The 144179-nt window shown below is 44.7% G+C and overlaps 1 protein-coding gene across 1 annotated transcript; it reads left to right on the top strand.

Moving 5' to 3' along the window:
• Positions 1-60960: 60960 nt before the first annotated feature.
• Positions 60961-139325, top strand: LOC146867693 (calcium homeostasis modulator protein 3-like). Its single transcript, XM_085615036.1, has 4 exons — positions 60961-61223; positions 64485-64768; positions 101917-102172; positions 138659-139325. Exons 2-4 carry the CDS (start codon positions 64491-64493, stop codon positions 139088-139090), a joined length of 966 nt encoding a protein of 321 aa, XP_085471162.1. The 5' UTR covers positions 60961-61223; positions 64485-64490; the 3' UTR covers positions 139091-139325.
• Positions 139326-144179: the final 4854 nt, after the last annotated feature.

Raw genomic sequence — 144179 nt, 5'->3', positions numbered from 1 at the left:
ATGTAGTTTAATTAATATCCCAGATTTTCAGAAAAATCATTCACATAGGAGTTGGTTGTGCACGTGTTATATGCCATATCTGCATTTAGATTTTTATAATATAATAAAGGTATGTGACACAGATTGTAATTTTTTCCTCACATTTATTTAATGTATATATTTACATGCTTAACATATATAACTGTACTTATATAACATATTTTACTAATTATATATAAACAATATGTTATTACAATTTTAGTATTAAATAAACATTATATATTATATTTGAACAGTCTTGTCAGGGCAAGGTGCTGCTGTTCGTCAGAACAGGTATGACCGTTCTAAAGTTTGTTTTCTAGATCTTGAAGGTGGGCGATTACGGCGGGGGGTTGTAGACTTTAGTTATGTTGGTGTTTTTTGTTTTTTTCGTTGACTTAGTTGTATTGTAGTAGTGTGTTGGCCTAGGTTTAGATAGATTTTATTAGTAATGTATTAGTATATTATATTATATTATTTTATTAGCTTTTACATGATTAACTGTGATGTATATACTATTTTTGAAGTTACTGCTTTTTCAGGTAGGTATTGTGTTTTACTTTGAAGCTCTTCAATTGCCAATGTCTTTTATGGACATTTGGGGGACGATTACGATGTTGGACTGACCGGAGTCCATCCGGCATCGGTTGGGAACTGGACCTGAACGACCTCCTGTGGTCGGCTCCAGCCCAGCAAGTAGGATGCGACCGAACCTTGTTCGGTCACAATCCCATACTTGACAATGGGAGCATGCATTCCGAACGGAATGCATACTCTCATTGTAAAGGGTAGAGGTGCAGTTCATCCCTGCACCGTGTGGCAGGCACTTCAAGCACATGCTGCAATACAGAAAATACACTTTGCGACTGCCTTGAAGGTGGTCGCAGTGTAATTTCAATGGCAGGACCGCCTTCAGCAAGTCGGGCAGTCCCATTCCCAACAAAAGTCTGACTGCCATCATAATGAGGCCCTTAGACCCTGATTCCGAGTACGGCAGTCCCAAGACTGCCGCATCCACTGTGACGGTCGAAGCAACACCTCCAGGTCCGACCACTTGATTCCGACAATGACATTCGGACTGACAGAAGACCGCCACCACTGCCAGGATCCTGGATCCCTCTGCATTGGGGAAGCGGCGGGGAGTAGAGGCGGTGCCGATGCTGGCACTACTGTGCCTATTCCAACCTGCCTTCCCGCAGACCTTTCCATGGTGGGGACCCCTCCATGAAAAGGTCAGGTAATAGGAAAGGAAAAGGCCCCTGGGTGGCGTTTTAGCCCATTTAGCATTGTGGCTCGAGGCATATGTTTTGCACCCCCCCCCATGCCTGCACTATTGTGCGCTCACTGTGTGCCATGCACAACATGGTGCATGGTAACAGTGCTCGCACAACAGTGTAGGTGCTTCAGTGCAGCGGCTTTGCCTTCAGGCACATTCTGTGAGCCAAAGCATGCTGCCTCAAGACTGACACGGGCCTATCGGTAACCCGCTGGTACACTCAAAATGCCGGGTGTCGGGATACCACCAGGTTGGCGGCTTTCTCCCAACCGCCTATGCTGCGTCCTGGCGGTGCGACCACCAAGGTTGGAATCCAGCCCTAAGTACAGAAATGTTGCTGTATGCTCTGATTGAAATGGTAATAACAGCCTTGATTGGCTGTATGTGGGTAAAGGTTTAAACTGGTTTGAATCATGGCTTGTTCAAAATCAATTATTATTTTTAGTGGGCAGTAGTTGTTTGTTTTAATTTTAAGGTGGTTTACTAGTTTGTAGTAAGTCTTAAAGTGCTTCTTTGTTTATTAGGTAGTAGGACATATGTGAATATTAAATTTGTGTTTTGATACTCACCATGTATGGTGTATATATGAGTGAATGATTTGGGACATATTTTGAAGGTCCGCTCCATCGTCCATGTTTGACAATGGCTTAGTTTTAGTAAGTTATCTGTTGTAGAAAATATTAGGTGTGGATGTTAAGTGTTCAGGTATTTGGATATCTTTGCATCTTCTAGGGGCAGGAGAGGTATCGCTGGTAGCTTTGTTAGTTCATTCAATTAAGCGTTTCAAGGTGGGTATATCTGATAGTTGGCTTGTGATGTGTTCAGGGACTACTTTAGGGAGTATATTTTTTTGTATTTGTTGTTGTTGGCTCTGTGAAACTAGTGCCTGCTGTTCTTATATCTTACAATATGTGTCCTACTTCTATTTCTGTCACATTTGAGGGTGGCTGTGTTCCGTTACATTATTTACAACATCATCTTTTGCAGTGGCCCTCCCATAGCAAGCACTAGGGTTAAAATTAGTACATTTCCAACTGACTGTTTCCATCATTATACTTTCTTGGATGTAAGTGTAGCCCACGTGAGATAATAATTGCGTTCCTTTCTGTGGTGTGACGTATTTTGCTCTTTCTGTCATTAAGGGACTCATTAAGATGTCAGGCCTCTGCCCGACACCCACTCAGAATCGGAAATGACCGACTTGCGATCAGTGGTTCCGACCGCCGGATTACGATGCGACCGAACACTGTTTGGTCGGAGTCTCATTGTTTCCTATGGGAGCTTGTGTTCCGCCTGCCAACCGGCTGTAACACAGGCTCGTATGGGGAAATGGGGTTTTGCGGAAAACCCTGCACATTGTCATAGGCACCCCACGGTCCCTGACACACAGTGCAGGGTTTTACAGACGGGTCCCTTAGGTATCCCCTCTGCCATCAACCTTAGGCCGCAGGGCCTAAGGGGACCTGCCAGGTGCCCCCAAAGTCACTTTGCAACAATATTCCCTCTATCCTGGCCTTCAGGAAAGAGGTAAAAACTTGGATGTTTTCTACCATTTAGACCTAGCTAAGACACTCTCCGGTAGCTTCTGTCTTTGTCACAGCGCCATGACGCCTATGGGCATGCGTGCGCTCTATACATTTTTATCAAATCAAATCAAATCTTTCCGTGTCAGACAGGCCGACCCGGGAAGACTGTTTTGAATTGAAATCATAATCCCGAGGGCGGAGACGCTGTCTATAAGGGTGTACAATGTGGTTCCGACTGAAACGGATACTCCGCAAGTTGATCGGAACCGATTCGGAATGATCGTGCGGTTTACATTCTGACCACGACGCAGTCGGGGGGATTACGACTGTCGGGAGGAAGCTTTCCGCCTGACATCGTAATGAGCCCCTGTGTCTGAAAATAGTGTAATAGAATAAAGAATTGAAATTTTAAACTGTTTAATAAGTTTATTATTCACATATCAAATTATGAAGCACTTTTTGTGTTTTATACTTTTGTGTATGTTCTTACTAGATGCTGCACACATTCTTTGCGGGTTTACCATGGGATGGGGGTGTTGTAATCTGTAGCAGGTGGTTTCTTCTCTGTTGGTTTAAAAAACGTGCATTAGTTTAATTTTAAATGTTTGTTTTTTGGCAGGTAGTGGGGGCTCATTTTGTTAGCTTTTATTTTGTAAGTGTTTCAGAGTGAGTTTAGTAATAAATTACATTTTCTTACTTTTTGTGTGTCTTTTTCTAGGTATGTGACTGGTTTTGTTTTTCTGTAGATTAGCAGTGTCTTGATGCTGTAGTAATTTATTCATAGTAATTAAACAAAGAAATATAAGTAGCAGAGTGCTTTGTTAATTATTTGCTATTTGACATTTTTAACTTTTATTAATTTTATGTTTTAGCTTAAATATATGTTTTACTTACTTTGCAAGGTAGATGTATAATCTCCACTTCTATTTTCAGCTTCTTGTTAGAAAATGCGGCAGTCTCCTCTTCTTGCAGCTTTTGTAATTATTTTTAGTAGTAAGTTGATAAAACCTGTGCCCCTTAATTGTTTGTGTGATTTTATTGTTTAAGTTTGTGTATGATTAATTTGTATTTGTTAATTTTCTTTCGGTTAGAAAGTATTTTTTCAGTTATGTCCTTTTATCACAAAGGCTAATTAATTATGTTTTATAATGTTTAATATGTATGTAGTTAATGTTGCTTATAAATATACATATATATATGTATATATATATTAAAATATATATGTATACATATATTTATATGTTCCAACTGAAAACGCCCAACAATTGAGGTGCCTCGCAAAGCGTGTTTCAAGCCTTCTTTAATGACAAGTTGCAGGGAAGACAGCTTCGCCCCCACAGCAGATTACACCAAACATGTTTCGGGCTTCACCTCCCTTGATCACTGGATTCTCAAAGAAGGCACAGCTGCAATGTCTCGCGCCGCACTTGCGGCTTCTAAATATAGTTCCGCCCAGTGGGCGTGCGGCAACATTGTGGTCTAAGCCTCACAAAGCTGTCTTCCCTGCAACTTGTCATTAAAGAAGGCTTGAAACACGCTTTGTGAGGCACCTCAATTGTTGTGCGTTTTCAGTTGGAATTAATAGCGGCCCTGCTCGGGTCGCGAGGTGCCCCGCTGTGGAAGTACGGCTCCAACGAGGCAACGTTTGCAGCGTTAAGGAAGAGAGTGGCCATTAATGACGAAGGATATGAGCAGGGACCCAGTCTGAGTCTCAACATGCAACCTACTACAGGTACAATAATTTGGAAGACACAGTGGCATTCCACTATGGACTGTAAATAATCGAACTACTTAGACCACAATGCTGCTGGGAGGCACGCCCACTGGGCGGAACTAAATTTAGAAGCCGCAAGTGCGGCGCGAGACATTGCAACTGTGCCTTCTTTGAGAATCCAGTGATCAAGGGCGGTGAAGCCCGAAACATGTTTGGTGTAATCTGCTGTGGGGGCGAAGCTGTCTTCCCTGCAACTTGTCATTAAAGAAGGCTTGAAACACGCTTTGTGAGGCACCTCAATTGTTGGGCGTTTTCAGTTGGAATATATTTATATGTATATATATATTCACTGAAAAAACCATAGGTTTCAGGGGCGTTATAGTTAGCTGGACTTTTCACTCATACAAAACCATTGAAATTCCCCCGTTATAGTTAGTTCAGCTAAATATAACTTGTGCACCCGCAATGCACTGCTGATGACGTTGCATATTACATCACTCATGACATGGTCAGTGACATCACTCATGACATCACTGATGACATCTCAAATGACATCACTGATGACATCACTGATGACATCACTGATGACATCATCCAGTGAATGTGTGTTTTTCTGAAAATTACATATGTTTTATATATGTATATCTCAAGGTCGATGGAAGAATAAATGGGTATATAAGTGTCTAAATGGATGATTTGTTTTTGAAAAATTGATTGTACAACTGACTGATTAAGTGTATCTTAGTGAATACATGGCTTAGTGAGTAATGTTTAAATATGTAAATATCTGTATCAGCCTCTCACTGTGTATAAGTGGCTGCATGGGTTGGTGAGTAGCTACATGAGTGTCTATATAGGTTATTAGTTGTTTTTTTGAGTATCAGTATGAGTGTCTGAGTGTCTGTATGGTTCGGTGGGGGGTATTACGTAGTGCATAGGTGCATGAATGAGTGACTCACTGTTTTTATGTGTTGAAGACAGCATGTGTGCAGGACTGTATGGGTGGATGAGTGTGTGCATGGGTGTGTTAGTGAGTGAATGACTGTCTCAATAGTGTCTTTATGAGTAACTACATATGTTTTAAACTAGTATATGTGACTATTGGTGTATATAAGTGAGTATATGTGAGAGTGAGAGATTGGAAGAGTTCCTCTATGAATAAGTATGTGTTTCTATAAGTGATTGTTTAAAAGACTTAAGTATGTGTAAGTTTCTGTAGAAGTAAGTGTGGTGGTGTGTGTATAACTGTATATGCAAGTAAATGGATGTTTGATTCTCTATTAGCATGAGTGACTATGTGTGTGAGTAACTCTATGGATGAGTGACGTTGTGTAACAGGATGTATAGGTGTATGAATACATATGATGAGTAAGTACATGTATAAGTGACTGTATAGGACTGTTGGTGAATGAGTGGATGTGTATGAGGATCTTAGTATTACTGAATAGGTTGTTGTAACTGGTATTGGTATGTCCATTGTTTTGAAAATTTGAGTTTCTATTTTTGAATGTGTGTATCAAAGGTTATATTAGGGGGAGAGGAGGTCTGCCACTCTATCACAAGGATGATGTCATCAGTGATGTCATCAGTGATGTCATTTGAGATGTCATCAGTGATGTCATGAGTGATGTCACTGACCATGTCATGAGTGATGTAATATGTGACGTCATCAGCAGTGCATTGCAGGCGCACGAGTTATAGTTAGCTGAACTAACTATAACGGGGGAATTTCAATGGTTTTGTACGAGTGAAAAGTCCAGCTAACTATAACGCGCCTGAAACGTATGGTTTTTTCAGTGAATTTCTAAGGTTTTTTAAAGGCAAATTCCTAACTATAACGAGCCTGAAACCTACGTTTTTTTCAGTGAATTTCAAAGGTTTTTTAAATGCTAATTTCTAACTATGCCGACAGAGATAGGACATGTGAAGAAAGAAGAAAAAACGCACAGAAAGAAAAAAAAGAAATGCAGAAAGAAGCAACAGAAGTCCTCAAAGACGAAGAAAAGTGCAGGAAGAAGGATAACGTGCAGAAAGAACAAACAGAAAAGCAGAAAGAAGCTTTGTTGCAAAATCATCCTGTACCCTCAACTTTTTCAGACGGATACTGGTGGTAACTCAGTCTGACTAACCAGTCCTAGAGCCAGTGCTATGTTAAAAGACACTCAGAATACAGTGAAAACACCTACATACACTAGGGAACACTATGCGTTGGGGTCCACCTGTGATTAGCATGACCTCCTCTGTAAGCCCTTAGTATATAATAGGGCAGGGGATTAAAACACCTCTTAAAATGCGCCACAGGGCGTGTTTGCACACGTCACCTCAGGCCCCGTCCCCTCCCTTATCCACTGTGTAAACACGCCCTGGGGCTGTTTTAAGTTGGGAGATTAAGTCCCCTTGAATCCTGAGGGTCCGTAGGGTCCAACTAGATCACTAGGTACCTCCAGTAAGTGCCACAGAGCTGCGTTGCAGAGAGGTGTAAAAAGTGGCACGGCCTGCACCACCTCTCTGCAATGCAGAGCAGTGGCGCTTACTGGAAGCACCTGGTGGGCTAGTTGGTCCCCAGGGTCCCTCAGGATTGAAAGGGAATTATTTCCCCAACTTAAAATGCGCCACAGGGCGTGTTTGCACACGTCACCTCAGGCCCCGTCCCTTCCCTTCACCACTGTGTAAACGCGCCCTGTGGCCGTTCTAAGTTGAGAGATTAAGTTCTCTTGAATCCTAAGGGTCCCTAGGGTCAAACTAGCCCACTAGGTACCTCCAGTAAGCACCACAGAGCTGCGTTGCATAGAGGTGTAAAAAGGGGTGTGGCCTCAGAACACCTGTCTGCAACGCAGCTCCCTGGCGCATACTGGAGATACCTGTTGGGCTAGTTGGCCCTCAGGGACCCTCAGTATTGAAGGGGAATTATTTCCCCAACTTACAACTGGCCAGGGGGCGCGTTTGCAGAGTGCTGCAAGGAGGGGGCGTGGCCTCCGGCGCGATGCCAGTCTTTTATTTTTTTTATTTTTTTAAGGAGCTGTGGCCCCCCTTCTTTTTCTAATTTATTGCCCCTGGGAACCCCATCCCCCAGGGCCTGCACCCTCATTGTTTTTGTTAAAAAAAATTAATTTGGAAGGGGGCCGCGTGGCCCCCCTCCCAAGGCCTTAATCGGCCCCGGAGACCCCAACCCCGGGTCATGGCCTTTTTCTTTTTTTAATTCTTTAGGAGGGGGGCTGCGTTGCCCCCCTCCTCAGGCCACTTATGGCCCCGGGGACTCCATCCCCCGGGGCCGGCCTTTGTTTTTTATTATTTTAAAAATATATATATTTATAGAAACACCTAGGACATGCTGGACAAACCATATGTACCTATCACCATGACGATTTGCGTGATATTCATTAAAAGGCGACTATGCATACAATGAATCCACGTGGAATGTATTTATACCGCTAGTGAAGCTCTGACGTGTCTGACGCCCTACCGTGCCTAATCCCGGCGCCCCCGCCGGTGGGTACTCTCCAAGTAGACACCCTTGTCGTTTATTTATACAAACATGGGTAGCTATTGACTGGCACATTTAATACACACGCACACCAAGCCATTCAAAGGGGATTCAACAAAAATTGGACCAAACTATGCAAGAAACCCCCCCTCACGGTTAATAAAACACACATCCACCGCCGGATGTGTAATACTTTTTATTTTACTCTCTGGAAAGGAGACGAACCTCACTTGAGAGTCACAGCGTGCTCCTGGCTGAGCCCAATGCTGTGTTACACCCACCAGTGCCCGCCGAGTGCCACACACCTCTGTGTTGTATTCCACCAGCTAGTGCGTATGCTATGACACTCTCTAGCCCATGTGCACTGTAACACCACCCTGTGAATATGTCATGCCACACTTGCATTCGCATGGGTTATATTGCCCCATCTAACGTGCCTTCCTCGATGCCTATGTTAAAACGCACAGCGCTATGCCATACATATTACAATCTGGGATCCAAATCTTTGTCACAGTGCATATGCAACGTTACACTCCCCAGCACATATTTTATATTACAACTCTAGAGACTGGTTAGGTTACACAACACTGCCCTGTGCATATTACACTCCAAGGCGCATATCGCATAGCACGTGCTAGTGCCTGTGCTATCTCGCGCTCTCCAATGAATCTGTCATTGCGCACAATGTATTGCATATTATAATTCACGCCCCGGTTCATCTTATATCACACTTTTTGGTGCATAGTTTATACCATATACTATATCTAGTTTTCATTTTCAATCGTGCTCTCAGGACTATGTTCTATATAACACTGCGTCCACCTACCCTTTTCACGGACATTACATTTTGCGATGGGGTGGAGGGTCAGGGGGTGTTTTTGCCAAGTGAGCCCGGAGTCACAGTCACAAACGTCCTCTTCTTCCTGAATAAAAGTGAGATTATGCTGCATACTTGTTCATATTTTAAGTAGTTCGCACAGACACACATTTTAAAAACAATAAAGTTCCTAATACCCACCTTCTCTGAACAGTTAGCTTGCTGCCCCATCCACCTCCTCCCTATCCGCTGTTGTCTGAATCCATGGACTAGCCTCCTCCCTCCTGCCATGAATGGCCTGATGTGCTGCCACTGCCCTCCATTTAGCATGATGTACCAGTCCACTCCTCCTACCCTCCATTGCCCAATTCTATGGCCCATCATTTACCTCCTGCTTAGCCTCTGTGCTTAGCTTGCTGCCCCTATTCTCCTTCCCCTTGCCCTCCGATGTCTTTGTGCATGCCTCTGCTCCATCCTTTTTGCCCACCATGTTCCATGGACCTGCCACTCCTATCTACTCTGAGTGTTCTGTTGAGCTGCCACTCCCCTCCCACCTACCTAGCATTGTCAGATGACTGTAACCTGTCCCTGCCACCTCCACCCTGCCTGTCCACATGCCATGCCCCGATCCCCTTCCTCCTGTCCTCCATGGTCCATTTTACTGCCACACCCTTCTGCCCTCCCTGGTCTGTTGTGCTGCAACTGCTCCTCCTGCCTGCCACGCGCGGTCGATTGTGAGGCCCCTTCCCCTGAACTCTCTTGTCTGTGCCCAGGTCCTGACCCTCCCTTCTATCCTCTATGGTCCTTTGTGCATGCCCCTGCAACCTCCTTCTTGCCCATCATAGCCATTGTGCTGCCACTAACCCTCCCGCTTGCCATGCATGGTCTTCTGTGCTGCCATGGCCCCTTCCACCTTCCCTGTGTTGTCAGCTAGCTGCCCCTGACCCCCTCCCACCTTCCCTTCATGGTCTTTGTGTATGCCATCATAGTCTCACTGATGCTCTCCATGGTGTGTCTTGTTTCTAGTGCCCATCCTGCCTGACCTCCATGGTCATCTTGCTGCTCCTGCCCTGCCCCCTTGCCCCCAGCCCTCTGTTTCCATGTGCAGACCCCTATTCCCTCCCTCCTGGCTTGTCTGTTCCATTGTAATGCGCCTGATCCGTCCCTCCTGCCCTTTATGGTCTGTTATGCTGCAGCTTTCTCTCCTGTCTGTCCATTATGGTCAGCTAGCTACCATTGCCTCTTTCCCCTCTGTTCTCTGTTATGTTATGTTATGTTATGTTATGTTATGTTATGTTATGTTATGTTATTGTGATTTATATAGCGCGCGATTACCAAGTAGGTGTCCTGGCGCTGTCCATTTCTCCCTGATCCAAGAACCAGCATTATTTATCAAACAACCAAGTCTTCAGCGCTTTCCTAAATTGTAGTAAGTTTTCCATGCATCTCAAGTAAAGTGGCAATCCGTTCCACAACTTGGCTGCACCATATGAAAAACTACGGCCTCCCCAACTAGCTTTTTTTATGACAGGGACCGTGATCAGTCTGGCGTCTGAAGAACGGAGATGCCGGGCCGGGACATACCTTTTGAATCGATTTATGAGGAAGTCTGGGCCTTCTCCGTGTAGGGCCTTAAAGACCAAACAAAGGGACTTGACTGGACCCTACACTTGATTGGAAGCCAGTGTAGGTCTCGAATGGCCTTTGATATGGGAGAAAATTTGGTGATGCCAGTTAAGAGTCTGGCAGCCGCGTTCTGCAGAAGCTGCAATCTGTGCAATAGGTTTTCCTGAATGTTGAGGTATAGACTGTTGCAGTAGTCCAGTCTGGATGTAATCAGGGCCACTACAACGGTCTGCCGATGCTCCTGAGGAAGTAGGAACAAAATCTTTTTCAGCATTCTTAGGATGTAGCCGGTTTTAGAGGCTACCGCATTTACCTGTAATGCCATGGATAGTTTGGTGTCTACCACCATTCCGAGATTTTTTACTTTATTTACCGGAATGGGAAGGGCCCCCAGTTCCTGCGGCCACCATGCAGGGGTCCAGAAACTAGGGTTGTTACCAAACAACATAACCTCGGTTTTGTTGGAATTCAACCTGAGGCAGTTGCTTGCCATCCATTGGGCCACTTCAGACATACAGGACTGAAAATTCTGGTCCATCCCTAGTTCACGGCCAGGGAGTAAAGACACCACAATTTGCGTGTCATCCGCATAGGAGGTGACACTAAAACCATGGCTTCTGATAATGGGCGCAATGGAGGAGACATAAATATTGAACAAGGTGGGACTCAGCGAGGATCCCTGTGGGACTCCGCAAGGCAGACAAAAAGGTTGGGAAGAAAATTTTTCCAAAGATACTATTTGGCTCCGATCAGCGAGAAAGGAGTTTAGTAGATCCCGTGCCTTTTACTGAATTCCGCCTTTCCTTACTTGGTCCATCAACAAACCGTGATGGACCGTGTCGAAAGCAGCGGATAGATCCAAAAGGATCAAGGCTGCTCTGCCTCCCTGATCCACCGCGGACCTGATCTGTTCCGTAGCCGTGATCAAAGCGGATTCAGTGCTGTGTCCTTCCCGAAATCCGTGCTGAGAGGCATCCAATAGTAAAGTGTTCCTCACAAAAGCTGTGAGTTGTTGGTTTATTGCCCTCTCTACTAGTTTAGCCGGAAATGGGAGACGGGAGATAGGCCGGAAATTATTTGGATCAGAGGGATCCAAGGTAGGTTTTTTCAGAAGAGGGAGAATGGAAGCCTTTTTCCAAATTTCTGGAAATATCCCTCCATCAAACATGCCGTTGAAGATTAAGGTGAGGTGGGTGGCTATAGGCAAAGGAGCCAGTTTGATGATTTTCAGAGGGCAAGGGTCAAGTGGGGACCCGGAGTTAACTTTGGCTAATAGCTCCAAGGTGTCCTGAAGGGTGAGATGCCTAAACTCCTTAAGGATAACGGGTGGTGGGATCCCACTGGTCTCTGTCTCATCCTCCTGATCCCTCGCAATAGGGTCACTAAGACTAGTAAAGATAGTATTAACTTTGGTCAGAAAAAATGAAGCAATTTTTTCGCAAAGCTCTGTACTAGCCGGAACAGAGGCAGGTTTTACTGAGGAAAGCTTATTAATGGTGGAGAAAAGCTCTTTTGTTGAATTTTTTGCCGCTAAGATCTGAGTGGCATAGTGCTTTTGCTTGGCTTCCCGTAACATTCGTTTATATTTGGCCAAGTTTGCCAAGTATAACAGTTTTTCCCCCTCCGTATATGCCTTCCTCCAATTGCGTTCCAATCTCTTGCATTTTTTTTGTTGAAACATTTTTTATTGTTTTACAACTCAACAACTCAACGAGCATCCTACAACCCCCACCCTTCTTGGAAGTATTACCTGTGTACCATCAATTCCAATTATCCAGTAGTATGAACAGCCTTCCCACGCAGTCCCCTTCCCCCCCCACCCCCCACCCCATGTCAGTGTGCCCCCGTCCCCTACCCCTCTTCTGATGTGCCCCTCTTCCCTAATAAATAATGTACGGGAGCCCAACCTCCCTCTAAGCAGATAGAGCCATCCCCAATGCTGATCCAAGGCGTGGGTCTCCATGGCCCACCACCATTCTCCTATTACCCCTCGCTCCCCGCTACCTCCTGCCTATCAGCTGTGCTCTCCCTTTCTTCTGCATCCGACATCATCCCCTGAAGTTCCACCACCAACGCTTCCCACGCCCGGGCCGTCGCTAGTGCCTTCTCATCGTCCCTCCGAAGGGCCAATTGCACCCGGAGCGTACCCTCAGCCCCCGCCCATCTTGCCAACGCCGCCCTCCATCGCAGGAAGCTAGGCCCCCCCCCGGGACTTCCAGTGCAGGGTCAGTTCCCTCTTGGCCAGTATCAATCCCAGGTCATAAAACTTGCTAGTGAACTTCGTGCGGCGAGTGTGGGGAAACCAAAGCAATAAACATATCCCCATCTCCGGGGCAATGGAGCGGTCTGTCACCTGGTTCAGACAATCCACAACTTCCTCCCAGTAGTCACCCAACTGCGTACAGGCCCAAAACATGTGCCGAAAGTCCGCCCCCTCTCCACATCGAGGACATTGAGAGTGAACCCCCCCAAAATATCGCACGATCTTGGCCGGGGTCAGATACGCCCTATGTAACGTAAAGAACTGGACCAACTGAAACCGGGCATTCCTCGTTCCCTTCCAGGCTCTCTGCACCAACGTGGCCCACGTGGACTCGGGGATCACCTTCTCAAGGTCCGTTTCCCACTTCTCCCTCAGAGCGCCCAGAGGGTGCAAGCCCTCCCGCGACAGCCGGCGATAGAGACAAGTAATGGCCTTAGTCGTCCCCGCTGCCATCACTACATATTGGCAACCCGCAGAGGTCTGCGGCTCCGAAAGCCCCATTTTCCAATGTTTCTGGAGATTCACCACAAGGGCCGCATGGAGCAGGAAGTCCCCCCGCGGGAGCCCATAAGAGTCCTGCAAGTCCTGGAAAGGCAACAGCACTCCCTCCCTGAATAAGTCTCCTACCATCTGCACGCCCAACTCCTCCCAAACCGCTAGTCCAGACCAATCTCCACCATGCGGGAGCGCCGTGCACATCCCCAGGGGGATCTCCGGGGCATAGGGGTGGACTATGGCGGCCCTCTTCTGACACCTGTTCCAGCACAGCCGGAGGGTACGTTCCTCCAAAGTAAGCCGTGTCAGGTCTAACCGCTGGTGGAGGACTATAAAGGCCAGCACATGTCGCGGAATCAGCCTGCCCTGAGGGCCCTCTGGGCCTCTATACTCCCTGGCCACCGCCTGCGTGAGCCATTAGAGCTGGGCCGCCAAGTAGTACCACTCAAAATCCGGGGCTGCCAGGCCCCCCTCCGCTCTTGGCCTCCGCAGCGTGGTCAGCGCCACCCGCCGCCTTCCCGAGCCCCAGATGAAGCCCGTAGACAGAGCTCGCAGCCGTGCGAAAAACGACGCTGGAATCCATATAGGAAGGGTGCGAAAAAAGTAAAGGAGGCGTGGCAACGCCACCATCTTCAACAGCGCCACCCTCCCAGCACACGAGAGCGGGAGCGTGTTCCAAAACCCCATGCTGCCCCGCAAGCCGCGAAGGGCCCTGCCAACATTCCCCTCCAACAAGTCCGTCTGGGTATGATAAATGTTAACCCCCAAATATCGCAGGCAGGTGCCTTCCCACCGGATCTGTCCTAATGCCCGCGGGGTCCGGCCCTCCTGCTTCAACGGGAACAAGCACGTCTTGCCCCAATTGACCCTAAGCCCAGACAGATGACCAAACTCTTCCAATAGGGCAATTGCTCCGCCCAGCGCACCCTCTGTATCCACCAAAAACATCAGCAGATCGTCTGCATAAAGGGAGATATAGTGGTTATCCCCCCGCAGGGAAACTCCAGCATAGGCGCGCCCTCGGCGGGCATGAGCCGCCAGCGGTTCAATGGCCAGGGCGAACAGCAAGGGGGAGAGGGAGCAACCCTGCCTCGTCCCCCTCCGTACGTGGTATGCGGCCGATATGGTAGCCCCCGTCTTCACTCGGGCCGTGGCATCGCAATAGAGCAAGGCAGTCCAGCGCACGAAGTCCTCCCCCAATCCAAACTCCCGCAGCACTCGGTATAAATAGGGCCATTCTACACTATCAAAGGCCTTTTCTATGTCGACCGACAGTGTACAGGCCTCCGGGTATACGTCCTGGTCTAGCTCCATCACACGCAACAACCGTCGCACGGACGTGGCCGTGCTGCGCCGAGGGATAAAGCCCGCCTGATCCGGGTGAATTAAGGCAGTCATATGGGACAAAAGGCGCGACGCCAGTATCTTGCTCAAAATTTTATAGTCCACCGTCAGCATAGAGAGCAGACGGTACGCCGCTCGCGCACCGGCCTCTCCTCCGGGCTTCAGTAAGGGTACCACTATCGCTTCCCGGGCCGAGGCGGGCAGGCGCCCAAGCCTCCAGGCCTCGCTGTACAGGATCTGCAGCTGCGGTGCCAGCAAATCTGGGTAAGCCGCAAAGAACTCGACGGGCAACCCATCCGCCCCCGGGGTCTTCCGACGGGCCATGTGCCTAATCGCCGCGCGGATCTCGCCCAGCGATATAGCTCCCCCTAGGTCTCTCCCAGTCTCCGAGTCCAGTCGGGGCAGCTGGGCCTCCGATAAGAAGTCAGCAAGGCCTTCAGGCTCCCCCTCCATAGCACTATCATACAGCCCAGCGTAATAACTGGCAAACCTCGTATTTATCCCTATCTGGGAATAAACCGGATCCCCCCCGCCTCAACCAGGGATAGTATCGGGTCACCCCGGGTCGCCGGATTCGCCAACCACGCCAGAAGGGATCCCACCTTATCTCTTTCTGCGTGCGCTCGCGTAAGATAACTTTTGTGGTCAAAACAGCGGAGCTTCTCCACTCGCACTGCCACGCCCTCACGCGCCTCGACAACTGCCGCCAACTCACCGTCTCCCGCCTGATGCGCACGTTCAACCGTCCGCAGCTTGGCCTCTGCCCCCTCAACCTCCTTCAATAAAGCCTTCCGCACTCCGGCCGTGGATGATATACAAACCCCTCTGACAACCGCCTTAAACGCATCCCATTCCGTCGCCCGACTCGTCGCCGTACCCGAGTTCTGCCCAAAATATTGTGCTACGCAGCCCCCAACCTCAGCCCGAAAGACTGAGTCCTCCAGCATCAGGGGGTTAAGGCGCCAAGTAGGAATTGCCTGCCGCTGCCTGGACCATTGCAGCATCCCCACACAGGGGTTATGGTCCGAGATGGTTTTAGCTAGATATTCACTATGCCGCATCAAAGCCTGGACCTCCGGGGAACACAATATACCATCCAAGCGGACATACAATTCATGAGGGGCCGAGTAGAAGGAGTAATCCCTGTCTGTCGGATGATGAGTGCGCCAAGTGTCCACCAGACCCCAAGTATCCTGCCAGGCCCGTCTACTATTGGCCACCCGGCGGACCACCGATTGTATTAAGGGTGGATGGGACCTGTCCAGCTCTACGTCTGTCACTGAATTAAAATCCCCTCCCATCACCATAGTCCCCGTCAGATACGCCGCCAACTGTCCCGACAGCCTGGAGAAGAACGCGGCCTGGTCTACATTAGGGGCATACACACTACACAAGGTCATGTCCCTCCCGTCCAACCGCCCCTGCACTGCCACAAACCTGCCCTCTGGGTCCACTGACGTCATCAAAGGCTGAAAAGGGACTCCCGCTCTCACCCAGATCAGGGCTCCCCGGGCAAACTTCGAGAAGGTAGTATAGAACAGTTGACCCCGCCAGCGCCTCTGCAGCGCCTTCCCCTCCTCTCTATCTAAGTGGGTTTCTTGAAAGAAGGCTACCTGGATCCCTCTGCGCACTAGGTAGGCATGTACTTTGTATCTCTTCCCCATAGAGGTGAGCCCCCTCACATTCCACGTCATAAATCTCAATTCAGGTGGGGTCCCCATCCCGTCGTCGAGCCAACCACCCTTTCCTACCCCTCTGAGGCACACTGACAATCCCCTGTAACCCCACAACTCCCCAACTCCCCGATTTCCCTCCCTTCCCCAGAACAGGTGCTAAACCACAGTTACCCATCCAAATACCGCCCCAAACTTAAACCAAACACTCTGGTCGCCACCAGAGTCTCACTATGTCCGTGAGATTGAGGTGATGGCTCTACGCCAGACGAGTTTGTCGACAGTCCTCTTCAGAGCATCCACGCCCAGGCTCCACCAATCCTCCCCCAGCGCTCCACTCCCCGCGGGCCTCCCCGCCCTCTCTTGCAGGGCCCCTCAACAGTTCCCATCCGCAAGGCCCCATCAGGTATCGGTCCCCCCCCGAGCCCCGCAAAGCCCGGCCCAGCCTCCCGCTCCTTACATCCCCTGTCCACCTTGCCCATGTCCCTCGGCCGCGGCCAGCTGACTCCCCAAACCTTCAAGCGTCCAGCAACTCATCCGCCGTCCCAGGGGTAACATCAGGCAGCACCTCCGCCTCTTCGTCGACGCCATCAGAGTGGGAGTCCTCAGTGCCCTTCCGGGAGCCCGAATCCTCGCTGTGCTGGGAGGCCGTGGCCCCCGAGATCACAGAAACCGCCTGCAGTGCAGCTCGCCGTTCCGAGTCCGGGTCGATTCCAGCCAATTCCAGGCTGCCGCCGGGTCATTGAAGAAGGATGCCGTCCCATCCAGCACAACTCGGAGGCGGGCCGGGAACAACAAAGTATACTGCAGCCCCTCATCCCGTAGCGCCTTCTTCACCGCCTGGAATGAGGCGCGTCTGCGGTGGACTTCCATGGGGTAGTCCGGGTAAATAGAAACCGGAACGTTCTCCACCTGATAGGGATCCGATGCTCTGGCCCTCTGAAGGATGATGTCACGGTCCCTGTAGTGCAGCAGGCGGGCCACCACCGGCCGGGGCGGGCGGCCCGGATCCGGAGGACGGGCCGGGACCCTATGCGCCCTCTCCAAAGTGTAAAACCGCGTGAGCCCCTCAGGCACCACCACTTCGTGTAGCCAGGTCTCTAGAAAGGCTAGCATATCTCCCCCTTAAATCTTTTCGGGCAGCCCCACAACGCGAATGTTATTGCGGCCGTTGCGCCCTTCGGCATCCTCAGCCCTCCTCTCCAGAATCAACACCCGCCGTAGGAGATCCGCCGTCTGGCCCTCCGATACTTTCTGCTCTGGCTCCACCAAGTCCAACCTGTCCTCCGTTTGTTTGACTCTATCCACCAGCTTCCTGTGGTCCGCCCGAAGCAGCCCCAAATCTGAAGACACCTGTGCGATATCAGTCTGCAGCGCAGTTCTCGTGTCCGCTATGGCCTGCAGGATTTGATCCAGCTGCCTTTGCTGCAGGCCCGCCGCAGAGTCCGCGCTCGTTCCGCCAACCCGGCCATCAGTAGAGTCTTCCACCGGGTCCGCTGGGGTCCCCCCCTGCTTGGGTCGCGGTTTGCCCATCCCCCTAGCCGGGTATTGCTTCAGGGAGTCTCTTCGCGATCGGCCTCCAGCAGCAGGCAACACGTGGGCCTGAGTCACCCCACGCCGGCCGTGAGACCGACGTCCCGCGCCTTCGAACAGTGAGGGCGCCGGCGTGCTCCCGCCTCTCTCCGCCTGGTCCCCCTGTGCAGAGGGTACCCCCCGCTCACCAGGGGCTGTCCTCTCCGCTGTGGCAGGGATCTCTAGCCGACTTCCCCCGCTGTCCTCCGGGTCAATCAAGGGCTGCGGCACCAGGGCAGGCACCGTCCCACAGCCTGTTCTTCCAGCTCTTAGCCCCGGACCAGCCAAATCTCCACCGCTGGGGCGCTTGCAGCGCCAGCCGTCTATCTCTCGGCCTCCGCCTGCCAGCCAGCCATACCGGGCTCCCTGCTTCCAATCCGATTCCGGGGCAGCCGCTCACATCCCTGGCCCTGCGCCGTCCTCCGGGCCACCACTCCTCTGTCGTGTGGTCTCTGCCGCCAGCTCAGGCTGCGGGGGGGTCCCCCAAGATTGAGCCTCTCTCCAAGGGCGGACTCCGCCCCGTTCTGTCGTCCCCCTCGATGTTACCGCTACTTCCGGTATCGCCAGCCGGGCCTGCCTCACTTCCGGTCGGCTCCCCGTCTATAGTGGGTCGCGGCTGCTCAGCCCTGCATAGGCCGCCCAATATGGCCGGCGGCCGCCTGCCTCCGCCGCGATTTCAGCACCGCACCAGCCCTCGGCGCCGCGCTCCTCTCCGCCGTTCCGCTCCAAGGGCTCAGACCGGGCAGGGGAGTCCCTCCGGGAGCCGCAGAGCGCCGGGGCAAAACTCAGTTCAGGATCTTGGCTGGGCTGGATGCGGAGCTCGTCGCTCACGCGTCCATGCCCGTCGGCTGCCAAGCCACGCCCCCTGCGTTCCAATCTCTTGCATATACATTTTTGCGATTTTAGTTCGCTCGTATACCATGGGGCTGAAGGCACCGTTCTATTGAAAACCGCTAATTTGGGTGGAACAAGATTAGCACAAGCCTGGGTAAGCCAATTCGTATAAGACAAGGCCGCCTCCTCAATATTGCTGGAAATGGGTGTAAGAGAGGTTGCAAGTACCCTTGATAAAGTCTCTGCTTCCACTCTGTTCCAAGCTCTGACTTCTTTGCACACTGTTTGGTTTCGCCCATTAGCTAAGTGGGGTGTGGGTGTGATGTTAAACCGGACTCCCGCATGGTCTGACCAAGCCAGAGGTATCGAAGCTGAGAAGGCTAATTCTGAAATGTTGGAAAAGACCCCATCGAGGGTATGACCAGCCTGATGAGATGGGCCCGTTACGTGTTGTAACAACTCTGCAGTTTCCATTATATTGAGGAGTCGTGCTGTGTCTGGATCATCCGCCCGCTCAAGGTAGAAGTTAAAATCCCCAAGTATGGTATGCGAGTTCCCCAGCAAGGCATCCTCTAAAAGGGTACCCAGTGAGGGAAAAAAAGGTGATTTAGTGCCCGGGGGTCTGTAAATGAGGGTGCCTTTGAGGAAAAATGACTTGTAAGTCTCAGGTTTAATGCAAGTGCTTCGCACGCTGGCAACGATAGTGCTTTAAATGTTCCCTGCACTGAGCTATGATATAAAATGGCTAAGCCACCTCCCCTCTTGTTAGATCTATGAAGAACCTCCCAATAAAAACCCGGGGGGGTGGCTTGAACTAGATCTGGACCGGATGCCTCGTCCGTCCAGGTTTCTGTGATAAATGCGATTTTAATATCTAAATCCACCAGTAGTTGAGAGCATTCCGTGGCGTGTTTTACCAGTGATCTGGCGTTTATTAGGATACAGGGAAAAGTCTCTAACACCCCATTAGTCGAGAGTCCATTCTTAGTCCCGATTTTGATGTATTCGGAACATATCGATGGTAGAGGCGTAGAGCAATTGGGGCAGGGGCCAGAGGACCGAGCATATCCAAACTCTGCCGGTACGCGAGAACAATCGGCCTTACCCGCCCTCGAGTTTAACTCCATCAAGGAGGCTCTAGAATAAACAAGTCGTTTGCGGTCGCCTGAGTGAATTTGGACATGGTGTAATGCGCTGAGCGCGACCTGGGCGCGGACGGGCGCAGACTGGCTTGCCTTAGGCGTGCCTTCGGCGCGCCAGCGGCGCGGTCGCGCCAGTGCCCCTAAAATAGGCGTGTTAGACAACTAGACCGCCTAAACAACCCTTGCCTATCCAAGATGACCGCCGTTTCCAGAAACCCGATCCACAGGTGGAGCCTGCTCGGGTCCGGTATGCGTCAGGAAAGCAGGGAAACAAGGTAAGCGAAGCGGCAAGCGCTGCTAATATTAAGATAAAAATAGGATTTAAAACCAATGTGCAAAATATACGAGCAGAGAAAAGTGCAAATGCAGGAATTAAAACCAAATAATGAAGCAGTGTACTAATTCGCCTCAATGCGCGATAGCGGTTCTGTTTGCCTGAAAGAGTGCAACTCTCAGTCTCCTACTCCCGGCTCAAGCCTCAGGAGTGCATGGACAGTGCGCGGTCGCGCCATTGCCCCTAAAATAGGCGTGTTAGACAACTAGGCCGCCTAAACAACCCTTGCCTATCCAAGATGGCCACCGTTTCCAGAAACCCGATCGACAGGTGGAGCCTGCTCGGGTCCGGTATGCATCAGGAAAGCAGGGAAACAAGGTAAGCGAAGCGGCAAGCGCTGCTAATATTAAGATAAAAATAGGATTTAAAACCAATGTGCAAAATATACGAGCAGAGAAAAGTGCAAATGCAGGAATTAAAACCAAATAATGAAGCAGTGTACTAATTCGCCTCAATGCGCGATAGCGGTTCTGTTTGCCTGAAAGAGTGCAACTCTCAGTCTCCTACTCCCGGCTCAAGCCTCAGGAGTGCATGGACAGTGCGCGGTCGTGCCAGTGCCCCTAAAATAGGCGTGTTAGACAACTAGACCGCCTAAACAACCCTTGCCTATCCAAGATGGCCACCGTTTCCAGAAACCCGATTCACAGGTGGAGCCTGCTCGGGTCCGGTATGCGTCAGGAAAGCAGGGAAACAAGGTAAGCGAAGCGGCAAGCGCTGCTAATATTAAGATAAAAATAGGATTTAAAACCAATGTGCAAAATATACGAGCAGAGAAAAGTGCAAATGCAGGAATTAAAACCAAATAATGAAGCAGTGTACTAATTCGCCTCAATGTGCGATAGCGGTTCTGTTTGCCTGAAAGAGTGCAACTCTCAGTCTCCTAATCCCGGCTCAAGCCTCGGAGTGCATGGACCTGTTGTCCATGTGCATGGTCCTGTCCCCTCCCTATTGCTTTCTATGGATTGTTGTGCTGCACTCCCGTCCCGCATGCCCTGTGTGGTTCACTGTGCTGCTGCAAAGCCTGATGCCTGCCCTGTAGGGTCAGCTTGGTGCACCTTTCCATGTCCCTCCTGTCCTCTGTTATCCGAGTCCATATCCCTACCCCAATTCCTCCTGCCTACCATGATCCAATGTACCATACTTGCGAACATTTTGAACTTGGTAAGAGGCAGATTTTGAAAAAAAAACTGGGGTTTTGAGTTTTCCCTTTGAGTTACATTGAAAAAAAGGAGATTGTAGACAGGAGACAGATCAAATAAAGCCCATTTGAGCTTAAAAACATTGGACGTTTCCTGGCTGAAACAGGTCTGTTGGCATGTATGGTTGTACTACCACTGCCTCTTCCTTCTGCCCACAATGGTCTATTATATTACCACAGCCTCTCTTGCCAGTCCTGTATTGTTGGTTTGTTGCCCCTGCCCTCCTTTCCACTGCCCTCCATAGTCTGTTGTGCTGCCACTGCCTTTCCTGTCTGCCCAGTGTGGTCAAATTGTTTCCTCTGCACTCTCCAACCTGCCTTCAATTTTCAGAGGCCGTGCCCCTGGCCTCTGCCTCTCAACAGTATCCCATTGAACAACTAGATTGCTAACATTCTATATTTATTACAAAAGTGTGGAACGCCTGACGTCATCTTGATGTAATCAAAACTGTAATACCTAGAGCATTTCCTTTAGAAATTACATATATGAGAGGGTCTTATTTACATCAAAATTATGGTTAGCGCTCTAAAAAACTAAAATGAGGACATATTTTCTGAGTTTTCAAATAGCGACAAAGAACTTTTAAATTATTTGTAATCTTTATGTTTTTTTATCCAGTTGACCACTTGATTAAATGTTGCACTTAGGGGAGAGGATGTGGTGTTACTTCCAGAGCTGCAGACTTTGCAACTGGGTGATCAGGTTGGAGTTTCTGCTTCAGCTCAACATTCTGTGATTCTGGTCAAATCACTTAATCTCCCCATGTCTACAACCAAAATGAATTTGATCTTGTGTGATGTAACCAATGCTCATGTAAAGCACTCCAATACCTGACAAGTCTGCACTATATAAAACTGCAAATACACAAAAAATAAGTGTTTTGCACACTTCTGTCATTGGGTTACATGTGGGCTACATCTGGGTGATATTTGTGCTGCATTTGGGCTCTTTTGTCTCTGGTGGCCATCTTGGGAGATTTATTTATTATGAAGTTTCCTAATTTCCCCATTTACTGCAGTCTCCTCAGTAGGAAATGCTTTCAGTTTTTTACTTTGATTCCACCAAGAAGGCATTCAGATATGTCACACATTTGCCATGAATTCTGAATGTTAGCACTCTAGTTGCTCATTAGATCACTGTAGTAAAGCTACTACTCACCACGGAAGTCTGCTGCTGGTATTAAAAGTTCATGTTTCAGTCTACATATCAGAATTTTTTTATGAAATAGAAGAGGATTTGAGAAGTCACTCAAAATGTGCCCTCATGTTTCTTTCTTCAGCACTAATCATACTTTCTATGGCAAAATGAACCCCCTCATTGTGTTCCTTATTAAATTAAATGTTTTAAGTGTTACCAGTTTATTCCAATCAAGATGGCTTCAGGTGTGCCATACTTTTGCCATAAGTAAGATAGTAAGCGCTCTAGTTGTTCTTAAGAACACTCTGGAACATTCTGTCATTGGGCTACACTTGGGCTACATCTGGGTGATATTTGGGCTACATTTGGGCTCTTTTATCTCTGGTGGCCATCTTGGGAGATTTATTTGTTATGAGGGTTCCTAATTTCCTCATTTACTGCAGTCTCCTCAGTAGGAAATACTTTCAGTTTTTTACTTTGGTTCCATCAAGAAGGCATTCAGATGTGTCACACGTTTGCCATAAATTCTGAATGTTAGCACTCTAGATGCTCATTAGATCACTGTAGTAAAGCTTCTGCTCACCAGGGAAGTCTGCTGCTGGTATTCAAAGTGCATGTTTAAGTCTGCATGTCAGAATTTTTTTATGAAATAGAAGAGGATTTGAGAAGTCAAAATGTGCCCTAATTTTTATTTCTGCAGCACTAATCATAATTTCTATGGCAAAATGAACCCCCTCATTTTGTTCCTTTGTAAATTAAATGTTTTAAGTGTTAGAACTTTATTCCAATCAAGATGGCTTCAGGTGTGCCATACTTTTGTCATAAGTAAGACTGTTAGCGCTCTAGTTGTTCGTTAGAACACTCTGGGACATTCTGTCATTGGGCTATACTTGGGCTACATCTGGGTGATATTTGGGCTTCATTTGGGCTCTTTTGTCTCTGGTGGCCATCTTGGGAGATTTATTTGTTATGAAGTTTCCTAGTTTCCTCATTTATTGCAGTCTCCTCAGTAGGAAATACTTTCAGTGTTTTGCTTTGGTTCCATCAAGAAGGCATTCAGATGTGTCACACATTTGCCATAAATTCTGAATGTTAGCACTTTAGTTGCTCATTAGATCACTGTAGTAAAGCTACTGCTTACCAGGGAAGTCTGCTGCTGGTATTCAAAGTGCATGTTTCAGTCTGTATGTCAGAATTTTTTTAAGAAATAGAAGAGGATATGAGAAGTCAAAATGTGCCCTAATTTTTCTTTCTGCAGCACTAATCATAATTTCTATGGCAAAATGTACCCCCTCATTTTGTTCCTTTGTAAATTAAATGTTTTAAGTGTTACCACTTTATTCCAATCAAGATGGCTTCAGTTGTGCCATACTTTTATCATAAGTAAGACAGTTAGTGCTCTAGTCGTTTGTTAGAACACTCTGGGACATTCTGTCATTGGGCTATACTTGGGCTACATTTGGGTGATATTTGTGCTACATTTGGGCTCTTTTGTCTCTGGTGGCCATTTTGTGAGATTTATTTGTTATGAAGTTTCCTAATTTCCTCATGTACTGCAGTCTCCTTAGTAGGAAATGCTTTCAGTTTTTTACTTTGATTCCATCAAGAAGGTATTCAGATATGTCACACATTTGCAATAAATTCTGAATGTTAGCACTCTAGATGCTCATTAGATCACTGTAGTAAAGCTACTGCTCACCACGGAAGTCTGCTGCTGGTATTAAAAGTGCATGTTTCAGTCTGCATATCAGAATTGTTCAATGAAATAGAAGAGGATTTGAGAAGACACTCAAAATGTGCCCTAATTTTTCTTTCTTCAGCACTAATCATAATTTCTATTGCAAAATGAACCCCCTCATTGTGTTCATTTTTAAATTAAATGTTTTAAGTGTTACCAGTTTATTCCAATCAAGATGACTTCAGGTCTGCCATACTTTTGTCATAAGTAAGACAGTAAGCGCTCTAGTTGTTCTTAAGAACACTCTGGGACATTCTGTCATTGGGCTATACTTGGGCTACATCTGGGTGATATTTGGGCTACATTTGGGCTCTTTTGTCTCTGGTTGCCATTTTGGGAGACTTATTTGTTATGAAGTTTCCTAATTTCCTCATTTACTACAGTCTCCTCAGTAGGAAATACTTTCAGTTTTTTACTTTGATTCCATCAAGAAGACATTCAGATGTGTCACACATTTGCCATAAATTCAGAATGTTAGCACTCTAGTTGCTCATTAGATCACTGTAGTAAAGCTACTGCTCACCAGGGAAGTCTGCTGCTGGTATTGAAAGTGCATGTTTCAGTCTGCATGTCAGAATTATTTTATGAAATAGAAGAGGATTTGAGAAGTCAAAATGTGCCCTAATTTTTCTTTCTGCAGCACTAATCATAATTTCTATGGCAAAATGAACCCCCTCATTGTGTTCCTTTTTAAATTAAATGTTTTAAGTGTTACCAGTTTATTCCAATCAAGATGACTTCAGGTCTGCCATACTTTTGTCATAAGTAAGATAGTAAGCGCTCTAGTTGTTCTTAAGAACACTTTGGGACATTCTGTCATTGGGCTATACTTGGGCTACATCTGGGTGATATTTGGGCTACATTTGGGCTCTTTTGTCTCTGGTGGCCATTTTGGGAGACTTATTTGTTATGAAGTTTCCTAATTTCCTCATTTACTACAGTCTCCTCAGTAGGAAATACTTTAGTTTTTTACTTTGATTCCATCAAGAAGGCATTCAGATGTGTCACACATTTGCCATAAATTCAGAATGTTAGCACTCTAGTTGCTCATTAGATCACTGTAGTAAAGCTACTGCTCACCAGGGAAGTCTGCTGCTGGTATTGAAAGTGCATGTTTCAGTCTGCATGTCAGAATCTTTTAATGAAATAGAAGAGGATTTGAGAAGTCACTCACAATGTTCCCCAATTTTTCTTTCTGCAGCACTAATCATACTTTCTATGGCAAAATGAACCCCCTCATTTTGTTCCTTTTTAAATTAGATGTTTTAAGAGTTACCACTTTATTCCAATCAAGATGGCTTCAGGTGTGCAATACGTTTGTCATAAGTAGGACTGTTAGCGCTCTAGTTGTTCTTTAGAACACTCTGGGAAGCTGCAGTAGAACACAAAGGAATCAACTGACAGTCTCTGCCCTTGTTGGATGTACATGTTTTACTGAGAATGTCAGACTTCATTCTCACATGACTGAGAAAGATAACGTGAATTTACAGAAAATATGCTCTCAGTTTAGCTTATAGATCACCTTCCAAACCTCTGTGGGAAAAGCATGAGAAAATAGTTTTCTCTCAAACATGATTCATGATATCACAGCAGAAGGCTTTTTCACATGGTAAAATCATCTTAGAACACACCACAATTCCTAAAATGAGTATGGTACCATCAACAAATGATTTATAATGTAACTAAAGTCTTAAAACCTTCTATTAACTGCAATGCTTTTTAATGAGGTGCTATCATGTATATTGGTCCCAAGATGGCTGCCAACACTTCTTGGATGAAGTACTGACAGCCAATCAGATCTCACGATGAGATGTGTGGTTAGGCTCCGCCCAGATATATCTATCTTTTTAACTCTAATTTTCTCAGGAACTACTGAACGGATTTACACCATTTAAGCAAAAGGCAGGAGTCTGAACTGAGGACTACCTCTTTGCCAAATTTGGTGTAATTCCATTCAACAGTTCGGGCTGTAGATGCGTCAACAGGTCCTATGGGAAAATGCATAGGGAAAACGCGTTTTGGGACCCCCCTTTTTTCTCGCCCCCTGCTTGACAAATCACCGTGAAATTTTCAGGATAGGAGCGGACCGGAGCTGGCCAAAAGTTTGGAAATTTTCGCGAAGATTCGTCAATCGGCGCCAACGTTATTCCAAATAGAATGTTGCGGATTTCCTATGGAAAATAGTTCCTAACTATAACTACCTACTGGCGACTGCCAGTAGGTAATACACGCACACATATATACATATATATATATATATAAATATTTTAAATATTTTTAAATATTTGTAGTTATTAGAAATAATTGTTTTATTTGATTTTGTCATAAGTTTATTTTTATTTTTATGTTGGGTGCTTTATATTTATTTTAGCAATGTTATATGTGTATTTTGTTGGTAAAATATGTTTGTATCTTGTTTAATATTTATTTTCATATTTTGTATAATGTAAAAAGTTATTGTTATGTTTTTGTAAGTATAATTTAATTATTTTGGTGATATTAATGTAGTCAATATTTTGTGAGGTGATATTTTTGACTACTTATGTTTATTTCAAGGTTATGATATTTTTGTTTCCAATATTTTTTATCGATATTAGTAAAGACCTATATTTTTAACAACAATATTTTTGTTGTTAATATTTGTGATTTTCTTAGTTAAGTATAGGAAGCCTATATTTTTCTGAACAATATTTATTTTCCGATATTTATTGGGTGCATTGCTATAGGGCCTGATTAAGATGTCAGTAGGACCGCCCAACCAACTGACAGCCCTTCGGTCTGACTGCCAGATTACAATGCCGACGAATGGACCCTAAATGGTCAGAGGAAGACTGCAGCCTCTGACAGGATCAGTGATCCCGTCGAGGCCGCGGACAGAATCGCAATCCTAAATGGAGGCAGTGCCGAGGCAGGCACCACCGTAGGGATCATGATATCCCTTTCCACCAGCCTTTTCATGTCGGAAAGACCGCCATGAAAAGGCTGTTGGAAACGTTTTTGTGGGCCATAAAAAGAGCCCCTTCCATCGTGGGCCAATATAAAGTGGCCCAAGGGGCACATGTAGTGCCCACATGCACCTCCATGCACCACAAGGTGCATGGCACACGGTGCATGGAGGTGCAGAAAGTGCTCCTTTACACAGTGGATTGTACTGCAGCCCTTTTCCTGGTCTGCAGCACAAACCGCTGTGTAAAGGAGTACTTTGTGACTGCCAGTCCGACGGTCGGATCGTAATTGGGTGGTCGGACACCTGAATGCTTGTCGGGCAGTCTTCTGACTGCAGCAATAGCAGTTGGCTATCCAACCGCCCAATATCGTAATCAGGGCTATGGTTTAATCCCTGTGAATGTGTCAGTAAATGGCAATAAGTGCAGGGTGCATGTGATGTAATGGCATATCATTGGAGCTCTGTGAATTTCTAACATTTATTAGTGCATTGGGCAAACCAAATGAAAGAGGTATTGTGAGAGTTCTGCAGATGTCTCAGAACTCAGACATTAAATCCATTTAAACACTAAGCAACGAACTATGAAAAATGGTGGCAATTTTAGTTGAAGACTAGTGAAGAGTGAAGATCACAGTACAGGTGCTATGTAAAAGCACTGCAGATATGCTAATACTTATACAGCGGTGTGTGACACATCAAGATAGGCTTCAAGATATAGATGCAATTTTAGAGCCCTTATGATATCTCAAGATGGAGGTGGCAGTGCATAATTATGATGAAGTCCTATCAGTGACTGTCTCTCAGCAGTATATAAGTATAACATGCGAACTCCGTGAATGTCCCAGTATAGTGACAGCCATGGACATTGCAGATCAAAATAAATATACATTGAACAAAAAACGATCTTCATCTAGGGTTTAAGTATTATGTGTACCAGATAAATCTAGCAATGTCCCTCAACCCTAACCTATGATGATGTAAGTCACCAGCACTGGTATCCATAAATACAGCTCTGCCAAATCAATGCACCTCAAATATGAAATTCAGCACCCCCTGCTATTCATGTGTGAAGGTGCACACACATTTGCTAAGGGACATTTGCGACAGGCTGAGCTCTTGCATACCTGTACAGAGGCCTTCTCTATTCATGATGAGAAAGCTGCAAGAGGATGAGACCTATACCCAGAAAGGCACTTCAAGAAAAGCCTTATTTATATGTTGATCAGTAGCGGCTGCTACCAGACTCGGGTGGTGAGTGGGGTGTGGGGGCAGGGGCGTGGGGGACAAAAAAAACTTTTTTTTTAAATACTTACCTGTGACGGCTGGCCAGCCGCTGCCTTAGCTCCATCCTCTTCTTCCTGTTACGGTACTGCAGCAGGAAGCACCCAGCTACCAGGCTCCCGTTAGCCAATCACAATGCTGCTGTGCAACGTTGTGATTGGTCTGAGCGCCGTGGATCGGCGCTCATCCAGGGAATGGGGGCCTGGGCATGTTCTTCATGCAGGCTGTAATGCAGCCTGTATGGAGAACATGGGAAGTGTGCATGACTGTTTTGGGCAGAATGAAAGTGCTGACCAAACAGTCATGTGCACTTAGGAGTTGGCAAACCACTCCTCCCCTGCACCTCTGTCCTGGGAGCAGCCCCGCTCTGCCCAGAAAGCTGCTGCTTCAGAAGGAAACATAAACGTGAGTCATTATCATTTTATGTTTCCTGCTGAGGAGCGGGGGGGGGAGCGACGCTCCTCCTTAGTGGAGGAGCCACCACTGATGTTGATGGAAAGGGTATCCCGTCACAACGGCAATGGAGTACCGTTTCCGCCACCCACCTCAATCAAAGTCAGGCTTGACCATCCGAATGTAGACAGCAGAGTGTAGTCTGTCTCTGCCACCGACACACACCTTCAATGGCCCAATGGAGTAAGGGCCATCGCAGGCCTAGCTATATGTCCGTCCGCCCTACTTACAGTATGCGGGCACATGGCCAGTCTTTACTGCCTGTCACAGTCATGACAAAAGTGGAGATAGGGGCTGATGAAAACCTTTAAATAACCCCCATGCGAGGGAGTCATTTTTTTTATTAAAAAAAAAAAACTTTGGACTTTTCTTTTTGAAAATATAAAAGAATTGTGAGTTTGATATATGGCTCCGTCATGTTGACAAAGAAGTCCGTCAAACTTACATTGAATTTCCAGGAACCACCATGATGGCGGCTTCTGGAAATGCAAGAGACGTCCGCTGGGGCAGAAGACATCTCTAAATACGGCGAGCGAGAGCCATCACCATGGCGTAAGTAAAGTACTCTACCATGGCGACAGTAATTTTACCTACTCTTTCTCAGTCTCGATTTTTAGTACAAAGTAGAAAGCCGGAAAAGAAAAACAAATTTACTACACGTTTTTATGCATTTTGGGTCTCTGAAGAATTACAATACAGAAACCTTTCTTCAAATAAAGTAGTTACCAACACCGTGCGTGTTTGCAAAACGTCAGACTTATGAGGTCAAAGTAAGGAGTAAAAGCAGGTCCACAGAAAATCACATGTACAGCGCGCAGCCATACTTATACGTTTTCAACTTATCACCAATGGCTTATTTTTTTTATTTTTTTTTTTTATTGAAGTACTTTAGTGACATTAAAGCATTACTGATCAACAATACATAGGATCAAATAGAACGAAAAAAGATTCAACATAAAATACAGCCAAATATTGCAGTTAAGCGTCATCAATCCGATGGAAATCAATCAAAATAAGGTCCCCAAATTTTATCAAATTTTCTTACTCCCCCCACCCGCAGGGCATAGATTTGTTCACTTTTCCTGACTCTCATCATTTTCTGTATCCACTCTAATTTAGATGGGATCTGTTCTGCCCGCCAGTTCTGCAATATCAAAGATCTTGCCACTGCCATTGCGATATACAGTAATTTAACAAACTGGACAGGGATTTTAAGATCCGGATCAAAACCATAAAGCATCAATTTTTCATTTAAAGAGATCATAATTTTATAATTAGTCTGAAAAAAAACAAATATATCATCCCAAAATACCCTAATTTTAATACAATGGACCATTACATGAGACCAATTGGCGGAAGTATACTGTAAACATCTAAAACAGTTCGATGAATAATTTGTATACATTTTGGAAATAGCTATAGTGCGATACAACAACCATTTCCCATAGGATAACATTCTACGCCAATTGGCACCTCGAAGTGTATTGAAATTAAAATAGTTAATGGTCCTCCAAACATTCAAAGATAATGCATGATTTTCCTGTTCCTGCAATTTTTTAATTGCTTTTTGACATAAATCCGATTCCCTACTATACGCTAAGTGACACTTCCACTCCCCAGGTTTCCTTACACATTCATCCATGAAAAGGTCTTTAGCCAATTGAGTTGGTTGATTAAGTTGTGCTATATCAAGTTGTCCCAAAAATTTAAAGATGGTATTGTAAGACCTAACCAACAAAAAGTTCCTCTGAATAAAACATGCCATCTCTATTGGAGTTATCCATACTCCATTTTTTTTAAAATCGACTACTTTAATAAATCCTGCCCTGGCCCAGTTACCCGCTATCTCAGATCCACTTTTAATACCTATTAATGGGAAAATGCTGGACAGCAGGGTTGTTGCGTTAATCAATGGGAGTGAATATCTTTTAAACATAGCAGCACGTTTTTTAAGAAACCATAACAAAATCTTATAGCGGACTAATTTGGGAGATTTGAAAATCTGCGGGGGGGGGGTGTATCTCATTTTCTAAACAAATTAAGTCAAAAAAGAAATTTATAAATAAGGTCTGACCTTGGGTTTGATTCCTAAACCTCGACAAATACTGTATAAAATATGCGTTGTAGTAGTCTCTAATATTTGGCAGAGAGAGTCCTCCTTGATCTAAATCCGCGTAAAGAGTGTTAATTGCTATACGAGGTGGCTTTTTTGCCCAGACAAAAGCGGAAAACAAAGATTCTACCCTGGAAAAATAAGTTCATGGCAGAAAACAAGGAATAGTGGAGAACAAAAAATTAAATGAAGGAAGAATGGACATTTTTATCAGGGCGACCCGACCCAGAATCGATAATGGTAAAGAATTCCAACGTGTAAACATTGAGCGGATCTTTAGAAGAAGGGGATCGAAGTTGAGCGTATAAAGATCCTTGACTGTATGAGAGAAAAAGACCCCGAGGTATCTTTTCGGTTTAGTATTGATACAACACCTTAAATCGGGATGCATTTCTAGCTCTCTACTCCCACACATCAGAATCTCTGTTTTCTTTTTATTGATCCGATAACCCCCTAAGGCTTCGAATTCCTCAAAAATCTGGAAAATCCTTACTTGCGAATGTAATTCGGGTTTAATTAGTAACATAATATCATCCGCATAGAGTTTGATCTTCGCCATTGAGGGAACTGGGGAAAGAATACTAACACAGTCCCTTATTGCGGCGGCCAGGGGCTCAATAAAAAACGCAAACAAAACTGGGGCTAAAGGGCAGCCCTGCCTCGTGCCGCGCTTAACTAAAACTGTCCTGACCATTACCGTATTTATGATAATATTAGCTTTGGCCGTATTATAAAGATTCCGAATTAAATTTACAATTTTATCGGGAATACCAAAGTGCTCCAAAATAATAAAAAGTGTCTCCCATACCACCAAATCAAAAGCTTTTTCTGCATCCAATAACAAAATCAATGCTGGGATCCCTCGTGTCTCAAAATAATCTAGAGCTTCAATTAAATAATGCGTGTTTGTGAACAGTTGCCTTCCTGGAATAAAGCCATTCTGATCCAAATGGATCAACTCTGTTGATATTCGATTCATACGCATTGATAATAATTTTGTGACGATTTTATAGTCTATATTTAGTAAGGTAATAGGTCGATACGAGTTCGGGTCTTTAGCTTCTTTCCCCTTCTTCAAAAAACTCATTACGGTTCCTTCCCGGAAAGAATCCGGGATCGGGCCTCCTTCCAGCATCGAATTCAATAATTGCAAAAAAATATTAGAAAAAGCACAGAGAATTTTTTTAAAAAATTCAGCAGACAATACGTCTGGGCCGCAAGCCTTACCATTTGGGAGATCTTTAACTACCAATTCTATTTCTTCCAAAGAAAATGGGCTCAACAATATTGATTGATTAGTTTGAGAGAGAGTAAGGCAATGCACAATTTTCTGAGAAATCTGCTAGCTTTTCCTGATCAATATTATGTTGCTGACTGTAAATATTATTATAATGTGAAAGCATTATCTTTCCTATCCCCACCAAATCTGCTGTGTCTATCTGGGTCACTGGGCATTTTAAGCCTCTAATCAAATTAGCCGCAGCTTGTTCTCTCACCTGCCAGGCTAAAAACTTCCCAGTGAAATTACTCTCTTCGTATATTTTTTGAGATTGCCTATAAAAAATCTCCTCACTTTGGGCATAGTAATACGCGCTAAATGCCCTTTTTGCTTCATCAAATTGATGTAGAATTGTGTTGGAGGGGTTCAACTGCCTTGATTCATTTAAAACATGTATTCTTTGTTCCAGAGCATTCTTTTTACATTTGGCTGTTTTAAATACTGCTGCATCTTTACCTATAATAATTCCGCAAACAAAGGCCTTCAAGGCATCGCAAATGATATTAAGCGGAGCCGTTGCAATATTAGGGGATACGAAATCACTAGTCTCTGATTTCAAGGATATTACCCATGTTTCGTCATTCAAATATGTTTTATTAAATACCCAACGCTTGGGAGTCTTTAAGTTTTGTGCTAAAGCAAACCCGATGACTAACATTGCGTGATCTGAGAACCCATTATGAATGGACCTCTGATGCAACATATTAAGCTGTCTAGAAACGAGAAAAAAATCGATCCGGGATGAAGACTTAAATCTCCCTGACCAGCATGTATATTCTCTTATTAACGGGTATCGTGTGCGCCATGGGTCGCAAAGGCCTAAAGTTTTTTTATAGTTCAGAATGACTTTCAACGATTTAGGTTTAAATTGCTTCCCTGATTGCGTGGTTGAATCCAACTTTAAATTCATAAGCAGATTAAAATCCCCTCCAATAATAATGTCTCCTACCACCATCAATAAGGATTGAAACAAATCTTCGTAGACTGAAAAACTATCATCTACTGGGGCGTAGAAGCTAACAAACGTGATAGGCCTCAGTCTATTTTTTACCTTACAAGTGACCCAAAAAAAAACAACAAAAAAAACAATGGCTTATTTAAGAATACTGACCATTTCCAAAGCTTTAAAATGTCTCTTTAATGTCCACACACCTGAGTTTTCTGCTCCAACCAATGGTTGTTTGAACATGCTTGAGCGATGCCAATATTTTCTTTTGACGTCTGTTTTTTACAGTCCTCTCAGGTTCAAATAGTCAAGAATCTTTATTACAGTCGATAATGTAACTTGGTTGCTTGAAGGTGCGTCTAGAGACATCTACGTTTAACTTGAAAGTTAAAGGTGACAAGAAATCGTGCCAGATTCAGACTTTCATCATTTCAAAGTTCATTAAAGGGCTACATACAGTTAATGTAGGTAATAGTAACTCCTGATATCTACAACACCTAATTGTCTGTGCCTTCATTCAGGCAAAAACACTCTAGCCAGCAACAGAAAAGTGCTGAAATACAGAAATTGGTTCATAACACAAAAAAAACACTTCGCCCTCGCAGTTCATTAAATTTATAGAGGCGAATTGCCAAGTTAAGCGTTAAATCTCCCTGAACACTGGTTTTTGAGGCCTAAGTGGCCGACAAACTGGTGTTCATGTGAAATGAAATCCTTAACACTCCTTGCTCGTGTTGCAGAGCATTGTCTCAAGACCTTGCTGAGGGGAAAAGAAGGATGACGCAGGAAGCTATAATTAAAATATAAATGATGACCGCTCGATTATTAAATCTTCTTTCAAATACACATATACGCTCAGATACACAAATAACAGAGATATGTTCTGACAGTTGGTTATGCCCACAGGTTTATCTTATTAGATGCACGAGTTGTCTCGTGCACTGAGGGCACCCTCTGTGGTGGCTTTAATGCTGCCTGAAGCTGTTGTATGGGCTTCTCAGGCATGTTTTCAAATCACGCAGCATAATTAAACGTTATTTTATTAGCGTAACATAAAAGCGAACACAATGTGCAAGAACGCTATTGATCGTGTTTATTTCACCCTTCTGCGATGTTTCAGGCACCTGTGGCTTTTGGCACACCTATGGCGCTCCAATAATTCATCCACACTTGATATCTTGAAGTACCATGTGGAATGTTATGGTTATCTTAAAATCGCAGGTAAATTGTCAATTCAGGGGTCTGTAAATTCGCAAGTGCACAATTTGCACCCAATTTAGGTGGGAATGAGAAATACCTCCGCGAATGGCAGGTGGAAGTCCCCATTTCAGCATATGCAAACATCACACATGCGCCAATTGCTCCTGTAATTTGTGCCACAAATTGAGGAAACATGCAGACATACTTGGCGCGCACTGGTTTGTACGGGATAAGTGACCTGATCCTGACTGGGACCACACATTGCTTAAAACGGGGCACTAAACTGCCTCTTAAGGAGACAAGAGGCAATGCACAGTGAGAGATCCAGGGTGGAGACGAGGAACAGGGTGAAGAGGGTGAAGTACTGGGGTACTCCTGAGAGCCTGAGACTGGACTGACATTGCACACTTCTCCCGGTGAACGCTGTAACTGAATGTGCAGATTATTTCCCAGTAATCTTCCCAATTCTCCCCCCCTTACCCCTATACTTTTAATCAATCAATTGGAAAATTATGGAATTGTTTTTAACTTCCCCCCTTCTCCAGACTCCTCCTTCTATCCAAGGAGTCCATAAACGGGGCTCCATCTTCCCATTAGGAGGATCTAAGGCAAATTACCTAGGAGCGATGGATCGTTGCAAGCATTGGGAATAGGAAAGGGAATAAAGAAGAATGTTTGTGGCACAGTACCTCCACTGTTTCCCCGAAATATACACTAAAAGCTATCATTTGACCTTAATATGGTGGTCACGAAATAATGGTTAAAATATTGTGGACAAAAATATTAAAGGTAAGTATAGCATTTCATGACTTTTTTACAATAATATTGATGTTTAAAATATAGTTTACTATTATATTGTTTTTTAATATGTTTTATTGAATTTCATTTGGTTTTTATTTAATTACTTATGTTAGTGTGCAAGTTATATTTCATACTTTTTAAACAATATTATAGTAATGGATAATTTAGTTTTCTGGTTGCTGGGTGTATTGGTGGATTGAGTGGGCAGTTGTTTTTGTGTAGAGGCTCACCTGTTATACTGCAGGGACGAAATGGATGGAAGTGATGCTAACTCCCAACTTCCCTCACCTACCTCCTTTGCCCAACTTAGTCAAAGCAAAAGAGGGAAGGTGGGGAAGGAGGGAAACAAAACAAGGGAAGGAAGAATGGGTAGACGTCCACTGGATCTTCTATGGGGGTGGTCTTCTAGAACCCTGAAGGAGAAAGCACAAGGTGAGTACTAAACATGAGTAAAAAGTGCTGGCTATATGTTACCCCTCCCCTATTTCTAATGAGATACCTTAAAAGGAATATGCCAAGTACGTGCAAGGAAACAACCGCCATGGACGATAGAACACTCCCACTGTCTAAAAGGAAGGACAATGTTCAATACGTAGGAGGACTGTGGAAGTTTGTTATTCAAACAAGGAATGCACAATAATATACAAACCTAGGTTAGAGACACCATAGGAGGAGATAGGACCCATAGTTAAAAATTATAATTTATCCGTTACACCTGCAATTAGGGAAAAACCAAAAAATGAATTTTCCTATTCAAGAGAAAGTACAGAAAAAAAGACAAAAAGAGCAGGGGTCACAATAAGCAAAAACACACTAGTGGGGTTTTGGATTTTTGTAATAGTGTTTTTTCTTTCTCCTTTGCAGCCAAAAAGGAGTTTACCAAAAATAAAAAGGAGCTCAAGAATCACCCGTCAAGAGCATAGAACCATCAGATAAGTGCTTTTTATTATTTCCAAAAAGCAGCTCTGAATACAACAAAAAACAAAGATACTACGATTCTTCATAACCCTTGCCTTATTTCTTCTCTTTCAGAGACAAGTTACCAGGAAGCAAAGGGTTAAGAAACAGAAGTTCCCTTGACACAAATTTACCAGCCGGGAAGGAGCAGCGTGTCGACAAGCCCCTGAAGAACACCAGAGGACCCAGGAAGAAGAAGGACACACGAGAAGCCCAGAAGCACGAGTGAGAGACTACAGAAGAAACTGTGGTCATCAGGATTCAGGTAAGTCAGGAATAAACTGTGGGAGGCTTGGCGGCATTCGTGCTGGAACACGAAGCGCGTTGCCACTGCGGACCCCTCCTTTAAATACTAATGAAGAGCCGCCCTCGTCTGCTGACAGAGAACAGCGGGCGGGGCTCGCTTCTCCACCCTCGAACGCGGAAACAGGTGCCGCTGCAACCAGCACATCATGAGAAGCCCGACAGTACATACCCCCAAGATCCCGTCCCGATGGGTTTGGGTTTGTGCGGATAGCGTTGATGAAATAAGCAAATCAAACGGGGAGCATGCACATTAGAGGCCGGTCCCCACATTCTTTTATCAGGCCCATAACCCTTCAAGTGGATCAGGTACTGCAACTGACGACGCACCCTGCAGGAGTCCACAATATACGCCACCTCATACTCGGGACTATCATCCACCAAAACCAGGGGAAGTTGTGAAGGAACAACAGTACCAGGGGCAACGGGTTTCAATAAAGACACATGGAGGACAGGATGGATATGCAATGAGTCAGGCAAGTTGAGCTTCAGAGCGATGGGATTCAACACTTTGGAAACAATATAAGGACCAATAAAGTGGGGCTTAAATTTGTTTGAACCCTTAATCCGGATGTTCCAAGTGGATAACCATACCCTGTCTCCTACAGCATAATCAGGTGGTGGTCAAAGAAGCCGATCAGCTCCTTCCTTATACCTGCTCTTGGCCTCGTCCAAAGATTTCTTGGCAGAAACATGAATGTCATGGAGATGGGACACCAAATCCAGAGAGCCCGGAGAATCAGTAGGTACTAGAAGCGATATCAAACCACAGCGAGGGTGAAACTCATAGTTACAGAAAAAAGGCGATACCCCTATAGATACATGTTCACTGTTATATGCAAACTCCGCAGTCCATAGAACTGAGTCCCAATCCCTATCTCCCTGTAAGAGGTGACACCGTAGATATTGCTCGATAGACTGGTTGACCCTTTCTGTCTGACTGTCTGTTTGAGGGTGATAAGCAGTAGAGAGTCGTACATCTATCTCCATCAAGTTGTTCAACCCTTTCCAGAAACGGGACATGAATTGAGGGCCCCTGTCTGATACAATGACAGAGGGTAGGCCATGAAGGCACACTATCTGTTGGAGAAACACAAAAGCTAGTTCTTTAGAAGTAGGAAAATTCATCAAGGGTATAAAATGGGACATTTTGAATAGCATGTCAAAAACTACAAATATGACAGTATGTACTTGCTTAGTAGGAGGCAGTTCTACAATAAGTCCATAGAAATGGAATGTCATGCTGTAGGAAATGTAGGCAGAGGAGTTCAGAGACTGGCTGGTACTTGGTGAGTACATTTGCTTTGTGCGCAGACATAACAATTTTGTACATACAACCGGGCATCTTGATTCATGGATGGCCACCAAAAATGCCTTTTAAGCAGGGCAAGGATTTGCTTGTTTCCAGGATGGCCCGTCAGAGCATGTGTATGGCACCAGCCCATTGCTTACAATTGGTGGGTTTATGTAGGTAGAACTAAGCCACCTTGAATATAGACTAAGTTGTTAATCCTGACCCCATTGTATTTGGTTTCTAGGTTCCTGAGTTCATCTGATTCGTGTGCATGAGCTACTTCTTTCAGAAATTATTCTTCTGAGAAAGTACCTGCTAAAACACGATCAGGACTTAGAATGAAAGGTGGATCTTGTGTGCTCTGCTCGTCAGGGAACTCATAGCCAAAGCAAGATAGGGCATCAGCCTTGCTGTGTTTAGTGCCAGACTGAAACTGACTGACGTAGTAAAAAATCACTAAACAAATGGGTCCATCTCAGCGGTCTCATGGATAAGGCCCTAGCTGCCTTCAAGAACTGCAGATTTCTGTGATAGGTGATGATGGTAACAGTGTGCAAAGCTCTGAGTAGGTACTGATGCCATTCTTCGAAGGTCCTTTTTATAGCTGATAACACCCTATCCCCTACAGAGTAATTCACTTCAGCAGGTGTTAGCTTATGAGAATAGTAAGCTACAGGCTGTAGATATCCTGTCTGTATATCTCTCTGAGACAGCACTCCTCCCATAGCAACTTGGGATGCATCTGTCTCCAATAGGAATGGCTGTGAAGTGTCAGGATGTATCAAAACAGGAGCGGTGACAAAAGCCTCTTTTAAACAGGAATAAGCTTTTCCAGCTTCTGGTGTCCATTTGAACGACATCCCCTTTTTCAGGAGTCTGGTGATGGGAGTTGTAAGAGATGCAAATCCTTGTATGAATCACCTATAAAAATTGGCAAAGCCAGACAGTTCTGCACATTCCTTTACTGAACGGGGAGAGGTCCACTTAGTGATGGCAGCAACCTTTTGGGGGTCCATAGTCACCCCTTTCGCTGACAATTCAAAACCTAAGAAGGTGACTTCAGGAACATGAAATTCACATATGTCTAATTTCACGTAAAGATGGTTATCCCTGAGACGTGTTAGGACACTCTTACATGTCTGACATGTTCTTCCACAGATGAAGAGTAGATCAAGATATCATTGATATAAGCAATGGTGTTTGTATCCAGGGTCTCTCTTAGTACGTCGTCAATAATAAATTGGGAAGCCACGGGGGCATTACACAGCCCAAAGGACATCACTAAGTACTCATACAATCCAAACTTTGTTCGAAAGGCAGTCTTCCACTCATCTCCTACCCTTACTCGAACCAAGTGATATGCACCCCTTAAATCCAACTTGGTAAAAATAGAGGCTTTTTTTACTTGATCGAGCAGAGTTTTATCAGGGGCAAAGGGTATTGAATCTTAATATTCACGCAATTGAGGGCTCTGTAGTGTATGCAGCACCTAAGACCCCCTTCCCATTTCGGTAAAAAAAAAGAGGGGAGGACGCCGCAGATCGGGATGGGCGAAGAAATCCTTTATGCAACATGTCATCTAAGTACTCCCTCAAATACGTGTTTTCTTTTTCAGTCAATGCATATATGCGACTACACGGTATTTTGGCCCCGGGTACCAGGTCGATAAGACAGTCATAAGGCCGATGGGGTGGTAAGGCAGAGGCTTTCTCTTCATCAAACACTTCTCTGAGCACTCCATAACAGTCAGGTAATACGGGTAATGTACAATCAGTACTGCCAGCCACATGTTGCATTGTTGTAGGAGAATCCAGACAGTGGTTCTTACAGTATTCAGAAGTGAAAACTATGGTATGATCTTCCCAATTAATGTCAGGGTTGTGTTTCATCACCCAAGGAAGACCAATGAAGGCTTGGAACTGCAGCGAGGAGATAACATTGAAATGAATAGTTTCATGGTATTTGTCTAGAAGGAGCACGTCTAACTGTGTGGTGGTATGAGTAACGGGCCCAGACTTCATATAACTGCCGTCAATGGTCTTAACTATGTCCACAGTACTTTTTGGTTTCATAGGAATATGCAAGTTCTTTACCCAGGCTGAATCAATAAAATTCCCAGTGTCACCTGGGTCAAGCATGAGTTGTACGTCTATGCATCGATCACCCCAACTTACTTGGGCTGAGATAAAAAAAAATGATGTAGAGGATAGGAAGTGGGATTTAACCCTACCAAGTAGGAGACCATTAAGCCTGTTTCACCTGAGCAATTTGTCTCTACCATACTCAGGCGAGTTAGTTTCCTGACTCCGTGCGTCTTTGAGGATTAACAGGGCAATCCCTCAGAAATTGACCTGATTTGCCACAATAGAGACACAGATTATTAGCACGTCGTCTCTGCCTTTCAACCTGGCTCAGGGTCCCTTTAATACTGCCTATTTGCATGGGTTCTGGCTCCTCGACTGGTTTGACCATTTCTAGTTTCCTTTTTTCTAGCAGTAGAGTACTTGGTTTCAATACATCCATTCTCCCTTTTTCTCTCATGCAAACGGTGATTCAATTTCACTACTAGATCGATTAATGCATCAGAAGTTTCTGGAGGGTCAACCACTTGTGCTAACATATCTTTTAGTTAGTCTCTCAAGCCTTTGTAAAAAAGAGCACCTCGTTTGGCTTCTGGCCAACCGGCTTCGGCCACTAATCTGTTAAAGCAGTAGATGTAAGTCATAAGATCCTTAGATCCTTGTTTAAGGTTTAACAACTCAGTGTACACAGACTTCATGAATGAATGCCTGTCGAATAAACGCCTTAGCTCCTCTTTGAATGCTCTATAATCATATAACAGAGGATCGATTCTATCCACTAAGGGGATTGACCATGTGGTGGTTGTACCACCTAAATATGATAAGACGAAAGCCACCTTGGATTGCTCGGTTGGAAAGCAGGAAGCTTTGCACATAAAGTGCGATTGCCACTGATTAATAAATGTTGCAAACTTAGCTGGTCACCCATGAATCTTTCTGGGGTGCTAAAGGTACAGAAGAGGGAGTCGTGATGTGATACACTGGAGGAGTGATGCTAGAAGGGAAAGGAGGAGACTTAAACGAGGTAGTATAAGAGCCTGAAGTCAGATCAGAAGGGTGCAGAGTCTGAGAGGCTTGCTGTAGGGAATCAACTCTAAGAGATAGAGCCTGGGTTTCTTTCTGTAATTTCCATATCATACTCGCCACATCTGCAAATATCATCAGATGTTCTTCTATAACGCCCAGGCAGTAAGGTAAAAAGTGAGCATCGCGTTCTGTAGAGGCTCACCTGGATTTACTGCAGGGACGAAATGGATGGAAGTGATGCTAACTCCCAACTTCCCTCACCTACTTCCTTTGCCCAACTTAGTCAAAGCAAAAGAGGGAAGGTGGGGAAGGAGGGAAACAAAACAAGGGAAGGAAGAAGGGGTAGACGTTCACTGGATCTTCTGTGGGGGTGGTCTTCTAGAACCCTGAAGGAGAAAGCACAAGGTGAGTACTAAACTTGGGTAAAAAGAGCTGGCTATATGTTACCCCTCACCTTTTTCTAATGAGATACCTTAAAAGGAATATGCCAAGTACGTGCGAGGAAACGACTACCATGGATGATAGAACACTCTAACTGTCTAAAAGGAAGGACAATGTTCAATATGTAGAAGGACTACAGAAGTTTGTTATTCAAACAAGGATGAACAATAATATACAAACCTAGGTTAGAAACACTATGGGAGTAGATAGGACCATTAGTCAAAAATGATAATTTATCCGTTAATCCTGCAATTAGGGAAAAACTAAAAAAACGAAATTCCTAGTCAGAAGATGCACGGAAAAAAAGGCAAAAAGAGCAGGGGTCGCAATAAGCAAAAACCCACCAGTGGGGTTTTGGATTTTTGTCATAGTGTTTTTTCTTTCTCCTTTGCAGCCAAAAAGGAGTTTACCAAAAATAAAAAGGACCTCAAGAATCACCCGTCAAGAGCATAGAACCATCAGCTAAGTGCTTTTTATTATTTCCAAAAAGCAGCTCTGAATACAACAAAAAGCAAAGATACTACAATTCTTTATAGCCCTTGCCTTATTTCTTCTCTTTCAGAGACAAGTTACCAGGAAGCGATGGGTTCAGAAATAGAAGTTTCCTTGATACAAAGTTACCAGCCGGGAAGGAGCAGCGTGTCGACAAGCCCCAGAAGAACACCAGAGGACCCAGGAAGAAGAAGGACACACAGGAAGCCCAGCAGCACTAGCGAGAGACTACAGAAGAAACTGCGGTCAACAGGATTCAGATAAGTAGGGAAAAAACGGTGGTAGGCCTGGTGGGATCCGTGCAGGAACGCAAAGCACGTTGCCAGCGCGGACCCCTCCTTTAAATACTAATTAAGCGCCGCCCTTGTCCGCTGACAGAGAACAGCGGGCGGGGCTCGCTTCTCCGCCCTCAAACGCGGAAACAGGCGCCGCTGCAACCAGCGCGTCCTGAGAAGCCCGACATTTTGTAAGTATAGTTTATTTATGTTTAATTGATTAATATGATATTTTAATTTGTTTACATGTTTAGTACAGTTTTAAATTGTTTATTAAATTTTCATTTGGGCCTGTGTAATTTGGTGAGGGTTTGGATGGGTAGTTTTTTGTGTATTTATTTTGAAGTTATTTTAATTGATTAATATCTGTAATTGTTATTTCTTTGTTTACTTGTTTAATATATGTTAAATCATTTAATACATTTTAATTTCATGTTATGGGTTTATTGGGGAATTGGGTTGGTAGTGTTTAAATAAAATATTTGTCAATTGTTAGGAGCTGATTAATGCATTAATCATGCAAATAAGGTTTGCATGTGTTTGTGAACTGCTATTTTATGTGTTTTTATGGCTAATGTTGTGTTTTGGGCTTGTTTGAGTATCGTTATTTTGATGGCTACATTAATTATTGTTACTTGTTTAATATGTTACAATTTTAATGTTTTAAATATATTAATATTTTAGATATATTCTGTTATGTGGTTTATATTGGGGAATGAGTGCATAGTGGGTCCTATTCACAAACTGAATTTTTTAGTACAATAGTAGTTCTACAGTTTTGATACAAAATGCTATTCATAAGCTTCCGCCTCCCATCTTTTTCTGCGTCGATATCTGTGTCCCAAACTGCGGAGTCTCCAGACCCGTAAATATGCATGTTAGTAGTAAATTTGATAGTGGCTGAAATATGGGGAATACTTACTACAAAATGGGAACAGTTAAGGGGGAGTAATACGAGATTTAGAGAGGGATGTGCATCCAAACACAAAAGAGTGAAACCATTCCTATTCATTATCATCAAAAGAAATGTATTTTGATCTAATGATAGACTGTTGGAAATTGGGTTATTGGTTAAGCTGGGTAAAACCCCACTGAAGTGGCAACCACAATTTCTATTAGAATGAAGTCACAATAACCCCAAATTGACCTATCCTTAAGCCTCTGGTAGCTTGGCACAAAGCAGTAAGGCTTACGTTAGAGGTAATGTAGAGTATTTATGCATCACTTCAAGCAGTAAAGACGTGAAAACACTCTACAAGAAAAAATCCTTGCCAATTTTGAAAGGTAGAGTAAAATGTAATACATTATTTGAGACCAAAACAACAGAAATCCAATCAGTAGAATAGGAATTAATACTTTTAGAGAACAAAAGCTGTGCCTAGAAGCATAGAGCACCAAGTGTGGTTATCTGGTTGGGCCAGACCGGGAGAGAGTCACAATTTCAGGCCAACCACGATGGAGCATGGGCATGATACTGGGACCAGGTTAGGCCCGCTAAACCAAAAATGTTAAATCCTGGTTGAGGTACATTGCGAGACCCCCTGTTGAGGATGTTTCACGAAGTGGCGGTACTGAGGAGCTGCGATGCGAGGTCCTGTGTCATCATTGAGGATGACCTCATCGAGGGGCTTGTAATGCAAATTCTTGTGTCCAAGATGTGGTGTGCATCGGCGGATCCGAGGAACCTGCGAGGCTGCAAAGCATTGTTCTGCCTTGTCATCGAGGATGTCATTGGGTGGGGAGTGGCAGTTCTGAGGAGATTGCGAAGTTCTATATCAGGTATGCATCACGCATTAACGGTTCCAAAGCGGAGCATTGAGGAGATGCATCATGCTGTGTTGGTTCTGCTGACAGGACCACAGCTGGGCTGGCAGCGCTCCTTCAGGCCCACTTCCAAGGGTCCACAACTGGGATGGCAGCACTTGGGGGCAGGACTCACAGCACACAATGTCCAGGTGCTGAATTCATGGTGGTTGGAGACTTTTCTGTGTCTGAGCCTCTGTTCAGTAACACCGCCAACTAGCCCTTGGAATCATCACTATGGTGGACCTGGGTTTAAGGTGCAGGTCCACTCTTTTCACTCAGGCAGCAAAGCAGCAGGCAGCACAGCAGCAAGGTAACATAATAGCAGTCCTTCTTACAAGGAAACACAGCAGTGTTTCTGAGCTGAGTCTGAGGGTCTATTATGTATAACTGCTATCTCCTTTGCAGTCCTTGAAGTTTCCTGCCTCACCTTTCCTGGCTCCAATATCGCTACTCGAACAACACATTGGTGACAAGTCCCTTGTGGGGAGGCAGGGCACACTTGATTCAGTTGCAAGTGGGGATGCGTCCTGCTCCACCCCGTCCTGCCAGTTAATGGCCCATCAAGGCACACCTAAGCCCTCTATTGTGTGGCTGTCTGGGAGAAATAAACAAAGGTCAATTGCCAGCTACACTTAGTCATGAGACCCAGGAACAGCTGCAAGCAACAAATGGTTGAGGCAGGAAAATGCTGATTTTCTAAAAGTGGCATTTTCAAACTTGTAACTTAAAATCTAACTTCAGCATTAAAGAGGGTTTTTAATTACAATTTCTCAAACAATAAACATGAAAGGTTTGCCTGCTCCCAATCAAAAGTTATCACTTATTAAATGTAATAAAGCAAGCCAGTGTTATCCTATGGGACAGGTAGGACTCACAGTAGTGAAAAATAAATGTAGGAGTTTTTCCCTACAAGGATATATAAAACTGAAAAGTTAATGTCCAACATTTTAAATACATTGCACCTTGCCCTACCGGCTCCTTAGGGCCTACCCTAGAGGTGACATATCTATTAAAAATGAAGGATTAGGCTTGGCAAAATAATAATTTTGCCAGGTCAAAATGGCAGTTTAAAAGTAAAACTGCACATACAGACTGCAATGTCAAGCCTGAGACATGTTTTAAAGGCTGCTTAAATGGGTGGCACAATCAGTGCTGCAGGGCCACTAGTAGCATTTCATTTACAGACCATGGGTACATGTAGTACCACTTTGCTACAGACTTGCAAGTAAATAAATGTGCCAATTGGGAGTAAGCTAGTTTTACCATGTTCAAAGGTGAGAGCAGAAGCACTTTAGCTCTGGTTAGTAGTGGCAAAGTGTACAGAGTATGAAAAACAAACATAATCAGGTTCAGAAGACAGAAGAGTGAAGGCAAAAAGTTTGGACATGACCCTACATAGAAGGCCAAGTCCAAAATGACCCCCTTTCAGCCAAAAGCCAAGGTACACTGATCAATACGTTAATGGGATTCCATGCTTAGGTGATGGAACATAGATGAAGGCCATGTTATGCCAGGGCACTTGTCAGTTCTACGCCTCTCTGAACTCACTTGGACCACTGTGTCTACACTCTCCTGAACCACTGAACTAACCTAATCAGTGAACCCCTCCTGTGAAGCACCTAACCTTAACTTGCTCGCAGATATATCCCAGTAGGCAGACAGTATCACCATGGCCAACAAAGTGAGGTGGCCTTTTCTGCCCCTTGGATCAGACATTTGTCCCCAACCAAAGTAAAACTCTACTCATAACAACCAACAGAGCCCAATGACAACTGTCAGTGCCAAGAGCAAGGCCCTTGGCTATTAAGTGTTCTCAGACCTCTGAGGTTTCTTAGAGTGCAGGGTAACAGCCCTGTGTCCTCAACACCCTCATTTCACTCTCCCTCCAACTAGTTCAGGAGTGGTAATCTGAGACTGGCTTTTCATTTCAGGGTCTGTACCCTGAGGCTGATCACAGGACAGGGGTGACTTCCCCCTCACCCTGCCCTCCATCTAGGCCTTTGTACCTTCTGCTTCAGAGTGGAAAAGCTGATCTTTCCGGGCACCCTAGGTAGCCGCCCATTCCAGCTCTCCTGACACTGTGAAACTCCCTCTGGATGGTCTCTTGGTATAGACCAGGTCATCTTGTTTGTGCCCCAACTGCGAGTAATCAAAGCACTACGGTTGGAAATCCAGCGTGCTGGACCTCTGCCCAATAGAACCTCCCCTCCTATTCTTCAACAGGGTCAGAGAACCCTTTTCGCCATACTATTCTGGGACCTGTTTGGGACACTATGAAACTCCCCTTCACTCTGTTGGGTAGACCCTGAACCACTCTCCTCAGGATCACTCCCAGGAACGTTCCCAGACGCTCTGGTACAAAACCAGAGGTCTGCCTCTTTTGCAAGCTCCTTGGTTCAGCAAGCTTGCAGTCACCCAGATGTTGGCGCAATTCTGTGAAACAGGTAACTGAGAATGTGCTCTCTCAAAATTAGATCATACAGCCCTTCATAATTTCTCACTTGGCTGCCCTTCATCCAACCATTTAGTGATTTACAGGAGAAGTTAAGAAAATCCACCAATACTGGCGAGTCAGTTGTGACTGTCCCTAAACCTCAAGCAGTATTTCTCTGGGGTGAGACTAAAGTTAGTGATAAGGGTGTAGGACTTCTGGTGAGCCACATCTAAAGTCAAAAGGGTATCCCTTCCTACAGCTGGCATGTGCCTCAACAGACCTGTCTCCCAATAGTCCGCTGCGACCCTATGTATTCTACTGGCTTCCTCAAAGGCCACAAACCACTTATCAATACCAAAGCTGGGCGCCAGGTCTTTGGGTATGTGGACTCCTTGATCTTCTTTGGACCCTGCGATATTGCTGCCACCATATCTGCTGGACTCTGACAGCTGTTTTGCCTCCAAGTCCAGCTCCTTTAGACTCACTTCATGAGTCAGCAAAAATTCAATCTTTCAAGGCTCTCCCTTTTTCAGCCTTCATTGCCAGTTTCTTTTCTTCCACTTTAAGTTTGGCCATCTGCAGCTTGACTCCGTATTAGCTTTTCTGTCCACCAGCTCCTCTGGGGACAGACCTTGGGAGGATACACTACTTTCCACTTTAAGAGGTTTCTCCATTTCTGGAAGCAAGACTTGCCCCTCCCCTGTATGCTGCATCTCAGGACTTGCACCAAGGTCCTCTCCTTTCTCCTCCACATAATTTTCCTCATCCTGGACATCCGTTGCTGTCAGCTACTGGTTAACCTCCCCATTCCTTAAAGACCTCCTTTAACTCAGTTGCTGTGTAGCTCTCCAGTTTAATGAGCTCCAATCCCATTTCTGCAGTTATGGTCAAAGACAGTAAGCTAGACTGTGAATGAATTTGGAAAAAGCAGAAAAGCCAATCAAGGAGAATTTAAACGAAACTTGAAATGGCCTCAAATTCTTTATTTAGGATTTTTAGTTTAACACAAAATCACGGTATAGCACAGCACAAACACAAGTCCAAATCTTACCTCTGCCACCAATGTTGGAAATTGGATTACTGGTTGAGGGGGATGAAACCCTACTCAAGCAGCAACCACAATTTCTGTTAGAGTGAAGACAACCCCACATTAACCTGTGCTTTACCCTCTGGTAGCCTGGCACAAATCAGTTAGGCTTTACTTAGAGGCAATGTGTAACGTATTTATGCAGCACTTCAAACAGTAATAAAGTGAAAACATCCCCTCACAAAAATGACAAAAATCCAGTCAAAAGAACCGGAGATATACAATTCAAAATTTTAGACAAAAAAATGTGCCTAGTTGTTAACTTCCCCTTAATCTTTTAACAGATATCAGAAACCTGGGTCACTACTGCACTGTCTGAACTGTTCTCTGCAAGACAGACCTCGAAATCTTGGATCGTACTAGCAATATGTTTGGGGTAGAAACCTCAGGGATTACTTTATCCCTCTTTAGCCTACAACATTAAGTTGTTGGGATACCTCTTTGACATAGTCTAAAGGGACTCAGAGAGCGTCTCAAAAGCATATCCTAACTTAGCAAGAGATGGACCCGGTAATGATGACTATGACCTCGACTAATAACCTTGTATGAATTAATAAGTGTGGTGAGCAGGGACGAAACAAATATGTACTCTATCACAGTGGAAGACCCTCTCCCAATAAATGTAGGATTACTTTCACAATAAGATTCTATGTCAGTGTCCAGCCAGCAGAAGAACAGGTTAAACTCACATAAAAGCAAATCTAGAAGATCGCCTTGGAAAGTGTGTTCCATGTGCAAATGACTAAGTCCCTCATACACCCTTCCTGCTGCCATCAAACAGCCAGGTTCTTTGTGCAAATTAAAGTCCCCTGCAAGAACTACCAAAATGGGTCCAACTAACTCACATCTGAGATGCTATGTGAGAGCTTTCAGCCATCCCAAAACATCCATGCTCTTAAGGTACCATTTGGTTTATATAAATTAAGTACTAACAATTTGGAAGAGTTAGGAAAAGATAGCAAGACCACTGAAAGGTGTGGGTACTGAGTATCATAAACTGTGATTTTACAATCTAGTTGACTCTACTCATCAAGGTTGGAGTTGCTGGTGTGAAATAAGAAACAAAACCCTCAGGGGAAAAAATATTGAGACACCATCCAAGTTTACTGGAAGCATTAAACATTGAAATTCTAAATTAATTGGGTCATTACATTTGCTGCCTAGGACTGCAGTATTCCAGTACAGCACATCTAGTAGGTTAGAATTCTTAGTAGGAACAACCCTAATATTCCCTACCTGTGTGGAACTAACTCTGAAAGAGGGGGCACGCTGCATTTGTATCCATGCAACTCAAGGGGTCAAATCTGTTTGCAATTGGAATATTGCAAAGTTAATAGTCTTGACTGAGAGCAAAGGAATTTAGTTTCATGGTTGGGTTAATACACCGTGCATAATCCTAATTGGCAACAAGGCAATGTTGGGGTCAGGGCATTGAGAGGTACGTAAGGGGGGTAGTAAAAACCCAGTGGGAAAAGTTGAATCATGGAAGGTCAGCTGCCCAAATGGGGAGGCATTGTAAGGAACCTTATTGCAAACCTAGGCTGGTCGAAATTTATGACCACCCAATCTCCAATAGTTCTAGGGAACATCCTCACCCAGTCAATGCCCCTGATTATAGTCATGTGGTTAACTAAAGAAGGTCCACTCTCACTACATTCACTAAACCAGTGGATAACATTGTTTTTTAGCTGTTCAGTATTTTCTGTGCACTCCACCTAAAGGTGAGGGACTTTTGCAATTACAGCAACATAGGGGGTGGCTTCAGGTGCAGGCATGGTAACTTATGGTGTAACGGTCCTCTTCAGCTGCTCGAATGAGCCTGTACTCCTGGTTTTTAAAAGGGCCCTGTCTCTGTGCCACAAACAGGCAGGGGGTAAATCTGACACTGGGAAGATGGCAGTATGGGCTGCTCAAAAAAAATGTAAGTAACAGAGTTTACCTTTATCCCTCCAGGATCATTAGATTGAGTTGACGCACCTCCCTCTGTAGAATGCTGCACTCCCAATCCTTTTTGGTCATGATCCCATCTTAGGGCCCAATTCTGATCTCGCTCGGAAATCATTCTGACCGAATCGGCTCCGGAATGCTTGCCGGATGACTCAGATCGGGGGAGTCCAACTAAGCGAGCATGATGCATCCGGATGGCTCCGGCCAGATTCGATCGGGCTCCCATTGAAGAATGGGGTGTTTGAGAAAAATCTTGCATCCTGTGGCAGGCACTCCATGGTGTCTGCCACACTGTGCATGGTTGGAAAGGGGGGGTCCCTTGGGTACCCCCACAGGACCGATTCGGAGGGCCCAGAGTGAAGGGAGGCCTGCTATGGACCCCCAAAGACTGATTCTGGCTGCCGATTCATTCCGGAGAACCGATTTGGAACAGCTGTCCGAATTAGTCATCGTACTCACTTGCTCAGAAAACCGAGTCCATAGAGCTGTACCATTCGGCTCCGAAAGACGTGACCTGTTCGAAAGCCTTTCTGAACTGATTCCGTCAGTCCGACAGGTTTCCAGGCATCGTATTTGGTTGTTCGGAAGTGTGTCCGACTCGGTCGGATACAAGGGCTCTGGATCAGATTTGGCAAACCCGAATCTGATTCGGAGCCCTTCCGAACAACCTCGGAATCTGCCCCTTAGTGGCAAAGGCTGAGTTTTACCTTGGACACTGTTAAAACAGCAAGAGGAGCTGCCTCTGCGTATGTCAGCAAACAAGTTTTTCTATCTGCAATCTACTAAAAATTGCAAGTTGCTTCACCCCTTCCATGCATCGGACACGCAGGAGCCGTCCGACTCATAAGTTCTCATATGCGTCGGACGGCTCCCGCGTGTCCGATGCCATTGCTGAAGAAATCTCTCTGGTGCAGGCACCAGAGGGATTTCTTTTACTCCCCCAAAGCCTCAACAGTTGGGTAAGAGCTTCCCCAGCTTCCGAGGCCCCTCCGCGTTTCTGTGAAATGACGATCAGCGCGCGCGTCAAGCTGACTTCATTTCAGAGAAACCGAAACTGAAATGAGCCTTTAGGTTCATTTCAGTTTCTCATCTCAGTTTCACTTTCTACGTGCTCAGGGGGCCCCTGAGCACGTAGAAAGACGGGAGAGGTATCATTGTAAAGGGAGAATCTCCCCTTTCAAATGGTACCCCTCCCCAGTGGATCCCTGATTGGGGATTGCCCCCTGCCACAATGACAGCCTTTCTGCCCCCCCCTGGGTGGCAGATGGGGGCAGTAGCCCCCGATCTGCCCTCCTGAGGTGGCAGAAAGCTCACTAGATGCCAGGGATTTTTTATGGGAAGTTTTAATTAGGGGGGGGCTGCCCAAAACGGGCATGCCAATGCCCCCACCCCCACTACAATTACAGCCCTTCTGCCCCTCCTGAAGGGGCAGATAGGGGCAATAGCCCCCAATCTGCCCCCGGGGGGCAGAAAGCCCACTAAACGCCAGGGATTTTTTTAGGAACTTGTTTATAGGGTGGGGGCTGCCCAAAATGGGCTTTCCAATGCCCCCACCCCCACCACAATGACAGCCTTTCTGCCCCCCTTGGTGGCAGAAAGCCCACTAGATGCCAGGGATTTTTTATGGGAAATTTTCATTAGGGTGGGAGCTCCCCAAAATGGGCATGCCAATGCCCCCACCCCTGCCACAATTACACCCTTTCTGCAACCCCTGGGAGGAAGATGGGGTAGTAGCTCCCAATCTCCTCCCCCCGGGCTGCAAAAATCCCACTAGATGCCAGGGACTTTTTTGGGCAATTTAATTAGGGTGGAAGCTGCCCAAAATGGGCATGCCAATGCCCCCACCCCCGCAACAATTACAACCTTTCTGCCCCTCCTGAAGGGGCAGATGGGGGCAGTAGCCCCCAATCTGCCCCCCGGGGGGCAGAAAGCCCACTAAACGGCAGGGATTTTTTAGGCACTTGTTTATTGGATGGGGCCTTTTTTTGGGGCAATTTTAATTAGGGAGGGGGCTTCCCAAAACGGGCATGCCAATCCCCCTCCACAACAATTACAGCCTTTCTGCCCCCCTGGGGAGCAGATGGGGGCAGTAGCATCCAATCTGCTCCCCCAGGGGGGGCAAAAAGCCCACTAGAAACCAGGGATTTGTTTGGGGCAATTTTAATTAGGGTGGGGGCTGCCCAAAACGGGCATGCCAATGCCCCTCCGCAACAATTACAGTCTTTCTGCCCCCCTGGGGAGCAGATGTGGGCAGTAGCCCCCAATCTGCCCCCCCGAGGGTAAAAAGCCCACTAGATGCCAGGGATTTATTTTTTATTTGTGTAGTGGTGGGGGCTGCACAAAATGGGCATGACAATACCCCCCCCCCAGAGAAATACCAGTCTTTCTGTCCCCCGGGGGGGAAGATGGGGGCAGTGGCCCCTGATCTGCCCCCCGGGGGGGGCAGAAAGCCCACAAGGTGCCAGCGATTAAATTTTGATTAAAAATCACTTTTTTCTCAAATTTCTGTGTGGTTAAGTTCTGGAATCTACGTGGATTCACAAATTTCCTACCACCCAGCATTCCCCCAGGTCTCCTGATGAAAATGGCACCTCACTCGCGTGGGTCAAGTACCCGCGACAGGCAAGGGCCCAAAACGTATTGAGAAGACATCAAAATGACCTATCACAAAACAACCTGGTTTTGCAAGGGGGGGTCACCTGAGTTTTTAACCCCGGGCTCCGCGGCCATCTTGGAAGACTACCAAACCCACACATTTCTGAAAACTAGACATCCGGGGGAGTCCAGCCAGGTATAGCTTGTGTGGATCCCCCAATGTTTTCCTACCCAGAATGCCCTGCAAACTTCAAATTTAGCTGAAAATACCACATTTTCCACATATTTTTGGGTGGAATCACCGAGCCGGCACAAATGTTCTACCCCATAGCATTCCCCTCAGTCTACCGAGTAAAATGATAACTCACTTGTGTGGGTGGGGCAAGGGACTGTGACTGGGAAGAGCCCAAAACATAGGGAATAAGGATATAGCGCCGAGAATTCTAAGCGCTAAGTTTTTTAGCCGATTCTGCATTGGACACCCACACAAGTGAGGTATCATTTTACTCGGGACACTAAGGAGAACGCTGTGGGGTAGGATATTTGAGCCGCCACGGTGATTCCACACAAAAATATGTGGAAAGTGTGGTATTGTCAGCTAAGTTTGAGGTTTTCAGGGCAATCTGGGTAGGAAAACATTGGGGAATCCACACAAGCTAGACCTGGCTGGACTCCCCTGGGTGTCTAGTTTTCAGAAATGTGTGGGTTTGGTAGTTTTCCAAGATGGCCGCCTAGTCGGGGACCAAAAACTCATGGGACCCCCTTGCAAAACCAGGTTGTTTTGTGATAGATCATTTTGATGTCGCCTCAATAGGTTTTGGGCCCTTGCCTGTGGCAGGTACTTGACCCACCCACACAAGTGAGGTACCATTTTTCTCAGAAGACTTTGGGGAACGCGTGGTGGGTGGAATTTTGTGGATCCACGCAGATTCCAGAACTTTCCACCACAGAAATGTGACGAAAATGTGTTCTTTTGACAAATTGTGAGGTTTGCAAGGGAATCTGGGTAACAGCACCTGGTGAGAGCCAGTCAAGTCACCCCGTCCTGGATTCCCCTGGGTGTCTAGTTTTCAAAAATGTATACGTTAGCTAGGTTTCCCTAGGTGCCGGCAGAGCTAGGGTTCAAAATCTACAGCTAGGCACTTTGCAAAAAAACGGTCTGTTTTCACTGTGAAAATGTGGTGTGTCCACGTTGCGTTTTGGGCCGTTTCCTGTCGCAGGCACTAGGCCTACCCCCACTAGTGAGATACCATTTTTTCTTGGAAGGCTTTGGGAAATGCAGGGTGGGTGGAATTTTGTGGATCCACGCAGATTCCAGAACTTTCCACCACAGATATGTGAGGAAAATGTGTTTTTCTGGGACAAATGTTTAGGTTTGCAAGGGATTCTGGGTAACAGAACCTGGTGGGAGCCACTCCTGTCACCCAATCCTGGATTCCCTGGGTGTCTAGTTTTCAAAAATGTATAGGTTTGCTAGGTTGCCCTAGGTGCCGGCAGAGCTAGGGTTCAAAATCTACAGCTAGGCACTTTACAAAAAAGGGTCAGTTTTCACTGTGAAAATGTGGTGTGTCCATGTTGTGTTTTGGGCCGTTTCCTGTCGCAGGCACTAGGCTTACCCACACAAGTGAGGTACCATTTTTCTTGGAAGACTTTGGTAAACGCGGGGTGGGTGGAATTTTGTGGATCCACGCAGATTCCAGAACTTTCCACCACAGAAATGTGAGGAAAATGTGTTTTTTATTTTTTACAAATGTTTAGGTTTGCAAGGGATTCTGGGTAATAGAACCTGGTGAGAGCCAGTCATGTCACCCCATCCTGGATTCCCCTGGGTGCCTAGTTTTCAAAAATGTATAGGTTTGCTAGATTTCCCTAGGTGCCGGTAGAGCTAGGGTTCAAAATCTACAGCTAGGCACGGTCAGATTTCACTGTAAAAATAAAGTGTGTCCACGTTGCGTTTTGAGCCATTTCCTGTGGCGGGCACTAGGTCTACCCACACAAGTGAGGTACCATTTTTATCGGGAGACTTAGGGTAACACAGAATTGTAGAACAACTAATATTACCTATAGACTTTCGATGCATTTCTGCCTTCCAAATGAAAGACAATGTGTAAAAAAGAGGTCATTTTGAAAAATGAACAATAATTCTCATGCTAGTATGGGTACTCACAATTGCAATGTGCAAATATCTACTGTTTCTAAACTCTATATTTTGTTCCAATTTCAGAAATACATAGGTGTCTTCCATACCGATTTTTCCATGTATATATTTTCCCAAATTAATTGCTATATACCCGGTTTATAATAAAAAACCATTGCAAGACGCTGATCTGTTTTTGGTTCTTGGTGAACCTACAACCAGAAAGGTCCAGTGGATGTAACGGTATATTGCTTTCAAACAGCTGTCATAATTAGTAGAAGTTACAGATGAAAATGTTGACACAAATGGCTGTTTTTTTCCAACTAATTTTATATTTTTCCTATATTCAACGGTTAGTTTCTATAAAGAAACCTTGAAGGATCTACAAAAATAACCCCTTGCTGAATTCAAAATGTTGTCTACTTTTCTAAACTGTATAGCTTTCCAGGATCCATTATTGCTTTCATACCCATTTCTAACATTAAATGGAAAGAGGTTGAAAGCACAAAAATAGCAAAAATAGGCTATGTTCCAGAAAAATGCCAAAACTGTGTAAAAAATGTGGTTTTCGGACAAAAGTCTGCTTGTCCTTGAAAGCTGGGAAGATGGTGATTTCAGCACCACATCCCCTTTTTTGATACCATTTGCAGGTAAAAAACCAGACGCTTTCATCTGTAGCCCTTTTTTCCCATTCCCCCCCCCCCCAAAAAAAAATTTACCTGTATTTTGGCTAATTTCTGGGTCCCCTCCAGGAGAATCCACAAACCCTGGGTGCCTTTAGAATCCCCATGATGTTGAAAAAAAGGGACCCAAATTGGGCGTGAATACCCTATGTGGTCAAAAAGTTACAGGGGCCTAAGCGCGAACTACCCCAAATAGCCAAAAAAAGGTTTAGCACAAGGGGGGAAAAGGCCTAGAATCACAAAACTGTCCAAGATACTGCTATCAAAATTATTAAGGTACACAGAACTCCCCAGTACTTGCAACAGGTCTAATACGGGCTCTCACCTGAGTCCTCAACCGGAAGGCCAATTGCAGTGGACTAAGGATTATCTTCAAATTAGGGTCTCTTTTTTTTCCTCTTGCAAGCTGTTGGTCATGCCTAACTACCCCACTAGAGTCAGCTGTGATGGTCTTGAAACCTGATCCTCCTGAATTACTTCTAGGTCCCATTGAGTCCATGTGGGAGGGCACCTCAAGGGTCGCAGAAGAGCCTGCAAATTTAGCAGGTTGAGGTCCAGGGGCACTTCTATTCCTCCTTGTCCCCAAATCTAGCTCTTTTGCTCTACTGATGAGATCTCCTCAGAAATCACGCCTACAGTAGGGTTCAAATAGGAAATTATCAAAGGGCCTGAACGTGCAGCTTCGGGCGATAGCGGGGTCGCATGGAAACATTTTCCACTTACACATAATGACACAAATGAAGGTCAGATAAAAATGAAGTAGCTCAGCTCAGCCTCGTTCAGGCACAGATGGTCCCACTCATGGCCCAGTCATCACCCGGGTCCCGCGCTGTGGAACTCCAAGTGCGCTTAAAAGTGTGATGACATCCTGCTACGTACCCTCCACCTATTGGTAGCACAGGAAATTGGGGCTGATGCAGTCCTGACCAGTGTCCAGCTCCTCAAACAGACCCCAAGAATTCCTATTCACAAACTGCAGTTCATAAGTTACTACAGCCCAAAAAAAAATTGTTGTAAATGTACTTCAATTGAGAGCTGGAGAAAGTTTGGTGCTACACATGGTACTGCAACACCCTCCAATAAAAAAATAAAAGAGGTATGGTAATTAAATTATACTTCACAGAAAATAATGACAAATGAAATAAATTATTTAAACTAGTTACAAATATTAATAAATGTAAATAATGTTTTAAAAAATCTATAGATAAAGCATATTTTTATTTCAATGTAACTTATTTTAATAACCTGTTTTACATTTAAATTTATTTAACAATAATTTTTGTTAAAATATTTTAAAATTCATCTTAATTAATTCTATACATCACTTTTAATAATATTAGCACATAGTAATGTATTTCTATATGTTTTACTTTATGTGGAATTGATTTATAATTTAAACTTCAGAAAATACTTTAAATCAAATTTAAATTAAGTTAATAATTCTGTAATTTTTGAATACTGTTCCACAATTAAGACAAATACATAAAATGATTTAACATTATTAATGTTTTACACTAATATATATGTATATATTCCGAATGACTTCTATAAGCTCTTCAAAGAATTGCTATATTCACACCTTCTTTATATAATTATTGGGCTCCGCGATAAACATTCTCAATTTTGAAGGAAAAATAATACTGTTACTTTCCTACAGAAAAAGGTGCTAAGAAGTGTGGGTTCTAGTGCGTGATCAATTCTGAAGCTAAACCGTATTCTAAGATTTTATTGAATAGACTTGATGAGTTCATTGAGGACATTATATTATCATTTCAACACATATTCATTCAGCGTAGGAATACCTTAAATCATATAAATGTGTGTATATCATTGTTTGATATTGAAGCGGTAGAGGGTATAGAGGAGAGATTTGTGTATCACCCATGGTGGAGTTGGAAATGCGTGGAGGTAGGGACAGGGATCTGATTTCTTGAAAATTTTGTTTATTACCCATGTAGTGTATCTGCGGAAGATTGCAGCCATTGAGAATATCTGTCAACAACTTCGATTGTCTGTCATAAACCTTTTTCAATAAAAATAAATTAAAAAATATGTATATATCCCCAAAGAAAGAACCTGTCCTTGGTTTAAAATATGAGACATTTTTTAAAGAATCCTAAACTACAGAGCATAAATTAAATCGATGGTCTATAAGGGTTGTATGATAGAATCCTGCATGCATTTCCCACGCACGCCTTTACACTTCAGTCAGTACCCTGACTGCGATGTTACCACTCATTCCTTCATCATCAAAGTTGTTACAATGACTTTCCTTGAAGGGGGGCGCTGGGCTTTGGAATAGTATAAATTACTATTGCAACTCCATTCAGTGTATCAGTAGGGAAGGTGTTGGCCCTAAAATCCAAAGCACGTCCCCTAAAGCAAGTCGCTGTAATGACTTGTGTGGTAAAGGAACATGTGGTAACGTTGGGGTAGTGATCCTGGTGTGAAGGATGTTTCCCATCTATAAGTTTAATGGGTCTCTGTGAACCAATGAAAATGGTTTTGCTACCAAAATTTAGATATTTGTTTCAAAATATCCCACTTGTGATCCTCTTGGAATTCTATACATGTCTCAACCCCGCTATTAAAAGTTTGTTTGATGGCATAAAAATGCAACATGCCCTTGTTACATAAAGCTCCCTTTAAACTGAGGGGAAAGAGTCCTCTCCAATTTTACATAATATTACTAAGCACAGTTCTTTAACGATCAATCAATATTTTAGAAAGTTACATTTAAAACTCTTGTACTGTGTATATAAAGTTGGAACAGATGGTTGAAATGTGATGGTAACTACAAATGTACTAAATACACCCACTTATGTGTTAATTCTGCACTTTCTGAGGTCTTTAGAGATTCTGGGTCAGCGACTTTACTGAACTCTCCTACTCAACAATTGGGTGATCTCAATCATAATGCAAATTTTTGTACATTTGGTGAGCTAAAGGCTCTGTGGAGTATTCCTAATGTGTTTTTAAATATATACAGCGTTGTGATTTTTTTCTAAACTTAAGCTGCAAGATACACTTTTTGTTGAGATCTTGCTTTTTGAGTTTATCAGTTTGGTCTGCAACATATGATTAAACAATTATGCAAATTATTTTATAGATAGAAATTAATATAACTTGCCCCATTTTGCTGATTGATGCACTGCCAAACCTGATGTACCCGATACAGTTTTGGAATTACCTGGCAGTATAATCAGAGAGCATAACACAATAAATACTGTGAGCCTTAAAAATCAGTACCCTTCATCCTGAGAGGAAAACTACAGTGTTAAGCTATGTGGAAGACAGTTCTAGTCCACTAGAGGGAATAGTGTGTTCTGCGATTGTTAGCTCTCGTTTGTGTATTGCTAAATATTGGCTAGACAGCATACCACCTCAGCTTACTCTGTAGTAGAATATGTGCATTCAGCGTTATGTATATCCACATTCTGCACATCATTAACAATGCGCAAAATATAAAATGCGTAAACATTCGAACAGCCATTCATGAGCAATATTTATTTACAGCTCTGCGCGTGCTGTGGTTAGGCTCGAAGGCCTTTTTATGAGAAGTTTCGTACATGGTTAAATTCCTGTCTGTCCTACTCTTCTAAAAGGTATGCTTCCCTAGTAAGACTGTCAAGCCTGTCTTTGACTAATAGGGAGGGCTACTAATGGGTATATTTTTCTTGTATAGTTTTGTAAAATTACAAAATATTGATCGATCGGAACGTATTTCCTACAATAGGGGTAGTGCCTGCTCAGGCACCACCATAGTAATTAAGATGTCCCTTTACGACAGACTTTCCATAGTGGTCCAACGGCCATGGAAAAGCTGTCAGAAATGGACTTTGGAGGGCCCTAGCAGGGCCCCCTGTTCCTCCTCAGCCTGTGGTATAAGGCCTGACAAACATCCATACCCTGCCAAACATTCATACCCTGTGTGCCAGGCACCACACAGTGCCTGGCACACTGTGCATGGCTGTTTACAAACATCCCATTTTCCATTGCAGCTTTTGCTGCGGCCCCTTCGGCTGCAGCACAACCCGCAATAGAAAAGGGCATGTTTCTGACCACCTCATGGGTGGTCACATCGTAATCTGGCGGGCGGGTGGAACTGCCGTCTACTAGTAGGGTGGTATCCATCCTGCAACAATGACTGTCGTACTCTCATCCAACCGCCATCGTAGTAAGCCGCTAAATTCAAGTGTGTGGATTGAGTAGGAGACAGATGGCCAGAGAAGATAGGGTTGATGGCAAGACTGCTGGTCTGCTGACCTGTGGCTAGGTCATGCTATGTAACTACTACAAACAAAAACGTAAAGGTGTAAATAAGTCAAGCCTGTCTATTATGCCTTGCCTAATATCTTTTACATGTATCTCTTGCCCTTTTCATTGCAAATGTATATTATACACCTAATTGTCATGATCTTACACCCTTGGATTATGTGCGCTCTCTAGAAACATAAAGAAATAATGAATTAATTAATTAATATTTGTGCAACTATGTTGTATATAGGAGCCCAATTATCTCCATTTCCCAATGCAAATTCATGTTTTGTATCCACAAAACACGAATGTACACTTAAATATAGGATAAAGTACCTGAGCAGTATATTATATGCAAATTGCAAGTCACTATGGAGTTCCATGACCATATAGAGGAACAAGGCCTAAGACTGCATTTCTATACAATGTGATGGAACTCCGAGATGATTTGAAATGTAATTTTAATATTCAGCAAAAGGTATTTTATCCCTTATACTCCATGATCAAACTATCACCCTTCTCACAAACCGCTTTATTCTTAATGTCTTGCTCTTTCATGCTCATTCTAAATACGAATACTAAAATCAGAAATGTAACACTCCAAAAAGAAGTTAGCAATTTTTGACAAAACATATCAGGATTTGTTTCTCACAAATCTGATTTAAAAAATATTCTGTTGAAACATGCAGAGATGTTAACTTCCCTGTACTGACCTATAGCATAGAAAAAGTAAATATGTTTCCATAAAAATCTCCTTTCTGCTGAACCCATTACAGTTGACCGGATACGTAATTTATTACGGGTGACTAGAAGCGTCACAAGTCGTCTGTAATAAGGAATTTATAAACGGGCTTTTATATAAAGATTACAGGCTCTAAATTCTTCAAATGGCTGTATTCACATAAAATATTACACTCGTATTGTGTTATTTTACTTCTGAGCAAATCTGGTCACAGATGTGTGTTGTGGGTGTTTTAGGGAGAATGCCTCCCTAGTTAGGTGTGCACACCAAACACGGGTTTTTGAGTCTTCACAAATTCTTGCAGCCACATTCTTTTCATGAAAACGAATGGGTATTTCCTCATTTGAATGGCAGGAGTAAAGTTGTATTGAGTATGGGAATAGAGTAAAAATCTCTAATATTGGTGGTCTGTGCCAAGAAAATTCTCCACAGGAAAAAATATTTTCCAGGGGAAGGAAAAAAGTTTGCAAGGACACTTTCAGTTTGGCATTTTTCTCATGTAGGAACAAAATCATATTTGCTACATCAAAACGTGATCATTATCATTTGATCCACTTTGAATCCAGAATGCATTCCAGATCTACTTAAGGGAATCTGCAACCGTCACAGCCTTCCTGGAGAACTCCTGGAATTATGTGTGAATTCCAAAAATGTCATATAAGCAGACTTTGTTCCTACAAGGTGTCCACTAGTAATAGTTTCAGTGGAAACATATTGATTAGGTTTGAAAGATAGGATTAGATAGGATTACAATGGGGAGGTACAGATTAGATTCAAGTAATTTAAACGTGTATACTAAAGGTTCAAATGTTTAAAAGAGGCTGGTAAATAACTGTATGTTTTTTATTGCAATATAATAAGTTGAAAGGTTTGAGGGTGGTGGGCTGCTATACCTTAAACGGGGAAAATGTACCCCATTTTCACCTGTGTTTGAGATGTTACTCTTTCCAAAATATGAAAGGTGGCGGGTGCTACTCTTTAATTTTTTAACCAAACATAGGGTGTAATGGTAGGTGTGTAGGAAAAACGTGACACGAAGCTTAATATTTACCAGTCAATAATGCAAACAAAAACTTTTGGATTGTAGAGTACGGCACACTGTAAAATGCTTCTTAAATTACTGCTTTTGTGCTTCTGACAGCTCCACGTGAGAAAGAAAACCTGTTAGACCTAGAAGAAAAGGGTGGGACCGAGGCTCGCCTGACAGGAACGTCTTCACACTGAACCGGGCCCGGGTTCGCGCGCCTCAGACCTCTCGGCTATCAGGCTCTCGTGAAGGATCACGGAACAAAGAAACAGCTGACAGTTTTCTTCACTAAAAAGTCGAGAACAATCGTGTTCTAGAACCGACACTGGGCCGTTCCGCGGACAAGAGGAAATAAAAATTTCGGAGTTGGCACGTGAAAGCCTTTTGCGCTGCGTCACCGTCACGTTTTCCAACCGGATCGCCCAGGGTAATGTAACACGTTTTATATTTTACGAATAAAGCGGCAGAGGCATATTCATTAACTAAATTATATCAGTATAGGCATTTATCATGGAGAGAAGCAGTGCCCGGGGGGTTTAGCCAAACTAACTCTAATATGCACTCCCTGAGGTCTATTTCATGTACATGTTTGGATATTGTTTTTGCAATGTTTTCAAAAAACGTAGTTGGAAGGAGTGGCGTCATTCATGTGAATTATGCTTTCCTAGAGAATGTGAACCAATTATGCCAATGTGGTACAGTTGGTGATAGTGACTCTGTAAGGTTAAATTCGTTAGTTCCGAAGAATAGTGTTTTGGGATTATTATAACTCTGGCTATTTGATTAAACACATTTACATTATCCAGAAGTAATATTTGTTCACTTAAGTTTGATCCTGGCATGTTAAGTGCAGGTTGGGGCAAAAATTCAATGTGTATGGAAAGTTCCAAATGTTGGGGCATATTTACAATAAATTGGCGATGCGCGTCATTAAGCCAAAAAGGCTAACGACACGCTTTGTCACTTTAGAAACGCTGCAGAGTATGGTGCAGCCTGCGTTTTCCCCTGCGCTGGCGCTAACGTTAGCTGTCTAGCGACAACGCAGGGACCCTTGCACATAGTGCAAGGATGCCTGTGTTGAGAGGAAGATTGTTTATGTGCAGGAAGGTCCCCCATAACCAATCTTTAAATGCCATTTTCTAACTTCTATGTGTGCTGCTTAATTCAGCACACATAAAAGTAACACACAGAATTTTTAAATGATTGTTTATGTGCAGGAAGGGGGACCTTCCTGCACATAAACAATCATAGGCAATTTCACCTGTTTAAGACCAGGTTTTCCCTGGTCTTAATTTGCCCATGCCTCCTATTTACGCTGCCCTTGTAAATAGGAGGCATTGTCAAAATCAATAGGTGTTGCAGTGGAACGCCCACAGAAACACCCATTGCCCTACCCTTTCACGCTAAATACCGCGTGAAAGGGTGCCTTATTTACAAGGCAGTGTTAAACCACGTTAAGCGGCTTAATGCTGCCTTGTAAATAATGCGAGGCCCTTAGCGCCATTACAACGTCACTAAAAGAGATGTTGTGGTGGCGATAAGGGCTTGTAAATATGCCCCGTAGGATTTCAGCCTTCCAAAGGGAACATGTTATCAAGAAGAGCATGATGCACAGCACTCTGATCTGGAGGCAGACTTGAATCTAGAAAGTCTGCATATTTTGGGTTGGTGTAAATCCACTCAAGGGATTGTTGAGCTATCTTAATTTTACACATACATTTATTGATGATTGTCTGCCGGCCTGACTGTGAACCTTAAATGAGCTTGAACTTGTGCTCTGGTTCCATAAAGTTAGATGAAACTTTTAACTTCAGCCACCATCTCCGGCCAGCGTACCTCAGTGGGAAATTATGGCATATTAGAACGTTGGAATGTTGAGTGCTCTTTTGAAGACAATAGAGTGCTACAGTTTTCTAATGGCTTGTAGAAGCCCGGAGCATCAACATTCCAATGTCTGCTCACAGCTGTTGCTTTGAACAAAGGCCTCACGGAGCCGAGGGGATTTCAACACATGAGGCCTTGTTTTACTATTTAGAACATTCTGCCCTATAGGGGCAGAATGTTCAAACAGCCTTAGAGCCCTCTGTAGTGGGCTCTACCAGCCATTAAAGGCCTACTCCCTTGTTAAAGGTCGGGCCTTTAACAAGGGAGTGGGCCTTTAATGACCGATAGTGCCTGCTACAATGGGCTCTAAGGCTATATTGAAGGGGAAACATCCATTACAACGCAGTCATTACATCGCACTGCTATTACAACGCAACTGTTACAACACAACTACCTTTACATCGCATGCTATTACAACGCATGCCATTACAACGCATATCACTACAACATATACCATTACAACGCATGCCATTACAACGCATTATAAGGTAAGTAATGGATATTTTTCAGTTTAAGGGTGGGTATGGGTTTTGAGTTAGATGGGAATAGTAATTTTTACCCCTACACTATCCAACACTTTCCCTATGGCTGCACTCACTGGAGTGGGAATAGTAATTTTTACTCCGATGCTATCCAACACTTACCCTACTGTTGCCCTCACTGGAGTGGGAATAGTAAGTTTTACCCCTACACTATCCAACACTTACCCTACTGTTGTCCTAAAAGTATTATTCGTTGTAATGGTGTGTGTTGTAATGGTATGCGTTGTAATGAAATGCGTTGTAATGGTAGTTTTTAAAAATGCGTTTTAATGGCATGGGTTGGAAAATCATGCGATGTAATGGTAGTTGTGATGTAAAAACCGCGTTGTAAAAGCATGCGTTGTAATTGTTTGCATTGTAACGTCATATATTCATATTGAAGCACAGTAGACACCACCTACTAGGGTGGCCATGTATTCCCAAAATGTGTTTGTGGGGTCAACCCAAACTTGGGAATGTAGGTCCTTAGCATAGGGGTCATTTAAGTTTTATATTGTTTTATAACTCATTAGCACCTTCAAACTACTCCAGTTAACCCGAAAAACGTAGGTCCAGGTCTATGAAAACAGACTAAAGTCCACCATCCCAAAATGCAAGGTATAGGCATGGTGTAATATGCATATAGCTTCTGTAAAGCTCATAGTGCACAGTATCAGCCCAGGCCCAGTGCTCTGTACTGCAACCTGGTGAAATGTGCACAGGACATGGCCGAAGGATATATCTCTGCTTAGGCCATACAAATTATGGTCAAATTATAGTCTCATTATACATTACACATAGGACAAGGCCAGCAGCCATGCTACCAGGTACAGAATTTATTCATGTAACTATTACATTGCTCTGCATCATGCTGGTATGGCACCTAATGGCCTCTTTGTAACACTAATACTTCTTGAAGACTAGTACCAGTAGGTGCTGTGCAAAATGCATGCCTATTGTGCAAAAGTTCGAGCATCTACTATAGGTACCCCACTCAGTCGGTGTTGTGTACATGGTATTCCCCAACAAATTTCGTACACAAACTTGAGTTGATAGTATCTTAAGGTTTTGTGGGTTACAAAACCTAAGAAGATCCTAAATTCTCCTGTTAAGATTAGCTATACTACGTTAACTCCTCAAAGCACCGATCATGGAGCCACACATGACATCAGAGATGACTTCATAAATTGTATCACTGGTATTTACGAGAGAAATCTAATATAGTTTAATGAAATGATGCTTCATTCATGTTCTTATTGCGTGTTTGTTTATGTCTTTCACAGTAAAACATGGAGCGAGTCTTGAAATATTTGCAATCCACATCAGAGGCCACCATGAACGTAATTTGTGGGGTTATCATACTAATAAGTATGAGGATATTTGTGATCTTTGAATTCCACTGCCCCTGCATACCAGGCTATAACAGGATATATGCACTGGGGGTCATGTTTTTTCCACCTCTGGTGTTCTTCCTTATTGGGGTCCTTGTTAACAAATACACCATAATGATCCTGGAGGAGATTGCTAGACCCAGTGGCGGGCGAGAGAAGAACAAGAGCATTACAAAGTAAGACAGTTTATAGTTAGATTTTGTCTCAGTGATTATTTTTATGTGCCTGACCTAAGTACATTTAAATACAATTCGACCTACTTTTTAGATATCGTGGATAAAGATGGTAAAGTATTTGGGAAAATATATCTGGAACATAATATTGTATGTGTAAAGCTAATCACTACAAGAGGTGCGCAGTTGGTTAGAAAAGTTTGCATGCACCTTGTGATGTATATTAGATATTCTTAACGTGGATAAACATTTGGATGGGTTCATTGGGAGAATTTGAGAACAGTTGTTGAACAAAGGAAAAGTAACACCAGCAGCAAAGGGAGTTTGTGTTACAATGCTACACAGCACTGAGGAAGCCTCATCAGAAACTATGTAGGGTTCTGAATATCAATCAATCCATCAATCAATCAGGGGTTTGTTAAGTGCAGCTACTCACCCGGAAGGGTCTCAAGGCTCTGGTGGGGTGGGGGGGTGTGCGCACAGCTCCTAGGCACATACGGAGGTTTATCGAAGGCCATGTGGGTTCAGAGGTCTTTCAGGGCCCATCAGGGTAAGTGCGGTGCTGGACGCTCATGGTGATTCGTCGAAGAGCCAGGTCTTGAGATTCTTCAGGAACTTGGAGAAAGTTGGTGTCTGGCGGAGGTGGAGAGGGAGGGTGTTCCATGCCTTGGCTGTGAGGAAGGAGAAGGAACGACCCTCGGTTCTGGTCTTCTTGATGCGCGGTACCGTGGCGAGGGGAAGCTGGGCTGAGCAGAGGGATCTTTGGGGTGAGTGGAATGAGAGGCTGTGTTGTGGAGGGCGTTGTGGGCGTGGTATCGCATCTTTAGAGCAGTGAGGCCAAAGTGGAGACAATCTGCTAAAATATGCAAGGTTTAAATCAAATTTCCCATTGGACATTTAACTGTACACTGTGTTGGTAAGGGAAATTTGTGCCAATATCTTAAATAGCTAGTAAACCCTCAGACAGATGATACCCAGCATCAGACATTGAATAGCTTTTTGCATGCTCCATAAACAAAGACGGCTGTCTAGAAGAGGCTGAGCCCAGTGAACTGGTGATTTGGGTAAAAAGTAGCATTGTGATATACTTACTAGGGATAAAGGGATGGTATTATCACATTGTCAGCGTAAAATACATGTATTTTGTAAGGGCAGCAAAGGATGTTATGATTCAGATAATACAAAGCGTTGTATTTTGATGAAGTTAAGACCTGGAGCTGATGAAAGAAGTGAATGAGGTGCTTTAACAATAAAACTTTAAATTACTATTAAGGGGGCTAGGCCAAGATGGCAACGGAGCTGATCGCAAAGACAGTGTGCTCCGTGCGCCCCTCCCAAGCCCCACAAAAATTTGATCTGGACAGATGCCCCAAGTCGATCCCTTTGAGGACAGAGAGATGGGCAGGTACCCCCGGGGCAGAGAGGAGGCTGACCAGCGCACTGCTGCTTCATGAGCTGCCTTTAAGGCAGACCCAACCTCGTTCTATGGGCAAGGGGTATATGCAGCCTGGAACAAGCACAGTTTGATCAGCATGAGAACAGTGATATGCAAGAAAGGCTTCCGGGTACCAAAGTGGCCACAAGGAAGCAATACAGGGTTTCTGGCGGGAGCATCGGGTGAGCTGCAGTGCGCCCCACTAAGTGGCTGAGGCAGCATCAGCACACTGACAAGACTTTATGGTGGTGGTGCCATTGGAAAGTGAAGCTACACCACAAGCCCTGCACTAGAGTCCAGATCTTCCATGCGACCCCGCAAGGTAAGGAGATCATGGGGGCTTCTGGGGGGGGGTGACAGTCACGTGGTGGCACCGCTGGTGGTGGCACCTGGAACCTCATCAATTTGCACTCTCCGAGAAGTGCGGCACTTATATGGGGGACTACTGGACATTATATCAGGGGTTGAGGCTTCCTCCCAACGACCTTCAATTGGGTGGCCTCCTTGCCATATTTTGGGGTGCTGCATCATAGACATGTATTTGAAACCCATCCCTGCCCCTCTTTCACAAAGTAACCATGCACTGGAGGACTGCATAGGTATTTGAAAAGTGCATTGTAAGGTGGGCCTATGCTAAATCTGATGCATCACTGAGTGGCACTAAAGAACGTTTTAAGGCTGCACTGTTGGCCTTAGTGACACACCCTGGCATTAAGGTCCTATCCCCTGGCACAAGCTGACCCATCACTGCCACCTACTGATTAAACCAATTTCAAGACTTTCCATGGGACACCCACATCCTATGGAACACTCCCTTACCACAAGAGGCACAATACACCATGATGGGGAAATACTGGCACCCTCCCAGGAGCAAATGAATGAAACTCACCAGACATAGCAGGTTTGCTCAGAAACAGAGTGAAATGTATTTATTGGTACCAAAAACATGCATCATTGCTAATTAGCAAGGAAGAAGTCAGATCTGCCACCTCAGGGGCTCTCAGACTGCTTCTTCCCAGAGTGACAAGTTTCTAGGTGTTATATACAGTTTGAAATGCCATGTCAGCGGAACTAGAATTAGGCACCAAGCCAAATATGGCTAACATGGATGTGCAATGTCTGCATCATGCAAATTATAAACAGCCATGTATGGGCAGACCAGAAAGGCTGGCTCGGCACTGTTTAAGCAACTTGCACAACCAGATTATGAAATATGTAGTCAGGACAAGCAAAGTGACCTTTAAGGGGGTACAGAATAGCTTGTTGAAGCTTGTCCAGTCAAGGTCAGATAGGAAGCCCTTTTGAGCTTCAGGCCTCATGTTAATGTGAAATATCTAATGATGATTGGGACTCACAGTGAACGAAGTGTACTGGGTATCCCAGCACGACGGCAAAGAGGCTTTCACGCTGTAGATGGGCTTTAATGCTAAAACCCACTGAGGAGAGAAAAATACTCTGCCTCTACAGGTATAAATAATAATATAGTACTGGTGTCAGGCTCAACAGGCTCTAAGGGAACCACAAGTTCATAAGGTTCTCACTTTATGGGGACAGCATGTTTTCACCACCCTCTCTTTTTTAAATGTTTTATTTATTTTAAATATCACTTTATGGTGAGGGCATTTATCCAAAACCTCTCCGTTCCCTAGATCTATAACCTTATTGTTAGTTATGTATACATCCATCCATTTCCTTTTCATCTGTAACAAACTGCAGTCTAACAGCATCATTCATCACTCTCAACACATCCACACGTGCTCTACAGGGGGTGCGTACAACAGAGAAACCTTACTCAAGCTGCAAGCAGTAAATGCCCTGTTCTAACCTATCCTTAGGTATTTGTGAGAAAATTCCCTTTATTAAAAAAAAAATATATATATATATGTATATATACTGCTGCAAAAATTATATTTATTTATATATATATATATATATATATATATATATATATATATATATATATATATATATATATATATATATATATATATATATATATATATATATATATATATTGAACCAATCCTGAATTCCAAACACATACAAATCCAGGCGCTGACTCCGTGGGATGATGAATCAAAGAAATATTTTATTTCGCAAGGACGCCCAGACGCGTTTCGACGGAAAAACCGTCTTCTTCACTACATCTGGTCCCTCTACAGTGTTTGTTTTTATCACTGAAACGAGGCACATTCCACCGTGGTTGCCACAGCAACTGTATACATAGACATAAAAGAAATAACAGGTATGTCTTAACCATATAACAAAAAATTCAATGCTGAATTAAAATACACTTCGCATTTTTAACTTGTGTTGAGAAAAATATTAATGCATTTTAGCAAAAAGAGCACTATAATTTAGTTTGACTTTTAAATAAAATACTTAAATCATTATGATGCGCTGATTTGTGAAATGCAATTTGTCAAACAAAGTATATGCTTTTGAGTAAAGCCCAAGTGGGCAGACAAGCAAAAATGTTGAAAATAGAGGATATATGGTAAAGGTGTATGTGCCAAGGAAAATTGAAGGATTATGAAAAAAAGAAAAGAAAAAGGAACCATATGTTATGGATCGGAGTTCAAGAGCGGGATGCGTGCACAGTTGGCATTCCTTAGTTTCTAAAGATGTACATTAAGTGCTTCGTCAGCATTCATCCCATTGGGGATCTTGCTGTCCAGAAGTATAATGTATTTTAATTCCAGTCTTCTCAGACTTAATTGTCTGTTCCCTCCCCTTATGTTTTTTGCAATACTGTCAATGACAAAATAGGATATTTCTTCTATTCTGCCCTCATGATGTAGATTGATGTGTCTCGCTACCGGATAGGTCGGGTCATCATTTGTGATGGCCCTAAGGTGTTGTAATATCCGGACATGTACTGGATGTATCGTACTCCCCACATAAAATTTGTTGCAGGTACAGCGGAGGACATATACTGCAAAATCCGTTTTGCAAGAAAAACTCCCTCGGATCTCAAAAGGGGTTTTTCTGAGGGGAAGAGAGATGGTTCTTGTGTTCACACCATATTTGCAGGCTTTGCATTTGGAACACTTCTGAAAGCCCCTCTGGGGTCTGAGCCAACTTCCTCCCTTGGTGTGTACATGTGCACTGTTTACCAATTCCTGTTGCATGCTCTTGGCTTTTCTAAACACCAACTGGGGGAATTTGGTACAGGTTGGTCCTATGGTGGGGTCATTCCGTACTAGGTGCCAGTGTCTGTAAAGAATCTTTCTTAAATTCTTGTGATAAGTGTTGTAGCCTGTGATGATTCTAGGTGTATTGTCTATTGTCTTCTGTGTTTGTTGTGTGCTATCCTTAAAGATAAGTTCTTCCCGTTTGAATTTCTCACTTTTTTGTTTCGCTAATCTGAGTGTTTTGCTATTGTACCCTCTGTTCTTTAGCCGTGTGAAAAGACTGTCTGTAGATGTCTGGAGACTGGCTGGGGTGCTGCAGTTTCGTTTCATCCTCAAGCATTCTGCATAGGGGATACTCTCTATGAGTTTGCGAGGATGGAAACTGTCAGCATGAAGGATAGCATTACCTGACGTTGGTTTCCTAAACGTCCTAGATTGTATTTTCTGGTTTTCTATGTACAATTCAAGATCTAGAAAGACAATAGATTTTTTGCTAGTAGTACATGTGAACTTAAGATTAAGAGAATTCTCATTGATGTCAGACACAAAATCAATTGCACTTTGTTCAGTGCCCTGCCATAGGATAAAAATGTTGTCTATATATCTTTTATATAGAACGACATTATTGGTAAAGTGACTTGCATATTTCTTCATGAGTACCTGCTCCTCCCACCAGCCCATATGCAAATTAGCATAGCTGGGGGCGAAGCAGGTACCCATGGCAGTCCCTTGTGTTTGCTTGTATAGTAGCCTGTCGAAGATAAAGATGTTATTATCCAGACACCACTCAGTCATATGTAACAACATGACTGTGTGGTGGTGTAGCTGTATGGGTCTGGTGCCTAAATAGTGTTTGAGTGCATTTAGGCCATCTTTATGTCTGATACTGGTGTACAGGCTTTGTACATCAAGGGTCAAGAAAACAAAGTCATCATGCCAAGACAGATCGTAAATTTTGGTCAAGAAATCGCCAGTGTCCCTGATGTACGCTGGAAGTTCCTTGACGAAACGTTGCAGAAAAAAGTCCACAAATCTGCTGGTGTTTTCGAAAAGGCTGCCAATTGCAGATATAATTGGCCTGCCGGGAGGATTTTGAGCATTCTTGTGTATCTTTGGGAGTAGATACAATTGGGGCGTGATAGGGTAGTCATTTTTCAAGAAATCAAATTCAGCTTTTGAGATAAGACCACCACATTTCCATTCATATAGGCACTTATGGTATTTTTCTTTCACGCTAATAATGCCCGTGGTACTGATGCGGTTGTAACATTCTCTGTCTTGTAACTGACTTAGCGCCTCCTTATTGTACATTTCAATGGGCCAAAGAACCACATTTCCTCATTTATCAGAGCAACGTACCACAATGTCAGTTCGTTCTTTGATTTTGTTCATTACATTTGCATATTCCATTCTGACATTGTGTTTTGTTTTGATAAAATCACTGCTGCTCTCTATTGCCAAATCTTTAAGATCTTTTATCACCCTTTCTGCAAAGATGTCGATACCATCCTTTGGCATGAGCGGTGTAAACACAGACTTAGGTTTGAAAGGCGTAGGTGCAGATTCCAAGATGTTTAGGTCAGATCCAATTGCTGCTTGTGTGATAGTGAATGAGCAGCTTTCTTGTTCAAATACCAATTCAGTGATGTCCCTGAGGATATTCATATCGGCCACAATCAGTCCTTCTGATCGCGAAGCAGTTGGTATCTCCTTAATGGCTTCAGTGTTACTGTTGGTGCTGTTGAAGAAATGTTTACGTAATTTCAATGTGCGAGTAAAATTGTACAAATCAATCCTGGTTTGTGTGTAGTCAAAGTTTGTATTAGTACAAAAGGATAGGCCAAGGGAAAGAATTCTTTCTTCTTCGGTAGTTAACGCCATATCGGTTAGATTTATGACTGTGTTTTGGCTGGCTGTGTCCATATCTATCTGCGTCTGTTTCTCCTGTATGCGGGGTTGCCTGGTCTTTGTGTTACTTTTACCCCATCTCCTGTTTTTCCTTCGTCTCCTTTCGGATTTTGTCCTTTTGTTATTTGGTCTTGGCGCATCGGTCTTGGTCTTAGACTCATTATGCGCTCCATGCGTAAAAAACCAAATTCTTCAACAGGTGTTGGTGCATTACATGTATAAACGGTTCCACTGATGGCTTCTGTGTCGGATTCAACCTCCGAACTCAGTTCAGACTCACTGGGTGCAGCCAGTCTTGTTGTGCTAGTGCCTGCTGCAGACATTTGTTGGCGGCGAATGTTTTCAAATTTTTTTGAGAAAGTGTAAATTCTTCCTTGTAAATAGTCATTTCTATCTCGTTGAAATTTCACGGCTTTGCGATCTTTGATAATTTGCTCGTGTTTCATCACTCTCAATTTGATTTCGTCCAGGCTTTTATTTACTTCGTCTTGATCTAATTTTTTCAGCTCATTGTAAATTTCTTCAATTCTGGCCATCATTTTTTCTCTGTCTGTGGTGGCGTATTTGATTAGGATCTGTAGCATATTCCTGGAGGACTGGGCATTGTTCTCTGCCCATTCTTGCAACATAGCCGGGTCTGGGTTTTCATACGTTGGAGCTACTAAAATTCTTAGCCCCCCTTGGGATGCGACCCACATCGAGGTAGCGTTTCAGAGATGTGCATTCCCACCATTTGGAAACTTCGTGCTTGCGTAGTTTTTCAAGTTCTGCCGTGAGTCTTTTGAGATCACTGACTAACGGTGCTGATGGTGTGCCACTCCTGCTAGGCTGGACCGTGACATTGGTTGTGTCACTGAAAATGTCTACTGCTGCCGCCTCCCGCTCCTTAATCCAATCCTCGGCCATCGTTGGGAAATTGTGATTATCTTTGACTCCCACTGCCCGTGTTGCAACTTATTGCGGGACTACCTCTCCCATCAGCCACCTTGTTAGACTCGGAAAGCCGTTACCGGCACACAATGAGCTTACCTGGAACCTAGATCGCCCTCCGGCGGTCTCCAGAAACAGGATACTCACAGTTTGCCGGCTTGGATCACACTCTCGGTCTTGGGATGTCGGCTGCGGGGGGCTCTCCGTTTTCCTTGTTCAAAGGACTTTGCAAACAGGTACCGGCAGCGAAGAGCACCATATATATATATATAATAAAATAAAATTGTGAAATGTATCCCTTTAACTCCCACGTTAGTGGAAACATCTTCCACCTTAGTGGAAACATGAGATTCTCCTTGGGCATGTCTGATATCTTCATCCTGAAACACTGTGCAACAATAAAACTAATACCATACTCTTATCTACTCTCTGGTATCTACGCTGCACCCCTTGATAATGTTATTCAGTGGAATAAACCCACCCTGCATATCTCCTACAAAGGTATTACTTCTGAAGAAAACAGTGATATCCCCATTCTGCTCCTAAAAGAAAATGCAATATTTCCTTTAGCTAATGACAGATCTGTGGTGTCCAATCTAGTTACAGGAATGCTTAATCAAGGCCATAATTTCATTGTAACGACTAGGTAAATTCTTCTATTTATTAAATGTAGTTAAATTACTAATGACGATATTCTGAATATTATTAACATGAATTGAGCATTAATTTGACCCTAATTTTCCTAGGCACATGATAGCCTCAGACATCATCAGAGCCAAGTTTATTTTTACATTCTCTTAAATGAGCAATTTAAAAAAATGCTATGATCTTATTTGAAAATTACCTGTAGTGTTTAATCCTATAATGTTAGAATCAGGAAATTTAATTAATACAAAGGAATTAAGTTGTTTAAACTACTCTTCAACATTACAAGCAGGTATTATATCTATGTTTTTTTCTATTTAGAACAAGTTGCACTGGAGTTTGCATTTGCTTAACACGTGTTATTTGCTGTAGGCCAAAATAGAAGCAAATCTGCTGAAAAGGAATATGTTCCCCGTTCAATCAAACACACCCCTGTACACACACACAGTGGCTAACCTCAGATAAAAAAAATGCTCAAAACTCCCTGCGTGGACATTTTCTTTCAGTAGTGGTGGTCAGTTCCAAATATAGAACTTGGCCTTCTAACCCTTAAACCTGTTGTCCCTTGTCTGAGCGACGTTACCCCATGTGGGTTATTTGTTCAAAGAAACTTCTCCAGAAGCATGACTGAGGGTGCGTGCCTCCGTGGTGATATTTGAAAGGTAGGGTGCACTTTTATTCTTTATTATTTATTTATTTCTTGTGCACTGCGCATTCTAGCACCTAAGAATTGGCTCAAAACTTCAGTTTTCTGAATGCCATAGTGCACCCAGAATTCTTGTGCATAAAAGTAAAAAATTGCATAAAGGCTTGCAATGTAATTCTCCTGTCTGTACAGCTACTCATTGCATAACTTTGTAAGTGCCCTAATATTCAGTAATATTGTGATTGCTAGAGAAACTAATATTCATCTTTATTATGTTGTGCAACAACATATTTTAAAGAGTTGGAGATAAATCTTAATGTGCACATTGAAATGTGAATATATACTTTGCACAGAATAATTTTCAACAGTGCTAAATATTATTAAATTTTCACAATAGTAGTATTAGATATTATATGGATCACAATTATGCAAAAAAGGTAGTCAGTTTTGAATTAATAATCACTAACCCTTTTGTTGTTTCTACATATGAAAGGCAAACCTCATTCCTTTCATTTTTGTCTTTAAATGCATTTATTTATAACACCTACAAAATTTCTTTTGAAACTAAGCACAGAGCTTTAATGAAACATAGAAAGTTATTTTCACTTTTTAAAGGGCAAGAAGTATTTACCATCCGATCCACATATGTGTTTATTTAAAATAGCAACAAGAAAGAAAGTCCTTACTTGTATTCTTTCTGTTTTATCCAAAATAATCAACTTATATTTTAAAACTTTCAAGACTATTTGTCTTTAAGGCACGAGCTCGTAAGTGCTATGCCTTAAGAGTCCAGCAACATTTTGCATCTATTTTTAATATTTATGTCCTAGTTTTGTAAAAACACACAAATTAGTTTTTCTCTGTGAGGCCTACCTTTTTAGGTCTCGGCTAGCGAAGGCCGCGCTTGCGCAGTCTCGCTCGCGAGATTAAATGACTTGGAGAAGAGGGGCTTGAACCCGCCCCTCTTCTCCCCTCTTCTCCATTGGCTGGCCTCTTGAATGCTGGCCAGCCATTGGAGAAGAGGTTTGTCTCTCCGAACAGGCCCCGTCCTTTTCGGATTCGGGGTGTGTTTTTTGCTACTTTTCTAATTATCTCCTCCAGCCAATGGCAAGAGGAGAGAAAAGAAAAACACGCCCCCGAATCCGAAACCGCCGCTGCCTTTCTCCGAGGCATTTCTGCTTCGCCTCGGAGAAAGGCAGTGGTGTGCTAGGTATGCGCTCAATCTTTTAAAGCTTTAATGAGAGTGAGAGAGTAACAAAAAGATCGTGTCAGAGAATGACACGCTCCTGGCGATCGTGGAATGATAAGATCTGTAGAAATCCAGTAATGGCATTACTTACGGGAGACAGAAGGCGGAACTTAAATTTGTAGACACTAACACCTCGTCCCTTCCCGCTTGAAGTGTCACAGTGTAAACAGACTATTACAGGGTTCGTCGCCACGGCAGGTTATATGAAGCAAATCACGGTGGTTTATAATCGGAATCACTGTGATTTGGTTCTGGTCTGACGCTGTGTCGAAGCACTTATGAATTTCTTTTGACGATTAAAACGTTATGCTCTTTCTAAATTCACTACCCAATTGCCGCAGAAGAGGCTGAAATCGGCGACTTTGGTTTGACAGACATCCGGTCTCCCCAATGAAGGTTGAAAAGGCGGAGCATGAGCTGTGACATCAGATAGTTGCAACTGAACGGAAAAAGCCGCACCCCGGAAATGACATTCCCAGAATAATCATGGCCGGGTATTATGGACAGCAGGTAAAATGGGACTGTTAAACAGGTCTTAAGAAGGAGGGGCGAATAGCAACACCAGTGTCAGGGTACGAAGTGAGGGGGGCGGAGGCTAGGGGCTTTTGAATAGGATTTTCCATACAATAGGTATTATGAGAATAGGACAATAAAGAGGCAGGGCGGAGCATAGTGTCGTGTCACAGAGAGTTCTTCAGACCTGGACTGCCCGGAAAAGTCTAGGTCTCTTCGGAAACGTGATATTAGTTTTTCGTCCTTAGTTTCGCCTCTTGCATTGTAGAAATTGTTCTTTCACCCCAATTAGGGCTCCTGGCTCTACAATAACAAATTGTAAACGGGCATCCTGGAAACTTGTTCCACCGATGATCTAATGACTATATGTGAGATCAGCTGTCGTTGGATTGATTATATGGGGAAACTCCTGTGCACTCGGTGTGTATAAATATGTGTTCTCCTTCCTCTACGTGTGCATTTCAATGTAATGTCGTGTTCGTGCAAAAGCAGAAGAGAGTAGCATTTATTAATTCATTCCATATTCCTATGTGACTATGCTTTAGTGTTTTCGGCGGTGTGATGGTGCGCGTAATTTCTCACCGCCCTGCTGATGTGTCCGTTTGATGTGTTACTGAGCGTGGTTTCCGTGGTGTGAGCAGTCTCCTCTGGGTAACATTTCTCTGGTGTAACTACCTCACCATGTTGGTTGGGTATAGGCAGGGCTACTGTGATTCTGCAGCAACGATGTTTTACCATATTTGCCACATACCCCACCAACTGCTTCATAATTTGCCGATTCCAAACTAAATGATGTTTGTAGCTCAAACGGATCAAGGGACTTTAAAACGCACCAAACGTCGTTCTGTGCAGTGGCATACACCTGTAAGGGTTAACTCGCCACCTTTTATTTGCTTATTGATTGATGTATTTAGACATCAATGAGGTGAACCACATGGTAACTGGGCCCAGCCTTTAAGCCTACATAATATCACGATAAATAACATGGAATAAACGCGCAACCTTTCATCGTCATGGCCCCGTTTAGCCTCGTCCACTCCTCTCTTTACCAATAAACATTAATACTCTGCGGTATTCTCAGTCAGCAGGGCTTTAAGTGGGCCGGGTCCTGCCGGTGCTCTGCAGCTCTAAAAAGCAAGTCCTGAGACGGGTCCCTGCCGCGGTCTCCGTTTTTTTACTTTAATCTGAACTCTGCAGCAATCGACTGCTTTTGATGTAGCTTTTTTTTGCAGTTCTATATTACACGAACCGGACCCAAAGGTATTGGGGCGCTTTATATGCGCACCAACACACACAGATGTTCAAATTGTGTTCGGTGGGCACGAGGAAATTAAGGAATTTGCCCAGAATCACAGGATGTGGAGTCGACGCCCAGACTGCAACCTGCACCAAAGTCGGCGGCTCTAGCCATTACGCCACAACTCCCACAAGAACGAAAGTGTTTTTTATATTCCGTACAACAAAGGTATAGTTGTTGCTCATTTATCTTATGAAAATAACCACTGACAAAGCCAATAGTCCTGGCTTGTCCAAATGTGTGTCTGGATGAATGGACAGAAGCAACAAAATACCAGTGGGGCGACCCACTATGGTAAACACAGATTTTTAGTTTGAGTCGGCGTCGGCAGAAGCATGCTTTTCAAACATGCCGTGGGGGCAGCTTAAAGGGGTCATCCTGTGTTGAGAAAAGACAGTTCCTTTTACCCTCTTTGCATCGCTAAGTGTCACCCCTCGGCGTCCAGAATATGGCTTTGCTTGATGACGTCTGGTCCCAACCACACACCTACTGTGACGTCATTCACCGGGTGACCCCTATAAAGGAGGCCAATGGAAATTCTTTCTGCTCATGGAGCTGGCTTTCCTGTGCCCACGGGGTCTCCCCACAGCGCCCCTTAATGGAGGCCACCTCAGTGAAATAAGGATGTTCAAGTTGCGAGTGATAAGCAATGAGAGTGCAGGTCTCGGAGATGCGGGGAGGTGCCTGGAAGGGATGTGTAAGCGCTGTGCTGGACCAAGAAAAACAACCGTGCCGGGTCTATTTGTGTTGGGATCAGCCTGGCTAATAGAGATTATACACCTCGAGCTGCAGGAGATCCAATTAGCGAGTATGGAGCCAAGCGGAGTCATTCATTGAAGGTGTGAAGGGGCGTGGCCCATCGAACTGAGAAGGGGGAGGGGGCTAGTTTATTTGTGTGTGGGTTGCTATATGTCAGTGGCTCTGTGTGGGTGGCTCTGTGTGTGGGTGGCTTTGTGTGTGTGGCTCTGTGTGTGGGTGCAAATGCAATAGGTCTCGCATTTGAGAGTGATTAAGCTATTAACATTGTAAATAACAATGCAGTTTCTTTAACCCCTTGAGTGCCCGCCCCTTTCCCCGCCCTGTGCCGGCCGTTGCATTAGCGGGCGGGGTTTATGACGAGCTGGTCTCGTCATGGGCACAGCGCAACCGCGGCCCATGACGAGACCAGCTCGTCATGGGCACTCAAGAGGTTAAATGTTTTCAAAAACAAAAACATAAACAAAAATAATGTCATGAGCAATGCCAATAGCTCTAACTTTAACAATGCCGAGACGATTGCATTGTAAATGCTTGTTTCTATTTAGTGCCTTTTCCTAGGAAAAGTCAGTTTTAACATTCCATGTAACAATTAGTATTAAAAACCCACTGACCTAACCATGTCTGTCTGACCAAACTGCTTGCTCTGTGCTCCTAAAATCACCCCTCCTTTACAAATCTATTCCAGCCTGACCCTGGGACCTTTTCTGCCCTCTTTGACAGGTCTTCAGTTGCCAAAAGCCTCCCATTCTTAAATGTTGTAAGCTCTGACTGCACTACTGATGGTGGTTCCAGTGAGGCTATGTATAATGCTCCCAGAATCCTCTCTTATTATATTCAAATATTTGCAGACGCTTGAAAGCAAGTGTGATTATTCTTTGCTTTCAAAATAAAATGTTCACAAAAAATGCAAGCAGGAAAAAAACATTTTGCTAAACTACTGTCATTTTTTAGGTACCATATCTTTGCAGCATTATTCAGTAACTTGTTGATGTATGCTAGTATTTCCCAAAATTAATTCATAATGGAAAATCAGTTTAACCAGTTTAACCCCTTCGCTGCGGCGCGAATTCCGCCGCAGCGCTGGGGGGGTTTGGGGGCAGCACGGTGGCGCGGTGCTCATGACGGAACCGCGCCGTCATGAGTCACGGGCGAGCTGTGCTCATGACGGCGTGGTTCCGTCACGACTCCGCCCACTCTCTAATTCGCCCGCACAGGCGGGGAATTCGAGCCGCGTGGGAGGAGCGGCCGCTCCATGACGGAACCACGCCGTCATGAGCACGCGGTGCCCGTGGCTCATGACGGCGTGGTTCCGTCAAGGGCACACAAGGGGTTAAATACATTTATACAAAACAAAAATAAACAAGCATTGCCAAAGCCAGTAGGTCTGAAATTGGAGGTCAGTCTTTTGTTTTTGTCAATGCATGACGTTTTTGTAGGCATGGTTTTTGTAAAACCATATCAGTGTTGGAGCTGCTGGGCCCTCACCATTCTAACAAGCATTGGCAAAAGCAAAAATCGTTTTTTGGTCTCAAAAAGTACACATTGCCACAGGAGTTCTGGGCACTGTACAAAACTACTTTGTGTGTCAATATGCTCCTTGTGAAAGAGCAGAATACTGTCACTCACAGTGATGCCAGCTGTTAGAGAGAGAGAGAGTGACAGGCATACTTTTAATATACACAAAAGGTCATGGCTAACGCCAGGCCTAATTAGAGGCCCAATTATTGAAGAAAGTTTTAAAAGTGCCTGCATGGTATATATCCTTGCATATATATGGTTTCCTTGAATTCAGAAGAATTTACAGAAGTAGGCCAAGAAATAGTACTCCTAGAAAATATTTGTGAACTGCATTTTTCCATGAGCAAATTTGCATGTGTAGATTTGCTCATGTGAAAATCTGAATGTTTCCAAGGTCACTTTTCCTCCAACCACTTTTTTTTCTAACCCTGGAAGAAGTTTTATATCTGCCACTGTCAAGAGTAAATTTCCAACCTTTCTCTGAGAAAATATTTGAGAAGAATTGGTGAAAACCCTTAAACATGCAAGTTAGTAGGTTTGCACAGACTCAAAAGGGCATTCCAACCCTGCAACTATTGCTTACCAATAACTTCAGCCCCAGTATGTAGACCTGCAGAAACGAGGCAACATAAGGGATTTGCTAGTATTCAAACCCTAATATGGTACGAGCCCTGGCATAATCAGAGATGCTATATAGAACTCTTATATAATGAGATTGCTGCCATAATTTGTTGCAGCATTGCATGGCACATAAGGGACAAGTGGATTTTGTTACAGGACAAGTAAATATATGAAGCAACCTGCCTCATGGACAAGTAGATATTTTATTAAATTCCACACCCCTGTTAATACATCAGTTAGGAACAGAAACAAACACAAAATATCTTCTATGAAATACAGGACAATGTATGCAAATCCAGTCTCTTTTTATATGCTATATTTTGTTACTGCTTCACTGTCCATAGTAGAGTGCAGCCACTTAACATATTTTCTATAATTCAAATTCTTACCTTCATTTGAATTTTTTCTCTTCTGACAGTTTTTTAAACAGCTTTCTAGCTTACCATGATTTTCATCTGAGATCCCGTCTTGTGAAATTTGCTTTGTACTCACAATGTGCGCTTACACCCTGAAAGATAAATTCAAAAGGTCTCCTACAAGGGAAAAGTTGTTAGGCAGTGGATAGAATAGGTTAAAAAGAGGGAAATCAACAGTTATGGACCAGCCAGAGACATCACATATAAAACCAATTTCCTTCTCCATGCACTAATGCGCTCCATTTTTTATATAAATCAAGGAAACATAGAGGTCCAGTACTGAAGATTAATGCCCTATTCAAATACAGTCATTCATCCATGACATAGCTACGCATATTTCAAAATCATTTCCCTGTGTTCCGGTGCAATCCGCAAATCAGAAGCTCCACTCACTATATTCTGGGAGGGTTTCTTTTTTGTGGGTAAAATCAATACCCCATCCTAGCATAGGGTCAACTGCAATAGATTTTATAAAAACCCCAAAGGGTCTAGCCATTTGTCAATATTTATTGACATAAAGTAACTTAGTTACTTATCAGTCACCTGCTTCACTACTTCTTATATGTGTAGGTACACATAAATTATTCTCTAACCCCAGGCTCTCCTGCAGTGTAAGCCACATATCAATTAGTGTATTGATACAGAGAATATTTTTAAAATCATTCTCTACAGTCCCCTGTCTATTTTAAATGCCAGTCAATGCCCCTTTTATTAATACTATGTGTTAAATACACATTTGAAAGACTAAAAGGTCACTTGTAGCAAGGCAAATTAGTTATTTAGCTTATATCTCACTCACCAACTAGTGACATCACAGTCCTCCAATGATCCCACTTCTGACACCATTCTGATGGGGAAATACTGACACCCTCCCAGGAGCAAATGAATGAAACTCACCAGACATAGCAGGTTTGCTCAGAAACAGAGTCAAATTTATTTATTGGTACCAAAAGCATGCATCATTGCTAATTAGCAGGGAAGAAGTCAGATCTGCCACCTTAGGGGCTCTCAGACTGCTTCTTCCCAGAGTGACAAGTTTCTAGGTGTTATATACAGTTTGAAAGGCCATGTCAGCGGAACTAGAATTAGGCACCAAGCCAAATATGGCTAACATGGATGTGCAATGTCTGCATCATGCAAATTATAAACAGCCATGTATGGGCAGACCAGAAAGGCTGGCTCGGCACTGTGTAAGCAACTTGCACAACCAGATTAAGAAATATTATGTAGTCAGGACAAGCAAAGTGACCTCTAAGGGGGTACAGAATAGTTTGTTGAAGCTTGTCCAGTCAAGGTCAGATAGGAAGCCCTTTTAAGCTTCAGGCCTCATGTTAATGTGAAATATCTAATTATGATATCTTTTAAAGTGCATACACATGAATTTGTATGGATATTCATATATATTTTGCAACACACCATGCACTGTGCCTGCATCAAAGCTACTGATGGAAGACTTGCACCCTTGGCCACAGCACTAGTTAATTCTAAAAGTGTAAAGCTCATAGCGACTAAGGGACTGTTTGATGTGATGACTCAGTCCTCTAACATGAAGGACCCCATATCACAAGTGGCTCAACATTGAGAGATGAACATTTTAGGGAATTTTAGCAGATGCTCCAGGTGAGATGGATTGTAAAACTATGCTTTAAACCAAGATTGTCTTGATGGCGCTAGATAGAAAACTGGTCGACAGAGTGGAAAATAACGAGTCTACACTTACACCAATGCACATGACTGTTAACCCCTTCGGTGCTCATGACGGAATGGTTCCGTCATGACCCACGGTTGAGCTGTGCTCATGACGGAACCATTCCGTCATGACCACGCCCGCGCAAGATTCCGTCAGCACAGCGGCGGAATCTGCGCAGCATCGAAGGGGTTAAGGAGCCACAATTTCAAATGGCGGACCTAAAAGATAAGGTCCATATCCTTAAGACCAAAGCTGAGGATGTAGAACGGCGTTCTGGATGCAAAAACATACAAATTATTGGCTTGCACGAACTAGTAGAAATTCCCAGCATGGAACACTTCCTGGAGAAGTGGCCATTCGATACAGCGCTGACAGACGAACCCTGAATTTCTTTTCTTTCGAGAGGGCATACTGAGTATCGGGACATCTCTCTGAGGTCAGTGGCAGCACGCCTTTTCAGCTACAGGAACAGTCCAAGATCATACAGAAGCCAAGATGCACCACACATTTGTGAAAAGCAATCAAATAATAACAATATATGTAGTTCAAATCCAATTCAAAAGACAGATAAGTGTTCCTTGATTTAGTCTTTTTATTCCAAGTTCATTAGGCAATGGACATTACAATGCGACACAGCCGACGCGTTTCGTCCTGAAACAGGACTTCTTCAGGGCAAATTGTATGAAAGATCACTTGTATACGTTGTGATCGTTGTTAATACGATGAGGAAAAGATCTTCTATGTAGGTTCTTTTCTTCCATACAAGGTTGTCTTCTCTATATCGAGTATGATCCAGATCGGAGGACCCGTTTTGTGAGCATACTTCTCTCGTTACCAGTTGCGACTAGCATATTGCGATCTGATAAATACTTTTCTTGAATATATGATTCTAAAAAAACCTGCTATTCAAACCGATGAAAAATCCACGGTCCAGGACATACTCGATATAGAGAAGACAACCTTGTATGGAAGAAAAGAACCTACATAGAAGATCTTTTCCTCATCGTATTAACAACGATCATAACGTATACAAGTGATCTTTCATACAATTTGCCCTGAAGAAGTCCTGTTTCAGGATGAAACGCGTCGGCTGTGTCGCATTGTAATGTCCATTGCCTAATGAACTTGGAATAAAAAGACTAAATCAAGGAACACTTATCTGTCTTTTGAATTGGATTTGAACTACATATATTGTTATTATTTGATTGCTTTTCACAAATGTGTGGTGCATCTTGGCTTCTGTTTGATCTGTTTGATTAAGTTCCCTAGGGAACTAGCATTGTAACAGTGGGTGCTATTCAGAATGCACACATTTCCTTAATCTATGTGTGATAACACTTTATTGGGGAGAACACTTTAAAGGGTGACATTAGAACAGGTGCTGTCAGTTAGAAGGTTCCACTGTTAGTCCTAATAGTACTCTTGTACAGTCCAAGATCCTCTCCATGCACACCCTGTTGGTCTCAATTCCTCAATGCAGCTTTCTATCAAATCATTTTTAGAATGAGGAGGGGCCATTAAAAAAACAATAGAAATAGGACATTTCAAACTGTGTCTTCAAGGAGGCCCTCCTCATATAGTATGGACTGGGATGGGAAGGACTAAGGTTTCAGGTAATGAAGATTACCAGTCAGTAATGTATTCATTATCAATGCACCTCCTACGTCAGGAAGTTTTTAATCACTTGCCAAAGTTATCTAAGGAAGAAGCAAAGGGATATAAGGAATTTGAAATATGCAGAAAAAACGTGATATATACTAACTACCCAAAGCAGGCACCATCGTAAAAAGGTTTCATTTTGGTGAGAGGGCTCAAAGAGAAGGAGTAACAATTGAAGAGTTTCTAGAGATTAATCCCTTGGCAACCATATTCATCCATATATAGTATACAAATCTCTCATATATGCATTCCAATATATATGTGGCTCACAAGAAAATAAAGTATAAAATATATTTTATTTGATATTTTTCCTTTTTATTTTTATCATTTATTTATCAAAAATTTCAAAGATTCACTCAACAGTTTTTTATCAAATCCATCATTTTAAGCAATATTAAAGAAAATATACACATAACTTGTTGTCCCATAAATACTCAGGGCCTGATTATAAGTTTGGCGGTGTGGGAGCCAACTGCCATGCCGGTGGTCCTATCCCACACTGCCAAACCCATGGTTGCATGGTGTCCACATGTCTGCCGGGCTATTTTTGGTGGTCCAACAGCAGTGCATCTGAAAATGGGAACCGCAATGGAAACATTAAAAACAGTTCCTGCACGGCATATACTATAAAGTCCATGCCATGCAGGAACTTGGGTGCACACACACAGGGAGGCACACATTGTGCCCCCCCTGCATGCATCCCCATGCACACGGGCAACAGGGGGCCCTGTAGGGCACCCTTTGTTTCAGGACCACAGGCCTTTTCATGGAAGAAAAACCTCCATGACACTGCTGGCAGTCCATAAAATCGTAATATGCATGGCAGTGTCGCGGTGGCACCATCAGCATATTACTGAGGCCTTGACTGTCACGCCAGCACCAGGGAACAGCGGTTCCCTGGCGGCTGTGGCGGTGCAACTGCCCAACTTGTAATGGGTTAGTCGGACCGCCGGTGCCTGAACCACCATCACTGCGCCCTCGTTAGTCTGGCGGTCCTCGAACCACCAAACTCGTAATGAGGTCCTTAGTATAGGTCTAAATTGAGAAGTAACAAATTCATTTTGTATAAAAAATAACCCCCCTATTCATTCATACATACCCTCATCACTGATACTTCATTTGCTCCGCATGCAACCGAATCCACGCTTCCAGTTCATATAAAATATTGTCCCATGACAATTCAGAAAAAGATCTTGAAAAGTCACATTAATTTCTACAGTTTGTATGCACTCCTTGTTTACTTTCTTTTCATGTGTCCACTAATAGGGAATACAATTATTTCTCCTATTACAAACATTCTATCTTCTTTGTTATTCCTTTTGCATCAATTTATAAATATGAACTGGGAGTTTGGATTCGGTTGCATGTGGAGCAAATGAAGTATGAGTGAAGAGGATATGTATGAATGAATAGGGGGTCATGTTCAGAGAATTTCAAGGTGTTTTGAGGAGCAGTCATTTCATCAGTGATGTCACTGACCATGTCATGAGTGACGTAATATGTGAAGTCATTAGCAGGCGAATTAAGTTGTACTTAGCTCTGGTAAGTATAATTGCTTAATTTCTATGTTTTTTTCTGTGTAAAATCTGAACCTCACTATAACGTCTCTGTAACCTTTGCTTTTTTCAGTAAATTTCTCATGTTTTTTTATTCTATTTCCTAACTATAACGTCCCTGTAACTCCCAGTAACCTTTGTTTTTTTCTGTCTATTTCTACTTTTTTAATACTGTTTTCTAACTATAATGTACCTGTAACTTTTGTTTTATTCAATTAATTTCTACGTTTTTTTGATTGCTATCTCCTAATTATACCATCCCTATAGCCTTTGGTTTTTTATGTAAATCATACTGCATCTTCACCCATAAGTTTATAAATACATTTTATTCAAACATTTATTCATATATACATTTGAAAAGTAAAAATTAGCAAATTAAGGTAAGGTAATTTATGAAGTTTTTCCATAAATGCAATACAGCAAGTTTTTCTCTTTTATTCATCATTTTATGGATTCGCCGCGATTTGGAAATGGGAGCCCGCATGAGTACCATGTTAAAAAACTATAAATGCAATATACAGGCTCCTCAAATTTCAACATTGACATCAGAGAAATCATAACCATACATTAATATTAGTGTTTTACAACATACTTATTTATTTTACGAACTCATTGAATCTGCGGACCTGCACGCCCTCCCTGAGCCTTCAGATGCCCCAGGGATCCCACCCCCGGGCCCGAAATCATTAAACAAATTGGGCAGGGGACTGCACACCCCCTTCGAGCCTCTAAAGGCCCTTGGGAGCCCATCTACGGACTGATTAGATTAAATGAGGGGGTCCACGCGCCCCTCCTTCCTCAAAAATTATTGGTCCCGGGGACCCCATACCCCGGGCCGGATCAGATGCTATGTCGCTGGTTGCCCACCCTTGAGACATTGCAGTTTGCCTGCCCACAGCGGGACGGTAAGGGAAACCTGTGTGTGCTCTCACTTGGTGGGAGCATTTTCAAAACTCCCACCAAGTGGGAGCTAGCATGAAGACCATTCCCAGCCCACGGAAGCTTCAAAAATGCTCCTGCCCGCTGGGAGCGGACGTTTGATCTGCAGGTAGGGCAACATGCATGCGGGAGCGGCTCCCGCAGTCTGCTTGGAGCTGGCTCAGGCCCCCCTGTGCCCCCCAATGAGACTATGGTAGGTGCCCTGGGTGGGCACCCTCCTTTTATTGTGCAAGCCCCAGGGGATGGGGCCCCCAGGACGGAAATCAGCCTGGAGAGGTGGGCTGCTTGCTCCCCTCCTTCTAAGAATGACACCAGGCTCCAGGAGATGGGGTCCCTAGGTCAAAATCAGCCTGGGGAGGGGGGTTGCAGCTCCTCTCCCCCTAATAATGTCAGGTCCTGGGAGTGTGCCCTCCTCCCCATGGAAATTGCATTGTGCTCCGGGGATAGGTTTCCCTGTTAGTCATGTCCGGCCCCGGGAAATGTGATCCCCAGGGCTGAAATTGGCCTGGGGAGGGGAGGCCACAGTGCCCCTCCCCCTGATAATACTTTCAGACCCCAGGAATGGGGTCCCCATGGCTGAAGTCGGCTGGAGAAAGGGGTTGCATGCCCTCCTCCCCCTGATAAACACATCGCGCCGGGGGAGGGGGTCCCAGGGAGGGGCCCCCTCCCCCTGATAATCACATCAAGCCCTAGGGGATGAGGTTCCAGGGCCCGAAATCGGCCTGGGGAGGGGGGCCCCACACGCCCCCTCTAATTTAATTAAAAAAACACAGCTCTGGGTGATGAGGTCCCCAGGGCCTAATAAGGCTCCAGGAGGCCACATGGCAGGAAGTATGGTCTTTAGCACCTTCAGATCTTGGTTGTTTTTACCACATAATGTCTTTTTTGACAACTGTTATCACTGTTCTTAGTAGATTTTTTTTAATACTCTGTGGTGTTTCTCATGAGAGTTTCACTGTTTTCACAGTGTGTTATAGAATAAACTCTCTCCATAGAGTAAACACTGTTTACATTAACCAGTTCTCTACTGATATCAACTTCATTTCTCATTGTAGGTTTGGTTAACGTTTTGATACAGAATAAAGCTGTCCATAGTACAGCATTTATTTTGGAACTGGCATTCACTATGTTGGCTTTCTGTGAACAGTTGTATACAGATTGAACACTATACTCAAGGAGGGTTTCCCATATCTGTGGTTGGCTGTTAATTAGGGGTGGGCGGAATTCGGGAAAGCGACTTTCGCAAATTATTGCGAAAATGTTAAAAATCTCCGCAAACAAGCGGAAATATCGCGAAGATGCGGAAGTTTTTTTCCGGCATGTTCGCGAGATTTTCTGCATGGTTGCGGGTCGCCAACTTACCCATGTGGTTGCTTGCGGGCGCGGCCATCTTGTTTTCAGTTGTCTCGCGGTGCATGATCGCGAGAAAAAAGACGTGATCGCGCGACGCATGACGTCACTGCGGACGCGAACTGTTGCGAGACAGAGCAAATGGCTAAAACAATACAACATCTCATGGAGAACGTGACCGGATCGGGAAAACTTGTCGGCGAACGCGGGGATTCAGGTAAGGCGATCGCGCGCGCGCGAGAATGTATTATTTTACAGCGCGAGCAAGAACCAAATGATCGCAAAGCTGCGGAATGCGGAAATTTTGACATTTCCACGCTTTCCGCGGAACGCGGAAATGCCAAATTATCGCAAATTCCGCGAACGGAACGGAAATTTTGCCCAGGCCTACTGTTAATGCGAACTATGCTGCCTGTAAAATGTGTGGTATAGGGTCAATGTTGCACATAATGCTTGCTTTCTACACCTAAGGGAGTTGTATCTGTGATGCCACTAATGATGCCTAATATTCTTCTGAGCTATTGTGTGCTTACTGTCAAGGCTCTAATACCATAGTAATTTACAGAGCAATATGCGGGAAAACGAAGTTTGGATGATTTCATCAGTGATGACATCTGTGATGTCATCAATTATGTCATTTGAGATGTCATCAGTGATGTCATAATGTAATAGAACATGTCATGAGTGATGTCAAATGTGAGGTCATAAGCAGTGCATGGTGGGGCGCAAGTTATAGTTAGTGCTGCTAACTGTAACTGATACATTTCTGTGTTTTTTTTAGTTAAAAACGTTAATGTTGTTATTGACAAATTAAACTAGGGTGTGGCAGGGCCAATTGCGCAAATCTTTTAAGTATTCCCACAGTAACCGCAAGTTATCATAGATTGTGGTGCTCCAAGGGAGAGAGCGGCCACTAGCGCTCTCACAGTAACTGAGAAAACCCAGTTCCTACAATAGACAGATTGTTCCGAGCAACCAGCTTGTATTAGAAATAAGTATGTTCAAGTCTTCTTGCTTTCAAGTCGGTTTATTTCTTCAATCCACAACCATCAGTAGTCTTCAGTAGCCAACACGTGTTTCGTCAGATAGATATGTAAGCATCACTGACTTCATCAGGGCTCATTTCAAAGTATCTCTAAGGAGTTGTTCCTCAGATTTGAGTTGCTTTGTCTTTGATTCTGTGTGTGAACTAGACTGTGCCAACAGTTGAAACGTGTTACATACAACGATTACAATTTCTCCTGATCTGCCTGATGCCTGAGAGAGCGCTTCATTGGATGGACTTTGTGGAATGGATATATGTGTATGTATGTATATATAGGTAGTTATAGTTAGGATCATGTTTCCTTAGGGAGTGTTTTTGACATGCCTATGTCTTTGGCACCAGTAGACGAATCTTCACCAAATCTTCCCAAAAAAGTGCCCTGCTAATTTTAGTTACGCATTTAAAGTTTTGTCAAGTGGTGGCTGAGAAAAAGGGGGGTCAAAAAAATTGCATTTACAATGTTAATTCCCATAAGGATTTTGAACACGGCTATAGCCCACACTGCTGTATTTCGTGTAAATCCATTCAGTAGTTTTAGAGTTGCTAAAATAATTCCAAATTTTTATATTTAAGGACGTGGATCCTCCGTGGATCCGACACTCCCCGTCCCGACCCTTTAACCCCAGTCCTGGGGTCCCTAGGAGCAAAAAAGCATTTTCTTTTAAATGTTGCCTCAAAATCGCGATGGAGTCATGATTCTATGGCAAAAAAACTATTTCTGTCTCCTGAGCTTGTTCATAACATAGCCAGGTCCTGGAGGCATGTGGTAAAAAAAGGAGCCTAAGGCACTATTGAGCCCTGGGGAACCACCACCTCCCTGGGGCTTAATTATTATAATGGAGGGGGACCGTGCAGACCCACCTACTGGGGCTGTTTAAAGCCCCAGAGACCACCACCTCCCCAGGGCAAAATTAAAACAATTAAAGGGGGGGCAGCATGTACCCCTGGGCCCCGGGGACAACCACATCCCCGGGGTTTACGTTATTAATAAAAGCAGGAGGGGAGCCGTGTGCTAATTAAAGGAGGGGGGCCAAATGGCCCCCCTCCTGCAACCATTAATGGACCTGGGAACCGTCACCGCCCAGGGCCAGCTTCCTATGTCCCGGGGTGCCCACCCCTGGGACATAGCCTTTTGCTTGGCAGGAGCTGTGACAGATCCCACCAAGCAACAGCAAATACTAGCTCCACTCACAGCAAGTGGGAGCTGCCCTTCTTGCTGGGAGCAGAGTTTATGTCTGTTTCCCTGCCCACTGTCATGCGGGCAGGGAAACAGATGAAAGAATTACTCCTGCATGCAGGGAACTGAATTTCTAGCTGCTCTCTGCATACAGAAGCAATGCTGGCTCCTTCCGGAGGTGGGGAGCTGGCTGGAACTGTGGGGCCTTGAGACTCCCCCCGTGCTCCCCAACAATACATACTGGGTGCCCTGGCTTAGGCCAGGGCACCCAGTTAGACGTGGTGAGGTCCGGGGGATATGGTCCCCAGGGCTGATATCGGGCCCCCTCTCCCAATAGGAGGCACTTACAAGTATAAACATCACAGGTGCCCAAATTGAAGCTCCACTTCTTTAAAAGACAAATGAGCCTGCCCTCCTCGGCTTGACAAAGGCAAAGCAAGTGTGTTTTCTCAGCAACATTTGAAGATGATCTGAAATGCTTTGTGGAGGTGAATGCATCGTTGATCTATTGGAGCGCAATGTGTAGTGACTGTGACGAGTGGGCTCTTTCTTGTCCTTACCTGATGAGAGCAGAGTCCATGATTCTCCCTTTACCTTGCTTCAAGTATTCAAATGTGCAAAATCACTTGGAAGCTTCACCCGTTTGGCCGTGCCCACCTTAGTAGTATGCAAAGATCTTCCCGCCTTTTGTCAGGTTGATGGACAGCTTAACAAGAGTCCCTCGCACCTTTCTCGACAATTTTAGTGATGTGTTTTGATACCAAGAAATAAAAGGACATCTCCACCAAAGAAAGAAGCACTTGCTTCATATAGTTAAGAAAAAGGACCCTTGTTTGGTGGAGATGTAACTCTTTGTACTCTCATCATCTTCTCTATACGAAGATTCATGTTATCACAAATTTCTGGATAAAGACGCTCAAGGAACAATCGCATTGCCAAAATGCACACAGGGTCCATAGTTGATATTTCCTCATGCTCCATTACACAGCTGTAATTTATGATATGCACTAGACATTTACCCAAGAAGGTAGCACTTAGTAATTAACCAGTAGAGAGTACTCCACTTCGGTAGATATTTTGTGCAAAACTGTGGACTCTTTTTGGATAAAGGGACAGGTGTAGTTCTGTTGTGGCTCAGCCACAGACAAAGCTACTCAAAATCCCACACAGACACTTAGACACCTGCTCACACACCCAGGCACTCACACACCCACTAACAGACCCGCCCATACACTGATATATCTACTCACAGACCCTCATGCACCCACTTACACACCTACTCACAGACCTACTGAGACACCCTCACACGCACATAGACCCTCTCAGACACTCATGCACCCACTTATAGACATACTCAGACACTCTCACACCCACTCACAAACTCATTCAGACACACATGCCCCCACTCAAAGACCCACTTAGACATGTACACCCACTCACAGACCCACTCAGACACAGATGTACCCACTTACAGAACCACTCATACTCTCTCATACCAACTCACAAACCTACTCAGAGACTCATGCACTGACTCACACACCCAGTCAGAGACTCACACACCTACTCACCTACTCAGAGGCTCACACACACACTCAGACTCACTTAGACACTCATGCACTCACTCACAGACTGACACACACACTCATGGAGGCACCTGCAAACCCACTCAGACACTCTCACACCCACTCTAAGACCCACTCTGACACTCACTCAGACACTCATGCAGCCACTCCCAGACCCACTGAGACACTCACACATCCACTCACACACCCATTGAGACACTCATGCACTCAACCACACACCCACTGCGACACTCATGAGCTCACTCACACAATCACTCTCAAAAGTTACACGTTATCATTCGCAAATACAATTTTTTTTAAAACCTTAAAAATTCCCTGAAAAAAACTAAGTTTACAAGGAAAAAACTAAGTTTACAAGGATGTTATAGTTAGGAAATAGAATTTTTTTAAAACCTTAGAAAGTCACTGAAAAATACAAAGGTTACAGTGACCTTATAGTTAGGCTCAGAATTAACTCTTACAAAACCATAGAAATTCAGCTAACTATAACTTATGCTCCGACAGTGCACTGCTTCTGATCTCACATATTGCATGACTCATGACAAGGTCAATGACATCACTGATGACATCCTAAATGACAACACTGATGACATCATCCAGTTAGTGTAAGTGTTTTGTGAACGTTTCCAAGACTTAAACATATATACTAAGCTACTGCTCAAGTAACTGTTTTGAACCCCATCTGCCCTCCACTCTTCCCTTGATAGATCTGTGCGAATCTTGCCATAGCAAACCCAAATCCACCATGATGGAACCAAGTAATGAACATATGAAAAAATATGCCCATGTCTCATATTCAACACAGGTGATGGGACTGATTAATGTTTGAATATTTAGCAAATTAGATTATTGCAACAGCCGGCTTGTGAACTCCCTCACTCCTTCTCCTGTCATATACAAAGTGTTTATGTTCAATACTAGACAAACACCCACTTCTCTCTTTCCCCATAAAGCTTCATGGTTCTCGGGTAAAAGAGGGGCCATCTTCAAGCTGTTGACACTTCTTTGAAAAGTGATTGATTAAAATAAAATTCCCTGTGTTACCGTGAGACATTATGATCTACTTCCCACACATCAAAGAGATACGCAACCCAGAGCTTGCTGGTTACATCAGAACTAGCGTGTGTCACATGTAGATTCTGATTGTTCCCTCTTCTAGGTCACAATCACTTGAAAACAATGCCTCCTAATATTCAAGCCTGCCCTACCCTCAAGTTCAAAACCATTACTGAGACAGAGAAAGGTATCTTGCATGACTGGAGAACATGCACCCCTACCATAGCAAGTTGTAGCTTTCTGACCCTTACCTCAGAACACATAATAATTATGCAAAAGAGTGGTAGACATTTTTGTGGAATGGACTGAGATCCAGAGTAGTGGTGTGTGGTCCAGAGTGGGACCCCATCTGCACCCTCTTTGTTGATAATAACTACTGTAATCTCACCAGGCAATAGAGGCCTCAGAATGGTGGCCGTGATATGGTTCTGGAGAGGTTCTTTTACTGGCCTCTCTATGTTTTTGAAATTGGTCAGCAAGCCCTCTGCAACTGGGTGTTTTGCCCATCCATGTCAGACATGGATGTCACATGTGTGTACCTTGCTTGTAGTGAATCCAACTAAGGAATGCTAAGGAGATGAGATCGAGGGCACCTTTAAAGATAGGGAATTTCCCCCAGCCCTTCTCTGGGCCATTGTCCCCTAGAAGTGCTACCCTCTACAAGAGAAGAAGTAGCAATGTAGGAGCAGCCTCAGTTGCCTTTGCAATCTTGTTTTGGATTGCTGTTGACAGGAGACTCACAGCTCAACCCCACCCTCCTGCTTACACTATGTGACAAAACATTGACTAGACCAGACTCGGTGAAATAAACAAAAGAGTAGAATGGACTAGAACTACACTCAGAAGTGACAGCTCGAATACACAACTCCTGTCTGCAACTTTGGTGTACAAATGGGATAAAAACTTTCTATAAGGGTGACAAGATTTCACTACCGGCTTCTAGGGTCTCCACACCAGTGCCAACGAAAAATTCTGTGCTCGAAGGTTGGATATCCACTGCCAACCCCTCTTGTCAGCTCAGGAACCTAACAACCTGGAAAACTTTGATTTGGACTGCCAGGAGTATATGCCTGGACTACTTGGAGGAAGAGAGCTGATCACATGCTCAGGAGGGACATAAGAGGTTGCACAAGTGAAATGCTGATCAGAAGAGGTGAGCTGTGAAGTCACTGAGGCAGGACAATCTGACGATGTTGTTTGTGTCCCAGTGGGATATTTGCACCCTTTACAATGGTAAAATTCAGGAACCCTTGAGATGCCACTTCAGTGTGGCCCGACTGTATACTCCTGTGGACCAAGGTTACATAGGAACTTAAGTCTGTACTTAAGTCCCCCTACAACTAGTGCTACAACAAAGCATGGAAAAAACCACATGAGCAACACAAAGTCCTAAGGAGCTGCAAGAAACCAGACTACTGTTCATGGTCTATGCTGAACTGAAGCGGCGCCTACTCACAGCCTCCCTGACTGGTACTGGTGCTACCTCCACTCAACTGATATCAGTGCAGAGCCACAGATTCAAACCACCCTCCAGCCAATTTTCCTGGAGCATGACTGCTGCTCACTGAAGGTGGGGCCATGTGGTGCACACCCCATGAATAGCGCAAGCCAACAAAGGATTCTGAGTTGTATAGACAGGACCCATGCCAGAAACAATTTGATGACAAAAGAAGTAGTGTGAGCTAGAAGGAAGACCACACTCGTGTGACACAACAGCTGAACTCTTTGGGAAAGGCAAAGTGGACACCGTTATGATAGAACTGTTCAACCCCCAAAACTACTTCCAAAAACTCTGTAGAAGTATCCCAGAGACTGCCACAAGGGAAGTTGTGGTACAAGAGCATCTTGCAGCGTTGTCGGTTTTAATAATTTGAAGGGTAATATTTACTCCCATTGAAACATGTTGCTTCTGAACTAGTTATGGACAGTACTATGTTTTGTGTAATTTACAGTAAAGTGCTTTCTATTTTCAAAAGGCTAAGCATTAGCTGGACATTCAGATATAAAATTATGTTATTGGTTTATTTAATTCTGAGTCTCTAAACCTGCATTAACTCTCCAAGTAAGGACTGGATTACTTGCATTCGCTACCTTGAGGGCCTAGTGCTAAAGAAGATTACTTGGGGCTCAGTTTTGGGTCCAACAGTAAGGCTAAGATCCAGGAGCCAATGATAAACATCTCTGATTCATACAGTCTGAACCCCAGTAACTCCTGACTTATCTGGGACACCTAAAAAAGTTCAAAATCCCATAATGAAAAAAAGCAATCTCATGAGATCAGAGGGAAAGGATATCTCAAAACACGCGTCATATGTAAAATGTAAGTAGGTCTATTGTGTAGCTATGCTATGTAATCTGTCTACTCGTTTTACTTGTTTTGTTATTCATTCTTAGCAAATCGCATCTTTTACAGTTCTGCAATCAAATACTCTTGTTTCTGTTCCCTACAGTATCTGCATATCAGACTATGTGCTGACTCTGTACTGTATTTCAGCTCTACATGTCCAGTTGGTCATCTCATGTAAATAAATAAAGCTTATTAAGAGTTAGAAGTATAATTGAGCAGACAACACACTGCATAGAGGGCCAGAGTCCTAAGGTAGCTCGCATATACGGTGGAGTGCCAAGAGAAAGCAGGGAACAAGGTAGATTTCTTATTTCCTCATTGTGTAATATCCAGCGAGAAATGTAGCAGTGGTCATACCCAATACTCTGACAAGGTATTTTATTTTTCTCAGTTCAATAAAATAAATCTCGTCTGGTGGATCTTACTCTTCATACTGTCAGAAACTGTCATTCCAGAATTGTGCATTTATATGTGATGTTCCTGTTTGTTTAGCATCTTAAGCAAAAGTGTTATAGAGTCTGTTCTGAGATAATACATTAGGCCTTTGTTGGACTTGGCCCTTTTTGCAGGGTCATCCCTGAACTGTTTGCCTTCCTCCTGGTATTTTTTTCTGACCTGGTGTTGGTGGTTTTAGGACTCTGGGCACTTTGTCACTGTTGTCCAGTGTAAAGTGCATGTGCTGTCTATGGTAAACGTGGTAAGATTGATCTACACCTGTTTGGCATATTTAATTTACCTATCAGTCCCTTGTAAAGTGGTATCTCATATACCCAGGGCCAGTAAATTAAATGCTACTGGTGGGCTTGCAGCGCTGCTTGCGTCACCCACCAAAGTAGTCTTTTAGACCTGTCTCAGACCTCTGCCATTACAGGGCCTGCGTGCGACTCCCCTTTTACTACATATCAGTCACCCCTAAGGTAGGCCCTTGCTAGCCCTATGGGCAGGGTGCGCTGTAGGTAAAAGGTAGGACATGTGCCTTAACTGTGTGGCATGTCCTGGTAGTGACAAGCAGCCATTTTAGTTTCTCACTACTGTGAGGCTGCCCTCTTATAGGAATGCATTGGGGATTCCCTGATATGTGTTTCAGTGGATAATTACTGGTATGAGAGGAGTAGTGTGATCAAGTTTGGTATGTTTGGAATACTGGTAATAAATGCTGCGTAATGGTGTTCGCAGATTTATTATCACTATTTTAGAAATGCCACTTTTAGAAGTGGGCATTTCTGTGTGCTATGTGTCTTTGTGCCTGCCTGATGTGTATTGCATGTCTGGCTCTGAAGTGACAGAGGCTGGGGAGGTGCAGTGGCTCCAGGGGGGCTCGGTGAGTCAGCGCTAGGCTGAATAGGCCGATCTTCATTTGGAGTAGTGGGAGGAGTAGCACCTGGGTCTGAATGGGACTGTGCCTGCCTTCCACAATGCTGGCTCTGCCCCCCTGTGGTGTGTCTGGGGCCAGAGCCTACACTTACAAAGGAGGTTGTTGTGCACTGTAAATAAAATGTTAAGTACCCCCCAGAACTGGTTTAGACCGGGCACAGAGCCCTGTGTCACGGAAGGAACAAAGAACATAGGGGGTATAAGTATTGGAGCTATGACCCCATGAAGGTGTGCTGTTGGGTGCTGACTTGGACCAGGAGGAACCGCCACCTGGGGCTTCCTACTTGTGGGAGTGAAGCTGCTGCCCTGCTGAAGAGCCCCGGTGTTCTGGCCTGTCTGGTCTGATTGAGCTGTATGGAGAGGGTGAAGCACCCTTGCCCTTAGAAGAGCGCTGCCAGGTCTTTTATGCTGTAGACCGGCTGGATGCTGCTGGGGTCACCAGTAGCTGCGTGGAGAAGTGCAGCCTCTCTCCTCTGTAAACGGAGAGGTAGTGGCATGGAGAGCGCTCCAGAATTGCTGTGACTGGGGGTTTGGAGCCCTGATGGGTGCTTGTGTGGTCCAATTGCCCAGCAGGTGCAGGTCTAGAAGTCGCGCCATTCCTAAAGAATAGACGGAGACCTTGCTCTGTAAATTGCTCACGGGCCAGAAGTCAGGTGGAGACACGGCCTGACTGTGGGCGGGGCCGCACAACGAAGGCAGATGCCAAGGGCTGGACATAGCCTTCAGAGGAAGTCAGGCAAGCTTGTGCCTGGAGGAGGGCGGGGCTCCCGGTGGGAGCCCCGCTTGTTACCCAGAGGGAGGGACGGAGCATTGCAGGCTCACCCACAGCCAGAAGGAGGACCAGAGCCTTGCCGGCTCCCTTCTGCAACTTTCCGCCTTTCCCCGCCTGGTAGGGGAGAGGCGGGCCACCGGTAACACGGATAGTTTCTCGCTGGGGAGACCAATGAGAAGGAGGTACTAGGAAATCCCTACGGGGGGGGGTCAAGTAATCCGGCCAGCTACGGCTACCACGCATGTCCACGGGTAGCCACCCTTCATGCAAGTGGCAGAAGCGAGGGACCATGTAAGGCCCTCTCGCCAACAAGGGTAGTCACAGTTCAAGGAGCCAGTGCAGGAGGCCCCGGCTCAGCCTCGTTGGGCATTTCTGGAATCTCCGCAGCTGCGCCGCAGGGTAGCGGGCGGCTGCCCCTCTAACTACTATTCAGGTGCACTGTGTTTGTATGAAGCTGCCTTACTCAACGGGGGCACTTGCTCTTCAGTGAGCCTAGGACAGGGCCCCCGCTTAGGAATGAGCATATGTTGTGCCCTGATGAAAGAGTAGGTGGCCAGTGAGGAGCCCATGTAGGTTGTAGTACATTGTCTGGGATGCACCCTAGATGTTTAGTAAGGGTGGCCTGCATATGCCTAAGAGGGGCAGGAGGTGTTTATTATGAGATGTGCAGTGGTAATGATATGGTACACTGCTGCTGATGAGGTTTAGGCCTAAGGTGGGCCTGATGTGATTATGATGTATGCATAACATGCTATTCTACGTAATGCTATTATGTAAATGCAGTGCTACCAGTAGTTACTAGTGGTTTTCACTAACTGTGAGTGGTGATATTATGGCAGAGACCCGATTGGCTCTGTAATGTATATAATCCGCTGTAAGGCAATACCTAGTATCAACACACAGAAAATAAGTAAGGTTCCTATAGTCGCAATTTTTATCAAGTATCGGTCTACAATAAAGGTGTAACAAAGCACATTATTTTGTAAAAAACTGCCCTCATTCACAACGAATTGTGGCATGCTTCATCATAGGGCTGCCGCGACGCCTCAGCGCAGACCCATCGCTTGAAGCGGAGCAATAAGGTGGGGAGACAATACAAACAAATAGAAAAGGAAAAGAAGGATCCAAAAAGGTGCAGAAAATAAGTCTAAAACTAACTAAGGGATATCCTAATAATAGTTTTATTCCTGGATTCCCTTGTCAGGATTAAAAAGGTAATTCATACCCTGGGATGATGGTGAGGTAAGTGTATTATGCACCCTTCACCCCTCCGTTCTGCATAATGATCAACATGTTTCTGCCAGAATCAGTGTCTCTACCAGCTTTCATCAGGACTGTCGGCTCCCTATGCTAGATTCCCTTTCTGCCAATATACTCCTAGTATATCAATATACTTATAGTATCTTCACCTGTATTATGTGTTATGGTCCAGTACACATGCTCCTATTTAAGATCGAGTTTACTGTACCAATCGCTAGAACTGGCACGAGAGAAGAGGGCGACCCCCTGTAGTCACACAGTAGTCAAGGGTGGTGTGCCACCGCTAAAATGGTCCCTCCTGGTGCTGTGCAGGTCAATACCTAGTGCCAGGTGGCACAGTGTATATATATGTTTTTATGCTCTGATGTGTTTTATGGATAATACAAAGGCCATTTTTATATAACCTTGTGTGGAGTTTCTTTAGTGGTGTGCCTATTGTGTCACTGCTGTGTATGTGTTGCACAAACGCTTTAGAAATTGTCTCTGGGATAAGCCTGACTGCTCTGCCAAGCTACCAAGAGGGTGAGCAGGGGTTATCTTCAGCGTGCCCTGACTAGAGTGGTGGTTTCTGCCTGGCTTAGGCGCTTTCGGCAGCCAACCAGAAATCCCACTTCTCACAGCCTTTTCTGTGATTTGTATAAAAATCAGGATTTTAGAATCTTCAATCAAGTCAAAAACCTCACCTACCCGGTGGTACAGAATGTCCCCCACCCTCTGGGTGGGGAACATTCTGCATCTCTCATGATGTGATTCCACTGGCTCATGACCTGCAGTGGGATACACTGGTCTAAGCTCACATTTCAGCATTGCTGAATGGATCTCGTAGGTCACTCTGCAATACTCAATTGTGGTTGTAGAGTAAAAAACAGGGCAGAGGACTGTCCTGCTTTCTGTGCCATCAACAGCTTATGTACTGGGACAACATGGCTTTCCCCTATAAATTGCTTGACAAGCTGCTCTGACGAATATCGACGGACAGAAAATCGATCTACAAAAATATCGACACAAAAATATCGAAGTCAAAAATATACACAATGGTAAGTACAAAAATGTTGTAAAAAAAATATCGTCAAAAATATAGATGTTAAAAATATTGTTTTTGTAATGTTTTAATAATAATGTAAAATTAAGTAAATAATAGATATAATTAAAAGAAATATAGTTAAAAATATTAAAATATATTTAAAAATTATAACTAATACAAATAGGGACCGATTCCAATCCTGGAAAAAGGCCGTACGAATCGTCATACGGAGCGTTTTCTCCGTACGACTCGTACCCGGTAAACTTTCCGTACAACCTAGGAAGTACGATTCGTTCAGAAAGCCTATTTCCGTATGTTTCGTACAAAAGACCGTACTGTTAAATAAAACCTACGATTCTGATCCGGAACAGCCTGTACGCGACGTCCGTACGTATGTAAGCAGCGTTTTACGGCCCAGCAAGTACGATTCGTCCCTACGTCACTCCGTACGGCTCTTTTTTTACGGGAGCCAATAACAGCCGTATAAGCTGAGTCCCCAGGGTACGAGTCGTACAGGCATACACCCCTGTGCGTTGTGTATGTATGGTGCGTACCCCCAGCGCATATGTACGCACCGTACCCCCAGCGCGTATGTACGGTGCGTACCCCCAGCGCGTATGTATGCACCGTACCCCCCGCGCATATGTACGCACCGTACCCCCAGCGCGTATGTACGCACCGTACACCCCGCGCGTATGTACGCGGTGCGGGGCACGCAGATTTCAGCTGTGGCAATCTTTTTTCCATTTAACACATATAAGACATTCATTGATTTTCTTCTAACCTATATCAATGAGAAAGTGGGATTGAATAAATGAACAATAAAATGTCCTTGTTATGATGGCACTGTCAGCAGGTATTGCGAACCCTTGGCTGCTAGCTATGCGAACTTAGTTGTTTGAGTTTATGACCTAAATTGCTAACAGTGATTTGTATGTGGTCAGGTGAACCCATTGTGCTGTCCAAAATCTAAATGCGCACATTCTGTTCTGATAGTAAAGGGTCTCTCTCTCTAAAGGGTCTCTCTCTCTCCTTTGAGGGATTTCATTCATTCGAGGGTGCTGCAAAAGGACACCACACCACCAGAACTGTTTTTAAAGTTTTAGGTAGAAATAGCACCATGAAGCACAAAGTCCCAATAATATTCAGTGGTTGTGGAAGAACAGGCACAAATTGATGCTGACCATTATGGAGTTCAATCTGGATATGCTAACCAGGTTCTTCCTAATCAAAGATTTTACTTTCTGATTCTAGTTCTTTAAGTCTCAATCCAAGACAGGAGTACACTTTTTCTCCCGCTCAGGACCTCAGGGGAGGCACTTAGGGACTCAAAGGGAGGCAGGCCGAGGCCAACAGGAGAATCAAGTCTAGGTCCAGTTGCCAATGCCCAGCTGGGTAGTTGTAGGAGGCCAGACTTATGACACTTCTTTGTCTTGGGTACAAGAGGGTGAGCAGGTCCAGTCTTCTAGGCTCCTCTCAGACAACACGTTCAGTCTTCTTGTGATCTTCCACAGGTCCAAGAGTGTTTGGAAATACCATGTTTATACTTTGCATGGGCTAATGAGAGAGAATGACCCCTGGGTATACGATAAAAGTTCCTGGGGCTAAACCTACACACTTGGGGCATTTTCAGGATGGCTGAACTCTTTGGCCACACTCAAAATGGGCTCTGAGGGCTAGGTTTGTGTGTGGGGAGTGTACAATGGTAATCCTAGGTTCTGCTCACATCGTACACTAAAATCCAGTTTGAGGCAGGTCCTGGACCCACAACAACCTCAGAGACAGAAGTAGCATAGAAAAAAACCTGATTTCAGCCAGCACAAAGTGCATACACACAACTTATTTTGCATCTTTTTTCCCTCCTTTGACGTGCATCCCAAATGTTATATTTAAACCCAGCAGGCTTGTCAAACAGGCTTTGATACTGTGATGTCAAAAAGAGGCCCATGTGCCAACTAATATTTGCCTGTAACAGGTGAAGCCTCTTTCAAGTGCCCCCAAAGTGTCATATGAAAACCCCAGCAGACCTGCCAATCAGAAAATGACATTCAAACAGGGTTTGACACTTTAATGTCAAAAAGGATCCTCACAGCCACACCTTACATATTCTGTCACATTCAGATGGGTCGTCTTTGACCCAATTGCAAAGGTCTGCATACATTATATCCTGTCATCCAGTGAATAATTAGTAAAAAAAATAAGTGCCGGGGCTCTTGTCAGGACGCAGCTTTCACCAACTTTCTCCTGTTAGCGCCACCTAAAACAGAACCAACTACTGACCATGAAAGTGGGGAGCATGTGTAGTGTAATGGCCAGAGCTGCCCACTTCAGAGCTGGGGAACCAGGTTCAAGTTTTGGCGTCAGCTCAACATCCTGTGATTCTGGGCAAAACACTTAATCTCCCCGTAAATTAGTGTGTCCTTAACTGGTGCTCATGAAAAGCACCGGTGTCAATGAATAAGTGCCAGTGCTGAGCACCGAAACCACTGGCTCAAATTAAGCACTGCTGTCATACCACACCGCTTACCGTCTGAGATGCTTGGATCAAAGGGCCTCAAATATTAAACTTGCCAATATTTCCAAAGGGAAGGCAAATAAGAATGGGGGCAAGGCACCTCTGTGTCACGTGTCTCTTCTAAGTCCGAATAACAAGCATAAAAGGCAATTCAACTGAGGTGAATGTCTTCTCTGCATCAATTAATTGAACCACAATTGATTCTTTTGTGTCTTGTGAAATTTCTTTCTTTCTTGGATGGAAATGAAGCTGTTCTCAAGGACTGAGGTGCGGGCCTAACTCATTAACAGTTCTTTGGGCAAAATATTTCCAGAAGGTGCAACTCTGATTTATCACCTGCCTTATTAAGGTAGATGAACCCTTCCATAATTCAGTGGTGTATGTGAGAAATCATTTGTGGGTAGATGCCGGTCTGACGTCTTCATCCCCTCTCAAGATGAATTAGATTTGAATGGACAGATTAAGAACAGGTTCTGTACATTTACATAGGCATATTATGTATTTTTCTTATTGTTCAATATATGTATTTACAAGGAGATTTGCTGAAAATATACTGATATTTAATCTCATACACACATTAGTACACATTTTGTGGTTGAAAGTAATCAGGCGTTATGATGCATATTCTGTGCAATAAGCAATAATTCTTTATTTTAACAGTCTAAAAAACAGTTATTATAACTTTACAGAATTTTAAAAATGTGTTTAAAATTGGTTTTCTCTCCAAATGTAGACGTTTTTTGATTTCTATGTTGCTGCGGGCTCTGGCACCTCCGATCATGTGGATTATAATTTCCCTGTTGGATGGGAAGTTCATTGTTTGTGCCTTCAGTGAGTCTGTTGATCCAGAACCTTTTAAGGGATTGTCTAATTCAACAGGGATAGACGTTGCACAGCTGCTTGCCAAGATACCTTGCAAAAACATGGAGCTGCTGAGAAACGCTACAGCCAGGAAAGCTGCATCAAGGTTCCTCAAGTTCTTATCACAGGTAACCTGCTTATATTAATGCATTTTCAACATTACTAGCAAAGCCATACCATCTTGCTTTGGATTATGGTGAATATTCTTCTGCGTCTGGGGTCATAATGTTGCAAAGGAAGAACTTGTCCATGTTTGTATGGCATAATAGCAGATTAGATTGTCACAGATGACTGGGTGGCCTTTTGGAGTGGGTCTGGGCCAAATTGGAGAGCCTATCACTGTGGTAATCCATCAAAAACCATCTTCCTACTTCATTATAATCATTATGAAGTTTAGAAAAATCTTAAAGTAATACCCATACCTTTGCGTAAATGGCCTGCTCCACCCAAATAAACACCATACACACAGATGTACACAGAGACAGCAGTGCTCATTGCAGGAATGTCCTTGAGTGGTTCACTTCCAATTTATTTATCCCCTCAACCGCCCCCTTCCCAGGGCTCTCTGTGACATCACAGTGTGACAGTAGTGACCAGGTGGCCCACTACATTTCTCCCCAACTTGATTGGTGGGCATGCCTACCTCACGAGACCTGTTAATCTCTTAAAACAGATGGTCCGCAGGTAGTCCCACAGAGACTGGCTCAGAGCAGGATTAGGTAGCAGATTGTATCAGTGGCTTCATGGCTGACCTTCCGACCCATCTCAACTAGTACCACGTACCACCTTCACAGGATCCTGTGTCCTGCTCAAGGGCGTCTGGGGTCTCGGAGACAGGGTTCCTTTGCCAGATTTTGCTTATACGGGTGTGCCTTGACCTGCATGCCCCTCAGGCTGAGTTTCCAGCTCCCCAGTGGCTCATTTTCAATTGGTTGCCCACGATTTTCAACTCTCTTGAACCAGGAGATGTTTGGGGTCACAGTTTGCCTCCTTTTCCTGTCTGTGACCATCGTGCCTTGGATCTTGGTTAAAAGCTACGGGGCTCTCTCTAAAGGCATCCTGAATGTTCTAATACTTCTTTGGCTAGGGCCACTACAGCATGATCTTCTTATGTCGGATTCCAAGACTTTTGAATCGGAGGTTTATTGTCTGTCTTGACTTCCGACAACAAGCCAAACATAGACAGCACATTCTACAAGATACGCGTGCTTTTATAGATGACAGTTCGACCACTGGATACTTGGAATGGATGTCCACAATCACTACAGTGAAATGGCCGCCAGGGAAGGTTCTGAAGTCCATGCTCACTTTTGTCCACAAGCTGAGGCAACTGGGACGGGACTGCCCCTATGATTTGGCAGGACATGCACGTTTTCACCTTTTATTCCACTAAGCAGTCCATGTTCAGGAACCAGAGCTTGGACCTCAGTCTTTCTTTTGTTTTAGCAGCCCCTTTGTGCCCCTTGTGAGCCAGGTCAACCCCCCGGGTCCACACCGACTTGGGAACTACGATAAAGCTGACTATCATTATACGCCCTTCAGGTGTAGTACTCAATTCATCATGGACTCTAGTATAGTTGGGCCAATTTGAGTTTCTCAGGCAGGTTCCACATCTTCGCCCCATCCAGGAACTTCTTCCACTGGTGAAGCTGCATGGCTTCTGCTGCTTTCTGCTGACTGTTGTCTCTATCATCTTGATTTGCTCCACTGTCATGGCTGAGGGGCATGCTTCTTGAGCAATACTTCTGACAAATTCATCAGTTAGCTTGTGTGCCACACTTGTCTTCCTTGCTTCTGGGAAGATTAGATGGTGGGCTTTTCTGTTCCTGGTAGATGACATTAAAGGTTGTGGAGTTGTAAAAGGTATGGCCCATTTCTCTATCTGCAACGGTGGGTGTTGTGATGTGATGTGCGGCGGGACCAGTGGTTTTTGGTCAGTAACAACCCCGGTGTCCCAGCTGTACAGTTAGAGGTGAAAATGGTGACAGCCTCACTGAACCACCAGTGCCACCCTCTTAGTCTGTGCTTGGAGTGTCTCCGCATCCGTTAATGTTTTACTGACATATGCAATAGTGACCCACACCCCACGGGTTTTCTCGTATAATAATGCCCACATAGACTGACCGTGCTAGCGTCCATGGTCAGTTCCATTTGTCGATGAGGATCAACAAATGCTTTTGTGGCGTCCTCAAGCTGCACTGTCTTAATTTCTTTGAACGCTGAGTCAGCCCGACTGTCCCAGTTCCCAGGCTGCATCTGCTTTCATGAGTGCTCTGAGAGATTTTGATAAGGTGCCGAAGTTGGGAATAAATCAGCAACAGTATGTGGCCATCCCCAGGAAGTTTCTGACTTAAGTTGCTGTCTGAGGCTTTGGGGCACTTTGGATGGTGCTGGCTTTCCTGGGGTCTACTTTTATCCCTTCATATGAGAACGTGAATGAGAAGAACTCAATGAGCAATTCGAAGCAGGAGCATTTGTGTTGGTGTGATGTCAGTCCTTGACTGGCCAGCCTTGTCAAAGTGGCTCTTAGTGTGGTGCTCCAGTGTGGTTGAATATATTAGAATATTGTCACTGATGTTCAGTACTCCATCCAGTCCTAACAGCATTGCTCTAATTGTGTTTTAGAACACATCTGCAGCTGGCAAAATGCCATAGTTGAGTGTTTGTAGCATTGCAGCCATAGATGGGTTGAGAAGGTGGTTTTGTAGCGACTGGAGAGGTCAAGTTCCAGTTGGTGGTGCCCCATGTTGAGGTCCAGTTGGATGAATCTCTGGGCTCCATTGAGGTCTGCAATCACGTCATCCATGGTTGGCATCAGGTGCCACTCCCACCTGATGCATTTGTTGGGGAGTCTCATATCGATGCATAGGTTTCAATTTCAGAACGACAATCATGGTGACACACAATGTGTGGGTTCTGACATTTTCTGAATTAATGCTTTCTGTTCCAGCTTGTGGAACTCTGCCTCTACAGGTGGCTGATGGTGGAATGTGACCCACCTGTGTCAGAGTGCTATAGGGCGCACAGTAGGACGCTATGCCGCTAGGTTTGTGTGCCTCTGAAACATCCTAGGCCCTTGAACATTTGGTGGAAATCCTTAAAGATTTAATTGGGTTGGTTCTCATGGATATGTCTCTTGAAGAAGGCTTGGACGGTCCTCCCACCCACCATAATAGTACATATTGGTGGTGATCTCCTATCTCTGCTATGCTGTGCGGAATACAAGATGAAGAATATTTCATCATCTTCACTCTCTGCAGCCTCTATTTTGCTCCTTCACCACCCTGTGGCCTTTAACTGGTGGGTAATCCTCCAATGTAAACTGCCTCAGAATGGGACCTCCACGCGGTTGGGTTGACATTCTGCACCCTCTGTTGCTGATCTGACAGACATGAGTAAACTGGTTGGAGCATGACTTACCTTGTCCAAAGCATGCATTGACTGCAAGGGAATTCCAGTCCGCAATGGTGACATTTGCTTTGGTCTGGCGACTGTGGTCTCACTGGTTGAAGGTTTCTTGTTTTTTTGCATTCCGCATCAATGGTTTCTTCTTTTAATTTGGTCACTGTTGTTTCAGGGGCTGGAGCAGCTACATTCACTAGCAAAGGTCTAGCTCCTTTACCCAGCTGTTGGCTAGTTCATGCAATTGTGCCAAGATAAGGATATCTTCAAGTTTGATGCCAGGTTGGCGGAGGTTCAGGTGTGTTAGAAATGAAGAGCTGCACCCTTGAATCAACTGGGTGAAAATCTCCTTCTTCTGGTCTGTGCATGTGCTGGCCAGTGCCCTCAGTCTGGCATATAACTCATCAATGATTTGTCTTCTCGTTGATGGGCTTGCAGAACCTTGAAGTGCTCGAAAGCTGGGTTCAGCTTTGTGTCAAAGTGAGTGTTTAGAGCCACCACTTCAGCGTTGTAATCATCGTCTGCCTATGTTGCGGGGAGGTTCACGAATAGTTTGTAGATTTCCTCACCTCTGAAGTGCAGTCGTAGGAATCATTTCACCATGCCATCGCTTTCACAAGTGGTGTGGAAGTAGTTGTTTAGCCTCCTTATCCATATCTTCTACTGAAGAGCGGCTGTTGCAGTGCCGATGAGTTTGATAATTCATGGCAGGACGGTCATCAATGTCTGCACACTAGTGCCTGTGGGCTGTGGTGCCTATGGTGTGGGTTGTTGCTGTTGATCATCGGTATATACTTTTATCTTTGCAGATGTGCCATCTGGTGGGACTCCGGCATGTCCTTGTTCTTCCACTGTGTGTGATTCTGCTCGCTTTTTTTTGTTTTGTTTGGTTGGTGCTTCTATATGCTGTGTGTCTGTCTACTGCTTGCTCACTGTAAGACCACATTTCTCTGCTTACAGTCTTACAATTTCCCTTTTCGTGGTATTTCTTTTTTTTCTTTGTCTTCTACTGACATGGCGAGTACAATGACTGATGTTCCCCTTTTTAATTTTATTTTACTCCTCCGTGAAGAGGATAGAGTGGCTATGGGGTGAGCACATGGTGCTAGTAGGCTCGAGCACCTCTCTGGCTTTTCAGTTCTTCCACCCCTTGCTCTGGGAGGGCCACGCTCTGCCTGGGCTGAGGCCTGTCAGCTAGAAGGTGGCATTGTTTCCAGCAAATTTAGCAATCTTGCTTACTATAATTGCGAGCAGATAGCGCGTGACTCACTGCGTCTTATGAGCAGCATGTCAGCCACGCTGCAGTCCTCAGCCTTGGACGGTGAGGGAGTAGGCAGCCTGGAGACACCTTGGCCACCTCAAGTATGGTGCAGCTGTAATGTGGTGGGTTGAAGCAGTGCCGTTGGATGTGAGTGAAGTTTTGCTCATATGTTGTGGCATGTATGGCGATACACACTGGCCTCATTGCCCATGTAAAGGGCCAGCCCCACCTGAATAAACACCAGAAGCCGTATCACAGATACAGTGTATTTTCCCTGTTTGCGCTGGCCACACCGTTTAAAAGGCGCAAGCACAAAAAATGTGCTGTATTAGGATGAATGCGCTGCCTCCAGGGCAGCCGCACATTCGCTCTGCCCTGGGGACAGTGCATTCATATGAAAAATGGAGCGGTTGCTTTGAAGCTGTTCCGTGTTTCACAGTGCAGGCGGGAATCCGACTGCTCTTTGAATGAGGGTGCAGTGAGTGACTGCACCTACCTGCAGGGAGAATGTCTTTGAGGTCTGTGGGACCCCCTTTACTCCCTCTAGAGGGCTGCCATCAGGGGGCGCACTATCAGTGCACCTTCTGACAGCTTCTTTGCCTCTGCACCCGCATCTATAATACGGTCTGGGTGCAAAGGGATTCCATCATTTGCATGGGGCCACACTCCCATGAAAATGAAGGCATGCCCTCTCACAATAGCGCTGTTTTTCTATGTGCGCCAGCACTATCGGTATTATAGAAGGGGACGCACAAGCGTCTGAGGTGCCTTCTCTAATACCAAAGTGCCCCGGGGGCGTGCAAAGTGGGCGCAAACGCCCATTGCGCCCCGGGTCACTTCCATAATACAGCCCCAGGCACTCAGACACACACAGAGACATCAGTGCTGATCATGAGAATATCCTTGCCCCATTTATTTATCCCCTTGCCCGTGTCCATCCCAGGGGTGCATGTGAATTCACAGTGTAACAGTAGTGGCCAGTTCGTCCAATACACTTTGCAGGTTACCAGTGAACAATGTTCAGGGGCATGTTTACCAAAAGAATGTTTAGTGATCTCAGTTTTGAATTCCCTTCATCAAGCACTGATCATTCTGCATTTCCACGCTTATGTAAACTCATAAAATTGGTTTAATCTCTATAGGGATTCTCATTACCTATTGGCTTGTGAACCTGTTGAAGTCTTTCACAATTTCTCTTTAAGCTGTTTGGGAGAGAAGATGTGTTCCAGTAGAAAATTATCAACAATTCCCAGAAAACACTAGCCATGTTATTGGGATTCCTTAACATGTGGACTCATGGCATCCGTTGCTTCTGGGTTGTGCGTCAATATGCACATGAACATCGGTCATATTTTCACAGTGCCCCCAAGGCTGTTAAGCGCACACATTACAAAGGGTCTGCCTGCTGAGCAGAGAACAGCTCTTTACTTGCTTTGAAGTGAGAGGAAATGGAAAATGGACAGATTGGATAAAAGCAGCAACAAGACTCTACATTGCACATAACTTAATGTAAGCTTATTCTTCTTTTTAGGTCTTGGCTAGACAGCGCATGCCCTGTCTAGAAGAGGCGTGTTGTGTTCTATCTGTGGCCTTACTGGCCGCCCATTTCCTACCATTAGTAAACTTCAGCATCCCTCTCATTTTCTTTGATGCCATTCGTCATGACATGTGGATGTCATGCCCTCTTCTTGTATTGGGCCCTCCCATAGGGCATGGACCAAGTACATGTCTCCTTACACTGCTCCCGATTTGCAAAGCTATTTTTTTCATTGTTTTCAAGCACTCCATAGGAGTAATTTTGTTTTCAGGCCGACTACCTTTTACAAATACACACATACCACTAAAATGCATGTGCGTGTACATAAACGAATGCATTTATTTAAAAATTGTTAAAACACAAACAGCACTTGTTGATTCATTTTTGCATGATCCGATGGTATTGGAGCACTTGCTCTGTTGTCCTTCTTGCCATAGCACAAACACAAGCCGATTTCAGTTACATTACAGAAAGACACATTCATGTTTGTCGCTCATCGTGCTTCAATTAAGTTTTTTTTACAGTTGTTGCATGCCCACTTCCCCATCCCCATCCCCTCCTGCTTCCCTGCTTGACCCGTCACCCTACTACCTCCCTCGTCTCTGCTGCTCTTTTTTTTCCGTCCTCCATCTTGCCATAGTGCTAACACCAGCCAATGGTATTGGAGCGCGTTCAGTGCTCACCAGTGACATTGCACAATGGCACATTCATTGTCGTAGGCAGGGGGAAGCGCAAGTGATTTGCCCAGAATCACAAATTCTTCAGCCATCCCTGAGGTTCGACCTTGGTTCCCAGAGCCCGATTCACAAAAGTAATCTGAGACAAAATCCTAACTTTATGACTTTCGGTATTCACAAAAGGCATTTAGGAGTAGTAAAGTTAGGAATCCTAACTTTACTACTCCTAAATGCCTTTTGTGAATAACGAAAGTCGTAAAGTTAGGATTTTTCTCAGTTAGGAATCCTAACTTTACTACTCCTAAATGCCTTTTGTGAATACCGAAAGTCGTAAAGTTAGGATTTTGTCTCAGATTACTTTTGTGAATCGGGCCCCCCAGCTCCTCTGTCCGCAGCTCTGGTCATTATGCCACATCCTCACTTCACTTCAAAGCTCCTCAACTGTTTCTCAATTCCACATCTGTTCAGCAAGACCCCGTCAACACCGAACAAGCATTGGCAAAGTCAATAGATTTCGGCAATGCCTGAGCTGTTGACCTTTGTAAATGTGAATGTCTTCTAGCCATGTTGTCTAGCAGCATAACTGCTGTTCAGGATGGCCGAACGTCACTGACAAAAGTGCTAGCATGTGACCAGCACAGGCCAGTCATAGCGCTTTTTGTGTTAGAAAGGCCAGGACAATAAATTCAACCTGGAGGGTGAAGAGACTTGGCGTCGGCTTAGCATCCTGTGATTCTGGGCTTTCAGTAACTTTCATCCATGCTGAACAGCAGATGTGCTGCTAGACAACATGGCTAAGAGACATTTGCATTGACAAGGCCAATAAATAGATTGTGTATTGGCTTTGCCAATGCTTGTTTCCTACTGCCTCCTTAAGTGGTTTGAGCTTACGGCACACCCTTCCTCCATCTTCCAAATATTTCTCTGCACCACTTTCTGTTTTACCCCACCAGCCCTACGCTGGCCCTCACCACTTTGCTGCACTGGGATTGCTCCATCAATACAGCCCTGATAGCCCCAGGAAAGCTTTACATTCAAAACAAGCACTGACAACATCAGTCGTTTTGGCTTTTCTGTATTGAAAAGAGGTTTTCAAGCTTGAATAATATCAGTATCATATTCTTTATTTGGCAAATGTTGCCATAAAAATACACAATGATACAATTCACCTAATAATATTCAAACAATGCAATCCTTAAAATCCTTAAAACCATGATAAAATCATTGATCGACATTTCTTATACAGCAACTTGATGAAAAAACATTACTAGTCATGGAATTTCACAGTGAGGCTGGGCCATTGGCTTGTACTTCTGGATTCCAGTAGCACTCCATTATGGAAGGTCAATAAATTAGAGGGTGGGACTAAAATTGTATACGCATCAAGCTAATAACAATAGAGAATGCAGTGCAGTTCTCAGGGACGAACACTACCCTGTCTGATTCTCCATACTCTGATTAAAAAGCAGGTCAGAGCGAACACGGTCAAGGCTGTTTTGTTGGATCTAAGGATTCTGGAGACAACCTTAAAGTCCCTAATCCCCATACTCTGACAGAGTGGGAGTATCCACTTCTTTCGGTTGTTTGAATAGCACTGACAGAAAAAAATTATGTGGTTAATACATTCTTTCGCCTGAAGATATAAGGGGCGGGTCAAGTTTTTATCGCTGTCATGAAACCTCAGTTAGCAGTGAAAGTGCACAGTGGTAAAATCCTGAAACAAAATTTGATGTACAGGGTTTTGCCAATTGGGCTTCAATGGAGTCCATGTATTCTTTAATACAGAAGTTATCTTTGAATTCAAAGAAGGCTAGAATCAGAGTGCCCAAACTCCTGATCCTACTAAATTCTCCATCTATATACCTCCAGTACATCCCCTTGAGTGCAGCCAGGGTTAGACCACAGATGTTCACACCCCATCTTAACCAGGAAGGTCTTAATATGCCCTAACCTGGGGATCCTGGAGAACCCAGGCTCCCGAAGGAGCTCCTCCAATCCTGTCCGATATGTAACGAGGTCCAGTGAGGCCCGGATTTATCTCCAGTATAGCAAAGTTCTAAGGGCTGCTTTATGGGCGATGGACCTTTGACCTAGATCCAGCCATAATGGCAGGAGTGGGGTACTGGTAGGGAGGCTTGCCAAAGATCATATAAATTATTTCTCGCCTACCTCTAATGCAATGATCTTCTGATGTCCAAACAGTTCTCCCCCATACAGAGACCCACCCAGTGCTTGCAAGTTGACTATTTGGATGGCCAGAGACATGGGTCAAAAGCTGGAGCCCTTAAAACCCCTCAAAATGCCCCCTGCATTGTGTTCAAGCTTTACCTTGCTCTTGCAGATATGAGCAGACCAGCCAACATTCTCCATCAGAGTGAGACCCAGATACTGAAAGGTGCGGACACTCTCAATGGGAGGACGGGTTTGGGAGGGATATATGGCTGGGGTTAAAAACATGTACTTGCTTTTTTTGTAGGTTGATTTCAAGTCCGTTCTGCTCACAGAAGAAGCCAAACTGGTCCAAGAGAGTTTGAATACCCATAGGGGATTTGGATACCAGTAAGGTGTCGTCGGTCGAACAGGAGGGCTGGGATCTTCATACCTGCTAGGCTCCGGCCTCATGATTGCACTTCTCCAATTGGGCTAACAGATCCTTAATATATAATAGGAACAGGGTTGAAGTAAGAACACAGCCCTGTCTTACCCCCTCGTGACTGGTATCGTTTTCTCACCTCCCCATGTTTGTCATATCTCACATGCAGATAATTGTTTTCGTGCAGCCTCCTGATGAAATCAACTAGATAACTTGGGGCTCCATTTTAGATTAAGATTTTCCACAGGGCCTCCCTTGGGACGAAGCGGAAGGCAGTACGGAGGTCAACAAAGACTATTTAAAGTCCACCACCTCCCACAATGACATACTTCCAGTATGTAAGCTGTAGTCGAAATACTTGGTCGATGGTACTTCTCCTGGTCTAAACCCTTCTTGTAGGGAGCTTATCAGGCCTGTACCCTCAACCCACTCACACAGCCTGTCCAACAGTATACAACAGAAAAGCTTTTAAGAACTGTCAATAAGGCTGATCTTCTGTGGTGGCTGGTAACATTTAAAAGCGGTGAGGCGTAAAAGCTGGGTATGACTTTTATATACACACGAGCAAGCTTAATGGACAAACATTCCCGTGAAAAAAGACTGGCAAATGGTGCATTTTAAATCAAATTAATTTTGTGATAAAGCAAGACTTATAAAACAGTGGGAACCCTGAGTCTTGAAATATTAAACACATTAAAAACTTCCCCATATCTTACTGCAATATATGTTCAACAGTTACTGTAATGGGCAAGGCACGTTGAGTCACAATCTAAGTACAGGAGGGAAGCAAAACCAACTCACCTGACGCTGAAGTGATATGGAGTATGCCATGCAATATAAGCAGATTTGACAGTTGAATACCAGATACTGTATGATAATGCCACATTTATTATAGCCTTATAGCCCACCGTAGCGGGCTATACCGGCTGTTAAAGGCCCGCTGAAGCGTTAAAGGCCCGAGTCGAAGGCGAGGGACTTTAACAACAGCAGCGGGACTTTAAAAGCCGGTATAGCCCTGCTACGAAGGGCTATAAGGCTATTAGAACATTCTGCCACTAGAGGGCAGAATGTTCTAACAAAACGAAGCCTTCAGGGAGCGCGAGGGGATTCAAATCCCCTCCGGCTCCCTGAAGTCTTTGTTCACAGCCAGAGCTGTGAACAAAGACACATTGGAATGTTGGCGCTCCGGGCTTATACCAGCCATTATAAGCCCGGAGCACTCCATTGTTTTCAATGGAGCTCCCAACATTCCAATGTTCTAATAATACATATAAGCCGTACAAGAGTGTAGTTTCTTCTTAATATTAAACCAAATATCCCTGTGTCACATAAATTGCAGCAGTACAATCGTGCACCATCCTTTGCAGATTACATAGATTGCCCTGTTGTCATGGCGATTTTGTGCTAACATTTCCAGATTATGTAAATTGCTCCGGTGCTGGGGCAACTTTATACCGGCATTATCTTGCCAGGCAAGTTGACCGATGCAAAAGCAACATTTGTACTAGTAGGCCTGTCCTAGTGGCAGTGGGAATTTGTCCGTGTTTACACCAGTGAAATATATGTATTCCTGCCCAACTCTGACAAAACAGACACTTCACAAGAAAGCGTTTTATGCCCCAAAGCACAGGTAAGCTAGGTCAGCAGCAGGCCTCTTCGATCGCATCTTCCCAAAAACCCCAAACTCACCTCATTGTACTTCCCCCTATTAGAAACCCACTTAAAGAGTAGGTCTCAGGAAACTAATTTGACCTTGGGTCCACCGCGCCTCCCTCTGTAAGAAATGGATGAGAGGGTGCGAATGATTCCTGTAAAAGCCCAGCAACATTGTAGGATAACTCAGTGAGTTATAAGATTAACGCTGTGATATTATGTTACTAGTTCAACTCACAAGAAGCCAGGGCCAACTCAGTCGTTCATGCTGCTGAGGTGGATAGTACCGCTAACTTGGCTGATAGTTGTACTCGTATACCGTACAATTACAAAATTGTAAAACTGAGGTTGCAGGTGTTATACAGAAAACAAGTTATTATCATCAGATGGGGTCTATCTCTTCTCAATGAGCATCCTACCATCACGCCATTAAAAACTGCTCAACTGTTTACTTGCTATTCTTAAACTAATTCCTGATTTAGGATCGCGTTGGGGAAGCCTGTGACCTGGAGCATGAGCCCTGCTTTCTTTTATTTGGGTTTCAGCAATTTTCACAGTGCAAATACAGGAGTGGAAGCAGGCGTTATATACAGTTTTGCGTTAAAGAGCTTAGAGGTGTGCACCTGCCCACCATATACACTATTTCTCAGTGAACTTCGACCTTAATTAGTAGACAGATCAGGACCTCCATATGTGATTCAAGTCATCTAACAAAAAAGATCTGCTCCAAAGAAAAGTGTATCTGCTTTAAGTTCTTCCTGACAGAATAGTAGCCTGACTTAGGTGCCCTCCTCAGCTTCTTGTGAAGACTTCTGGCTTGGGCATTTGTTCGCTGAAGGCAGGGAGCTATTTACAAACACAGTAAAGAATGCATACCATAGTGCGCTCATAGCGTGCAACTCGCTACCCACCACTGAAACAACTTCCACGGAGATAGCCAATTGCAATTAATGTGGTTTAACCAAGGGCGTAGCCTTTTATTCACTTAGACACATCGCATCAGTGAAGAATAATTGTAGTTAAACATACATCATTGTTATGAAAATACAGTAAGATCGGCCACACACTGTTATGAGAATACAGGACATAAGATTAGCAAATCTGCTCAACGATTGTGCAAGCAATAAAACAGTTGTCTCCACCCATTACAGCGCAACACTTCATAATGCACTAGTAAGATCAGTCCAAGGCATTATAGTTCTGAGAATACAGTACATAGGATCAGCAGAAACATCTGAAAGATTTCGCAAGCAATAAAAACAGTTGCCAACACTTCGGAATGCAAAAGTGCCAGCAGGACCCTTTTCCATATCTATCGCCCACCCCCTCAACCCAGGATATCCGGGGCATAACTGTAGGACTTGGCCCTTTTTGGTTAAAGTTCCCTATACTTTTTGCTTTCTCCCTAGACCTTTTTTCTGACATGGTGTTGCCAACTTAGATGCTTTGGACACTTTGCTACTGCTAAACAGTGTCAACGAGCAAGTGTTCCATGTACAAAGTATAATGGTAATTGGTTGTCCATGATTGGTATGTTTGCCTTGCTAGTAAAGTCCCTAGTAAAGTGCACTATGTGTGCCAGAGATGGTAACGCAAATGCTACTAGTGGGCCTGCAGCACTAATTGTGCCACCCACACAAGTAGCCTTAAAAAGGGAACTCAGGCCTGCCATTGCAGTGCCTGCGCGCTGTTTGTTAAATTGCCATGTTGTTCTGACAAGTGCACTCACTTGCCAGACTTTACCCTTCCCTTTCTATGCACAACAGACACCCTATGGTAGGTCTAGTGTACCCCCTGGGCAGGGTGCAGTGCATGTGAAAGGTAGGACATGTACTAAGGTGTGTTCCATGTCCTGACAGTGAAATAATCTCCATTTCGTTTTTCACTGTTGAAAGGCCATCTTGCCCATAAGATAGAATTGGAAGGCTGTGTAATATGTTTTCCAGCCTATCTTCCTAAAGGCTTAAGATGGAAAGGTGTAGTTAAGTATGCCTGAACTCACAATGTAATAACACATCTTTTTATGAAGATGGTTTTTGCATTGTGTGTTTCTAAGCCACTCTTTTAGAAGTGGCTGGGGTTTTGTGCTCTAACATTTCTGTGTATCTCTGCCTGGTTGTGGATTGACTGTCTGGATTTAAAAGCGATAGGATCTGGAGATCTTCGTAGCAGTAGCGGCCCTGACTGGCAGCCTCGGATGAGCTGAGCCGCTGGCCCGAGCCCGCCGTTGCCAAGTCCCAAAGATTGCATCGGAGGCCCAAGTCGCTGGACGAGGAGAGGAGAGTGAGTTTGCGCCCCCCCAGGTAACGTGTGTCGACTCCTGGGGCGGGGTGCAGGCTCGGAGGGAGACGCTCTCGGCCTCTTTATCATTTCAGCAGCGCAAGTCTCTGCTTCGACTCGAATCGCGGCCCGTATTGCCAAGGGAGTGGCAGTACCGGGGCCGGAGTTGCACTTTTTGTGTTATACCATACCCGTGTGGGGGGCAACAGTTGTCAGAGGCTACCTGAGAGTCAGCATGAGTGGCGGAGGGACCGCCTGAGGCACCGTGATCGGTGCCGTAGTGCATTACGGATTACTCTATTTCTGCATAACAGAGTACCTGATTGTCGTAGTACACATTGCATCATTCCTGCATAATGAAGTACCTGATTAGAGTATTATGCATTGCATTATTCATACATAACGTACTACCTGATTAGTGTATGACGCATGGCATTGTTTCTGCATAACGAACTACCAGATTAGCATATTACGCATTGCATTATTCCTGCATAACGAACTACCTGATTAGTGTATTACGCATTGCCTTATTTCTGCATAACGAACTACCTGGTGGTTGTATTACGCATTGCATTACCTTTACATTGCAAAGTACCTGATTGTTGCATACGCATTGCATTATTTTTACAGGCCAAAGATTTCACTGGCGATCTCGCCCTCCCCCTATCCACCGTTGGAGGGCCTCAGTAATAGCCCCTAAGATAGTGCAACTGCTGATGCATCCAACATCCGAACTAAGTGACTTGCCATGGTTTGCAGTCTACCCTTTTCGGTAGCCCCCTTTTTCTGCTGCAAGAAATTCCGCCAATCTTCCTTCCTCCAGGTGTGGGTTTGTGACTGTTTACTGAGGTATGCTGGCTGGTGCACGGTGGAGAGAAAAAGAGGCCGATCTCTTACCTCATGATGCCTTATATGCTTTTTTGGCATTCCCCCATGACGTCATTGGTGACCCTCTCCTCTTCCTGAGAAACAGACAAGGGACTCCCGCTTTTGGCTTCATGCACGTGGAGCAACTAAGGTCGCCCCTTTGCTATTTGCAGAGGCACCTGGTCATTCATACATAAAATTTCAAGTTTCTAGTCAACTCCCGCACTCCCCTTCCCTGTTCGCCCAACTTAACATCAGTGCTACACGTGACAGTGAAGTGTGGACATGGAATATGTGACAAAGGCCAGTTACCCCCCACCCCGCCCACCGTCCAGCCGTGACATTCATATCAGCGACAGGAAACAAGTGGTGTCACGCTTGGTTCTTTGCAGGCTCCTGTTATGGTGCCGATGTAACAGGACACAATGACCAAACAGGTCAGGCACTAGGACCGGCCTGAGTGGGGACCAGGGCGGGTGGAAAGGGAGGAGCGGAGGGCTAGGAACGGCAGTTAGCCGTTAGCCCGGGGACGAGGAAGGAACGAATAAAGGAGCTGAGCAGTAAGAATCCTGTGTCCGTGTCTCTTCTTTCCACAGGGACACTACAACTGGCGACAAAGGGCTTCGAGCTTGCGCGACGACAGAAGTGCCCACCGGGAGTCCACCCCGGCGGCAACAAATCCGGAGCTCGCCCCACGTGTGGAGGCTAGAGCGTGAAGTCCAAAGCGCCAACCGGGAGTCCACCCCGGCGGCGACTGGCCCGGAGCTGCTCGCACTGCGTGTGGGGCTGGGAGCGCGACGACAGAAGTGCCCACCGGGAGTCCACCCCGGCGGCAACAAATCCGGAGCTCGCCCCGTGTGTGGAGGCTAGAGCGAGTCCAAAGAGCCTACCGGGAGCCCACCCCGGCGGCAATGGTGAAAAGTGCCCAAGAAAGAAGAAAATAACCTCACCTGGCGTGGTAGCGGTGCCCAAAGGCGGAGCCCCGGTGAGTGAAATCAAGCGCTGATGATCGCGGTGTCTCCGGTAATTCAAAAGACAAAATCTCGTTGCACACGAGATTCTCGCGGCGGCCATTTTGAGGTCAGGCGCGAGATTTGCCCAATCCCACTGTCAGGGACCACCGGCGGCCATCTTTAAGTCAGGCAGATGAGCCAAACAGCAAACAAACATTGGTAAATGAAACTGAAGTAACAAACAAGCATTGGTAAATACAATAGAAGCAACAAACAAGCATTGGTAAATGAAACGGAAGTAACAAACAAGCATTGGTAAATACAATAGCAGCAACAAACAAGCATTGGTAAATGCAACAGAAGTAACGCATAAGCATTGGCAAAGGAAACAGAAGTTGCAAACAAGCATTGGCAAGTGCAACAGAAGTAACAAACAAGCACTGGCGAGCGTAACGGAGAGCAAACAAAGTCTGTAAAAGCAATCAGCAATAACAGTTGAACAATGCCCGACACAGCTCCCACAAGCATGTTTGGAGCCTCATTCCTGCGCCGCCCCGAGCCCCTCGTTCTTGAATCTGGTGGGGGCATGGGTCAGCGATGGCAAGAATGGATAGAAGATTTCGAGGACTTCATGAAAGCGTCCAAGGTGACGGACCTTGAAGAACAACTGTTTGCTCTCAAGAACCTGATTGGCAAGGAAGCTGGACGAATCATAAAAGAACTGCCTGCTGAGTCCTCTGGTGACTATGACAAAGTCTGCGAAGCACTAAATCGCAAGTTCCTACACAAAAGGAACGTTGTCTATGAGCGGTACACATTCAATCTGGCCGCGCAAGAGAAAGGTGAGCAAATGGGGGTGTTCGTCACACGTCTGAGACGACTGACGAGATACTGTGATTTTGACAAGTTTTCAACTGAAGACGCCCTTCGGCTGAGAGTCATAGAAGGTTGCCTCTCTGAACCACTGAGATGCAAATTGCTCAAGAGAAGCTACTCGCTGGAAGAGATTGAAGAGATAACGAGAGTAGATGAACAAGCCGATGAACATGCGAAGAAAATAGAAGCAGGGAAAGGTGAGAGACGGGAACAAGCATTCAGGATGCAGTCTCTACAAATGCATGGAAGATCCCCACCACAGGTGCGTTCCTCCAGATCCAAGAGACATCACCACCAGTCAAGCAAAGGACACAAAGGCAGAACCCACACCAAGGAACGATCAGACAGACAACTCAAATGTTACAGATGCGGCTACGACTTCCCACATGCCAACGCATGCCCAGCACTAGGACAACAATGCCGGAAGTGTGGTAGAGACCACCACTTTGAAAGCATGTGCGGGGCGATACCCAAAGGTGATCAAAAGGGAAGGTACCGGCAATATCAGCCTTCAAGCAGTCGTCACCATGTCAGAGCAGTCCAGGATAGACGAAACTCATCCACTGGGTCGTCACAATCCAGCTGCCACTCTTGCAGGACATATCAATCTCGACGGTCGTCATCAAGAGAATCCCGATCCACATCACCCATCTCTCAAGACCGAAAGAAATATATTTATTGTGTAGCCGACCCTGATCGGCTGAAAGAATACCCACGATTGGACATCAGAATTGGTGCTCACCCCACCAAGTTCGTGCTAGACAGTGGGGCATCACTAAACTACTTGCCCGTAACGGAATACCAACGAATGAAATCACCTCCCAAGCTGGATTACGCACATGTACGAGTATACACGTGGATGTCCAAAAAGCCACTAACGTGTCTTGGGAAATTGGCAACCGAACTGTCGTACCAAGATCGCACAATATCAGCCTACATCCATGTCATCGAGGGGCCTGAGGCCGACTGCCTCCTGAGCCTGGCCACCGCAGAACGACTGAAACTGGTTGACATCCTATACCGAGTGGCTGACAAACCAGCTATCATCCAAAAGTTCCCCAAGCTCTTTCAAGGCCTGGGAAAAATGAAGGACTGCCAAATAAGACTGCACATAAATGAACAAATCACACCGGTAGCACAGCATCACCAGAAAATCCCGTTTCACCTGCAAGAAGCCATGGAGAAGGAGCTCCAAGATCTACTGGAAGCGGATATCATAGAAAGAACAGATGGACCAACCCCATGGGTCTCCCCGGTGGTGGTAGTCCCGAAGAAAGGGGAAACCAGCCGAGTCCGCCTATGTGTGGACATGAGGGTGCCCAACATGGCGATAGAGAGAGAGAGACATCCAGGCCCTCACATCAGTGACATGATCACTTCACTCAACGGAGCCAAGATATTTTCAAAACTAGATCTCAACAAAGGATACCACCAGCTAGAATTGCATGAAAGGTCAAGATATATCACAACATTCTCGACACACCTCGGGCTATTCAGATATAAAAGACTAAGTTTCGGAGTGTCATCTGCAGCGGAAATATTCCAAGAGGCAATCAGGAGAACAATACATCACATTCCACATGTCCTAAACTACAGCGATGACATCCTCGTATATGGAGCAACGACTCAAGAACACGACAAAGCACTAGATCAGGTCTGTCATGCACTCATGGAAGCCAACCTCACACTCAACCAAGACAAGTGTGAATTTCACAAACCAACACTGAAATTTTTCGGCCACATATTCTCTGGAAGTGGCATGAAAACAGACCCTGAAAAGGTAGCAGCACTAAACGACACACCAAGCCCAGATGACGTGGGCGATATACGATCATTCCTAGGCATGGCCAGCTACTGTTCCAGATATATACCTGACTACGCCACGTTAAGTTACCCTCTGAGGATGCTCACCAAGCAAGGACAACCTTTTCAGTGGTCCACCCAATGTGAAGGGGCGTTCAGAGAGATCAAAAGAACTGTAGAGTCGACCAAAAATTTAGCTTACTTCAATCCAAAAAAGAAAACAGAGATAACAGTGGACGCCAGCCCCGTAGGACTAGGAGCCATCCTAGCACAATATGAGAGAGAAGAAGATCAGCGACACATAGTAGCATACGCCAGCAGAAGTCTAACAGACACGGAGAGACCGTATTCACTGCCAGAAAAAGAAAGCCTGGCCGTTGTCTGGGCGTGTGAACACTTCCACATCTTCATCTTTGGGAAACACTTTACACTAGTGACTGACCATCAAGCCTTGATCACAATTTTTGGAAACCCACGAGCAAAAATGCCACCAAGAATAGAGCGATGGGGCCTCCGGCTCCAGGAATACACCTACACCATCATTCACAAGCCAGGAAAAGATGCAAACCCCGCAGACTACATGTACCGACACCCCATCAGATCCAGCAAATCAGAACAATCAATTGCGGACAAATACATTCACTTCGTAGTAGACCAAGCGAGACCTCCGGCTGTTCCACTGGAAGCCATTTGTGAAGCGACGCAGACAGATGCCACCCTGCAAGAGGTGAAACGTCGGATTCAAACCAACAGCTGGAGACACACGCAAAGCAGCGAACAGAACGACCAAGAAATGGCGGCATTCAAACTTTCCACGACGAACTGTCAATAGCAGCAAATGGTCTCGCCCTACGAGACACCAGAATAGTGATCCCACGACAACTCAGACAAGGGGTCATCAATTTAGCACATGAAGGGCACCGGGGCATAGTAGCCACAAAAAAAGCACTCCGTGAAAGAGTCTGGTTTCCAACACTAGACCTGATGCTAGAGACAACCCTGACAGACTGCCCGCAGTGTCAACTGGTGAGCCGTCCGGATCCTCCTGCACCACTACAAATGTCTCCACTACCGGAGGGTGTCTGGCAACACATTGCCATTGACTTCTTTAGGCCAATAAAATCGAGCCAATATGTCCTGGTCATCATGGACGAGTACTCCAGATTCCCCATCGCACAACTGTGCTCATCCACGAAAGCATCGAGTATCATACCGATACTAGAAGAGGTCTTTGCCGCATGGGGCATTCCCCTAGTGGTGAAGTCAGATAACGGGCCTCCATTCAACAGCCATGACTTTGCCGATTTTGCTCAACACCTCAATTTCAAGCACCGCAAGATCACACCATTATGGTCTCAGGCCAACGGAATGGTCGAACGCTTCATGTCCACGATCAAGAAAGCCATTGCCTCATTCCACCACAGGCAAATGTCCTGCCACTCTCATGCTGGGACGCCCAGTGCGCACCAGACTACCAATGATGACTATGGCAGCGAACGAACAGTATCCCGACTCTGACCATGAGGAGATGGCAGCCAGAGACAAGATAAAGAAAGAAAAGATGAATGACTATGCTGATGAACGACGACGTGCTACGTCCCCTCAAATACAAGAAGGAGACTGGGTGCTTGCACGACAAGAGCAGCCCCGGAAGACTGATAGCAAGTACCATGAGGTTCCGCTGAAGGTGATACAACAAAAAGGAACTATGATCACTGCAGAGACCGACGGAAGAAGACTTACCAGGAACGTGACGCACTTTAAAAAGTGCGGACCCAACGTTAAGGAACTACTGACTGAACTGAAAGTGGAGAAGAGAGAACCAGAGACACTGCCCCACCGCAGTCAGGCATTGATGGAAATGGCCGACGAGAACGAGCGTGACAATCCTGAACTCCAGTCACGCCCCAGAAGGGTCATCACAAAACCGTCTCGCCTTATTGAGGAACTTTAAAAAAAAAAGGGACAGTTGCTGTGTTGTTCATATTTTGCTTTTCATTTACAGAGGGGGGAGATGTAATGGTGCCGATGTAACAGGACACAATGACCAAACAGGTCAGGCACTAGGACTGGCCTGAGTGGGGACCAGGGCGGGCGGAAAGGGAGGAGCGGAGGGCTAGGAACGGCAGTTAGCCGTTAGCCCGGGGACGAGGAAGGAACGAATAAAGGAGCTGAGCAGTAAGAATCCTGTGTCCGTGTCTCTTCTTTCCACAGGGACACTACAGCTCCTGTCTGTGTATTTTTTTATCCTGGTGTGCACATAGAAAGTGAAACCGATGAAGAATCAACAGGGCTTAGGGCACACAACGTAGGCATAGCACAGCTGTTTTTACTGTATTTGTGAAGGAAAACGGACATTTTCACAACTTCAAGTTTTCACACTTTTTTGGTTTGCCATTTTGCACATACTCTTATATGCTACCAAAATAATGGAGCAGAAATTATAATTTGTAAAAATGTGTTCTTTTCCTGCAAGCTCCACTTTAAGTGGTTCTAGAAAATGTTGTTTGGGCTTTTAGGGAATTGTCCAGACAGTTTCCTCTGTGCATAGAAAAGATTTCCAAAAGGTACATCGCAGAAAAGATCTGTCATTCATTTATGTGCGGTGAAAACGGTCTCACTCTACAGAAGCAACACAAACATTGTAAGCCATCAAGCGCTTAGAAGCAAACAAACATACATTGTGCTGAAAAAAAGTTTACAGCCACTGCAGTAAATGTCGTGTTACTACTGTGCCCTCGGGTCACAGAGGCGATTAGTTTGAAATGCATGTGGAGAGTAGGCAGGGAGAGAGTGTGGGGCCCTTCAGGCGGCTCACAGAACATAAAGATGCAGCACCTCCCTATAGAGAGTTGTCAGACAAGACTTTTTGAATGGACAGGCGGTGACTATTATGACAAATATAAACAGAAGTTAATATGATGGGTAAATTACCAGTAGAGGCCAAGGACAACCCCTAACTTGGTTCCAGTCATCTGGGCAACAAATACGCAGCTTGTTCCCAGCACGCCACTCGAGTCAGCCTCATGTTTCTGCACAAAAATTTCCATGTGTGAGGGGAAAACATTACGTCACAGTCTCCCTTAAAGAAACATATCCAATAAACGTGTTGCTTGATAATAAAGCTTCACTATGATTGGTTATGTTCTTTAATTATCCCGCCTTACATTGCCTGCAATGTCAGGATTGGTGTGAGCACGGGAGTCCAGCACTCCGAGGGAGACTGACGGCCTGTGCTGTGTTTCTAAGAAAATGTAAAGGAGAGTGGGTTTGGAAAGTTCAAGGTGCGCATGTCTGGTTGGACATAGTCAGAACCCTGTCCAACCCCACATGCGCACTGGATCTCAGCTGGATGCCATTTCAATTTCCAATCATCAGGATTGGCCCACCCTGGCACCACCCCTGATGAACAAACATCAGCAAGGCGATCCCAGTCCTTTAAAGAGTTCGGAGTCCGGACTTTGGGAATTTTCATATTACATTCTCGTGGCTCGCTGGCTGCACTCCATAGAGGATCAACTCCCCTGCACCCTGAGGAGAAACAGCTGCTGCTGATTGGCCGATAATCAGATGGCAGCGACCGTTGGCCTTTCTTGTAAATTGGTACAATCTCGGCCCCTGCCCACGTGGGGGGAGTGGGTAGGCCTTTCAGAATACAATTAAAATACTTAACAAAGTATGGGCCCCAAATAGCCTTATCTTTCTTAAACAGGTCCCTAGGCACCTTGTCTTACCCCAGTGCTTTTCCTGGAGTGATTCAGTCTATGGCTTTAGTAACCTCGCATACAGTAATTAGGGGATAGTTGCACCCGTTTGGTTCAGACGGAGCCTCCGTGAGCAGCCCATTCCCCACACTGCGGCACTCCACTGTCATAGCAGTGGGACCCTCAGTACTGTCAGAACAGGTCCTTGCCTTGTCCATGACCCCCCATTGAACATCCCCGAAAAATGGTTGACCCATGCTGCGGCCGAGATGTTAGAGTTCAGCAAAGCGGCTGAATCCGAAGTCCTATCAACCAGAGTGTGCTAAAACAGCCGATGATCTTTCAGTTTTGTTGCATTCAGGAGGAGTTCCCATTTCTCTACCTCATACTCGGATTTAGCCCTGCCTAGCAAGGCTTTATAAGAGGCCATTGCTTCCTTAACTGAATCCCTCTTGCAGCTCTTAATGACATCTGAAAGTATTTTGCGGGCAGCCCTGCATGTTTTGGTGTACCATGAAGCCACTTTAGCCTTTCTAGGGAGGGAACTAGATTCCACCATAAAACGTCTTTAAATGTGCAAAACATAGAATTGCGGATTATATCATGGTCACCTTATTCGGCAGCTGTCAAGACATACCCCCTAGCGATAGGACTGCTTCCAGAGTCATGACAGAAACCTCTTAAATCTGCTTTTGGGTTGAGGTGATAACACTCCACCTCAGCCTTCGGCGGTTACTTGAGGGGACAAACCTCCTATCAAATGTTTTGCTGGCACTAGAGGAGGCATTAAGCCCCAGTGAACGAAGAGTGAGGTCCAGAGCTGTATGGTCACTATCTTGTCACTGTACCACTTCCATGTCAACAACTATGGGCCATAACCTAATATCCAACAGAATATAATCTATTTGGCTCGAACTGCCCTGCCGATCAAATGTATCCCTACCCTACTTATCTGATGAAGTTCTCCCATTGCATGCTCTCAAACCATTGTCAAGGACAATCAATCAATCAATCAATCAATCAAATAATTTGTAGAGCGCACTACATACCCGCAAGGGTTCTAAGGCGCTGAGGGAGGGGAGAAGGGGGGTGCTGTAGCTACTAGTCGAACAGCCAGGTCTTGAGTTGTCTCCTGAAGGTTAGTAGGTCTTCGGTTTGTTGTAGGATGAGGGGAAGGGTGTTCCAGGTTGTGGCGGCGCGATGGGAGAAGGATCTGCCTCCGGCTGTGGTTCTACGGATGCGTGGGATGGTGGCCAGGGAGAGGTCTGCGGAGCGGAGTTTCCTGTTGGGTACGTAGAAGGAGAGTCGGCTGTTGAGGTAGGCTGGGCCGGTCTTGTGGAGTGCCTTGTGTGTGTGGATCAGGAGCTTGAAGGAGATTCTTTTGTTGACAGGGAGCCAGTGCAGGTTCCTGAAGTGCAGTCTGTTGATGAGCTTGGTCGGGGCGCCGGCGTAGAGGGTGTTTCCGTAGTCGAACTGACTAGGGCCTGGGTGACTGTTTTTCTTGTGTCTGTCGGGATCCATCTGCAGATCTTGCGGAGCATACGGAATCAGGTGGGGGAGACAGCGTTAACTTGTTTGGTCATGGTGAGTTTTGATTCGAGGATGACTCCCAGGTTGCATGCGTGGTTGGTGGGTGCGGGGGGTGTCCCCAGTGACGCGGGCCACCAGGAGTAGTCCCATGCTGAGGGGTCGGGCACGAGGATGAGGATCTCCGTCTTGTCTGTGTTCAGCTTGAGGTGGCTATCCTCCATCCATTCGGCGACGGCCTTCATTCCCTGGTGGAGGTTGGATTTGGCGGTGAGAGGGTCCTTGGTGAGGGAGAGGATGAGTTGCGTGTCATCGGCATAGGTGATTATGTTGAGGTCGTGATGTCGGGCGATCCGTGCGAGGGGCGCCATGTAGACGTTGAACAGCGTCGGGCTGAGGGAGGATCCCTGCGGGATGGCGCATATGATCTCGGAGGCTTCGGATCGGAACGGGGGAGGCGAACTCTCTGGGTTCTGCCGGAGAGGAAGGAGGAGGTCCAGTCCAGGGCCTTGTCTCAGAGACCTGCGTCGTGGAGTCGTGTGCGTAGTGTGCGGTGGCAGACGGTGTCGAAGGCGACAAAAGCATTCAGCTGCATAACAGCGGCTGACCACCTCCTATTTGGTGGTAGAGTAAAAGCAGGTATCGCCCATAGTTCATCCTCTTCTCCACTAATTGGACCAGACCCTGCAACAATTGGTTCAAAGCAACAATTAAAATCCCCCATCACTATTCTAAATGCGTCAGGTGGGAGAGATGCCAGATGGCTGCTAACTAGGTCAAAAACTGCTGGTTGGCCTTGTGATTATCATTCCTACAATACGCATCATATAGCGATGAAGAAGCCCCCTTAGAAAACTTTAAATTCACACAAAACATCAGGGAAACCTAGGTCGATTATTCAGGAAGAACATGCAAGGGTGACATTGATTCATGTCGCCAAGCCCCCTGATGGTACGGCTCTCTTGCCTTAAGGGGCAGGTTGATCAAAACAGACAAACCCAGTTCAAAATAAGGAACCTGTTACCCAGGTCTCCTGTAAAGCACAGATTTCGAATTGGTTCACAAAATTGGCTCATTCCGGAAACCAATCCTGTTCTTCAAACCTGCAATGTTCCAGGAGAAAAGTTTGTTATTTTCCACTGGAGCAATGTAGACGATGCTAGCCTGCAAGGCACTGGTGTTATCGTGGACCAGTAGATCGGGACCTTTGACTGCAGCAGGATCAATCATTCTTCCCCCGACTAGGGACAGCAAGCATCATTAGGGGCCTATGATATGACTGCAACAGTAATTTACCCCGTATCCATGCCCTTATCCTTAAAGTTGCCCATTGCCTGACCCGTCGCTTGGACTGGTACAAGTCAGTCATTGGCATCCAAACCTAATAAAGACATGAAACTGTTATAGGTTGTAACAGGGAGGCATCCCCCATGTTCTCTCTTTGTAGCTGGGCCCTCCTATCACTGGGCTGAGTAGGTCTATAAAAAAGCCTAAAGGAACAATGCCAGTGGCTGACTTTGTGGCCCAATATCTGTGACCTGATTGATTCAGCCGTAGTGTCATGCTTGGATGCCTGTAATTTATGACCACACAGTCCCATTCTGTGGTTTTGGATAAGTGGCCTGTCCATCCGATCCTCCACACCAATAATATGTCCACAATTACATGCATAAAAAGTCAGCATTACGGACAAGCCAATGGCATACTTTGATCTTGATCTCTGTTTGGGTCTCTTCAATGTTGAGTTCTAAGGGAGGTACTCTGACTAGGACTGCCCCATAAAGACAGCAGTCAGGTGGAAGGGACGGATAGGACTGGGAACCCCTTTTACGTGGGAGCAGCTTTTGTTCTTGCAGAGGTGGCCTACCCCTGCCCAAACCCCTTCCTCTCCAAATCCTCAACCACTGCTGCACCGCAACTTTCTGAGGACCGTGTTCTATCCCCCAGGGCCAAAGTTGAAGGGATAACATCACTGGCACAGGACACTACTGGCAGCATATGGCTCGGCTTGGTTCGGTCAGTCGAGTTAGCGATGCGACGAGTGCAAGGTAAGTAGTTTTCTTTTTTTTAAAATTAGTTTTCCCTCATCATTATCTGTCAACTACCTCCCCACCCCGCCTCACCACTCTTACTTGCACGGGCCTCTCCTGCTACTTAACCCCCCCCTGGTCTGACTGGAGCCGCCGCCTTCACCCACACAGCTGAGATCAATAATGGCGTGAAGCAAGTTGGAGAGGCAAACTGGAGGTTTATCGAAGAACTATATGCAACACAGGGCACTCTGCACCACTCAGCGCCACTATAGCTGCCCCACCCGCCCGCCGTCCTGCAGCCCCACTGCCCTGCCTTACACCCGTATCCACCCGCCTCCATGAGCGAACCGGGTACGTTGACGGGGACAAGCGGGCCAGCAGACAGACCAGCAGACAAACAAACAGCCAGCAATGGGGCCGCCCACAAGGCAACTGTGGCCTTAGCTGAATCACACTGCCCTCAGTGGCGCCCAGGGGAAAACTTGGAATGCAGTGCGGTAAAGCTAATGACGATAACAGTCCATGCGGGGGTAGAAGCAACCATCCCACTATGAACCCTGTCAGCCGTCCGTGATGCTCCGCTCTCTCCTCTCACCTCATGCTCTAGCTCCCGGCTCCCGCCAAGCGTGTGGGCAGGCAACAAGCACGGCGTAACGTACGGGGGTGGCAAATGCAATACAGACAAAGTTGAATAATATACATAAAGGGAATCTCGCACTGCTGCAGCACGTGTTGTACATACTGTGTGTACAAGCACGTACATACTGCTGCCACCTGTTCTTTAAGTTAAGGAAGGGTGCAAGGGTGAGAGGACAGGCTGCAAGGGAAAGAAGACTGAGTGGAAAAGAAGGAGCACACAGTGCGACGGAAGTAAGCTTTGTTATTACGTTGCTGCCCGCATCTACCAGTCCCAGAACCATATCTTCTCGCTGCTAACACCCATGTACTGTTGCTGTGCCAGTTTTAGGAACATAATAATCATACTGTAAGCCGTGACCTAGAATACTGCTCTACTACCAGCAACGTGCAAGAGATACTACTCTGTTAACAGTATTTTTAATTTGAACACAACTGTCTTAACTATTCAGAAACTAACAAGAAATCAGCCTCATAATACCTGCATGATCCGCGTCACTCTCCATTTCGATGCATTGATCGACCTCCCATCAACCTCTCAGGAGGCAAAAGGTAGCATTCAACCTAAAGGCGGCCTTTCTAGTGAAACTCTACTCCCTAGATGCTGCCTTAAACAAATAATCCCACATTGACAGAAAAATTGTAACTTGCAGCACGATTTGCAACCAAGAGTCCTTGAATGCTAAATACAAGAGAAAAAGACAGTTGGAATGTCTCCCTCACACAGCTGCCAAACATTAAGGTATCCTTCCAAAGCCAAACCAAATGATTTCCACCAGCTCCCAGCCCTATGATCCAAAGGCATCCACCTCCCTGTTGAAATAAAACCCATAAAATGTTAAAGTACTGATGCTAACAAACACTCAAAAGCATGCCAAATCCCAACCAGATCTTTTCCCCGTTGACACTATCCATCAGCATTAGCCCCAGATCTCACCCACAAAGCCTAAGGCAGCTATCATCCAATAGACATCCTACAATAACAACTGGTGATTCAACCGACCACTAAAAAACCTGCCAATTGCCAATGCAATGTCAGAACTACACCAGTTGACCCAAGACCTTCTCAATACCACCCAACACCCTTGGAGCGCTCTTTTGAAAAGGTCATGCTCTATGTAAAATCTCCCTTCGTTCCTCCAACATTATATAACCCATCCCTTCAACTTAATCCAAAGTGTGACTCTTTCCAAAAATTGCACTCTTCTAAAATTGGAATTATTCCAAATAACTGCATGGTCTCTTCCTACGAAATACTCAATCATGTGTCCAGGCCATCCCTGCAGCGGTTACAATGCAATTATCATTTATCTAGGTTACCCTGCAATTTCATGTCATAAAATCGGCTTCCTTATCTTTTTATGAAATTCTGCTCCAAACTGCTCAAGGTGCACAAACCACAACCTCTGAAGGTCCAACCCATTTATCCCAAAATATAACCCTATGTGCTAACCCTTTCTGCAAAATCAATCAATCATGTATTACACTCTTTAGCAATCATCCTAAGTTATGGAAATATGTCTACCAGTTATATACAGCACTGATGTATCCAGGACTTCTAATATGATGCCAATTCGAGCTTCACCCACCTGGGTGCTCCACAAATGCATCAATCGTTCACAAAACATTCCCCACATGATTTCTCCGAACATCTTATTCAGACAAGAGGGGCTTGGTTAAGCTTGATGGCGGAGTAGATATGTGTTAAGAGAGCTCCCGCCATCCTGCCATCCATAATTATCCTGTTTGTGATAGAGCGTAACCTATCACATAAATAAGTAGGGGACATACCTCTCCTCCCTCGATGTGTGTTTGGAATCGGGGTCGGAGCTCCATGGTGGCCCACAGCCGGTGGAGCCGAGGGGAGGAGGACGGAATCATGCGGCCATCTTGAGGTTTTCACCGGAGGACCCGGCTGCGGCGAACAGTCCCGGAAAATAGCCGGAGATCATACTTCCCACTGGGGGGGGGCAATACTGGACTCAGTCTATGGGCTGAGGTGTTTGTTCCGGCTCCTTGGTCGACGCCGCATTGAAAAAAAAGGTGTGGTCGCTGGCTGCGTCAGTGTGGGAATAACTACAATAAGGCCTGAAGCCAGGGACGAGAGTGAGACCTTGCGCCGGGCCTCCGAGGCGCATGAGCTGTGTCAGCCGGAGGACGCGTGACACAAGCCTGTCTCTTAGCACATCAGGCGGCTGCAGAGAAAATTGCAGAACGGCCCTGCTGATGACATATACGGCCTGAGAGGACTGCTGGGGGAGTGAGGATCTCCAATTTATAAGCATCGCAATACATTGCATTCCACGCCATTGCCTCGGAGGTCATATTACGCCTTCTTGCTGCACTGGGGACGGCAGCTGGTGGGGCCCGGGATCGCCCCTGTGAATCATGTTGTGGGGCGTGTGGCTGCGCAACTGGAGGCACCTTCCCCCAGGGGTTCGATATACACGGGCAGCAATAACAGTGAGATGGGTGCGGGACGTCTCAGGAGGAGCACCATTACGAGGATTACATTAATGACCCCAGATTAAATACCAAGAACCCCCCACGATTTAGACTGTATGGGGGAGGCTCACAGTCCCCCAGAGAGGAGCTACATCCCCAAGGACACGAGCTACTGCTAAAACTGATACTGTGAGCACAAGTGGGGGATTTCTCCACGCAACATCACTGTTTTAGCATACCAAGTGCAGATATAAAAGACTGTAGGCACTGAATGAGGAACCTAATGAGTGGCGAGCAGACACCCTTGTAAACCGGACCCGGAGGGGACTTGAGCCTAACTAAACTCAGGTGACATATCGAGTGACATCACATAAATAAATCTGAACGTGTGCCCCGGCGCGTGGACTCATTTACACCCTTTCCAGGGCACACATACAGCATTAAATATTGTGAAAGACAAAGGCGGCAAGGCAGACCATGTGAACAAAATGTCCAATTAGGCACAGCCACTCCCCCCGGATCAAAGGCCACCGAATCCGGCTCTGGCCACTAATACGGATGAGCAACCGCAGGACTCTGAGCGACCCCCCTATATATCAGAGGTGCTTGAAGCCATACGTACCTCGGGAGAGGTGTTCAATAAAATTGACTCAGTTGCCATAGATGTTAATTTATTGCGATGTGACCTGGTAAGGTCTCTGATAGAGTCACCACTACTGAGCAGACGGTGGACATGCTCCAGAGGGAACTCCATACCTTGAGGGATACAGTTATTGGTCTACAGAGAAATGTGGGACACCTGGACGATCGAGCAGAAGATGCGATAGGGAGATCGAGAAGAAACAAACTCCGCTTCATGGGATTTCCTGAGAAGGCGGAAGGTCCGTCCACAGATCTGTTCATTGAGGATTGGCTGACCCGTGTATTGGCTCCAAGGAAACTATCCAAGTTCTTCTCTGTGGAAAGGGCGCACAGAGCATTGGTCCCCCTCCCCCCCCCCTCCCCCCGAGGCCAGAAGCACCTCCAAGGGCCCTCATAGCAAGGTTTCTCAATTTCCGGGACCGTGATCTTATCTTGCAGTTTACCCCACGCCATGGCCCGCTAATGCATGAGGGTCATCAGATTTCCATATACCCAGATTACACACAAAGAGTGCAGGAACAAAGACTCTCCTTCCTGGTGGTGAAACGCCGTATTCAAGACCTGAATCTTAAGTACAGTCTCCTATTCCCCGCGCAAGTGAGAGTCGAGTGTGGGGACAAAAAAGCATTGTTCTTCTTTTCAGCGGGGGAAGCTAGTGACTGGTTGGACACAAGAGGATCACCAGAGGCCTGTTTCGTGCCCTCACCCATCACACCGAGGAAGTCTGGGTCTCACAGGCAACCTAGACACCAGGGCCAACATACACAATCACAAAACAGCATCAAAAGCCGTAGCCCGAGCAGAATAATGGTTTGTCCAGATGGAAACTTAAGGCGTCAGACGTCGTCCCGGACTCTAGACCCACTTTACCCGGAGACCCCTTGAACAGCAATCCAAAAGAGGACACGGATGCCTAGCAGAGACACTAGGTGAAGATACGAGAAAAGAACTGGTAACTCCAACAGACTACCCTTGATGGGTGACAATTGGTAAGATTGTACCGAGATTTAACACAGGGAGGGAAGAGGAAGAGACTCATTCTATTATGGGACATTCTATACGAACTTAGGTACATGGCGGGAGTGTGCCCCCTATAGGCTGGTACCTGGTTAAAGAGTTGGAGGCTAGTCCTCACACCTTGCTAGCGAACTAGTCACTTCTTTTGAATAGGGTGGGAGGGAAGGAGATGGTCAATAGTGTATATGTCTGTTGATTTATTTTTAGTTACAATAGTGGGATATTGCAAGGGGAATGGGGCGACATGTGCAAGCCTTACCCTGGGTTAGTTCAAAGGGAAATTGCCCAGGGGGTGAGGGGAAGCTGGGGAAGTTATGATAATGTTTATGGGTCCCCGTTATGTGAGTGCCGGCCTAGGAAATTCAGAACTTTAAAAGTCAGGATAGAAATGTGCATCACAGTTCACACATGCAGGAATCATAATGTGTGAAAGGGCACACGAAGCAAGTCGGATAGACCACCATGAGTAAATTAATTACTTGGAATGTTCGAGGCATTGCTGCCTTTGAAAAACTTAGGCGCATTTTTGCCTACTCAAAAAGATATAAGGTGGCAGTTGCATGTCTTCAGGAGACCCATATCTGGGGGGATTCCATAAAGTACTTACGGAAGAGATGGAGGTGACAAATATACTCTACCTCATATTCTGGGTTTGGGAGGGGGGCGGTTATATGGATAGCCCCCGGAGTTCCGTTTCAACATTTCCATCATGTAGTTGACCCGGACGAGAGATAAGTAATCCTCCATGGGAGAATGGACGGCTCCGAAATTTGTATTATCAATGTCTATGCACCAAATGATGATAGCGCTTTCTTTTTTGCTTATCTTCTGGTAGCGGCCTCCCCTTACTTGGGAGCACCAATAATTTTGTCAGGAGACGTTAATTGTATACTCGATGGGTCTCTCGATCAGGAGCCACCACAACTCCATACTAAACCTAAAATGACCGGAGCGCTGCTGGGTGTGCTACAAGGGTTGCACCTGCAAGACTTATGGCGTATGAGCCATCCTACTGCAAAACAGTACTCATGTTACTCTCGCGCCACTGGAACCTCCAGTAGGTTAGACTATTGGTTCCTTTCTGTGGATCTTGGCTGAAGTGTGGAAGGGATATCATATTTGCCGAGATACCTGGCGGACCATTCCCTGGTTATGTTGGAGTTGGGGTTAGAGGCACAAGATCTGAGATACCCATGTGGCAGCTTAACAGTGATGACCTCACAGACCCTCCATTTGTCGCCGCGATCTCCATGGAACTCACCAGATATTTCCAGGAGAATTGGGGGACAGCCTTGTGCCCCGCGAGTGAGTGGGAGGCCATGAAGGTAGTCATATGAGGAATCTGCATTAAGACTACATATGGTGTGAGATCTCAATTGCAACAAGATGTGAGTAGACATGAGACCGTCTTGGGAAAACTAGAGACTGAGGTAGCCAAGACCGCAGAGAAGTTGACAGAATGGACTGAAGCTAGGGAGGCTCTTATGACAGATCTTCGCAGAGTTGAAAAGCATGTCCACACAACATATAGACAGAAACTTTACAGAGAAGGTGACAGAACCGGAGCGCTGTAGGCTCTGCTGATAATACACGAAACACCAGTAGCTCAGATACTACAAATACGCACAGAGAATGAAGTATTAGTGTACTCGCAAAAAGTGATAGCCGACGCCTTGGCACATCACTTGCAAAAGGTATACACTAGTAGAGCTGGACTGGATCCAGAAGTATTGATATCATATTTAGACATGGTGGACCTCCCGTCCTAGCCCCTGAGGACCAAGACATACGCAATGCCCGATTGCTAAAGGTGAAATCATTAGCACTATAGACCGTCTCAAAATGGCCAAGAGCCTGGGCTCCGATGGGCTCCCTGTGGAATTTTATAGATGTTTTGCCCCTCTTCTCGCAGACAAGCTCCTAGAAGTATATAATGAGGGCTTCAATAAAGGCAGTTTGCCTCCTACAATAGGGAAGGCACTCGTGGCTATGATTTTAAAAAAAGATGAAGATCCTGTCCAGCCAGCCTCATACAGACCAATATCGCTGTTGAATGTTGATATGAAAATATTAAGCAGCATTATGGCGGATTGACTCCTCCCAATGGTGTCGCAATCAATCCACTCCGACCAGGCGGGCTTTATCCCTGGCAGGAACACAACCTGTAACTTGAGACGACTGTCACATATATGGCAGGCCCCTAGATTAATAGAGATGGACAGTGCCGAGGTGCTCTTAAATGTCGAGCAAGCGTTCAACTCTGTGGAGTGGCCGTATTTGTGACAAGTCCTTAGGCGAATGAGAGTGGGTGACACCTATCTTTAATGGATTCAACTACTCTACGCAGCCCCCACGGCTAGACTACGGATAGGAAGATTGGTATCAAAACAATTAGCACTATGACGTGGCACCCGACAAGGATGCCTGCTCTCACCCTACTTTTCGCAATGGCGATGGAGCCAATGGCCATTCGACTAAGAGACACGATGGAGCCATGGGTTATACAGTTGTGGCACACCACTCACAAAGTCTCGTTGTATGCAAACAACACTCTACTCTATCTGAACGATCCATTCCAGTACTACAATCAGAAATGCAAAGATTTGGGATGATCTCAGGGCTCCATATTAATCGTACAAAGTTCAGGGTGGTCCCACTGGGTAGAACGGCTCAGATTTCACTGCTTTGCAACCGCCTATTGAGTTACCTTGGGCAGAAGGAGAGCGATATTTGGGTATTCATCTGGCACATACGGCCAAGACATATCATGAGTTTAACATTAGTTGTGTAATACAGAGTTTGAGGGGATTGATTCAACTCTGGATGGAGTTGTGGTTATCCCTTATGTGACGCATTGCAATCATTAAAATTATTGTTTTGCCCTGTTGTCTGTATACATTGCAACAGTCCTCTATCTAATTCCTCGATCTTACTTCCTCACACTGGAGAGTCTCATAGGGGACCTGCTATGGGAGAAAAAAAGCAGACAAGTGCAATTAGCGACCCTACAGAGAACGTGGGAGCGTGGAGGTCTGGAGGTACCCCAACTTGAATTTTATTACATTGCTTCCCACCTGCAACATGCCATCCAATGATTAGATAACAACGAAAACTGGGAGAAATCACTATTAGTCGGCACTTATGGTGGTAGTTCGTTGGCCGAGCTGTTAATGCTAGGAGCGCGAGTTCCTGAAAAATATCCTTATATAATACGACATATGGCGACATTGTGGAAGGATGTGGTCAGGAAAGTCATGCAACACGCACTGTACGCACCTGACATGCCTTTATGGGCAATCCGACCCTTTGTGGCCCTAGCAGACTGTAAGTCTGTTCGTTGCTGGAAAGATGGCGGCTGCCAGTTGTTGGGAGATCTCTATGCAAATGGACAGTTTCTTTCCTGGGAGAAGACACGGGACACCTTTGACCTAGGGATAGGCCAGTTTCTCCAAAATGGTAAAATATCCAGTGTAGTGCGGGAGCTATTGCAGGGCTTCCCAGAGGAACCCCCTCACCATCAACATACTTCAAACTTTACTCTCCATGGCACGGGGGTAGACTAGTCTCACATATTTACCGGGCACTCTGTGAGGAACTGCCCATAACGCCATTACCACTTCAGCAGAAATGGGACATGCTAATGGACGAACCCTTGACTACATGTGAATGTAAAAGGGTGTATGAAGGGGTGCAGAAAGTCAGTGAAAATGCACAATTTAAACTCCTCCAATATAATGCAGTGCATCAAACTTATTTTACTCCACGTACATTACACACAATATATCAAAACCGTTCAGATAGCTGTCCTAGATGTGGAGCCTGAGGGGCAGATTTTCTCCACATGATTTGGCACTGTTCATTGTTACACCCCTACTGGGAGGAAGTATTAAGTCATCTAGGAGAAGCGGCAGGTTGGACCATGCTAAAAAAGGTTAAACAATTCCTGCTTGGACTATTGCCCACGCCCAAAAACAAAAAACTAAGCAGACGCTTTGTTAATCTGGGGTTGGTTTTTGCCAAAAGACGTATAGTAATAACATGGATGCACCCACAACCACCGAAATTTACAAATTGGAGGAGAGATATGAGTGAATGGGCAACCGCAGAGGTGGTGCGAATGAGATTTTTAAGAAATGATGAGAAAGTTGAAGAGGACCGACTGGCATGAACCACGATGTTGATGGATCTCCAGAAAAGTCAGGAGTCGGTTTCCCAAGAGAACACAGGAAGGGAAGGCCTGTAACTACATCGGACAAATTGTGTGGCACATGAATAATCCAACAATCCAGAACAAACTGAAATAAATTTGTATAGGGTTGGGACTCCGTACCGACACTGAATAGGATGGGATGGAGGGGTGTTTCAGTGGGGATCGTGTTAATGCTTTGTTATGTTTATTAGTGATTCACTGTATAAGGATACTCAAAAGATATGTAATAAAATGAATATGTTAGATGATAGAATCTCTGGAACTACTAAATAGAACGGCCTGAGAACAGACCGCAATGCTAATAATTGATGAAAAGTACACTTTGTATGCTGACTTTGTTGTTCCAGGATTTATTTCAAGATGTATAAGTGTGAAATGCCAATAAACAAATAAAATAAAGATCTTATTCAGACAAACTTCACAATTTTCATTACACAACATTTACATCAGGACCCTCAACTTTCCAAAATTCTTAGGTGCGAGTCACAAATTAGCTAATCAGTGATTTCACTGGAATTAACATTGCATTACCTTCCTTCTCCAATGATATCACAGGAAGTGACATCAGCAAAAGTAGTACAATTCTGATCTACTGAATTTAACACATTGTCAAAAAAGTCACCAAATGAATTACACATGAAGGTGTCCATGCTAGGTGTAAACAATAGACCATCACTTAAAAGGCAAATATTACCCTAATGCAGCATGAGTACCGATGGTCTCAGAAAATATATCCATCAAAATCCTCTAACTGCATATGGAATAATGGCTGAGAGAATGAATACATTATTGGCTGTAGGCATTATTTTCACAAGTAGCACAAGGGAGTACATGCATCAATGTCTGTGGGCAGTGATAAGGATTTCCACCCACAGTAATATGTCTCAATGAGCAAAGACCTTATATGCACCTATTAACCCAGACTGTAATAAATATTTATGTACTCAGGCAGTAGTCTTTTTCTGTGTCCCTTATAGCACTGTACACAGATGACCAAGTCATTAATATGCATGTAACCCCACACATTGTATGGATCTGTGGACCTAGGCTATATATGAATCCATTAACCTAGACATTTATGTGTTATTATTCCTGCAGTATACGCATCAATGGCCACAGTAAGGATTATGCATCAATGGGCTTAACCAGTAATGTGCATAATAGATGTAGGCAATAATCTTCACCAATGACAATAGAAAATAAGAATGTGAATGGCCACAGGCTGTATCACTCATCAATGGACCCCATTTGCAACAAGTATCAGTAGGCGCAATAACGAGCATCAATGGTCCCAGACCGTAATATGCATCAATAGTGCCAGTCTGTATCATGCAAGAATGGCCCAACACAGTGCATGTATGAATGGCTGTTAAATACAGATTGGTAGCTGTGACAATAACAACAGATGTCGTACAGTACTCAAACTAGTCAGGGTAGAATGTATACAGAAAGGATACTTGTTCAAAGACTGGTGCTACAACATCACATGCCCCTGCTACCTGTAGGGGCAATGATGGTGTAACTCCAAAGATGAAGAGACACAATATCTTAAAACTATATACTGTAGCACTCAAATTTGTATACATAACAATGTTTGAGGACAAATAACCTGAAAATTCAGTCCCCAAGTCCAAGGTCGTGATTTTTTCGTTGTCTTTAGTGTGTTTACATGCTTTCAACTAAGTACATGATCATCAGCTGACACATGTTTCGTCCCCAATGGGACTTTTTCAAGGCATGTTCGCCCTAAAGAGTTGGCGAGTTCTTGCATAAAATTTTGAACATCTGGGGCCATATTATATGTATGGCGCATTTTCATTGTTTGTGCCAGGCTCACCTATTAAAAGGTGCACCTGGTGCAAATAATGAAAATGCACTGTAATAGCATGAATGCGCTGTCCCCCAGGGCAGCCGCAAACTTGCGCTGCCCGGTGGGCAGGGCATCCATATGAAAAATGGAGTGGCTGCTTTGAAGCCACTCCGTCTTTCACCGTGCAGGCGGCAACCTGCATGGACTTTTAGAGGGGTTAGAGATCCCCTTGCAGGAGGTTGCAAATGAGGACACCCCCTCTGATGATAGCGCAGGCACCTTATGTGTGCCAGCGCTATCGATATTACAAGAGGGGATGCACAAGAGTCTGTGGCCCCTTCTGTAATACCAAACTGCCCCGGGGGTGCGCAAAGTGGGCGTAAACGGGCTTTGTGCCTACGGGTCAATTGGTAATACGTCCTCTGAAGTTCTTGAATTACTGAGAAAAGTCAATACAATGATGCTAGATAAAGTTTACCTTATGGACGTCTGAGCGTGCATGGGTCTATTTTGCCTATTAATTGTTTTCTCTATTGATATATATGTTGCTTTGAGATTATTTGATATTTGTTAGCCATCACTTTCTCGTATTTATATCGCTGTTTTTGTGATGTAAGTGAATCGCTGTCAGCATACCCTCAGCAGCCACATTGATAGTATTTGTGTTTGTTTCCTATTTCATCCTTAGGCCCTTGGATGGAGCCTGGTTCTGTTCTTCATCTTCCTTGGCGCCCTGGCACGCCTCCTAGGGCCCTTGTTCACCAGTCCAGAATCTATTCAAGCACGTTACTGGGCTTGTTATACTGACCTGGAAGAAAAGTTCTTTGAAGAGGCCTGTATACAGCAGAACCATTCATTCGCCAACAAGTACATGAAGCATTTCTTTGAATCCTTTGGCAAACCCCGGATGAAAAGTAATAATAACTCTAAAAAAGCAATGGGAATTGTGGCCGAGAAAGAGAACCTCTGCACAAGACGATATCCAGACCACCTAATGGGGATATTGGAAACGTGGTATAACTGTAAGCCCCCTGTATCCATCAGAAGCTACAACACGCCTCCACAGAATGAAACTCATGCTCCTTCCTGTGGCAAGGACTTTGTGGATAAAGTCGCTTAGAGGTGGACAATATTCTGCCATTGTTGAACCTGTACTGAATCACGGAGATTCCACTCGCCTGGGGCAGAGGACAGTCGGGGGGAAATGACTATATTTACTTTTTGCAAAGCTTGTCCTACTATTTCCCACTGGCACGTGGACATTGGAGATCAGAGACGATATGATTAGCATGTATTGAATTTAAAATTTTTGGAATCTTTGTCATCGCTGTGTTCATAAATAAAATGAATTAGCAAAAGTGTTCTTTGAGAGTGAACCCTTTTCTAGCAGTGTCTGCCAAATGAGCCCTAAGCACAGATAGATTGTATACCCTTTCCCAGCAATGGAAAATTACTGAGCAGTTTGGTTCCAAAGTAGGTGTTGGGGGCTGCAACATTTTCTTTCATATTGCAGTCAGCCAATCAGATCCTTTTGGATCCATGGCTCCTGCCGAGGATCCACAGCCCTGAAATGGGCAATTGGAGAAAAAGCTCCCTCGGCCAATAGGATTCGAATTTTTTTGATTTATTGTATTCAAGGACATCCGTGGATCCTTAATGGTACAGATATCACTAGAATTTTCTGAAGTTTAACCCCAATGCCCAACCTAAGCCTCTCTTTAATTGCTAATTTCTCAAAAATTGATTTAGCACTGAAATATCAGCTTTACATATATTTTGCTAATTCAACCATTTTCTCCAAACATCAGCTTCTGAAAGAAGTTCTGAAAATGCACACATTTTCATCTTGAATACATGCTTTTCAGTTTTGGTATACATATATTGACTAAACAAAGCATACGTTTCTAATTAAGTAGGCTGGGCTGCACTCAAGAAAGCTACTCACAGGTAGCTGGAGAGCTACCTGTAGGTCACAAGCTACTTATTAGAGACACCTGCTTTAAAGCCAGACCTGTTGACATTGCCAATGCTTGTTCTTTTATTAATCACATTTTTATGTATTGGAATTTATGCAATCAGCAAAATACATAACAGAAGTCTTTGATGCTCAGCATGTGATCCACACATTACAAAAAATCGACAGAAGACAAATGACAGCTGCACAAATAAGAGCAGTAGTGGCATTTTTACAGAAACAGTGATCATCAACTACAAGCCCCGCCACCCACGCTGCATTTTATTGGACAGATTGTGTGGTTCAGGGTCAAGCTGTGAGGTTCAGTGTCACGCCCAGATCTGTCACCAAGGACAGTAAATGTGGTGTTAACACCAGTCTGAGTATTAGGTAATGCCAGGTTAAAAACATTCCCTTCAGGTGCCCCAGATCCAAGAGGGCTTTTGTGGGCAGTCCCGGGCCTTGTACCCTTCTTTCTCCAGGGTAACGCAGCAAACCAACCCCATCATCAATGACATTGGGCGAGTTCCTCTCTCCATATCTATGCAATGCCTCGCTTTGCAATTAGGCAACCCAACCCATCAGTGTATGAGCACTTTTAGGTCTTCCTAGTTCAACTTGTATTCCTAATAGGCAATTTGTGTATGAGGTCTATGGATCTATAACACTCATCTACCAAGGTGGGCTTCACATATCTCCAGAATGGTTGGATTCAGTGTGTACAGATGAAAGAGTATCGTGACCTCATCTTCCATTATCTTTGAGGAATGCAATACGTCTGGGTAAGTATTTGACCTGGATTAGACAAAGTCTAGATGATATGGCTAGACAATTTGGCGTCATTTTAGCTTCCGTCCATTCCATGTCATCAAGGCAGCTGAGTGTAAGGCAAAATGGCCCCCTGCTATAGAATGAGAGTTCCTTTAGGCAGGGGTCAGGAAATAAGTGCAAAGTCCTAAGGCAACTCAATTAACACTCAAAGGAACAACGATACTAAATAAACTGAAGGAACCAAATATTACAAAAGTACAAAATATATTTTATTATCTTGAGACAATACAAAACCAATGATAACTAATTAAAGTAATCCACATGCTCACTCCAGTCATGTCCACATCTACTCAAACATCCACACATCTGAAAACACAATAGAAATATTCAATGCATATGATTAACTCTGCAATAGCTAGTCGATCTCCTTTTACAAATATAGATGGTTAAAAGGTAAATTCAGCACTTCAGCAATGGATAAACACAACTGAAAACCAATAGGTGTCTAGGTTGAGACAACAAACAGGATGAAGCGTGGCTCGAGACCAGATGGTATCTACGCCCGTTTCGGCATGCAAAGTGCTTTCGTCAGGAGAAATCACAAGCTTATATTCTTGATACCTGTAAATGCAAAAACAATACACGTGGTTCCTACAGAAAATGGTGTTTGATTAAAGGATAAATTGTAATAATTAACTGCTTCACATCTGTTCGCAGTGAAATATATAGTCCCAAATACCAAGACTTTCATGCCACCAGAGATTTCAAAAGATAGTGTCACAAAGGTAGCTGCCATCAATACTATTCTATAGATAAACCAGAATAAAAAGATGTGCCCAAACGAGAAAGAAGAATCCTTACATGCTTAAGCCAAATGTTTCAAACACCCAATGTGCTAAAATATCTAGTGGGTTAGACTAACAATACCATGAATGATGCAGGAGTCTACGAGATATGATGCAGGGATTGATCCTTTCCAATGAAACAGTAATTTAAAAGACAGAAGGTATCTGAATATGGAAAGAATTTTAAAAGAAAGAATTACAAAAGTGACATGACAATGCATATCACAACAAGGGCTCTTGAATTGAACATAACTACCCACCTAGGGGAATGGCCAAGAGAACAGCATCTAAATCACTTGCAAACTGCTGATTCCAAAAAGGGGACTGCCCGATAGATTCACACTGGCGCCCGTGTCAAGATAATGTCTCTAAAATAATCCAAAAGGCATATGTTAGCCCGTCCATGAAGCCAAAATAACAAAGCCAAGCAGTACTACCCCAGAGCAGACTCAAACCATGATTAATAAAATACCACATCCTTCCCCCAACTTGGACAAGAAGGAATTGAATACCCAATGGGATCTTAGGGGCAATTCAGATGTAACTATTAAAAACTGTGATATAGGTGGCGGTATAATGGTGTTGGATACTGACAACTATGTAAATAAAATGCAGGCCCTGTTAAATGATATGGAGCATTATCTACCCGTGAAACTAGACCCTGCCTCTAGAGTGAAAAGAAAGATCCATAATCTCTCTAAGACAGCCTTGGAACAAGGCACTATTTGTCAAGATGAATTTGAGTTTCTTAATATTGATCATCCTAGGATGGCGAGCATATATGGAGTACGAAAGATCCATAAGAACAGTTCTGACCCCCCATATCGCCCCATACTTACCATGATAGGGTCTGTCACTGAACCTGTTTCCAAATATGTGGATCACATTCTACGTCCACATATATCCAAAACTGCCTCGCCCATCAAAGACACCAAAGCTATGATTCAAACTGTTGAAGGTCTTCCTTTCAATGCCATGAGGGAAACCCTTGTCACGTTTGACATTGAGTCTCTATACAGAAACATACCTCAGGGAGATGCCTTAAAGGCAGTACAGTGGTTTACTGAACAATATCAAATAGACTGTTGTGCTGTCTTCATTATAGATATCCTACATGTAGTATTTGAGGAGAACACCTTTGAATTTAATGGAAGTCTCTACAGACAAACAAAGGGAGTCAGCATGGGAGCCTCTTGCGCTCCCACAGTAGCAAACATCTCCTTGGCTCATTTTGAGAATACCTTCATACATAACAAAATAGTCCCCATTTATGAATCCATCAATCAATGGGTATGTTATATTGATATCAATCTCACAATTGGGGTAAAATACAGAGTGATCACATCCACGATATTACTCCAAAACTCTATACTCACAAAAGATATTGGGATGTTAACTATTGTGTCAATACCTGACCTTAATGTTTTTGCGTGGTGAAGGGGTAGGGCATTAGTCTTTTAAAGACGAGAACCCTCACTCACCCAAAGGTGACATGCTTCATCATTGGGTTCCCTCTTACACACTGCGACCGCAAGGTTCGCAGTGTGGGCTACAACTCTCCCTTATAGAAGAGGAGCGCAAGGTGTTTTGTTTGTAAATCATCCAATGGAAGTAGGGAGTGAGGGGCAGAGTGCAAACAAAGTGAAAAAAGTGTATTAAAACTAACTCACAGAAGATCAAATTAATTTTAATAGGTGTCTCTGGTGGTTAGGACTAAAACGCTAAGTGAATAGGGATATGGATGTTCCCCATAAATGTAAGGTCGACATGTTTCTGCCTGAGGTGACCTGTTGGTTCAATGGCAATCATCAGGACCCACTTCTTGTCACTCTGATATTTATAGTGAAAAATAATATGCAATTTCAAAGAAAAAATACCATACTTCATTCTGATGGCATCAATCTGAGTGGCACCAGCTGCAGTATGGTCCACAATCTGCAAGAAGTAAACAACTTTGTTAAACTTCTTAAAATTAATTCCATAAATCCGTGTGTATATGCACCATTGTGTCCACCACCTCACAACACACATGCAAATTCAAAAGTCAATAGGCACGCGTATGAAGCATCTCACCACTAGGGTGCTATTAATGTACCACCACCTTCCTGGGGTCCTTTACTGATGGATCTCCAAAATCTAAAGGTGTAAAATGTATAAACAGGAGTAAAATAAAATTCAAATAAAGTTCACAGGACTTAGCTCATCAACAACGTAGACCAATTAATATCACTTATAAATAAGACTACGTGTTCTCATGTTACCATCCATTTCTTCAACTAGACTCTCGATCGCTACCTATATCGATAATGAAGCCAATATTCTGTTGCTTCTTTTGTTGTTTCGAATTGTCAAAAAACGATCACCAGAATAGTTACCCCCATAGGTAATCACATTTATAAAGTTTTATGTCAACGCTATGCTCATAATGGTCGCTCGCTATCGGTTAATGCATTTCAAATAAAAGCACAGAGTGACTGGCTCTCTACATTGGCCGAGTCACAAAACCAAAATGAAAGTTAAATGGAAATGAAGGACTACACTGTACAAACAGTTCTCTCACTCGCCAAAATCACAGGGCGATCAGTTACTTTACTCGCCAAAGTAACGGGACCATTACAGTAACCGTACTCATGCACACA

Source organism: Triturus cristatus, chromosome 1_2, assembly GCF_964204655.1.
Source record: "Triturus cristatus chromosome 1_2, aTriCri1.1, whole genome shotgun sequence".
NCBI classification, from domain to species: Eukaryota; Metazoa; Chordata; class Amphibia; order Caudata; family Salamandridae; genus Triturus; species Triturus cristatus.
Note: the sequence above shows the minus strand (reverse complement) of the source record. Positions and strands in the feature narration are given on the sequence as shown.

Excerpts from the sequence above, each read along its gene's own strand:
- LOC146867693 (XM_085615036.1), top strand. The coding sequence starts at position 64,491 with ATGGAGCGAGTCTTGAAATATTTGCAATCCACATCAGAGGCCACCATG. Across the intron at positions 64,769-101,916 it reads AAGAACAAGAGCATTACAAA|ACGTTTTTTGATTTCTATGT; the intron begins GTAAGACAGTTT and ends CTCCAAATGTAG. Across the intron at positions 102,173-138,658 it reads TCCTCAAGTTCTTATCACAG|GCCCTTGGATGGAGCCTGGT; the intron begins GTAACCTGCTTA and ends TTTCATCCTTAG.